Below are 121,896 nucleotides of genomic sequence, written 5' to 3' on the forward strand. Positions count from 1 at the left end.
CGATACAATAAAACCTGCATCACATACTGCAAGCTTTATATCCTTTACTTTCTGTAACTCCACCTTCTAAATCTATGACCAAATCATACATGTCATAAAAAAGGGTCTGACAGTAAACACACCACTGGTATTAAACGCTAACAGCCGACTCAACTGATGATCAATACCAGCTGCTTTCCATTATCCTTTACACACTGTGAAAACACAACACTATTCTGATTACAGATGGCTTAAAAATGTGAGCAACACTTTACTCCAACAGAATTTAAAAGTGATGAAATTTGGTAATTTTTCAAATTACAGCCAGTGAATAAAGATGAATTGGTTATTATGGAGGCAGCATAAATATAGATGACACAGTCAGATAATATTTCTAAAGCAGAGACATAAATTGAGAGAAATAATTACTCCTCCCAACATTAATGGGCTGTGTATGTGAAAAAAAGATGAAGTGTTTGATGCTGCAGGGAGTCAAACCAAACCCTCCTGACATGTTTTTACCCAGCAGCCCCCTTACCCACACTCTCTGGACAGAGTTAGATGTCTGATAAATGTCAGTCCGCTAAAGCAGAGTGGTTGCAGTGAGTGAAGTCGTAACCTGACTTCATCAAACTGCGAATTACCCGTGACGAGATCGTGAATCCAGACACCACCACTCCACGATTTTACGCCTAACATGTGTATATATTTATCTGACGGGGGGGAGAGGGGGAAAAAAAATAAAAATAAGAGTTCTATAACTAACATCTGGAGGAATGGGCTCCTGCGTTGGCTGAGTGTGCCCATTCGATTCCAGATTTATGGTAACATTACAGTTTTGGCTCCGGCTGTATGCCTGAGCAATGTGAGGCCTATTTATTTGCTGGCCTTCAAAACTGGCTGCCACACTCATGCCATGCTGCGTGCCAGGTCTACAGCCACTCACTCTGTCTCTGTGTCTCATGTCTCTCTCCCTCCACCTCCCTGTGTGTTTAAATATCACAATATGCTCTTATAAAATGGTAAAACAGTGTGTGTGTGCATCTGTGTTTAATACCTTTCAAATAACACTGTGACTGTTCCGTAATGCCATCCTTTTAAATATGTACTGGGAGTTTCACTAGGTCTGGACACATGGAGGCCCGATTTGTGTGGGATTTTTCCATGTGACTATGAAGGAGATTGGACCCACCACCCTGTCCATTTCACACACATATACTGTATATACACACACACACACGGTACAAGCAGGCGTTCGAATCCCGCTCAGTCCGTCAACAATGTATCTTTGTGTTCCCAAACACAAAGTGTTAACGTGAGAGGACCTTCCAGTCTCTCTCCAGGCCTCGCTCGCTGCCAAACCGCATTCCTCCGGCAGCTGCCATTTCTTACATCTGCTGCATTGACGTGGTTTCACTTGACTGTTGTGAGGAATTTATTTAGCTTTTCTGTGATGAAATATTACACAGAGACACCAGGCCCTGCTCTCCTCCATGTCTTATTTGTGATCCCCCGGCTGTCATTATGTTATGAGTGGTTGTGGCTTCTGTTTTACTCCACTGTCTGCCCGGTGCTGCTGCTGCTACAACTCACCACGGCTGGTGGAAATACTCTCTGCCCTCGTAAGACTTCCAACAGCGTCCTGATGTGGACATTGGCTCCGAAGTACCGTGTAAAAGCAGATTGATCAGAGAGACCCCAGAAATGAAACTGCCCACTTTAACCCCCAACATAATAATTTATAGGTAGTTAAGTTTGCCAGTCAATAAGTAGGTCTGAGTAAGATTGATTTAGACTGAAGTTTTTAAAGGTGCAATGACTAATGCCTGGCCACAGCTAATGGGGGGCAGTATTTCATGTGGAAGCCGACTACTCACTAACAGCAGGGCAAGAATAGATCGTTTAAGGGCCGATGTCAAAATGAGGCTACATAGGAGTCTTAAAATATCGTCTTGTTGTGTTACTGGGAGCCAGAATAGAAGGAGTCATGGCTCAAAGCCAGCCGCCACTGCCCGTCAACAAAAACAAAGATGGTTAAATGTGATAAGACCAAAGGACTGGACGGAGGCCATCATCAAAAATGCTCACATGTGCAGCGCACACTTCATATCAGGTTAGGGAAAAAGTATTTCCTGCTGTAGGGATGACTAACGTTATGTGTATTAAGGGTTATCATGTCCACCTCATCAGAAACTGGGGAGGGATTAAGAGGAATATTAGATTTCTCTGGAACACTAACTTTTTAGCACATTAGCTAACGTTAGCTTCCATAGCAAAACAAACAAGTGTCGTCCTCCTTTGTAAGATTGGCATAGTAATAAACCACAAAGCTTCCTTCCTGTTTGATTATCTTGCTATGGACATATTTTGGCTTCGACAGATACCTGGATTGAGACATCGACTTAAGACTGCGTACTTGAATCAGCTTTGAATGGTAAGCCTGCAAGCTAGCTTAGCCTAGCAAGTTTGGCCATTTACCGGCCTGGAGAGGCTGGCCTCACGGGAACTGCCCATTGATCCGACAGCCCATTGGTCCTACGTCCCATTGTTCCGACCATATTAAACCCATTGTTCCGAAGTCCGTTCCGAAATCATCATGATGCCCTGTGGTTAAGGTCTGGTTAGGTTTAGGCACAAAAACTACTTGGTTAGGGTCAGGAAAAGATCATGGTGTGGGTTAAAATGAAAAAGAAAGTGTCAAACACATAAGCTGTGAGCCTGCTTCTCCTCAAGCCTTTCCCAGCTGACCCAGAGCCGGTCGCAGCGCACCATCAAGGTAGAAATACGCCCGCCGGGACCGTCGGACTAATGGGATGTTGGACCAATGGGCTGTCGGACCAATGACATGGACCTGGCCTCATGACACAGGATTGTCAGTTTTGGACCTTGGATTGTTGCACAGGCCTACGAAACAGGGTTGCTGAGCCTGCTAACTAACTTGGTCTAGTTGGCTTGGATTAGCTGCATACGGCCATGTTGACGAGTGTAGCAGTTGTGAGCTTTATTTTCTGCAAACACTTTTTGGTAAATACACATTGCACAGAGCAAGCAAGATAGGACCACAAAGGCTTTTCCAATAACGGAAGAGGAAGTCAAGGACACAAAATATTTGCTGAACTTTATTTCAAGATATCGTGGGTATCAAAAAGAAATGAAACCTTTTAAACATTCTGGCCATATCTTACACATGACATCTTTAACAGAAGTTACGTACAGCTTGAAAATTAAGATATTAAAGAAAAAAATATTACACAGGCAGGATAACAGGCATAACATCAACAAAACAGTGACAAGAAACAAAAAACACAAGTTAAAGCTTTAACACCCATCATTATTTTTATATTAACAATAGAAAAAATATCAACATGAAATGTGAGCACATAGAGATTATTGCCCAACTCTGCAGTTGCCCTCAGCTGTACAGATCCGGTTTAGCTTCCTTTAGCTCATTGTTTTGGTTTTGTGGCTCACATCTTTAATGTTTAGGTTCAGTCTCATCACTCTCATCTGTTTTATTTTCTGATACAGTGGGCAGCTCATCTCAACCAGCTCAGCTCTGATAAACCCACTGAACTAACTGCCAAGCAGCAAACAGAGGGCACTGTTAGCACATAGCAAACGTGCAGCATTTTGAAACTAAAGAGCGAGATTATTTTCTCAGAGAAAACAAAGCTAAATGTAGAGTGAATCTTGGACTAAGATTTATCACATGGCCAGGATCATGACTTTCAATAAAAGTTAATGTTGCTCTGTGTGGTCGTGTAGCTATTTGCTAACACTTTAGCCATATTAACTGATATAATGAGACTGTTGTGCTCCCCCCATTTGGCCAAAGAAAAAAATTCAGTTCAATCAAGCAAGATAGAAACAAGATTTTTTTTATTGCTACTGAATTAGATGATAATTAAACTATTACAGAGATATACAACACTTATAGACACTAATATATGTATACTGATGATGTTCTTCCTTGAGGTAAGAATCCAAGATTTTTTTTTAACTGGCCGTGTGAACGTGCAGGGATGATACAGCCACCTCAATGAGACACTGTCTGTGCAAATTGCCCTCCTTTTAAGGTTCCACTTTCCTTAACAGCCCAATCCATCAGGCTGAAACCAACATTTCAGTGCCTGGTTGAGGGCAAACCCAACACAGAACGGGCAGTCCTATCTGCTTTGGAGGATGAACTTCGGAGGGCAAAGTGGCTCTGCTGGTGACACCACAGAATGCGAAAACAACAATCATGCAATCATGGCATATGGTGCTGCCGTGAGTGTTATTTTGGAGTTATGCTGCCTCAGCGACTGGCAACACCCAATGTTCATTCACAGGAGCTGAAATAAGACTGCAATGAGAGGTTTCCTCAAATGCAAAAATAATATTTTTGTGCTGAAATATTTGACATCATGACCATGACCTTTGTCTGCACACCAAGTCTTCCAGAACAGTAGATCCTCAGTTTCCCACTATGACTTCTGCTATACTAAGAGCTTGACCAGACGTTCCCAAGCTTTCTGACTTAAAGGGACAGTTCACCTCAGAATCAAGAATACATATTTTCCCTCTCACCTTAATCAATTTAGATGTTTTGATGTGAGTTGCAGAGTGTTGGCAATATTGGCCGGATAGATGCCTGCCTTCATTTGAATATGACAGAACTAGATGGCACTCGGCTTGTGGTGCTCAAATCATGACCTGGTTACTCAAGATAATCCACAGACCTTGCTGTGGGCAGTTTAAGGTAGAAATTATTTTAGTTCTAACCTACAACCACCAACCGTATCACCGACCGCACAGAAGGAAGTGTGCATCTACTGCTAGCTCACCTAGCACTACTGAGCTAGTTAACGTTACAGCTCAGCCAAGAGGACGCCATTAATGTCTACATCTCGTGGCGTCAAGAGCCCAAGTCTCTCGTCCATGAGTAGACGCACGCTTCCTTTTGCATGTCAATTTTGCTCGCAGGTGTAAATATTGGTGAGTAAATATTCGTAACTCAACGTCCAATTACTTTAAGCCGTTCATTTGTTTTTGTTCTGTCTTTAACCAAAGTTCTGTTGTGTAATGAAAACTGAGCAAACCATGAGAGGTAGCTGGAAAAAAAAAAGAAGTGTACCTTGATTTGTAAGTCTTTAAAATATCCCCACACAGCTGTTTGTATGGTATCTTACAAAAATGCTCATACAATGGTTCATTTTATATCTAATTAATTATCACCACACAAATAGTGTTGTTATGTTATGTAACGTAAAGCCACATAGGCTAGGTTTAGGAAAGTAAAGTTACGTAGATTAGGTTTAGAGAAAAAAAAACATGGTTGGGTGTTGTCATGTCACTGAGGCTACTTAATGTGGGTTACAGCCATGAAGTAAAGTTACGTAAGTTAGGTTTAGAAAAAGAAACATGATTTGGCATTGTCACATTACCTTTTAGCATAAGTTACATTCTTATAGTAAAGTTACATAGGTTAGGAAAAGAAACATAGCTGGGTGTTGTCATGTTACCCCTTAACGTAGGTTACATACTTAAAGTAAAGGTCCGTAAGTTTGGTTTAAGAAAAGGAACATGGGTAGGCATTGTCACATTACTTAAAATGAAGTTCCATAAGTTCAGTTTAGGAAAAGAAGCATAGTTTAGCACGGTCACGTTACCCCTAACGTAAGTTATGTACTTAAAGTTACATAGGTTAGATTTGGAAAAAGGGCGTTGTTACGTTCCCTTTAATGTTAATTACATACTCAAAGTAAAGCTATGTAGGTTAAGGTAAGGAAAAGAAACATGGTGACAACATACTTTAAAATAACTCAAAGTTCACTTGGTTTCACTCGAGACATGAATACTAGTCTCCTGGAGGAAAGTCCTGTGTTTATTTGACCAATCCACCAGCCTAGCCTCTCTCATTATGTGGACATTTGCTCTTTAAACTACATCCTTCTTAATGGCCGTTAGTTCAGTGGTCATGTGACTGCAGCCTCTCCGATTACGAATAACAAACGCATTATTTTGTGGGTTATGTGCGAATCCTGGTGCATTACTTTTCGTAGGTATACATATGAACAGTGCATGGGAACAGCCTGATTTTTTTTTGTTACTGTGCTCAAAGTAAAAAAACATACTTTCATGCTCAAAGCATATTTATTTGTAACAGAAATAAAATATTTAATCATTTTGTGACCTCACAGGTTTGACCCTTTGTGGAGTCCTGACCCCCAGGTTGAGAGCCACAGCCCTAAACCATACACCGGGCTCAGACTAACGTGTCGGGGTGTGGCTAATTAAAAACTGTGGCCAGCCATGGTGGGCTAGAGTAAATAGAAGAACATTGTTTCCTAGTAATTGGCCAATGTTAGTAAAAAAAACAATTAGGGGGAGAAGGAGCCAAGCACGGCCAGATCTGAGGTAGCATTTCAAATCTGAGGCGTTGACTTTCCTTGGCCCATCTTTGGACCTAAAATGAGATGCGTGCACTCTGGTGGTGTTTCATCCCTTAGAGCCAGCAATGTGTTCTGTGAGTTCCAAACAATGACTGTGAATGAGCTTATGTCTGACTGAAATCAAAGAGGACTCGTTAAAAACTTTCTCAGAGTAATTTTGAGCACTGAAATACAGACTATCATCGGGGGATTTCATGTGTATATGAAAATAGATATGTCATCTATACTTTTGTTTGCACCAACAGAAGAGAAAGTACCAGTTCTCACCCCTCAGTTTGCACATCATTCTGCTCTCCGCAGGTTCTTCTGCTTCGTCTTGATCCCATATTGGCAGCGTGCGCTGACTTGGACCCACTGCACCTCTGGAAGGGGTCTCATTGTTTGTAGCAGCTGTTTAGTCAGTCTGTCTCAGGAGCTCAGAGAGCGGCCAATTACCAGGATTTAGGCTGTTAGGAAACAGCTGAGGTGCAGGCAGCTAAACCGCCTGCATGTCCAGCCCTGTTGCTGTTAGCTGTGTGTGCGAGTGACTCTTGGATGGACTGAGACGAGGGATCCAGGGAGGAAATTCACAAGCATTATCCTCCAATAAACAAACAGAGAGATCAGCTGCATGTGGCTGAGCATGGTGGGCCTGTTTGGATGTTGGAGGCAAATGAAAAAGGATCAGACTAACCTCTGAACAATAGCACCGAACATGAGACCTGTTGTGTTGCAGGGCTCTGCGGCGAGACTGTGACTGGGATTATGTCAGTTTACAGCGAGGAAGAAGAAATGTTTTGCGTGGTTGGAGTTTGTGTAAGCGACGTCTCGCCGACAACACAGCGCAGTGCATGTACGAGCAACCGCAGTCGATGAAATCATGTGAATGAAAACTTGACACCAGGTATCAAAGCAGAGACTTCCTGCATTCCCTCGCCCCCAAAGACCCATTCCTGTTCCATTTCACGAAAAGTGTGTCTCTCCCTCTGTGAGAGCAGTTTACTCTGGCAGCCGAGCAGAGTGTTTCTAAACCATCTACGTTTATCCATTTCCCAATGCTCTCAGGTCAGAACAATGTGCATGCCTCCACAGTCTGTTCTTACAAGAGCAATTGACCCTTTTTGTTTAAAACTGGCATGTGTCACATTTTTCCCCCTCAGTTTCAGACCCAGACTCTCTCACACAACAAAACAGAGATGATGTCCACCTGGAATAACAGCCGGCATGTCCCCATTTGGCCAAACGCAGCGTTTACTTGTGGTTCCGTGTAAGCATAGCTCTCTCCCTCTTGTTCCTCGTGGTTTCTGAAGAAGTTTATTATGAGAAATGAAGACAGGAAATATTTTTCAACTGCCTTAGGTTAGCTCAACACAGAGGAGACTCACAAACCGCCTCACAGCCGAGCTGGATCCAGAGGAAGAGCTGAAATATGTGTTTAATACAATCAAGAAGACAAACAGGGAACACGGTGCTTACTTTAAAATGAGTGATATGCGGAAATAAGACATCAAGGAGTAGAATAAGAAGTCTGTAATCTAGAAGAAAAGCACAGGGATCTGATTCTTACTTGGGTGAGAACAGCCTGGATCAACAGGTTGTCTCCATTTTGAACATATGTATGATCAAGTATTTCAAAGAATATTAAATGTTTGCAGGAAATCCAGAAATCAGAACTAACACTGAAATAACACATTGTTCCCAGTGCATACCTTCTTCATTAAAGTAATTCATTTAGTCAGTAATCGGTGTAAGCGCTGTGCAGTTTTTCCGCCTCAGTGTTAGCTAATGTTTCCTCATATCATCCAGTTCAGGTTCCCAGTATCATGCAAACTCAAAGTGCGCTCATCTACAGACGTGCCCTTTGGGAAAATATGCTAATTTCAGGGGTGTAATTTGTCTGCAAAGTAATAATGTGTCTCTGACCCTTTGTCTCCCGTGTGATTAGTTTTGGTTCGCACAGTGTCCGTGATCTGAGCAGTGGCCCTGCATGCATCACCTCCTCAAACATCCATGAAGTAACAGCTGATCCAAAACAGCCCCGGTCTCAAAATGATTGCAAGGCCGGACCAAGTTTTAATCAGCCCATTCTTTCAGGAATCTAACAATTATAGGCCCAGCAATTTTTCTCATATTTGTGTCCAAGGGCAGGAGTAAGCAAAAGACAAAGTCCTGGCTCTAATGAACAGGGGCTCCTTGGAGCATCCTTCACAGCAAGGTAACTAATTACTTCAGCATGCCACGGGAGTCATATTTCCTCATCAAATGGGAAATGATTTTCAGGACGTCTGCGTTCTTGGATTTCATTCCATGTGGTTTTGCCCGCTGTCGGTGAAGCTGAGTTTCTGGCGGACTAAATGGCCAAGGTGAAGTCTGGAGTCTGTCAAGTTGTGGGGCGCGCCAAGCGAGAATCTCCACTTGTCCGTCTCGTGCGCCGAGATAACCGTGTAGTTCCACGACTCCTTTCAAATCTGTCAGCAGCACAGAGAGGAGGCATGGGTGAAAAATATGAAGGGAGAAGCTATAGGCAGCATGGAATATCACTTAGTTTTTCAATGGAAAGTGTGGCTCAGAGAAGGTGGGGTTTGGCCGGCTCAGTGCAGCGAGGGACGAGGGGTCAACAAACCTGATAGGATTATTTCAGGAAGTGTCGGGGTGAGCCGTCTCACTGGGCCACGCTGAGGTCCGGAGGCAGCTGATCCACAGGAAAACCAGTGGGGCATCTTGTTGGGTGTTTGGCCGCTCTACAGGCTGCGTCCTGATTGGTTCTGACTGACAATGAAACCACAGGACGCAGGGCCGTCCAGCACTGGGCAGCATTTACAGTTTGTGGCGTTCGCTGCTACCAGCCTTTGAACAGCTGCTGTCAACATCTTTATTCCCGTCTCTCAAATGGCTTCTTGCAATCTTGTTTTCTCCTTCAGTATCTTTCTCGTTCCCAACGTGTTCTCAGCTCTGTGGCAGAGCTCAGCGGTGGCATGGTGAAGCCATTAATATACAGGAAAGAGAACTGAGCCCTGAGGAAAGGGACACACCTAGGAAGTATGAGACATAAATTCAGTCTTCCCCTGGCCTCCCTGAGATGCCTCCAGACTCAGACGCTACACAAAGGCCTGGTTGTCTATTGACGCTATCATACTGGATCCACAATACCACAAGAGTTCAAATTATATGTACAGACCTCTCTAGGTATCTACATCACGACAGCGGATATAGCCAAACCCAAACTTTATGAAATCTTTATTTAAGGCCATTTATCTCTTGCTGCTGCTGCCCTCGTGAACTCCTGAGAGACAGATTTCGATCTGATCCTGGGTCAAACAAATACAGTGAAACGCCCAACATCCTTCTAAAGGTAGCAAAAATACACAGGAGATAGCAAACGCTGGGGCCCAAACCACTAATGTGCGGTGTGTGGTTGACTCAGATCACTGCTGTATACATTCAGCTCTTCCAATGGTTTGTCATGATTAGTTTGTTTAGCTCTTAAAAACCACCCCGCCTTGTGTGTCATAAACAAACATCTCCCATATTGCGATCAGTGTCGAGCGGTGGCCCATGGTTAGAATTAAGACTTTAGCCTGGTGACAATAACAAAGGAAAACTGAAATTGCCTCAGCAGACCAGAATTTATTCTTTCCCTCTCCTTTCAAACGATAAACACTCTGACACCTCAGCACAGAATGTGAGGCTACTGACAAAATGAATGATCAAGTCAAATGTATAATATTTGTCTTTAAAGGTATCATGTGTCGATTCAGTGGCGTCTAGCAGTAAGGTTACAGAACTGAAACTCCTGTGTGTGAGAGAACTAAGACCCTATCTGGAGCCAATGTTTGATTTGTCCGTTCTGGGCTACTGTAGAAACAACATGGCGGACTCTGTGGACGAGGACCTGCTTTGTATGTAGATATAAACAGCTTATTCTAATTTTGTGTTCACAGTAAACGCAATGCAAATTTTCACATTGCGTTACTCGCACCAGTTTTAACACTAGAATTGCTGAAGTGATGAATGAACGTCTGCCAGTATGTCCTTGGCGATGACCTCAACTGTGATTAGCTATTGCGGTGTGAATTGGTCCCTGAAGTTCTGTTTTTTTTTTAACTCTTGTGAATAAACGTATGATGCGAAATTGCACTACTTGCCTCATTTGTGCCACTTAATTTGCATATTTAGCATTATTCACATCACGTCCATCGAGCCACCCAGTGCGTCTTTGGCCCCGTTTATACGACAACGATTTCAACTGAAAACGGTAAACTTGAGTTGCGTTTTGGCAGATCGTTTACACGACAGCAGCGTTTTGGGTGCCTGAAAACGCAGCATTTTGAAAACGGGTTCCAGAGTGCAACTTTTTGGAAACAGCAGCGTCTCTGTTGTCATGTAAACTTTTACGGTTCCAGTCACTAGACAAACCGACCGTCACAACAACAATGCTGAGCTCTGTTTGTGCTGCTCACCCTGTTGATTTGAAGTGAAGTGTAGATCTGTTACTGTAGCAACTCCACCTCGTCGTCCATCCAGACAAAGTTATCTGTGCATGCTTTCGTCATTGTGTCTTCTTTATTTTGGTTTGTAATCACTGCATTGTAGAGGAAGGCGCTTCAGCGCAGGCGCATGGCGTCATGCTGTGGTGTTGCTTTGCAAATTTACACTGCCACCCATTGGCCTGACGTGCATACTACAGTGTTTCCAGTAGACTTTGCGGCTCTGTGTGAACGGAGATCGTTTCAATAACGTCGTCATATAAACGCAGAAGTTTTTTAAAACGCAAAGGACAGACTTTTACGTTTTTAGAGAAACCGTTGTCGTCTAAACAGGGCCTTTATGTCTAATCGCGTCTTTACGTTGACTTTACATATTCACTCGGAAGGAACGAAAACACAAAGGTTCTTACTTTCAGGCAAGGAAATATAGTTATAAATATTATATTCCATTTCTTCCAATATGTCCCCGTAAATCCTTCACACTGCACCTTTAAAGCTGTGCTAATTGTTGATTTTTATATTAAAAATAAATCAAATAACTAAAACTAATATAAAAGGTGTTGCTCATAGTGACAAACCCACAAGGAATTATCTCCCAACTCTGCAGTTCCTCTCAGCACAGAGTCTTTTAGCGTCTTTTAGTTATTTGCTTTGATGTACATTATGAAAATTTACAGTTTTGGATTCAGTCTCACAAAAACTCAAGTTGTAAACCAGCTGGCTGCCACCAAGCAGCAGACAGACAGCAACTAGGGAACATAGTGGAGCATTTTGCAGCTAAAGAGCCAGATATGTTTATTAAGTTGCTGGTGGAGACCAAAACAGAGCTAAAAGGCGAGTGAATGATGCACTCACATATCTCAGGTGAGCACAAACACCACTCCAGACAAATGCAAACCTAAGTAACTTTACTTAAAGTACAAAACTTGCGTTAAGGGGTAACTTGACAACACCCAACGATGTGACTCTTCCTAAATGCTAATGTAATGCTAATGCTACTGCCACGCCCCTTTGCATGTGATTATGATGTTGAAGGCACGCTATAGCATCTTTATGAAACGCACTGGGCTTCACACTCACTCCAATGTAAATTCATCTGTGGCAATACTTGACACTGAGAGCAAATGACATTGTATAAAGAGCAATAAAGTCTTTGTAAGGTGGGAGGTTGGGGAGGTGGGTGGTCAAACAAAACCGGACTTTCATCAGGAGACTGTTAGTGTGCCGTGTGAAACCAAAAGTCAATGTTGTTTTGATGTAACATTACATAACTTATGTACCTATGTCCAGCGTTAAACCAAAAGTCAACGTTTTGATATAAAGTTATGTAATTTTTGTACAGTTGTTGCGCAATGATGTCACTCGTGTGAGGTATTATGTCACATGACCTTATTGTTAGGTAACAAACGTACTGACTTAAAACCAAAACATGATCTTTTTTCTAAACCACAACAATTTCACAACAATAACCACGTATTACAACGTGAACAGCTGTGCTAACATATAGACGCTAATGGGCGCACTGTACATCACAATGAGATGCCAAAGTTGACGACTTGGGAACAAGAACGGGTTGTGAGGCGATGTATAAAATGTATAAAATAAAACATGTTAGCCTGATATATGGTGATACTAAGTCAATATATGTCATATATTTTTGTGTATACATTTGCTTTTGCTGCCCCCATGTGGCCAAAAAAATGTGTTGATGCTAAAGTAAATAATCAAAAAAAAAAAAAGAACATTAAAACACAAGATGCTTTTCATTTCATTCAGAGGTTTATTCATTCATTATTTGCTTTGACCAAGTAACAACTGTTTTTATAAAAGAAATTTTACATGAGAGCAACTCGGACAATACAAGGAGATATGCATTTGGTCATTGGATTGAAAATCCAGTCTCTTTCAAAACAAACAAAAAAAAATCTCAATTTATATAACTTAACAATAAAAAAAACAAACTATGGTCACCACTTTGTTTTTACAAAGTCCGCAATAATAATTTATAGGCTTTAATACATACCATAGCTTCCCATTTGTCAGCATGGTTGTGAGAGCAGGGCTTGTGCTGGAGAGAGGCTTGTACAGTACCAAAGTCTCGGCTGTGGAAACCCCTTTGTTAGAACTGGTGTCGTTGTTGAGGAGTGACCGCCGGTAGGAACAACAAAGGCTGCTCTGTTGTCTCTGAAGCCTCCTTCCCTCGCTCCTTCTCTTCCCAGCGAGGCGGGTATCGTGTGAGGTGTGAGGGTCGCGAGTGATCCAGAGGTTCAGAGGTGCGATTGGAAACACAAGGAGCGGGCCAGGCACTACCCCGCAGCTACCCAGCCTGGATCAGGTGTATAAAAAACACATGTGGGAGCCCACCACCCCCACTGCATAAGCAAATAGTGCCTGGGGATTGGCTAGTGCGATTGATTTCATTATACCTCCATAGGCACGCTAACAGGAATAATATAGGGTTGTCCTTCATTTCTTTTGCGTCTCTTCACCTTAATGTAAAAACACCAGAAGTTCTCAACGGAGTCTGTGTGTTTTTTGATTGAAAACTGTAAGTGCAGCTTTTTTTTTTGTTAACAGTTTGCACATTCAAGACATAAAAAAGGTCAAAAAGTCACTTTGTGCAGCTTCACTCCCTCAAAGTCCTTGACCATAAGCACAGTATGGGCTGTCCAAAAAAAAAACAAAAAAACGGCACAATTTATGAAGGAGTGTACATTTTGACACACATAAACAGTACCTTTAAGATATACATAAAATTACAAAGTCAGCACAGAGAGCCAACTTCAGTTTCTTCCATAAGTCCAACTCGATTTCCCCCAGTTTGTGAACTTGGCATCGTTCGCCGCAAACGTTTCTAACATATGCACCGTACATTAGTACTTTCTAGAAAAGAGACTCTTTCCATTGGATGACGAAAGAAGCTCTTAATGCGGTGCGGCTAAGTGAAACCAAGTTCTGATCAAAAACAAAACGACCACACATATACAGACTGACAATAACAAATACTTTGAGCACTTGCTTGGCCGACAAATAGATAATACTGAAATGTATTTTTGCAGACAAACAAACAAAGAAAAAAAAAGCAAGGGGGGAGAAAGTCAGACTTTTAAGTCTATCCTCTGGCTTCTTGTAAACAGCAATTTGAATGTAATGCTAAACAGCTGAGAGGGCTGAGGATCAAAAGGCTGGGGGAGCTGGTGGTGGATTTTTTTTTTTTCTTTCATTCACTCCGGACTATCTTGTTCTGAGCACAAACATGTGAAAAGGCAACACTGTCCACATAAAAACAATGATAATGCAAAGCAAAAACATCCCTTTTAGGTCATGGCATTCTTCTGTCAGAACAGATACTGTATTAAAGCGTGCCCGTACATCTGTGTCACTGCGAGGGTGAATGTGACTTCATCTGGGTCCAGCTGACGTTTGGGCACGTTTCAGCAGCTATAAGCCACGATAAGAAAGGAATCCTTCGCTGGGTGCTGAAATCCAAGGCTGACGTGTGGACACGGCACAGTGCGTTGGCTGCTTATCGATCTGCTGCTCACGTTAGGGCAACTTATCTACGTATCCGACGGCCTGCCAGCAGCGAGGGGCTGACTGAGACACAACAGCGCTCGGTTTACCGTCAAAATGAAGACTCCAGTCGAAACAAGCGCGATGCCTTCAAGGAGTTACTGCTGGATATATTCTAAAAGAGCGTGTATGCTATTTGAGTTCATCAGTGCCTCGGATGGTGTGCTCATTCAATCCTTAAGGCACAGGCTGTTATGTTATAGGAGTTTTCATTCACAAAGCGAATCCTGAATCACGTCTGCGACACTAAACTTAGTAAGAAGAGGCACCTCTGTTTGTGTACTTTGCACTGACCACAGTCGGCGAGTTATTTTTCTAAATAACAAAAAGGCACTTGAGGCAAAATACAAATTTTGTAGCATAAAAAAAAGAAGAAGAAATAAAAAAATCAGACTCATCAAAAATAAGTTAACATTACAAAAGTGTCTTGCTTTAGGAAATACTGCAGTGAAACTCATCAACATTTGTCTGTCAGCAAAGAAAATGATGGTCAAGGCCTCTTTTGCACTTTTTTTAGACACCAATAAAAAAAGTTTTTGTTCCACACTTCCTCGCCTCAAACACCAATCCCCTCCCTAAACGACAGTTTCTCTTCTCACTGCTGAGGGAGTTTATTTGGACTCCGGCGAGTTTGCTGAAACAGGAATGTTTGCTGGTTTGCATAGAGAGATGGGAGGATGACGTCAGGGCTAATATTTCTGCATCAGCGGCACTTTAACAGTCTTGATCTCTGCTATATGAGAGGACTTCTGGATGATGCAGCTGGTGGTCCCGGAGGCGCTGTCCTTCCCCTGCGCCAAGTTGGTCAATGCCATGGCGGCGTTGATCTCCCTCCAGTACGTCTCGTCTTTGCCCTTCACCCGCTCTTTCTGCGCAGCTACGACGCCACCGCTGCTGCTGATGATCAGAGGAACACGCAAACACGCACAGGAAAGGACAAAACAGAGAGCAGGGAGTTAGAGGTCAAGTTGAGCTTGTAATGAATGAAAGTAGAAGGTCAGCAAGGTACGAGAGTCCACTCACTTGTCACATTTACTTGATCCATGGTCTGTGGTTTCTGAAAGTACAAGAAGGGGAAAAAAAGGTTAGTTTTGCAGAGTTCTCCGGGGTCAATGAGGATTTATTGAAATCTAGCTGAACATACAGACTCGGGATGTGTGTGTGTGTGTGTGTGTGTGTGTGCGTGGTTCTGTGTGAGGTCTGCACTGTAAGCGTACACCCTGTCCTGTGCAAACATGTGTTGCTCTGTTTTCTCTCTTTACTCAGATGCTGGACAAAAAGGACGTTTTGCAAGAAGCCGTCAAGAAACAAGGTGACTAATAGGATCGAGTTGAAAGATGTTTCTTATGACTCATAAACTCCATTCCCTAATATTTTGTTCGAAAACAAATGGGCCCCGGCCAACGTAATTGAGTTGTCTGAGGAAATCAGATTGAAAATGACTGAGCGTAAAAGATTTGAGTGGGAATGAAAAGGCAGCAAGTGAGTCAGTGAGAGAAAGATGGATGTCTGCTCGCTTTTTTTTTTCTCTTCAAATGGGAGCAATCTCTATCTCATATGTAAAACATTAGCGGGGAATAGCAGAGTCATTAAACAATGAAACCAAACTTCTCTTCAGGGCAACCAGTGTGTTTACTTCAGCATGCTGCTCACTCCGAGAGAAAGGCCATGTGCACGTCGGCGCGTGTGTGTGGGTTATTTCGCGTGTGTGTTTGCGCTGAACCTGTCTTCTGTCTTGGGTCCAGCTCTAGGTAGGTTTTGCCCAGCAGTGAATATGATGACACAGGCTTGGCGTTTCATGAGGCATTAAAAGAGAGCAGAGCATCTGGATTTCCTAGCCGTGCAGCCTCCAGGCGCTCTCTTTAAGTAAACTAAACAAACAGCTCAGGCCCTGTGAGCTTTTAAGAAGTTCAGGTATAGATGACTGGTCAACTTGAGAACGCTCAAAAGAAAGCAGTTATCTTAAATTTCCATTTAGCCCAAAGGGACAAAAGAGTTCGTCTTAACTAGGTTTTTCTCCCAGCAGGGATAACCAGTGCCTTGCACCATCCACGCCACATTTCCCAGTAAAGCAAATGCGTAAACCTGAGCTGCTGCTTTAACAAGCCTTTCCTTGTGCCACCGTCACCGCAACACAATAGTCGACGGGCGTTCCTGATCGTTCCCTCCTGCTAATGAAAATCTGCACCCTTCATTTTCACTGGAATTTCATTCCCATGATTGTTAGACTGGAAAAGGTTGCACGAGGACACTGTGTTTTGGGGTTTATCGTGGTCGTAGACAGCCGCAGAGACGAAGAGCCAAAACTCCAAATTCGGAGAAAGCACACACAAACAAGATTTTACCGTTCTGCTTTGTCACCTCTAACCTCGCCAAAGCCCTTCATGGACTTTCCAAAGATCTGGATCCAGCGTTCAGGCTTGTGCAAGCTGCCATAAGTGCCTAATTATTCCCAACGCCCTCCCTTGTTTTCCAAAAATGTTCCTGTGTAGCGTGACCCACGCTGACAGTGCCGGGTTTGCGAGGCCTCGGGCTAATATGGACCTGATTATGAAATTTCCTGTAGTTTTCCTGTTCGCTCTGTAATAGGTGTATTCCACTGAGAGAGATGGACTTCAGTCTTCGCATTTTTCTCCTGTTGATGATTCTTAGACAGAAGACGAGAGGAATGTGTGTGCACGTGTGCGAGGGAGATGAGGACATGATAACCCAGAAGTACAAACCACAGAATGAGATTTGAGGTTTCAGTGCGTCAAAGCGTTCCAACAAAATCCTCACATTCTCGTCTGGCCGCAACTCCCTGCTGTCCTATCTTTGCCTCGGCCTTTATCTTGCTTCATCAGCGAGTCCCTTTTCCCTTTATTGATATTCCTCAGGTCCCTCATCCTCTGTCCTCCACTTGCTGCAGCGATCTGCTGTAACACCCCCCTGATCCAGGTACTCGGAGACTGACCATTTTCATGCAGCGCAGCCAAAACAAATGTGATGTTTCCCGACTATGTTTTAATAAGAGGTGACTCTGTGCTATGTCAAGAATAAAAGCACTTCTTCCACTTTTTCAAAAGCTGTTTTTGAAAGCCCTCACTGTCATCCATCTCCTCTTCATCATCTTTGTTTTCTTATTCTCTAGTTTTTAGCCATTTTTCAAACTTACATATTTATATATATATTTAGCAGGTGTGTTTTGGCTTAAATCGTGATTGTCAGGGAGACACTTGAGGACACCAACGGCGTCCTCGCTGCACTCTATCTCCATGATTGTTCCCAGTGCTCGGAGGCAGATTGGTCCTGAGTAAAAATATGCACCATTCTCCATAATCACAGCTCTGTAATTACAGGCCAATTACACTGTTTTCATGTGTTGTTTACGTTCCCCCAAAAATATATTAGCTCAGCGTTTACTGCCACGGCGCTCCGTGTATAGATTGGTTGGTGACAGCAGCAGGAGGGTCGACAGCAGGGACATCAAAGACAAACAACATGCAGAATAAAGTGTCTCTTTGTGTGTTGTGAAGTCACTGTGGGCTGACATATGTAGTGTGCGAGTCTTTCCATCCACAGCTTTAAGTGTTTCCAGCGTGTGCGAGGCAACCACTGTCCAGATGCTCCACAAAACTGGGTTTTTGAGGCCACCCAGACCCCAAGGACCCCCCCTTGGATTAGGCTTCAGTCCCGGCCCTTGGGAACCCCGGACCCCAGGATCTGGAAATGCACCACTGCATAGAAAAACTCTATTTCCAAAGCTCCGTGCCTAAAACAGTTAAAACTCAGATTTTTAAAAACAATGGCAGCGCCAAAGACTCAATAAATCGGCAATAAATCACGGAGAAACCTTTTATTATTTTATCATCCTTTTTTCCTTGTTTTTCCTATTTTTTTCTTTACTACTTTGCTACTGAACACTCCGTCCACTTTGCTGTTGCCTTTGGGCTCCACTGACAGTGGGGTTTCACGGACCGCCAAAGGGGAAAGCTAAGAAGTTTGATGGTTTCTGGCGTCATGCTGGAAGTCCAAAAATACTAGCTCACTTAACATCACCGCGGGGCAATGGAGGGAGAGCAATAAGAGGGCAAAAAAAGATGAGAAAAAAACAACAGACGAGTTTTAAGAAAACTGGGTGAAAATGAGAGAAAACAAGCGGGGGCTGACAAATTAGAAAGGGAATGAGGTTACACCTGTTAAGACGACTGCGGAGGAGAGCGGTTGACTATCATCATTACCATCTGGTGCTGTTGTTAGCAACATACAACAATAAACAAGGCAGGCCCTGTTGCACAAACCAAGGGCTGGGCTGAATTAGCCAGACAAATAAACACACACACACATTTTATATGACATTTACGTTTCAGGCTTTCAGTTGGTGGTCTTATCCAAAGCGACTTAGAATAAGCGTCAAGTCTTAGGTCACCAGAAATCACATGTTGCCTAAAATAAGCCTTCAGTGGCTTTACAATGTTCCCATGACCATAAAACAACCAAATAAAGTGTTTTAAAGACCAGAGCAGATAAGACGAAGGACGGGGTTTTAAAGGGGTAGTTTGACATTTAAGGGAAATGTGCTTATTTGATTCTGAGGGTTAAATGAGATGATTGTTACCACTGTCATATGTGAGACTCATCTAACTGTCAGCGACAAACAACTGTTATTCTTGGTGGTAGTTTGAATGATTGATGCATGATTCTTGCAGTGTGTGTTGTCGCTTTGGATAAAAGCATTAGCTAAAGAAATGTAAAGTAAATATAACAGACTTTGAGAAGATTGTCTCAACTCTAAGTCCACTAACTAGCTTTTTATGGAGCCCTGACGAGCTACTACTGCCTGTTATTACAAAAACCAAAGTTCCATACTTAGATCACGTGACGACGACTGCGCCAACTCCATCTGCTGATGCAGACCGTGACGTCGTTCAAAGTTAAAGAAAAATCTAGAATGAGTAAGTTAAAGTGTAAGTTTGATTTGGCCCCTAGTTTCCCATGTTTTTGTGTGTAAGTGACTAATGGAGACAACAGTTTTTAAACTGGTCCAGTATGAAGCGAGACCACGGCGAAACGGGCTGCGATGTAACCACTCAGGGCCGTGTTCGCACCATCTGTGTATGAGGACTGGAGCTGACTCTGAGTTATGCCAGTCGAACAAAACAAAAGACAGAGATTGTATCATATTAAGTTGCTGTGAGCTTTAAATTCACAACTTCCAACAAGTTAAATCGTACTATTTATTTAAATGGAGCCTGGTGTGTGTGGCAAAACTGATTGTAAAACTGTTTCTGGTTGAACAAAAATAATCTTAATGTTGTCAGACACTTGGAATAACAATCTGACCCTGTCAGTGCAAAAATAAACACATTTAGTGGAAGTAAACTGAAGGACCAAACATGCCCAGAGTGGTTACATTGCATTCTGTTTCTCCAACACATTCTCACTCCGACCTCATCACACATATCGGCGTTTGGTCACAGACTTTCCACGTCCACATATGACGTGCGAGGTACCCTGGGTGTGTTGGTTGTTGATGTTCTGGGACGCCGAGTCAACTTCAGCCTGTTACATGCATTGTCTGTTTTCAAAATACACTTCTGTCTCGCATGTACAGTTTGCATACTGACTCTTTTGAAATAAATGCACTACGTCGGTACAACACTTCCTTCAACAACAAATGCACATGGTTATGTTTTGCCCACACATGCTCATGGTCGGGATTAGGCAACAAAGGCACGCGGTTGGGTTTAGAAAAAAAAAGAACAGGGTTTGGTTTAACAATCATACGGGAAGCGAACACTGGCCTCCCCAGTGATGTCAGCGGTTGTTGGACCCATCCGCCACCACTCCCGCCCACTCTACTCGGACTTCAGCTGCCTTTACTTTGGTTGTTGTCCCGCTGCGTTTCCTCCTGATGCCACCAGGCACCACTAAACAATAAAAGGTGACTGGCCGCATATCATGCCGACATGAAAGGACGGTTTTTCTCGTTGGTGTCTGACGCCAAAAGTCACTGACCAAGCCACAGTTTTTGACGACTTCCGAATGAGACTGTGTTAGTTTCTTGCTCAGAACTAGACCAATGTCAAAAGTTGTTCCCATTAGTCACTTAGACACAAGACGTGGGAAAAGAGGTTGAAAAATACTAAACTTATTCTTTTAGGTTATTTTGTCAAAGTTTTAGAAGAAAAAGAAAAATTTAAAAAGTCAAGAAGAAAAGTTGGTGCCACTTTTTTATAGGTTACCCTACAAAGTGTTAATGAGTTTTAACTTGTTGTTTTATTAATGATTAACTCATTTACTTAAACCTTTTAGATCTATTAGCAATAATAACTTCAGCGTTGCCAGGCTGTGAAATATCTAATTGATGATGAGTAAAGTTATTATTGCTGATAAACTATCAAGTCTACACTTATTCATGTTAATAAAGTCATGAATAAAGTTGTCAACAAGTATAAATATTACCATATTCTATTGATAAAATCCACCAAGACTGCAGTTATAAATGTTATCAGAAATACTACACTGGATAAATCCCAGGCTGGGAGTCTTTTTAAGCACCTGGCAACTCAATAGTTGTTCTCAAAAACAGCCGAAATAACTGATCTAGAAAATATGTATTAACAATTATAAAAGCGATTCATTTTACCTAATAAACTCTCTGTAAAGGAAGCCTGGACTTAAAAAGTGGAATCAAGCAGTTGTGTGTCAGCGTGCAGGAGGTGAAATGCATTTACTTTGACCAGAATGAGAAGATTATTCCACCACTGGAGAAAGACAGATAGCTGGAAACACACACACACACGCCCAAACTCAATTGTTGAAGTAAGGAAATGAGCTAAGCCGATTTCCTCTAAAGCACCTGATGAGAACCAGAGTGGCGTTGCAGACTCGACAATCTGTTCGCTGCTGACCTGTGTAACCACAGAACAGGTCAGCATGAGAACAGATCATCATGTCCTTATGCGGCTCCTTTGATTTCTCAGGCAGGCTAGTCGAGGTCTAAGAGGTCTGAGGATGAGTCAGGGCTTACTGTCACCACAGGAGAGTCATAACTCTGCACTGGACAGAAAATGTTTCATCCTGCAGCCGCACTTTACCTCCAGCAACGCCTGCGTCATGAAGCTTACCGGATATAAAGTTACATTCAAGTCACTGAATGTGCAGACATGCGAGTTCTTGGACCGCTTTCTTTTTGCCGAGTGTTTTTGGTTCCAACCAAAAAGGAAATGACGAACGCTTCAGGCGACTTATGGCGACGTCCACTGATGCTATCTTTGATTTGACACCAGCCCAAACCACAGAGCCTTGAGCATGAGGTGCGACACGGAGCTCTCACATCTATTTCTTTAATGATCTGTGCTTTTTTATAATGTCAAGAAGAGTCTGTAAATGAAGTTAGAGATGCCTTGGCACTGCTGCCTCACACTCTGCCAACGGTACTTTTATATTAGCCCTCGAGCCATTCTCCCCCTCCCTGTTTCTGTCTCTACGGGTGGCGAAGGAGTCTGAGTCTGAGACTGCAAAGAACCAAACTGTCAATTCCACTCACTGAGCCAAAGACATCATACACGGCGTGAATTTAATGCCTTCTCCTTTTGCCCTGACAACACTTTCATCACTTAAAAAATATTGAATAATTAGCTCTTACGCTATTAAATAGAACATACACACGGTGACAGAGCCAGACAGATACTGAGCTGCTGCCCAAAAGTGACTCTCCCATCCGCTGCCTTTCTTTTTCTGTGTTGCTTTTTTTCCATGTCTGCCCGGCAGATGACACACTGCTGTGTGTGTGTGTGTGTGTGTGTGGCTGCGGTCGGGGCAGATAACCAAGATCCAGCAATGAGGATTACGCTTTGTGTCTTCTTGCTAGATGGAGAAATAATAACAGTGTTTCAGATGTTAAAGCACTGCCAGGTTGTCATTGTGTTTACGAGTGCCAGTAAACAGAGTGTAATCAGGGCCCCCGTAAATCAGCCAAAATGAGGAGAGCGTCTCGACGAAGAAGTAAATACATTGTCATGGTGAGTGTCTTCTCCTGCGTGTGTGTGCGGGGGTGTGCGCGTGGACTGCAAGGGTGTCATGGACAAACAAAAAAAAGGAACCAACTGGCTCATCATGAGGAATCAGGGTTTGGGATTTGGCGTGACAACAGATGATCGCCTGAAAACGATCATCACAAACGATTGAAGAGAAGACAGCAATAACATCCGAGGATCTCCGAGCTCATGCTTCAAATGCCGACCTCATGACAACGGAGGAGTAACGACTCCGCTGATGATGAACAGATGAGCCTGTCGTCGCTGCTTCGACACAACAGGTACAAGAGAGACAGAACGGGGCTGACTCTTCCCAGTTGGACCGTCCCATCACAGGTTTCCCAGTAACATCCTCTGGGGAGGAACGGTTGTTGTTTGCGGTGCACAAAACACACACATTAGGGAAAAAAGAAGAAACCACGAGTAAACATTATTCAGATTTTTAAGTGTTTTCATGTGCCCAAAAATATCCTTTTTTTCGGGAGCTGGAGGCCAAATGATATGTTTGAGCTGCACTCACTGCATCATTATGTTGCAATTCTTCGCAGTGGTAGGTTGAATTGCCATCTCACACTCTTGGGGGATTTCTGTGTGTGCGTGCGTCCCGTGTCCTCTCCATGTCACACCTCTGCTCTCTCATTAAACCTCTCTCTGCTCTCCTCTATCCCGTGGGAACACAATGGCAGCCTATTGTTCTAGACGCGGCTCGGCCTTTAAAATGGAAACAATTTGTGTTTTATACAGACCGGGGCAGTGTGGCTCGGTTTCCCTGACTAGGCAGGCAGCTGTGTTTTCTGAATCTGATGACCCGATTGTGTGTGTGTGTGTGTGTGTGTGTGTGTCTAAAAGCCTTGGCGTGCTGATGATTTAAAAACGATCAGGTTTAGAGGGCTCGTTATTCCGTGCTCTCCCAGTTCTATGTTAGGGAGTTGCGTATAAACAGTGTCTGTTCCGATGTTTGTCTGTTAACACTTCTCCGCAGGATGACGGCTAGAATGAACACTGTCTCAGTCTGGTGCTGTCTTCTCTGTTTGTCTCGCACCCAACCTTCTGTTTAGTGGTCGGAAGCCAATATCCCATCTTCCAGTGACAGAGGTTCACCATCAGGGTATTTTTTTTCTTCCTCTCGCTGCCTCTCTGTGTTTTTATCCACCTTTCCATTCACATGAAGCTGAACCGCAGCTTAATGCCAGGATTATACCTCACCTCTGCCAACTCCCAGTCGTTCCCACCGTTGGACCAGCCACACCCTGCAGGACACTTTCATATACATCACTGAGGACTCCACATCATCCAGACCGAGTGCAAAAGGACTTAAAGCTCAGTCCAGGGTGTTTTGGCATTTTTATATTTCATAGTTTAGTCATTTCCTGGCAGTGTTGATGAGCCACACTGTTAGCCAAATATTTTTTGACAAATAACTTTTTTTCAATACAATTCTGTGCTCAAAGTTAGAAAGAGAAGGCTGCTGGAAGATGGTGTATGACTAAAGTAGAAGCTGTGGGTCGTGCGTCATCCTAGTTTGTGCAGGTGCACTGTCATGCCTCGTTGCGCCTGAGTGGCAAAGCTGTCACTGTGAGCTAGCTTGGGTACGGATTTTTTAGGGCTGTCGGTTAATCGCATGATTGTCCACAGTTAACTCGTTATTAAACGCAAACTAATTCCCCTTTTTCTATCTGTTTTAAATGAACCTTAAAGGGATATTTTAGCTTTGACACAATGTGATGTCCAATTTTACACTTGGAAATGTTAACTAAACATCTCCTGTTTTTTTTAAGCAGCTCAACTTATTTGGTCTCTAACTCAATTTACATCGACAGTAAATGCAAATAACTTTGGTCTTGCCGAGAGAATCATGTGGCCGAGCTTTGAAGTTGAGCTTGCCGTTCAAAAGGCACCTTTCTTTATCCATCTCTGCTCACACAGGTGTGTTTCTGCCTACCCCTGTGTTTCTGTGCATCCATAGTGTTGCTGCTGCATCGCTTCCTGATTTCTGACATGGGTGGGCCGAGGGTCAAAATTACAGAAGGTACGTGCACTAATCGCGCATCAAAAAAACTAGTGCCGTTAAAAGGAATTTGTGTTAACTTGTTATTAACGCGTTACCTTTGACAGCCCCGGTATTTTTATTATATTTTGGCAACATTAAAGACAATGTGCTGCCGAATCTATCTTTCTGTAGTGCAAAATACGGCGCAGGGTTGTGAGAGTCACAGGCAAAATAAGACAGTTAACTTTTTGGGTTTGTGTGGAATCACTCCCAACCCATCAAATACTGAAGCTTGGGCAGTGACCCTCAGTGACCTTTAGCAGCAGTGCAAGACGCACCAGGCAGCAGTATTTTCTGATACTCCAAAGGTTTAAACACTTGCTAAAGGCGGATGAAAGCAGCACAAGAAAAGTGACATCACTCTAGGTTTTAGAGGGTTAAGACAAGCCTATGTCATGTGATGTTATGTGAGGCTCTTATTTTGATGCATGAGCATGTCTTAACTGTAAAACACTGGTGGGAGCATCTGTGCATATTTGTTTCTAGCCTGAGTTTAAAGGGTCAGTTCACTCAAATTTCTACCATACCCCTAGTAATATGTAGCCACTCAGATAGTTTAGTTACCTCCCTCTCCTCCACCTTTACCACTGAGATGACTGGGATTGTGGTGCTCACGGCATTGAAAGCATGGCATCTGCCAAAAAAAAAATTAACTTGCTTTCTAGAAACAATGTCCCTTTGCTCTGTTACAAAGCCTGCCACAAGATTTAATTTTCATTTTTCCACAGTGCATCATTTTAAATAGCATTTCACTGCAAAATTAGATTTTCATATCACATTTTGAAATGTGCCAAAACAGGAGAAAAAACAGGAAATATCTACAATAAATCTGCCGTAATGACTCGTCTGCACGGAAAGGTTATCACATGCAATACTTCAGGGAACTGCAAGAGATAAAAAAACACAGCATGATGTCATGTGTGTTTGTTCCTACAAAAATAATTCAGGCCAACGTACATATGGAAGAAACCATTTAGCATACTCTATATTAAAAGTTCAACAGGTTACTGCAAATCTGCACACTAACCTCAAAACTGATGATTCAGTTTCTTTCAAAACATGAGAATACACCATTCAAAATTAAGTTTTAAAATGTTCCCAATTTCAACTAGTCTTCTACCAGAGAAAACAGCTGGCAGTAAGGTCTCTGGATAATCCAGCATAATGGGGACATGGGGTTTTGGAAAGACATCTTGCTGTAGAGTTTTAATATGAAAATTTTAAATACTCCGAGGAGCACAAATAAAATTCAAATCACCTCAGTCAGTGGCAGACGTTTCAGAGGCGGATATTAAAAGTAAAACTAGAAAATCTACATGGCCAGACACCACTTGGTGTAAGTGCAAAAATATGAACAAACTATGAGAAATATGAACGTGAGCTTTACCCTGGCCTCAGTTTAAATGTAATTTCAGTCTAACCCTTAAATCCAAGTCCTATTCCGAAAACAGCCCCTTAATAAAGCAAGGCCTGGTCAGCTGTCCTCACTCCGACAGATTTCCCTCTTCTCCATATCTTTGTGAGAAGGAATACAACCACACACACACACACACACACACACTCTCATTTCTTCCAACCACGGTCTCTGTGTCTCTTAGTCACTGCCACCGCGCTGTCTTTCTTCTCCCAACAGCCCGCTGCTGGAGAAACTCAACTCTAGATCTGGATGGAACAAGTGCCTCCCTCTCCCTCCTCTCATCCCTTCCACACTGATTCCTAAAGCCCAACCTGAACCCAGTGAGTCTTGGCGAAAGCCGCTGTCTTGGAACAACATCCCCAACCCCCTCCTCTCTCTGTCTTCCCTTTCTCCTTTCCTATGAAACTGTGGAAAGAGCAAATCGTAGCCAGTCTATCCACATCTCTGGATTCCTAAGATGAGGAGTCCTCATCCATCACTGTCTGGGAGTGGCTCATTGTCACAGAGCCGCCCCGTGTCGAGCATTGTCTTTCCTGTTGCTCTGCGGCCGACAGTAAATTACACCACCATTCATCAGTCAGCAAACTTGACATTGGAGTCTTTAATCAGACACAACAACCACCATCCCTCAACAACGCTGCTGTATAAATCATCACAGTGGGGTTTCTCTTCGGAGAGGAAACACGAGAGACATTAATGGTATAGGAAATCCAGTTAAGTGTATCTTATTAGTCAGAAAAACCGTGATAGAAATCTCTTTTATCAGGAACAACCATCACATCTTTCTACCTCAAGACAAGAAATCCAAACAGTCTTTTTTTTTTCCACATTAAGATTACTTTTCTTCCATTCACCTGGACGACTCCAGAGCTCCTTAAGTGCCACTAAACTCTCCAGGATTCAATAACTGTCTGGCGCTCACTGTGACCTAATTCTAAAAAGGCCCTTAGGATCTCAGCGGCTGCCGTCAAACACTGGTGTTTTCGTTGAACGTATTTCTAAGAAAACTACATGTTGAACGGCACGTGACCGAGAAGTAAGTCACGCTAGTGCTTTAAAATAAAGGTGAGGTGATTTTTACGACCAAGAATCTCTGATTGATGCAGTACGTAATAAACAGCAGTAAAAGACAGAAAGACAAATTTTATTTTTTAGCCATAGCAGACAGATTTGTGCTCCCTTTGGAATTATTTTAGTAAGTTTGGGAATCCCTTATCTTTTCATTCAGCCGCATCATCAGGTCAGTGCAAAACTGATTCCCTTAGCTGTATGTTGTGTGTAGTTCTAATTAGCAAAGAGGCTATCAAACTGCTAGCATGCTTAATTAAGTTTTAGGTTGAAAACAAAAGCCTCAGTTTTTCACTGTTGTCACGCATGCAGAGCGCAGAATTTATTTATTTATTTTACAGGATCTGGTTTGTGCAAATTGTGTTTTGGGTGAAATTTTGAATGAGACAGCTCAAATAAAATGATTCGATAAAATATCAGTATCTTAAATTTTACATTTGATTGTGTTTCTTGAAGGAAGGCGTTCATCGCACATGATTTGTTCAAGGACTGTCGGAAAATTAAAAAATCTGACGACAACTTCTGCTCACAATTTCTGGCTATGATGAATGGTGGAATTTTGGTGGTTTCTATTAAAAGAAAACATGCCTTTAAAACCTGCCAGTGAATTTAGGGGTTCAGAGGGTATTTGAAATATATATAAAAGTTTTATGTCCCTCCCCTGAGCCAAAATAAAAAACATAAATCTCTCCCCAGTGCTTAAAATTTTTGGGAAAATGCCTCCCCTGTGATGCACCACCCCGTCCCCTCTCATAAATAACAAACAGTCCCTAAATATAAGTATTTGGGCATTAACATTCAAAGTACATTAGCATGCATTAGCATTTAGCTATTACTGCTGTACAGGGCCTTCTTAAAATACTTTTTAGTTGCACTAGAAGCGTGATTTTTTAATGTAGCGCCACCATGAGTTTACATTTGTGGTTCTGAGTGAAGTGTTTTGACAACTATCAGATGGATTGCAATTAAATTTGGTACACATAGTTTGCCCTTGTGAAGCACTTTGTGACCTTTGTCTGCGAAAAGCACTTTATAAATAAATTTTACTGACTTACATTCATGTGCCCCATCAAATCATCTTTAATAACTTGGATGATCCTCTGATTTTTCATGTGGCGCCATCATAAGATCAGAATGTGTCCAATAAAATGACACATTTCTCATGTGCACATTGTGTTTAGTGCTAATTAGCAAATGTTAGCATCCCAAACTAAGAGGGTAAATATTATCTGTTAAACATCAGCATGTTAGCATTTTCATTCGGAGCACTCCAGCATGCCAACATCAGCATTTAGCTCACAGAGCCACTCTGCTGCGGACTCAGAAAAATGTCCATTATCTTAATTCAATAAATGCACTCTCGAAAGAGGCACATGAAAATCAAATTATTGGAAACTTGCTGGTGGCCACTGACTCGCTCTCAGCTATCGGTACTTTTCCACATCAATAGAAGTGTTGGCAAGCGCTCTACGTTCACCATCAGGCTCCTGTACTCAGCTGTAACCAGAGTCCATAAAGGAGAGAACCTGAGAAAATGTACCAGTGTCAACCTCGTGTAAAATGTCTGACCGAGATCTCTCCGTCTCCGTCCGCAGAAACGTTGGGAGCTATTTGGCGTATAATGATCTATATGATATCGGACGGGGCGAAATCTGGTACGGGGGGAGAAGAAAAACATTGAGCCAGATTCCTGCCATTTAATATCCCATTAAAGGGTAATTTGGCATGAAACCCCTGGCATGTGTGATGGAATTCTACTGCTCCTTGTGTTCAATGAAATTCCCCACAGGCTTTGGCCTGTAGGTGTGTGTGCATGTGGGTGTTTGTACTGGATGTGTGTGTGTGCTTGTATGAGGCCTGTGAGTGGTACATGACTGTGTGTGTGTGTGTGTGTGCAAGTGTGTTAGCCCTTTCAAGCCAGCAGAAGTGTAGTTTTCCACTGGGGTAAATCTACACTCTCCATCTCCTGCCACGTCTGACTGCCCTCTGTAGTCACAGATAACACTGTGGGCTCAGGCTGCGGCCACAACAGCCAACCGGCCCATTAATGGACTTTTAGCCAATGGGATGATGGTTGCCAGGCACACCACTTCTGCTTTAACCAATCCAAACGGCTTTGCAGGAATGGATTTGTCAAAAGAATGTGCCAAGAGACACCGTTTGTGCTCTTTCTCTCAACTTGAAATTCTTTTCCTCCCTACTTACTGAAAATGTCAGACATTTTGTCATTGTCCACAGAGGGGGGAACATTCAGAGCTTAAATCTGATTTATTCTCTCTTTTTTCCCTCTGTTTTACTATATAAGTTGCGATTTATGTGAAATATTCTACTCAGGGAAACATTTTTCTCTTATTATAAAACCACAATAAAAGTATTTGTAAAAGAGGAATGCATTCACTACAAAAATATCTGGAATGTGCAGCCACAGGAGAGAAAACTACAGAGGAAATGATGCAAACCCGAGCTTAAAATCATTCCTCTCTGCCTCCCTCTTTCATTTGCTCTGTCTGCGTCGGCGAGATCAGATGTGGAATTAAAATTTCATTTTCTCGACCTCTCTTTTGTTTCGTTTGTTCAACTGGGCGATCGCATCGCAGAGGGCCCCAGCAGGTGTTCGGTCCCATGAGTCAACACCGCCTCGGAGAACTTTCCACGTGTGGACTCAAAAGCTTCTCTTGCATGTAACAGAGTAACACTTCTGTAAAAGTGCCAGAGCCCGAGAAATCCAAGAGGGAGACGTCAGCGCCAAGAAATTATATTAACCATAGAGATAAAATAGTTACTCTCTATTAAAAACAGCAGGCCAGCCAGGTGAATTAATCCTTTTTTGGGGATTTCTCTTATTAAAATCTGGTAGAGAGGGAGTTATAAGTCTCACTTGGTCTATCCATCTCTTTCTCTCTTTCTCCATCTGTGAGTCCCAGCAGGTGCCTCAATGTGAAAAAGCCCGATGCTCGTTCAGGTCACAGGGTTTCAAGTTCTTCGATCAGGAGGACTGTAACCGTCGCCGCCGCTGATGCATTTCATACAAACCCCACACCCGCCCCCACCCTCCTTCACGCTCAGATAATATGAAACACATTTGTCCTGAAGAGGAGCTCCGAATGAAACACAATAAAATCTGCTCTTCCCTGCACAAAGCCCCCATCCTCCTCCTCCGTCACTCCATCACCTACACCTTCAAATCCGCCCCCCTCCCGGCCCTATCCATGCTCAACAGAAAGTGAAAACATCACTATTGGTTGTGAACAAAGACCCAGTGTTCTCAGCTGAAGGAGGACTTGGACAGATCTGACCATGATTGTTCGCAGCTTAGACGAGTTGTGAGCTGAAGAAAGAGTTTTGTGATTTGCAAGGTCGTGACACTACATTCACAATTAGGCGGAGATCAGCGTCAATTACATCACTGTAAAACATTTTAATCTGGTTCAAGTTAAAAAACACAAGTTTCCCTGCTGCCTGACACAAAGACAACATGTGAAGCTATCAGTTACTTTGCTAACAAACAGGACGCGTCAGGGTTTGTTTCTTAAGTTACAAATGGTGTCCCTGGAAAGACAGTGCATGCTGGGAATTCTACCATTTAATTATGATGCTTCGCAACATTTCATTCTGCTCATCTACAGTCATTTTATTAGAAAATAAATTTAAAATAAAGATAAACTATTTGTTGATTCCACTAAATTCTTGTACATTTTGCAGTGATTACATCTCATTTATTTCTGACTACATCTACTTTTTCAAGTTGTGCCATATATTTTTTTATCTTTAGTTGGTTGTCATTAATTCTGAAAAAGCTCACAATGTTGAGCTCGACGTGCTCTGCAGCACAACAAAGATGCCCTAAATAAAAACACGTGCTTGTAATAAAGTCCGTAAGTCGACATTTTTTTAAGGGATTATTTCCTTCCAGTAGGTGTCAGAACCCAGAAACAGAACACACTGTGCAAAGACACATCCAAGGAAAAAGGCACAATAAAGCTGTGGCGTTTACAAAACCAAAAAAACCCCACTTCATCTGGTTTTATCTCACTCTGGAATGTGTTTTTCATCCTGCAGAAAAATTAATGGCAGAAAATGACCTTTTGTGACGGAAGCAATGTGCGGCTGAAGACGAGAACATCAGCAGCAATAATGTAAACTACCAGCGTCCTGAATCAAGAGATTAAACTTTGTATCACATGACCTAAGACTTTTTGAAGGTATTATTCTCTGCCTAAAAAAAGAAATGTACGCTCACACACACAGAGACACACACGCAGTCTGCCGACACACCAACACACAGCCCATTTGCCTTGTCCCTGCTCTCTCAGCGGGACCTCATGGCAGGATCAAAGGCATGCCAAACAGTAGTCTGAAAGTGAGCATGTTCCACATGGCCTTGTTGTGTCTGGCCTGCTAAAGCCTGGTCAGAGGAGCTGGCTGGGGGGAATTCCTTCTGTGCTCGGCTGCAGCGGGTGAGAGACAGCCAGTCTTCTTGTGTTAGAGTGTGAAGTGACAGTACATGGGCTCCTCTGCAGTGTGTGATATATGTGTGTTGGAGGGTTTTGGACACACTGGACCTCGATTAAATCTATTAGAACTTTTTTTTTAAAGGCTCGGGGCCCTCTCTGCTGCATCTCCATGTCAGGGGTCATAAGAAACACATTCGGTAACACCACACTGAGGAGCAGAGTGAGAGCAAGCAGCTGCAGTGTAATACAGAAATAATGGACCAGCTGCAGGAATTAAAACAAAATGTGCAGATGGAGGGGACAAAAAAAGAACAAAAGTGAAGGATGTCGTGTGTGAGCGAGACTCTTGAAGGGAAAGAATGCAAGAAATGTGGCTCCTTACCAGCCCGATAAACAAAGTTCGCCTCAGCCTCAGAGGAGGACGGCGAGAGCAGCTCGTCGTCGTACTCGTTGGAGCTGAAGGAACCGGAGTGGTTCCTCTTGCGAGCGTCCATGACGGCGTTGGCCACCATGACGTGGCGCAGCGAGTCGTTCAGGTAGCGGTGCAGCAGGCTGCTCTTGTACTTGGGCGGAGACACGTAGTCCTCGGCCAGTGAGGCAGCCGAGCGCAGCCCCGCACCCATGCCCATACCCATGGCCATGCCCACCATAGAGGAGCCCTCCTTCTTGATCACGCTCTGGTACATGGGCTTGTTGAGCTCCTGGGGTCCGTTCTGTGTCCTCTGAGGGTTGTCCCCGTCTACACCATCAAGGGACAAAATCAGAAAAATTTGGATTTGTTACAGAAATACATTTTTTCAAAGCAATTAGAACTATCTTCATTCATTTCACTGCTCACATATTGTCCTGCATACTTCTTCCCGTTTTCATCTTTTTGTGCTTACCTTAAAAAACCTTTGTATCTATATGTCAAATCATGTGTAATTATTTATAGACAGATGAATGCTTCTATTTACTGTTAAGTGTTATAATAATGCTCATTTTAACAGTTAAATTAGCCTCTACAGACACACATTGTATTTATATCAGAACTCCGCTCAGGTTTTAAAATGCTCATTTTTGCACACTGATTAACGTCACATAAGCTTGTAACAGTGACATGTACGGTTTTCTGATTGAAAAAAATCGACGAAGAACCACAAGTCCATATTTTCAAAATTTGAATAATACATTTTTTAGTTTTGTTTCGACTTTACGCCACAATCTTGTAGTTTTTAATGTGTAAAATCCATAATGCACTAAACCCTCTTTTTATTTAATTTTTTATTCTTTTGCTAAATTCATAAACCCTGATTATTATTATGCAATACATTAACGCCAGTGGAGGCCCTTTTAGCCCCACTGTATTTATAAAACAGCACCTAGATATAGTCCAAACTTGTTAGGTTTTAGCCGCCCCAAAAAAGGCCCGCCTGAAAAATCAATATCAGCTTAAGTGTATTTTATTTTGAGAATATTTTCAAGGCTTTACCTTGTCGTCAGACAGCTTTTATCTTAAAGCCACCAGAGTCCACTGACAAAAACCAGTCATTTCAATAGGGATGCAGATGTTGGATTTTTTTGCTGACAGCAGATATGCCGATATGTCACATCTCATTTGACCGATAACCAATACCAGTATCAATATATCCACTTTTTTCCCCACCTAATTTAAGTGATCATCAAGTCTCTTCTGTAGTGAATTAACATCATATTATACATGCATATTCTCATCGTGACGGACCACCAGCAGATGGAGACATGAAATACAATACTTTTCAGTGTGCGTTATATTTATTCATTGTGTAAATTAAGAAAAAAACACGTTGACCGATTGTAATAGTTCACTTTAAAGCTGATATCGGCTGATACCAATAACGTGTCGATATTATCGTGTATCCCTCAATTTTACTTAACATAACATGGTAGTTGCTGGTCTACCGCTGCCTCAATTGGTCAGTGTTTCTGGTAAAGCAGGAAAAAATATTCCAAATATAGTACAAATTTGACGTAGTGTAATTTTTTTTAGGTGAGTCTTTTTAGGTCGCTAAAATACATTCTGCTACAGCCCCTATCTACATCAGAACATTGTTTAGCTTCCGTGCCAGTAGATTAGTAGGTAAAATAAACACAGCTGAAACATCAGATAGGTGGGACAACCCAGTGTAACTACTGTTAGAGCCATTTCTAGCAAGTCCTATTTTCCTATTATTTTTGAGTCACTCTAATGCACCACCTGACCCTGACTAGCATATTGGGAACCTTTAATTAATGTCAGGTGTGCTGAAGGGAGTGTGGAGCGTGGAAGACACTACGGGGTTACAGTCTTTAACCACTGTGTTTTTGGTTCATCTTAGTATTTATTGTTTGATTAAGTCGTTTAATACCCCGTTGATTTCAACGTTGTTTTTTGTAAAAGCCGGCTTATTTGGGGATTTTTGTTTTCATTCTTTTGAGCGCAATGGCTAAGACAATCAGTTCGTAGCGTCATCTTGCAACTCAACATACATCCTGCAAATCAGTCGACTCTAAAACCAACTGAACCACCTTGGATCATCAAACAGGGGGTAAAGTTAAACCAAAGACAGTGAGTTCATCATATCTCCCTTATGGCGTCTGTGGGCGGCTATTTTTGAACTTATTTGGAAGCTAATAAATAAATAATAATAAGAACAATAATAATAATAAAAAAAACTATATATCTTTAAATATTACATTTACAGCTGAACAACAGAGAAAAACAAGTTTGCCAAGTTCATGTATCTCTGCAACTGGAATAAACCGCAAGATGTGTAATCGAAGGTGAGTGTTGCTGTTAGCATGACGTCACTGTGATTCGGTCTATACATTAAAAAGGGAATGCCACCTAAATTGAAAATTCCAAAGTGTTATTTCCAAGGCTTTGGAAAGTTCAGTCAATATTTATGAACATGAGCTACATGAACCAGCCAGAAACCAGAGATGTAAGTCTCAAACTTGTGATGTCATCAGGTATAAAGCTGGAGCTGCTCCATAGACAATGATTCTGTGGACCCACAGGATGTTTGTTTTATTTCTTACATCCAAATGAGTTTTATTCTACTGTAGCGTTCTAAGCTACACTTTGAGTTTTAAGGTGTGTATGTTTTGTTTTTTCTTCTTTTAGAATTTTTAGTTTTGAGAAGAGGGACTGTCTTCAACCGTGGGAATAGTATGAATTTAGAAAATGGTTGTCGTTCCCCTTTAAGTGCGCGCAGCAATCACACACACTCTGGTTTAAATGATTTTCTAACTTCTGTGCGTTGCATGTTCATCCCCACTGACTCACAGTCTGGTTATTCTGAGCTAATCTTGAATCTAAATTCCAGGGCAGGGAGATTTCAACCTGGCGCTCCTGCCCTCCTGTTGGCATCGCCTCAAGAGCAGAAAGCCCAGCCGAGACTTAAGACGCATTACCAAACCATAACGGATGGTAGCCTATTTCCTCTCCATCAAGACCACATTGCCCCTCTATTCCCCTGCAGAAATAAATAATTTCCAGGGCGCTCCGCAGCCCGAAGAGATTGAATTAAAGCAAAGGTCCCTACCTGATGAAAGAAACGGGGGGGAAAGATAAAACACCGTACTGAAAAACCAGATATCCTCTGGCAGGAGGGAAATCAGTGAGAAGTTCAGTCGAGATACTGTCCCTGCCAAGACTGTAATTTTGTAATTTGGGCAGGTTGGACTTTTGATTCAGTCTGGGCCAAATTAAAATTGCAGCTCCCACATATCAGAAACACATGGACGTAGCGGATTTGCTCCCCTACCTCTGTGCAGTTTGAGGTAGAGTTTAGCGAGTGCTTTGGCGATAATAAATCTGACCACTCATTCTAATCCCATGACAGTGTCCTTTTACCTCTGGGTCTGCCATCTTTTAAAATGAAACTTCCTTTGCTCACACCTACATGACAGCATGTCCTCTTCAGATCAAGCAAAAAACAGCATTTTCTCCCTCAGATTGTTTTACTACCGCTATAGAACAAGCAGGACCATTTCAGGACAGTAAGAGGAATGTACGCCGAGTCAGAGGGGTCAGGTTGGGCCCCATAAATAGCCTCTGGAACAAAAGCATAGGCTTACAAACATAATGGAGGGCTTTTTAGTGCATGGGTCAGGAGTGGGAGCAGGCTGCGGATAGCTTCATAACCATAATGTGACAGGGAGAAGAGTCAGGGAGATATACAGAGCCTCCGGTGGTACAGTGGCCTGTGGCGGACACAATGCAAACACCATGCGCACATTCCTCCTTCAGCCACACGCTCAGCCTCTCCTCCTCAAAAAATTTAATTAGAGATCACTGACACCACAGCGCTCTTCCTTTCTGTTCATCCTCTCACTGTGCGAGAATGTATGTTTTATGTATTTTTTTTGTTTCCTGACCATGTTTTCAGTGCTGTCAGCGAGTAGAGAACGGCAGTTGCTGTAAATACACAGCTACTCGTTTTCAATTGTAGGCTGGGAGACAGAGGTTGGCTCAGCGGGGTGTCTTAATGACAGCGTGTCGCAGCCCGCCGGCCTCGGCGTCTCTCGGCTGGGTCACACGCTCGCCATTTATATACACCCAGAACATGGCTCTGCATAGCATCAGCCCGCTTTAGGACGAGCATGGACGGGGAGATGGCCTGGCCTTTGGCTTCAGTTCATGTCATAATGCTAGATTTCAATTTCGGGGCATAAGAAGTATGATGTAAGGAGATTCTCCCGGTCACTCTGTACAAAGAGCATCAGGTTCACACCAGGGTATGCGACCAGTTTATGAGAGAAGTGCATTTGGATGTTATATCTTTGAGTGATCGTTAATCAGACTGATGGACAGAGCAGGAACGCAAATGGAAAAGTTTTCCACCATGCTTATAAGATGTAGATCTATATCAAACAAATTAGATGATGGAGATTCAGATGTAGATTGAAGGATGTTAATGTAGCTTTTGCTTTCGTCTAAAGAACCAACCCATTCTTGTTCCCAGAAGTCTCATTTATAAACACTGCGTACGCACAAAACAAGGCCTGAAAGAGGCGTACGCCACTTTCCATGCAAGTGGCGTTAAAAGTTATGATCTATGAAAACAAGACTTGATGGGAGAAACTTTGACTCATGCTTACCAACATTTTGGAGACGGGAAATTGGCGACGCAGACGATGAGGTGGAAGCATGATTGTAGAAATTGTTAAATATATTTTGTCGCACTCCATTTTTGGCTTTTGTCTGTACGTACATTTTTAGTATAGATCCTATGCATTGTTTTATAAATTGAATACCGACACTTTGTCACGCACCCTGCGTCTGACAGTGACACACAGGACACCCTTTAGCATCTCTATGCAACGCACAGCTAAACACACATTATAACACGTGATTAATGTTGTGAAACGGTCGTGGTTAGGTTTAGGTGACAAAACTACTTGGTTAGGTTTTAAAAAAGATCTTGATTTAGATTAAAATAAGTCTGTTACGTAATATAACATAACATTACGTGAGTGATGTCAGTGCACATAGACCGTACACAAATTGCGCAACATTATGTTAAAACATTGACTTTCAGTTTCACGCAGGATACAAACTGCAGTGTCCTGGGTGACAGTTTTGTTTGACCCATACACCACCCTTCCCTCCCTCCCTACATGGAGGTCCTCACTCTTTATACAACGTCATCTGCTCCCAGCGACGAGTATGGCTATGGATGAGTTTACATTGGAATTAGCTGAAAGCTCAGTGCGTCAAATAATGATGCTAGAGTGACTTTGGCATCGATATCTGACGTCAAGGGGCGTGACAAAACGTTGGGATTTGATAACTCCAAACTTCCAAGGTCCTTATTACAATAAACAATAAATAAAGAGGTCAAGGGTCACTAGAGGCCTTGGTATCACCTGAAATAGCCCAGTGCCAAGTTGTATCGAAATGTCTCCAGTGAAACTGGTGAAAAAAAACAGTATGCATTTGTATGATTGTGCTCACAGCTGATCACTACAAGCATTCGTTGATTTAACACAACATGTGATTGGCACACTACTGCAGCAGCTACAACACATAAAGTCGGTGGTGTGGTGGAGTCAAGTGCAGTGTATTTGATGGAGTTGGCAGTTCAGCATGCTGAGATGCCATCAAAACATTCCAAACAAAGGTATGACTATACTACACATCTGTGGCATCTGGTGGCATTTTATGTAACTGGATAATTCTATTCAGATACTGGGTAACGAATGAAGTAGAAATAAAAGGCATCTATTGAAAGGCTCTTTCGGTATCGGCTCCACTTTAAGGTTTCTGCTTTCGTAACTTCTGAAACAATTCCCAGCCCTGAGGGCCACAGACAAAAATCAAATAACACTGCTGTTTTAGATAAAATGAGAAGTTGCTAAATAAATAAAGAAAATACTGACAGAACAGTTGCCAATTTTTAGTTGCCTCTTGGAAGAGAGATGAGTTGCTATGAAGTTGCAGTTGAGCCGTACCGTCTGAGCAGCTGTCCTCGCTGCTGACGCTCAGCCTCTCTGCGTTGCCCTGGACATATTTGTTGTAGAGTTTGATCCTGAGCGCCCAGCTCAGGTCTGGCTGCCTCACCGTGTTCTTCAGTCGCCTCCTGGCATTGGCGAACCAGTTGGAGACCTGAGAGAGGAGAAATAGAAGGAAGTGGGAGGACACAGCAAATAGAAACATATGTTATTGTTTGGACTGCAAACACCTCCACATCCATAGCAAAACAAAGACTGGACTATGAAAACGTCTGCTCTCTGCCTGCCATCAGTCTCATTCAGAAAAACCAAGAGGGACCGAGGCAAAAGACAGAACCAGAGTCAGGTTGCAGAGCAGCTCTGAAACAGCTTGAAGAAACATCCCAGACGCTCCGGAGAGACACCCCAGCATGCATCTTTTCTGTATCAACGCCATGTCGAAACATTTAACACCCTCCAAACACCCAACAGCCAGCGAACGCAACGTTTCATTAACTAATGTTCCAACCGAGATCTGCGTCCCCCGTGCTTATTCTGGACTCACAGCCTCCCTCCAATAATACATTTTTTCCAACACTGTCTTCAAGATGCAATAAAAAAGACACTTGAGCCGGCGCTCTTCCTTTCACTGGGAAGGGAGACCATTAGATGTTATACTAGAATAACTTTTCATGCTCAATAGACTTCAAGCGGCTTATGAAGGGGCTGGGACAGGGGCCTTATGCTAGAGTACTTATTTTTCTGATCCCCTCTTCCAGTATCGTGTTTCTCGTTAACTAAGACCATCCCACATCCCTTTGTCTCGAGCCCAGCGCTGTGGCACTCCGGGGGGAAGGCGGCATCTAGTACATGTGGCTTGGCCAGAGGGGAGGGGAGGGGAGGCGAGGTGAGACGAGGCGAGGCGTGGGACAGCTCGCTAATGAGGACTGGAGGAAAGATGGCTGTCAATGGGGTGAGAGAAGAGAGAAGGGATGGCACGCCTGCTCAGATGACACCCAGAGAGATTGAAAAAGGGGGAGCCAAACCAGCTCCTTCACCCGTGGCCTGTCTGTACTGTGTGTACCGTAGAGGAGACGGCATGCAGGCATGGTGATGGAGAGATGGCACCAGCACTTTAGCACAAACTTTAGAGAAATAATTTACAATGTTTAGATGGAAAAGAAGGAGGCCGTTTTGCTTAAACATGACAGATTTAGTTGCTCTAAACACCTGGTGCCAGGTGGGTGTTTCCAGGGAAAAATGCACAGGAAGTGATGCGTTCTACATTGCTGGCAGCACTGGTGTGTTTGGATGAAAGAGTGGAAGAACTGGGTAGTTCTTTGCCTCCATAAATGGATAGGCAATAAAAAGAATGCCACTTAGGGCTTCGATGAATAATTATTTTGTTATTGAATAATCTATTGATTTATTGTGAAGAATAAATTCATTATTTGGTCTTTAAAATGTCAGAAAATAGTGAAAAACACACCCATGTTCCCAGAACTCAAAGTGACATTTATAAAATGCTTGTTTAGTCAAAAACCAGAGGATATTTAATTTTTATGTAATTTACAAAGATAAAAAACACTGAAAAAAGCGACATATTGTAGGAAACTAGGATCAAGTTTTTAAATTTTTACTGGATAGATGACTGCAAATCAAAAGACAATAAAAATAACTTGAGTTAAAAAGAAGACAAGAGACCTCCTTTATGTTGGAAAATGTGGTGAAAATAATTCACCTGCCTGTCATCCCCCTCATCCGCTGACCTCTGACACTGCTGCTGGTATTTGGGGGTGTCAGCTTAAACAGTATGCGTGTGTGAGACTGTGAGGTTGTGAGTGTGTGTGTGTGTGTTCGCAGCCCAGCATCCCGGTGTCCAATACAAAGCATTCCTCTGCACTCTGCTCGCCCTCACCAAAACAAACAGCTCCATCAGGCTCCCAAAATGAGAACCAGATTAAGCACCGTGGCCGGCGGCCCGAAAAAGCCGCCGCAGACTTTCTGAGGCCATATCAGTGACCTTGTCAGCCAGATGATACTGTACATACACAGCTGCAAGTGCCAGACACAAAACACACTCATATTCACCACTGGATTTTCCTCTCAGCGGTCAGTTTGTCAGCCACTAAAGTCAAGTTGTCCACTGTGCTCTTGAATTATCAGTAGAGGGAGCAGTAGCATATAGGAAACCTGTATTTATGCCTACAGTACACCTTGTGCTTCCCAACCTGTGGGTCGGGGCCATAACAGGGTCTGAGGGTGAATATGAGGATTCGAGAGACAAGCCAAACAATAGGAGAGAAGCTAATGCATTTCCAGTGCACAAAATTCAGTTGATTTTTTTAATATTTTTTCTCATAAAATTCTGAATATTTTTACTTGTACTTGAAAATATAAGAAAATAAATCCCTTTCTGGTCATATGACCAGAGTGATCGAGTAGTAGGGTCATAACCACCGACTTATATAACTCCAGATTTTAATATTTACAGCTAGTTTTTCACATTTGAGTGAAATAAAAAAGAATTGCCAATGGCATTTGGACGCAAGTAGAAATAACATCAACCACCACTGCACAAGAGCTGTAAAATAAACAGCTCAAGATGTAAAAACACTTTCTACTCACAGCCTCCTAATTGCCAATGCAAGTCAAAATCCATCTCTTCAGAACTGATTAGACCGAAACCCAACCACAGAAATCAGATTTCACTTTCCCCCCTCGCTGATCACACATCATCCCTGCATGAATACTCAGAAAAACCTCACTTTTCTCACTTCATTTTTTTTTTCCATCATCTCGCCAACAAGTGACAAAGACCGCAAAGTGGACTCACCTGGACCAGAGTCATTTGCGAGCCGAGGGCCAGCAGGATCTTCTCTGTCTTGGTGGGGTAGGGGTTGTCCCGGTGCTTGTAGAGCCACTGCTTGAGCGGCCGCGCCATGTCCTGCAGAGCCTGACGCTTGTGTCGCACTTTACCGCCGCTGGGACGACCCCTGTGGAGCAGCAAGTAGAATAATATCAGCAGGATATGTACACTGTAAAATAAAACCTATTGCAAGATATTATAATAATGCACAAATAAAACCAGGTTAGACTACGTATAAGGGGACTTGGACATATATGTGACACATTTCTGGGCCTTTTTTCTGTTTGTTAAACCAGGACTGTTTGTTCTTTTCTGTCCAGCACATTTATTCATTTACATATTTTACAAATCACTTTTTTGACTTAAAATTTTGGCAACAAAAAAAAGCAGGATTAAGTCTTTCTCAATATGTGTAAAACAGATGATTTGGCATGCACCTAATCTGGATTTATCAGTAACATGATGTGTTCATTATATCATAAAATGTTGGTAAACAGTCTAAATTTTCTCCTTTTTCAAATTAAAGTAAAATCAGATTTTAGAGCCATGAAAGAGAAACAGGTACATGTTATCTATTAGAGTGAAATAAACAATGCTGTGCAGCTGCAAGTGGAGTCTTGAGTGGACCGGCATGTTGTCTGTATTCGTTAGTCATGACACACTCTATACAGTGTGCAATTTTCTCACCCAGAGCTCTGCAATTAAGCTCAGAGAGGTTGGATTAAAAGAGGGAGACAGAGGAATAGGCAAGAGAGAGTGAAGCAGACAGAGGCAGGGAGAGAGACACACAGTCACTCGCTGTTTATTTTTCACTGCGTGTCCCACAAACCGCCAACACGTTGCAACGAACAAACAAAAACATTTTGCTCAGGCGCACATTTTTGCCAGATTAACATTTCACACCCAGGAGAAGTGGACGGAGAACAATGTAGCCGGGTCAGAGTCGCAGCCAAGCCATCACACAAGGGACTGACAAAAAAACTGAAATTATACTTCTGGTTTTTGCTTTACAGAAAAAGGGCCGTGACACATGTCCGGAGGGTGCTGTAAAACATCACAGCAGGGATATAAAACGTGAGATTAGAAATGTATATTCTTAAATCCCAAATCAGCAACTCAGTGGTGAGTACGGCTGCTGACAGCTCCTGTACGAGCAGGGATATTATCGAAAATAAAAGACCGCAAAATATCATGAAATCACAATAAATGTCATATTGAGGAACACAGACACTCTGTGAGCTCCTACAGGAATATTAACAGTTTTCATTCAAGTGTGTCTGAAGCAGCCTGATGGTTTTCCTGCCCTGTGAAGTCTCACCTTACTCCAGGTTTTATGAACCTGTAGATGTCAGTATGGTGCTGTGCTCCACTTCTCCCTTTATCTCACCAAAAAACTCCACTGACTGCAGATGTAACATATTTTAGTCTAACCTCAAGTCTGCCTGAGGTTCATGTTCTACAAATATTTTCCTTGTAATCTAGATCAGTATGAACATCCGAAAGGACATTTTACTCCGTGTTCTGAACTTTGGGTTAAACACTCGCACTCACGCACACACACCTCTGTTTAATAATCTAATGTTCTTCATTAGCACTGATGCTTCCCTTGAGGTGGCACCGTACAGTCACTAAACTCTCTCTTATTATTTAACGTTACTCCTCGTGGAGGCTTCTGAAGGTCACTGCTGCCCATCTGTTCTCTGTCTCTCATATGTACCCGATAAACATGCAAATAACACATAACAAATAACAGAGCTGCGTGATGTTTTCTTACACCTGCTCCCCAGTCGCATAAGAGGAAAACAAAAATAAAATAAGTGTTTAAAAAAAACACTTGGCCCTTCTGTGATTGACTAGACCACACAGAGAGTTGAAGGGCGAATTTATTTATTGGAAACAGATGGGGACTTCTATAACACATGCTACTGAATACGGCTGACCTACTTATTAATTTTAAGATTAGCTGTGAACATCAACACCTAAATGAGGACCAGATTTGGAGATGGTTAAATATTAATTCCCTGATCCATCAGATCCTGTTGCATTAGAGCCACATAAAAAAGTCAGACTGGATAATCAAATCTGGGTTGCAGTCTTGAGATGTTAACTGTAAATAGTTAAAGTTTTAGACCTATTAAGACTTTACTTGGGAATATTTTATCCATGCGTAAATTTCAGATTTCTGGGCGTAAATGCGCAATTTTGCACATCTAAAGAAACTATTTTATCAAACAGAAATCGAGTCAATAGTCAAATATTATCACTCACGAAGGCTCATACACACACATTTATATAAATAACCAATGTAACTCTATAGGAATTTGACCCAAGCAACCCGATCTGAGCTGATATTTCTTAACCTGTCTTCAGTTTGCGCACAAGGTGGAGAGATAACCACACAGCTCTGATAACAAAACCATCATTGTGCTAACGTATGCTGAGTGAAATCACCGTGAAACAGGAATTCCTCATCAGTAGCTCCGGACTCCAGTTAGTCCACATGCTAATAAAAGCCACACATGCTGACCAGCGGCGTTAAACGCCAACAGAATGCTCCACATACCCGCTCCGCCGGTGTCTGATGGCCTGGTTGTCTCTGATGGTCTGGTTGCTGGAGAGGAGGTCTGGATGTTGCCCGTCGATGACTTCTAGATAATTTCTGCTGCTCATTTCCACCTCTTTCGCCTTCTCCTCGAACAGGACCTGGCTGCTCAGCTTGTTAAACACAATGGTGTTCATCTTTGGCCAGATATTCCTCCGATTTCTCTGATGCGCAAAAATTAAAAAGGGGAAAAAAAAGTCTCCTCGGGTTTGTCACAGTGTCCCCGTGTCTCTCCTGTGGAACAAGTGAGGATATTTTACAAAAGAAGTCTTAACATACACTCAACAAACTGCAGTGTGGTCTAAAATGTGACCTTTGGTTGGTGAAAAAAATCCTCTTAAATCAGCAAAAATCATCTCTGGATTAGGATTTAATATTTCTGCTATAAAACGCGCATTTACCGGTTAAACTAAAACGTGACACCTTAACTCCGGTGTGTGTGATTAGGTTACCCTCCACTATGTGCCTGCTCATACAAATACGCTGGATGAACCAGCCTGCAGACTGTCTTGAGCTGAGGCGGACCGTGCGTAACTGCACTGTTGTGATGCGTCATTATAAGGTCGCTCTTTGTAAACATTTGCATCTGCGATTCCAAATCATAACGGAGGATTTATGTAAAGCCTAAAAGTCCAAACATCCGTGAGCTATCAGTTTTTGGAGAGAAGCAAACACACAAAAAATATCAGGAAAAATGATTTTAATGATTATGAGTGCAGACAGGTCCATTATGGATCATATGGGTAAACTCTTTTTATTTTACCTGCGCGTAATAACGCCGTGCTGCATTAAAACCATAATCTCAACTGTTTATTCTTCTGCTCAGCTTCAGTCATGATTTTTCTGAGAACAAGTGACATAATTCCGCTCAATTCTATTTAATACAGTTTCACTTTATTTTCAACAAACAACTATGGAGAACATATAATTTGCTACAGTAAAACTACAGTACAGACTCCGCGGTTTGGTTGTAAAACTTGATTTGTGTGTTTTTATAAATAAAGTGTTTTAAAAATTCCAGAGCATCTTGAATATTTCTGTCCAGCCTCTTTTGCACTGCGGTCGCGCGTCGCTATAAACCCTGAATGGTTTATTTTGGTTGGTGCTCTTCCTTTTTTTAATGCAAAACAAACATCCCTGCAAGCTCCAGAAAAGTGACATTTTGTTTTTCTTTTCACTTTGAGTTTAGGATTTCTCTGGACAGGCTGAATATTGGATCTGTCACGGGGAGAGACGCACAGTGATGTGGTGCCATCAGTGCCCTGCTGCCAAATATGAAGCCAACAGGACCATGTAGTGATGAAATAAACAAAAAACATACCAGCGGTGGGTTTAGGATTCATATTTATATTATATATTATGTGTTAATAAGACTCTAGAAGACGCCAGAATAAAGAGCAGTGTGAACTCAAACCTGCCCATTCAAAGTTGAGCAAAGTGTGTTTATCTTTCCCTACATCCCTGGTTCCTAATCTCAATAAACTGAGCACCATGTCCAAGCTGATCCTGTCGGTCCCTTCCTAAAGCAGCCCTCAGTGTGTCAGTGAGTGTGTCTCGGTCAGTTACCTGTCCCGGGCCCCTCCTGCGTCTCTCTGCTGTGTAGAACAATAATCCTGTTTCCAGTCGCCCATTCCCTGCTCACATGTTCCCGTCCTGAGATCCTGAGCTCAAACCACACGGACCGCCGTCTCCTCCTCCGCTTTATCCAGCGGCCTGCGCCGCGCCGCCCGGGACTCTGAATATCTCACCCTGCTCATGTTTCCTAGTACACAGCCCGAGCCTGCGAACATACTGTGGATGGTTTACGCCGGTTCTGGGGCCGAGGCCAGCGGAGGGGAGGAGAGGGAGGGAGGCATCACGCTGTAAAAAGTAGGCTCCTTAAATCATTGAATCCATGGTGGAGTCTGAAAATGTTACTTTGCTTGAAACCAATGTGTCCAGCTGACATGGGAAAACATCTCCTCCTCACAGAGCTGATGCTAGTTACAGTTTCTTAATAATTTATCATGTTTTTCCTTGTTTCAAGCCTTGGTGCAACTTTCTAACAAGGCATCCCACATAAAGATTTATTAAGTTAAAGTATCCAGTCACTAATGGCTTCATTAACTGTTAATACAACAACAACTCATGTCTTATAGATCAGCTATAAGCCACTGAAGGAAGAGCTTTTAGAAAATGCATAAACTTTCTTTCTAGTGGAGGTCAGATGAGAAGATTGATATTACTGGTATCTAAATTCTACTTCAAGTGACCAGCTAGTTTTGCCTAGCTTAGCTTAGTTTAGCTTAGCACACAGACGAAACTGCTAGCCTGACTCTCTGCAATGGTAATAAAATGTATCTACACCTATCTAAGCTGTGCAATATGTGTAGGCCTACACCCTGTCCAATCAAGTCCACTGAATCTTGTATTTCTGCACTGGAATTATACTTAATTTGTGCAAATACGTAATAATGCAGAACCTGCCTTTGCTGATATACATGACAGTCTGCAGCCAAGTAATTATATATAATTTGTCTTTTTAAAAATGGGAACCCAGCTGTCTCTAAAAACCTATCCAAGGCTCGGTCCCAATCCAAAGTCGTCGAAATCCAGTGCTTGGGCAGTGACATGTGGTGTCAGAAACCAATGAAAAAAGGTGTGCTTTAATGTCAGCATGATACGAGGTTGGCTGCAGTTATAGTTTAGGCCTCAGGGGGAAAATGCGGTGGGGCTAGGACGAAAGTTAAGGTGGCAAAAGTCTGAGTAAGGCGGATGGATGGATCCAACAAATAGCCACTTTCACCAGAGAGAGCGGTGTCTGTGTCTCGTACAATTCTAAAGCCAAACCCTGTTATTTTTACCTAAACCTAACCACGTTTGTTGTTGAAGTGTTGTACCAATGCATTTCTTTTGAAAGAGACTGTATGTAAACGTTACATTTCCTGTGAAAACAGAAGTGTATTTTGAAAGAAGACAATGCATGTAACAGGCAGAACTTGACACGGTGCCCCAGAATGTCATCAACCCATCAACACACCCAGGGTACCTTGCATGTTGTATCTGGACGTGAAAGTCCATGACCTATCCACACCAAATCAAATACTTTCCAATTTCATGGTGCAGGATTTTCAATTTCTGTAAATTTCATATGGCGATAAAAACAAGCCAGTCATTAAAATAACAACTTTGTTTGTGCAATGAATGGATTTTCTCGGATATTACTAGCCAATGTCATAACTCCATTGTTCACACTGTCACACAACAATAGATACTGATGGAATGATCAATTTGTTCTCACAACATAGTGTCCTCTTTAACAAAGTTAAGATTATAAAGAAAAGAGAACATCTGGAAAAGTTTAGCAGTTGAACTTGATCGTGAGGTTGAGGGTAAAAATACTTGGTTTTCGAGGTAATATATCACAAACAATTATTCATTTCCAACTGTTTAAGCTAATGACATTATACTACTGACATTATACTATAAAACCCGACCACAGGATTAGCTAAAGCGTTACATCAATTAGTCTATTTTTGTTGTATATACGCACGATCAATTGGTGATTGTGCGATGATGCAAACATTTGATTTTCGATTAAATGTATGGAGCACAAACATTCGTGTTGGTCTTGATGTAAAAAAAAAAACTGAAAGCGAAAAATCGTCAACCACTATTTTATCGTTTCGTCCCCGGTGTGTAAAGGCCATAAGTGGCGCACTCGCCTGAACAAATCTGCAATCAATCGAATTATAAAAACACACTCACATGCAGTGACCTTAGCTTCGGGGTCACTTAGAGTCTGGGCCCCCAGGCCTTGACCACGTGGCAATCGGCCTTAGACTGAAGGAATTCACCAAACAAGGAAAACAAGATTGGAACCGATTTAAATCTTCTTCTGTGCCTTTGCATACAGAGGAAAGTCTTTTAATACTGAAACACAGTCAGTTGGTGAGAGTGACATTTTTTACAGCCCCTGCACTGTGCATGGAGACTGAGTTAAACCCATTACCAACTGTCTGCTGCAGGCACACTTTACAGTGCAGTAAACCTGTTTTGGATGCTTGTAAAGACTGTATCTTGTTCCTTCACTGCATGATTACACCTTGGTCCTACAAATGTTTTAGTGTTATCCTTACCACATTAGATTTTAGAACACCTCAGGAGTAACTTTCTTTGTATTACATACCCGAGTAAAGCTGCAAGTCTTCTCTCTGTAGAGAATCTTCCTCCTCATGCTGCATGAAGCTGAAGTCCGCATCAATGCTTTTGCTGCAATGATAATTATCTCATCAGATTAAAACACAATCCGAGCTGGTTTTGGTAACATTTAGAGAAAAAGAGAGATTCTTACTGTATATAGCCATGCCACTGCCGATTACTCCTGATGCACCCTCTCATTGGCTCCCATTATAAAAGCTGTCACATTATGGGCTTATGAGTCATAGCTTCTGAGGTCCTCAGCTGTGTGTTCCTTTGGGGTTTATCCAAAGTAGTGATTCAAGGGACGTGACTAAGCAGCAAGAGCCATATGAAGGGTTAGGGATCCATGTAATTATTGTTTATTTGTGCTTATTTTCATTTAACGGGGAAGTTAACTTTTACTAACAGCTTGTGCAAACATGCTATGAATGAGCCAGTCATGTAATCACTTTAATTAAGTTTGGGGAGGGTTTGTTTGCTTAGGTTATACACAATGTGTATGTTTTCCTTCTCGCCTGAAGTGAACTTCTGTTACCTCCCATGACCTTTTAACTGTCATCTGAACCTGTAACGACCTTCTTTAGGGATGGGAAAATATGGACTTGTCGCTGGCATCTCTTTAAACTTAATCCACCTTCTCCCAAACCTCTGCTTTGGCTCACTATATCTGTGTTTCAGTCTCCTGCCTGTTGTCCAGTGTGGGCGTACAAAACGATCCAACAGGTAGGAACATCAATCATGATGTCGTGCTTTGTAGGGGCTGGTGGCAGGGACTCTGCAGGCGTCCCTTGGACAGCTCTGTTTCATTTCAGGCTGGAGTTCATGAACTACACTGGCATCTGCTTTCCTTGTCCTCTAATCTTTGTAGCTCTACTGGTCACTTTGGCTTTGACCAGTAATGGCTTTTGAAGCCTGGCACCAATACCAATACACCGATATTTTTAGTCTGAAGTTGCAGACAGCTGAAACACTGTGCAGATGATACAGGAGCTCAGGAGCTTCTTTTCATGTGACACCTGACTCTCTCATGTACATAGGATAGGGACACATGGGCTACAGCCCCCATTTAGGTTCCTTTATATCGATACAAAAATATTTTACTGTCTGATTTCTGGTTAAAGGGAATCCTAAATTTTACACATCAAAGTCAGTTGACTTATAATAAAGAGGAGCTACAATTCAGCCTGTGAAAACATTTGTATTGTGTCCTCTGCGTCTCAGGACCCGCCGAAGTGCACCAGACTTTAAAGACAATTTTTGTAGTGGCCAAACAGTGTAATACAACTTCTAAGTCCAACAGATGATGCAATTGGTCAAAAACAACTTTTACCCATAGACCTACACTGTGAGAAAGACGCATGAAAATTAGTGAATCTATTTTTTTGAGCGTCACAACCCCCACAAAATGACTGTGGGGGTTGTGACTATCAGGATTTGATCAATTTGGTCTCATAATATTTCAAAAGTCTAAAAGAGCCTCACAATTTAAACATTTCATCCACATTCAAGTTAGCAGAGCGCTAAACAGGAAGTAGCAGTCTCAGTCAGCCGAAGTCTGCAGTGCGCCTGCCCTATGGACCCAATGATGTGGCATTTTTACCTGTGAAATCAAACTGTTTTGGTTTCATTCTTTGCTATTTTGATAGGAATGAACAAAGTAAAGTAACCCTGATGGTGACATAGCTTGATGACATCAGGGTTATCACAGCTTGGACTCAAGCAGTGGTGCCAACTTAGGTTGCTTTCAGACCTAGAGTTCACTTGCTTTGGTCTGAATCAGACGAATTTTGTCATAAAGTTGTATAATTGCCTAGAGTTGGTTCGTGTTCTCACGGCAGCATTTACAAGCGGACCAGATCAAATGCCTTGTGTGAGAAAGCTGCTCTTGATTGGTCAGAATTTCCATGTGGAAAAATCCAGGAAGTAAAGCAAACGCTGAAGAAGAGTACACTTGCAAGATAAATGTGACACTTTCTAATGTCACAATGGAGGGACAACTACGCAGGTTGATTTTAGCGCTGCTCATCGTGGACTATATTGCTGTCATTGTTCATTTTAGTCAAACCATACAGTTTGAAAACGAGGCGCGGCTCCAACTAGAAAACAATGTTTTGATGCATTGGATGTGCTGAATGTGCATATTAAGGCAGTACAGGAGGAGGTGCACATTAATAATCCTCCAGGACTGTAACATGCTCATGTTTAACCCAAACAATGTGTCATGTGACTGCAGTTGCTTCACATCCAGGTCGGAACACCTTCTCACCACAAACCAACCACACCAGAGTTCATTTGCAAACGGACTGAGACCACCTCTTCAAGAAGGTTTCAGTCCGGTTGTTTTGGTGCACACCTGAGTGTGATTGCTGTGTTCACACCTGCCCAAACGAAGGCTTGATCCAAACCAAACAGGGCAGGTGTGAAAGCACCCTCAGTGACTCTCTCACTAGATTTAGCAACTTTTCAGAACCACTTATCGACGTCTTCTCTGAAACGCCACTAGCCAAAGATTTTGCAACTTATTCAGACCATCACAGAAAAAGTAAAAAATATATTCAAATATATTAAACTGTATTTCATTACCATGGGGGCTACTCAGAGTAATCATAGTACAGAGCTGCTCTGCTGCATGAGTCTTTCTAATCCCTCCACCTGTCTCCAGCACTGCACAGGCACAGGCTGGGCCTGGGGCAGTGCGGGTGAAGGACGCGGCTGAGCATCTTTCAAAAAATTGTATTGATCTAGTTTAGAGTAGCGATTCCTAAAGTCACAAACTACACAAACTAGCTAGCCAAACGAGGGCCAGCGGAAGAACAGCAACTCCTGTCCTGTGAGATAAAATTACTGTTTCTGCCAGTGGAGTCTGGTGGCTTTGAGGAGAGCATAACCTAACAGTTTCTCATTGCGAAAGGCTGGCTGGTGGCAAGGTAGCAGCGAAAATATGCCAAATAAAGCTTGTCACAACAGAGCTCATCCACACACCTTCAGTGAATATGTTGCTCTAGGAGCTTGGTGACGTAGGGAGTACTGGCTTAGTTAGTAAACTACTGTAGGCAAGCTGGCAAGCTAACAGCTAACACTCCAGTAAGTCTGGAACTTGCTAGCACTAGTCAGTCACAACAAGTTGCCATTTACTCTCCATGGCATTTTATTCCCATTGCAAATCAATAAATTCACTAAATATTTACTAAGGAGGGAGAAGAAAGCTCTCTAAGCTAGCTAGCTTGCCAACTATGAGAGCTAGTTAGCTCAGTCACTAGCAAGACACAGTTTATGCAAGAGACTTAGGCTGTTTGTACCATCACCTCCTGTCTAATTGCCTAAATGCCTAAAATCCTCATGTGTGGAGCAGTTTGTGTACTTTGGCAGAGGAAAGTTAAGTAAAAGTGGACGGTGAACAACGGCTAATAAGCAACGATAGCTTTGTCTATTTTCGAATCTCCAGCTCCAAGTTTCGTCAAACGTCAGCACAGTCAAGATGGATTGCTACTGGTCAGCAGTACAAATTTCAAATGCAAGTTGAACATGAAACGAAAAGATTTGTGCATATTTACCTCTTGTAAATAAATCTGTTGATTGCTGTGATTCAGTTGAAATAAGCTAATTTTGCTCTGAAATTTCCAAAACTGATGTGACTGGAAGTCAACATATGTTGGCCTCTGCCCATTACGATCATTTTTAAAAAAAAAAAAAAAAGATCCGTCATTTACTAATTCCCAATCTTTGTTTTAGTGTTTTTGGTGGTATACCTCTTTAATAAAGGCCCAATATATCTATACACTGATTTATATCAGTAGATATCTTGCGCTCTGCATCCCAACATCTGGAGCTTCGTTTTCATATAATGCCGGAAAAGAAACCTCAGTTTGACGTCACCCCACCTCCTCCATCCAAGACGATTTAATTTTAAATGCTATACGTCAGTGTAATTTTGGGAACATGTAACTCTGTTCTTGCATCTAATCCCTGTACATGTTTTATATACATACGACACTCAGTCTTGTATTGTTTTATATCACGTCTACTGGAGTTCATTTGTATGTGGGTTTGGTCTGGCCTGCCAGAGGGGCGGCTGTAGTGAAAGTTTTATTTCCTTGCACTCATAACATTTGTTTTCTCCTTAAACTTTCAATTTAACTCTGATCCCTTTACAGAAAACACACCACTTACGGAGGCAATCAAATGTTTCTGCTTTTTAATAAATAAAGTATTGTAGTAAAGAGGCAGCAGAAGTTGAAATCAACATCGTAGCTGCAGCCCCAAATCGAAGACTTGTGTGCCCTTTTTGAGGCTGTGAGGGTAAAATTTAAAAACAGACATTCATCTCACATCATGGATCCAGCAGTGAACACCCTGTTTTTGCCTCGGGGTACTTCATCATTCAATGTGTATTAAAGGATCTGGCTATGAAGGGTGGCCATTACTTGAAATCAGTGTGAGCTCAATGTCAACACCTTACGCCATTACAATCCAAATTATTTTTTAAAACCCCAGCCTCTGCACCCATAATCTGCCCCTCATTTAAGTTGATGTTTTCACTCCAGACTTGGACTTAATTTCGCCGTGTAAACCAAGTTGGAATTACATACTGTAGCACACGGACTACTTGTAAAGCCACAGACATATTTGTTCAATAGTTTGCCAGCTTTGGTGGAAAATGTGACTGAGGAGAAAATTTGCAGGTTGTTTAAAATGACCCAATTACTGTTTTCAGAGGGGTTTTAAACATTTGGGACACTAATCAGCGAGTTGAAACGTGTGCTGTCTGTCCATGTCTACTGAAAATAATCAAGAGTCAAAACCAAGTGCCATTAGAAGTCACTGGAATTGCTCCTTGAAATTACAGTGGGGAATAATTGCAACTTGGAACACCCAATACTCTTTTAACCCTCCCATCCTCTGTTGTCTCTCTAAATATGGCTTTCCAAGAATACACAAATGGCTACGACACAGACGCATTCTGCTTCTCAGGGAGGAGATGCCAGCTCAGTATCCAGTGTACATCGAGGTGATGGATACATCTGTCAGAGAACATGCTTTCATTGTGAACCGGACCCTCTGATTTTCTTGCACTGGCGATCCAAGTCGAATTAAGTCAGACAAAGCGTGCGTTTTGTGTGCCTAGAGCCTCGCCAGAAGCACTCACTCATGTTAGAATAACAAAGAGGCATATCTGACGTTGTCATTTATTATGCCAATGTGAGAACTTCAGTGAAACGTTTCAGTTATTCGAGTGTCATCGCCTCTATAATTCTGGTCGTGCTATCTTTGGTTGTTGAGCGTCCAGGTATTTTTCTATGTGAGCAGACAGTTGCAAAGCCCTGAAGTATTTGGGAGTGCTTGGGCAAACTGACAGACAGCGGTGAGCTAGAATGGAACAGGGTGTTATTTATGCATTGCGTAGAGGGAAAGGACATTTATTAATGTCAGAGTCAAAGCAAAGACTAAAAAATTGGAGTAGAGGGGTCAAACAGAAGAGAATGCCACATGAAAAGGATGCAACACCACACCAAAGCGGAAAAACGCATTTTGAATATTTGCCTAATTGACCACTTTTGAAAATATTACTCTTAATTCTGTGAAGAAACTCAAGCCGGCGGCGTCTACCACAGTTCTGTACTTTGTGCTCATGTCTCAAAGCGCGCAATCAGTTACAGATTTAAATAGGATGTTCTATAATGCCTTGCTGATGATTTGTTGATTTGGTGCTATTCCCCTCAGTTGCATGTCTTCCCCTCAGGTCCAGAGTTGTGATAGCTTGATGAAAAGATTGTGATGAAAACTCTGGGATAATATAATTTTTGGTGGGGTGCCATACGGAGCTCTCAGGTTGGTTCACGATCCAGCAGGGGAAACCTGGCCGCGCTTATGGTTCACAGCTGTGCAGCTGGAAGCGTGTGCCAACTCATCACTGTCTGCTGTGTGAGGAACTTGGCATTTTTGAGCATCTTTACTAGACATTATCCTTTGTCTGCAGATGAATATAACTGCCTGTTGGCTATCAGTATCCTCTCCTCTCCAGTTTGATGTAACTGTGAGAGGGAAAGGTCCAGAAAGGCTGTAGGTCATGCAAAAACTTCTGTGAACACAAAGCTGAAAAGTACTCTGAACATCATCACATGTCACATTATGAAGGAAGGTGAAGAGTGAGAAAGACAGTAAATCAGCACACAGAGAATAACTGCAAACATGTTGTTCCTTAAAAAAGATGCAGTTACCTTTTGAGGCCCAATCAGTGTGATTTTATTAAAGCTACAGTCATACTGTCCAAGTTTCATCAAATCAGCAGTGGTGTCTAAGATTTCACAATTTCCTCAATTTCAAGGTCAGGTACAGAAAAAACGCTATGATCTGTTAATGTGGTTGACAGGCATATCCTAAACCCCACGTGCCCCCTCCCTCTACCTTACACTGACTACAACAGACAGACATTAGATCTGGTGAGTAAAGACTGTTTCATTAGAAATGCTAACATGTTGAGTGGCGTAACAGTTCAGGAAGAGCCAGGATGACTAATCTAACAGAAGTCCTGCACAGAGCCTCCTCCAATCTGCTCTGCCTCTTGGAATCACGGGAGAGAAAATGTTTCGATAAGACAAAAAGCTGCACTGTTGATGTGCTGCAGCTGAAGGCTCACAAGGGAAAATTTGCCACCTTCAATGTGGACGTCTAATCAGTGTTGATGGTAGTTGAGTGAAGCAGTAAATTCCTCTGCATGCTCTATCAACTGAGTGTAAGATCTGTTGTTCTTCCTGCATCCAGCACCAACATTTTATGTGACACTGATATAGTTGGAGGCAAGGAAGAACTATAGGCTATTTCAGCTTGCCATGGGGCATGCTCTGGATGCTACTAAAAAAACAGAACTTCCTCGGTCTCTTCGCTTGTATTAAAAACTAGCTACGTTTCCAACAGCGAAAATGGCATCAATAAAAAAAGAGTGCAGACAATGTTATGGACAAGAATACATTTTACAGTATTTTGGCTGACATTGATAGTCAGCCGTGTACGAGCCGGAGGATACAGCCTAAGAAATGCAGCAGAGAGAGGCCAAGGCTGCGACTGCATTAACAGTGCAAGAGGATATTATGGCAGGGATCTGAGATAGCGCTCAATCCATCCTGGTACATGTAGGCACCACTGGCACGGCTCAGAGAGCAGGAGGACTCGAAGCAGGAATTTATTGCTTCAATTGACTACATTTACCATCAATACTGATTGGACAGTCACAAAAAAGGTGACGAATTTTCCTTTTAAGGCATTGTCAAAGCCATTGACTGTAGGAAAATAATGGACATAGCCACCGTAATGTCACCCGTTGGTTGATAAGCCATACCAAGTGGGTGTGTTACATAAAGATTCACCCCACACAAGCTGTATTGAACAGGGAAGTTATAAAGACAAAAACTGTTTTGTACCAGGCTGTAAACATCTTTATTTCTAGTGTAAAATTGGGCAATTTAACACAGGGCTCTATGTGTATTGACTCGCTCTTGGAGCCAGCCTCAAGTGGCCATTAGAGGAACTGCAGTTTTTGGCACTTCTATGTTAACTTCATTTTCATACGAATACTAGGGCTGCAACTAACAATTATTTTCATTGTCGACTAATCTGTCGATTATTTCTTCGATCAGTCGACTAATCATTTTATCGAAAATTGTGTTAAAATATTGAAAAGTGTCTGTCTGTCTCTCCCAAACCCAAAAACTATGTCATCTAATGTCTTGTTTCGTACTTGCGCCAAAGGGTTTTAGTTCACCATCATGGGAGAGTGTGTAAAGCTGCCAATATCTGAATGTAAGAAGCAACAATAAGAGTATTTTGGGGTACTTTTATAGTACTTTTATAGTACTTTTCTATGAAAATGACTCAAAATGATTAGTCGACTACTAAAATAGTCACCGATTATTTTTAATAGTTGATTAGTCATCGATATCTGTATAGTATATCTGTACTCCTGATGTGGGGACATTTGGGTACCCGTGACTCTTTTGATCAAAAACGACCTAAAGCTCAATACTGAGATTGTTGTATGTAAATAGTTTTCTAAACAATAATAAATATAGCAAATTCTGATCAACTCAACAGGCTTAAAATATCAACTTACAATTAGGCCCCACCCACTTTCAATATAAACTCCACCCACTCCTGGTCTAAACTCTATCCATTTTGAGTACAGATACACAGACACAGATAATTTAGTTGGTTAAAGAGACACAGACACAGATACAGATAATGGTGTACTAGTTCATCCCTACAGCCTGGTTTATGCTGAGTCACATAAGTGCCCAAGCTTTTTGTTCTCAGGATTGTACACCATTTCATTCAATGAAGGGAGGGAAACAAGTTCTCTGGGCCTGGTAACTTTCAGCTCTGTATTTGACTCATTACTGTCTAAAATGACACCTCTTCTGAGTAAAGTTTATGCTCTGACAGACATTAAGTAAAACTAGACGGTGCAATACAGCTAATAAGGCATGATAGCTTCTTCTATTTTGGTCTATGGCAGGGGTGTCAAACTCATTTTAGTTCATGGAGTCACATGCAGCGCAATATGATCTCAAGTGGACGGGACCAGTAAAACCATTGCATGAAAACCTGTAAATAAAAAAAGCCCTCAGCTTTGTCCCTCTCTTCAGTGTAAAGAAGTAACATTACAAGCAGCTTACATCCTGAAAAGGTTCACAATCAATGAACAATCTAGTTTAAAAACAAATGATGAACAGCCTGAGATGAAGGCTGAATAAAAAATAAGCGCAATTTCATCAATATGTCTGTTTTTCAGCAGCCTCATCCTCCGAGTGTGGATTTCATGCCAATGCTATTTCGTTAGCAGTAAGGTAGCTAGCTTTCACAGCTGCAACCTTGATCCCTGGGCAAAAACTAAAACCAGACTTGTGTTTCTGTAAACCTGCCAGTAATTAACTGATCTCTGTTCTTAGCTGACCTTGTAAGTTGTTGCATTTTTTGCCAGGATGAGTTTGAGTTTTGCTGAATGTACACTTCCTTGAGCACTGAAAGATGCTGTGAGCACACCAAGCCCACTGGCTTCCCATTTACCTCTGTGAATAAAAAGGAACTGGTATATTTGGACAAACAGGAATTGCAGTGTATTCAATTGAAAAAGTGGAATTAATGATTTCTCTGCAATTTTTACACTTAGCAAATTCATTGAGTGGGCCAGATTGGACCCTGTTGCGGGCCGTATGTTTGACACCTCTGGTCTAAGGCTTAGCCATCTGTCAGCAACATTGTTAAGAACCTTTTCATGTGTCAAAGTTAATCAAAGTTAATCATGCGATTTTATTTCCTGGCGAACACTGAAATGATCACTTTTACTGGAGTGAACTAATTTCACTGCAAAATTTAGTAGAGAAATTTATATCATTCAAAGAATTATATAATTTAAGCAGACGAAAATCTATTGTGTGCTCAGTAAATTAAGTGTATGTTTGCTATTACTCACAAAAACACACAATAATAAACTCTACTCTCACTCAGTTGTACTCATGTGTTCTTTCTCTAATTCCCTATTGAGCACTCTCCAACCCTTGGACACTTGATCACAGTGACTGAGAGAAGTTATTATTATGTTCTTATGAGTAGCAAGATTTAACACAGAAATTAGAACAGATGGGATTTTTGTTTGCTTAAATTAAATTATTGTTTGCATAACAGTTTCTGTTCAAAACATAATATTTGTGCGTGCAAAAAATCTTTTTGAGCATGATGCTCAGAATTGAACACAGAGAATGTTCGTTAATCACAAGCCTAATGTTTGTAATGACCAAAAGCCGCAGCTGTCATGACCGATATTAGTATTTTTGTGACTTTTTTGGAGACATTACTCTCTCAGCCTTGAAATCTGACGCAGGAACTGTGGTATTTGCTCACACATTTCTCTGTTTGTTTATTGTCATACGGGCTTGTTATTTACACTTTATGAAAGGGAATGTCAGGTTTCATTAGTGCAGTGAAAGCCCTTTTTAAAAAGTCTCCAAAAATCACTTAGAAACGAAGGGAATCACACGACAGCACTTTCACCTTCTGAGGAGTGTGAAATCAGGAGATCTTGTGAGCGACTAAAGGAAGGAAACAGATGCAGAGAGGCAGCAAGCTGCGTGTGAGCAGGACACGCGAGGCTCGCTCCAACAGACTTGGTGGTGTGAGCATGCTGTAATGATATAAAAGCTAATTTACAGATTGAGAACAGAAGCCGTGTTCACCCCCTCGTCCTCGGCTACCAGAGAGCGCTGCTCTCTGTTTGGATGGAGCTCTGAGAGGCCGTTGTGTATGTGCATGTTTTTAATGGCAGCATCGCAGGCAAACCACGCTGCTGCTGTGCAACAGTTTGTGATTTTATATTAAAAAGCAGTCCTTAGACACTGAAGGGGACGGAAAGCCACTTCTAATATTTGGAAAGAATTTTTACTGTTCATTAGTTTCTTTTATGAAATATTGCTGCAGAACACCCGAGGAGATGTGGGATCTTTTAAAAACTTCAAAAGAGCTGTTCCATTTTAAAACAATTGAGCTAGTATCACAATACAAAGCTCACTCTCTGGAGGACTGCATGACTGTAAAAATAAGCGATATATATTTATTACTCGTCCACCCAAAATGCGGACAGACAATTTTCAAGACTGTCGAAAGGATATTTCCCCACATAAGTCTTGTGTAATGTGTAATAAAGTCGTCGCATGTGGTTGCATCCATCACCCTGACCTATGGGAAACCTCTGCTGGAGTATGGACAGGGTGAAGGTTAGGCCAATGCTGAGACATACAAATTGAGATACAGGGGTGTGGCAGATGCCAGGGCCCACACTTTCCCTCAAAACAGGAGCAACAACATAGGGATATCCCTCCACTATTTCCATCCGTGAACTGATGAGAAGCATCGGATCTTGAATGGTGACCAGAAAAGGCCAGAGTCGGACGTAATTGCTGCCTCTGCTGAGGCGTGGAGGCATAACCTCTAATTTCTCATGAATAATGTCCCTGTGTCAGACAGCCAGCCAAAGAAAGTGGCAGTTTCTGTTCTCAGAGGGTTTGTGGCTCGGCTAATACACTCAACTGTGGCTTTATGACCAACTGGTCTGAGGGCCAGGCTCCTGAAACCAACTTGCTACTTCCCCTCGGCGTCTCCCCTGTGCTCTGCAAGGTTCAGCATCAGGTTCACAGCGGATATTAAAGCACTGTGTCTTTTACAACAAGTGCCGTAAATATTGCGAATTAGGCCTCACCATTTCTGAAGACATGGCAGCCAATAAGCAAGAAAGGTTTCTTGTTAGCACAATCACCAGAATAAATGTCAGTATTGTACGGTTCTGTAAAACACAAATATGTAACATTCATACGTTATTATTTAGCGGATATGTTAAAACTTATGCTAAAACTATGTGTTTGGGCTTTAAACGCTTGTTTTGTGGGTGCAATCGCTACTGGAAATGCCGCCAATGTCTCGCTAAAGCAACCGGTTTTGTCGTTTGTTGGTCTTGAGCAGTGGTCTGCATATCGGCAGCCATCCTACCTAAGTGTCACACCCTTCACCGTCCCCTCCACTCCCAGATGGCAAAGTCAGCTCCTACACATGTAATCAGAACTACGTCAATTTAGAAACCTTTATATGAGACATATGAAACGTACAAATGTTACATATTCGTGGTTTGCAGAAATGTGCAATGCCAACATTTTCCTCTGGCGACTGGGTTGTTCTTGTTTACATTACACTTTTGCGATATCAAGTTACTGCAGAAGGTCAACAGCAAACCCAAATGACTAAAACAGAGTGGAATTGTACATCTTGTAAATAGTTTGTTAAAGGATTTGATGAAAATTTGGGAAAATACATTCATCTGCGTTTCAAGAGAGAAATAAGAAAATCAAGATCAATGTCATGTTTGTGCGTTAAGTATAAGCTTGGATCAGGATGTAGTTAGCCTAGCCAGTCTCACTCCGAAGTTGTCAAAATCCTGCGCTTGGCCAGTGACTTGTGGCGTCAGACATCAACGAAAAAAGCCGTCCTTTAACATCGGCATGATATGCAGCCGTTACTGTTATAGTTTAACAGCATTTAGTTTAACAGCGCCCAGCTGCAGCGGGGGAAACGTGGAGGGACAAGGACGAAAGTTAAGGCAGCAAAAATCTGAGAAGGGCAGGTAAGAGGGGCAATGGATACGTCTAACAAACACCAGCTTTCACCTCGGAGAGTGGTGTTTGCATCCCATAAGATTATTTGTCCTTAAACCCAACCACATGCTTTTGTTGTTGAAGGAAAAAAGCATCAATTCAGGGTGCTGTGCCAATGTAGTGAATTTATTTTGAAGGAGACTGTATGCAAACGTTACATTTCCTGTGAAAACGTAAGTGTATACTGAAAGATGACAATGCATGTAACAAGCATAACGTGTAAAGTCCATGACCAAACATCGATATGTGATGACGTCAGAGTGGTAATGTGTTGAACCTTACTTGGCAAGTTGTATCTTCTTTGTTTAGTCCATGTACAAAAAGAAATGTAATCAAGACTGTTGTGGTTTTAGGGCAAATTACATTCTGAAATGAAGTCTCAACAAACAACACCCAGGTGCACAGAAGTACTGGGGGATGGAGAAACAGCTTTTTGTCAAGAAACTATTCCAATACCAGCCCAGTCGCCAGAAGAAAATGTTGGCATTGTACATTGCTGCAAGACACAAATATGTTACATTTCTTACCTATCATATCAACATTTCTAAAGTGGCAGTATATGAGGTGGGATTGTGCTACAAAAGCAAGTATTTTAAGCCCAAACCAATAACCAAGTTTTGTGTCTAACCTAACCATGTTAACAACAGCATTGTTGAAACATAAAGAAACATTAAGTTTTAATGTATCTGCTACATCATGATGTTCAGTTGTAACGCATCTGTGTTTTGCAGACGTGTACAATGCCAACATTTATTCTGGGGATTGTGTTGCCAATCCTTAATTCCTCCTAAAACCACAAAAAATGCTAGCTTCAGATGTCTTGCTAGTGAGGCATTAGAGCAAGGCTAGCTGTTTTTCCCATGTGTTCAGTCTTTATGCAAAGCTAGCCTTACTCCTGTTTATCCACTCCAGCTCTGTACTTAACACAAAGATGTCAGATTGTTATCAATCTTCTCATGCCACTTTTGGGAAAAAAGCAGATAAGCGATTATCCAAAATGTTGAACTATTCCTTTAAATAATAAAAATAAGCCCTAAAAGGGAAGAGAGCTCAGATGAAGAGAAATCAGACTGCATGAGAAAAGGAAAACTTCAAGACCAAAACAATGTTCCCCTCTTTGTTTGTTGAAGTGACTTCATGCTTTTCCTTTACACACTATCAGTTTTGACATTGGGCATGTCGCAGACGTTATAAAGCTTGCTGCAGGGAATTAAAGAGCCATTAATCACTGTGAGTTTATTTGCTGTGAATGGTTTGGAGGCAGTGGCTTCCTTCAGTTCCGAGTTCAGCTTTTTTTGGAGGAAGTTGCTTCTTCAGAGTAATAAGTTCACTCTTCTACTCCCCTCTATCCGCGCTCTGCCACTGACCCCCGCTAACAGCTGGTAGTGTTTAAACTTCAAAGAGTGACGAAGATTTTCAACCACATATTTTCAATGTTTTGCTAATTTTCTATTTTAGCACGTGGCTGATATTAATGATGAAAGTCCCATGAGATTTTGTGGCAGCCTCTGTGGTTGAGTGCTGAGCATCTAAGCTAACTGGGACCAGGACAGTGGGATCAGAGAGAAAGAGAGGCTGACAGACATGCGAGAGGCCAGCAGTCTTTTACTGAAACCTGCTGTGCAAGACGCTGTCAAGCCTGACATGGCCTGTTTATAATAAACAAGAACAGAAGACAAAAGAATCAGATGAGCTCGGATCAGCTGCTATGAGGTGCACAAACACAGACAGACACACATCAAATTACTATTGCATCATCTAAATGTGTACTGCATGGAAAAAGACAGGGTCATAATAAGGGACAAAGCCTTTTAAAAAAGATATATAGCAAAAAAAACAACAAAACTGCTTTGGGGAAAAAGCGGAGCAGTTTGTTGCATTTTCCCAAAAATCCATCATTAGATTGTTTTATAGTTGGTGCTGACTAAATGCCATGTAAGTGCTCCGGTACAGAGATGATCCCAACTGGCAAAATATCCACACTTTTTGTTTTCACAGACAAAAATAATGAGCTTGTTTGTAAAATATATTTTATTTTTATAATAAATACCCCTACAAAATCTGAAATAAACTGTGAGTAATGTGGAAAATCTTGATTTAAGTTCACTCTTCTACATAACATCTGTGCTGGAGACAGGACACACTATTGTGCTCCTAATTGTTACAGATATTTCTTTTCCACTTATGATAACAGCTTGAATTTATGTATTCATTTTATCATGTGGTATTTACACAGAACATTTGTGCAGACTCCCCGTGTTCCTCCAACAGCAACTTATTCTGTTTGTCTAAACGTCTCATTGTGTACAGACTGTATAAGAGGAGGTTGAGCAACCCAGGCAGATGTGGGTCTTGTTTAGATATTGTGGTCTCGTGCGGATTACTTAAGGAATGTTACTGCTGAGGACGCGGAGTGTTTCACGCTGAACGACGTATGGGGTATTTGGCGTGGGATCAAACGCGAAGAGGGAGCGTTTATTTTTTATCATCGCAGTCAGAGAGCGAGAAGAAGGCTTCCTAAAATGTTTGTATGAACTCGTGATGAGGTAGCTGATGGAAATACGGAGCTTGGGATAAAAGTTCGCCGCAAGAACGGAAGCAGGAACGCAAATAAATACACTCATCAGTCAAGATAAAGCATTTTATTTAAAACCTTTTCTCAGATCATTTGATACAACATATTAAAAACACTTGTGGTGTTTAAATTTGTAACACTTTTCCCATACATATTATTTGAAGCTGTTTTCAAACACATATTGAAACAAACATTAAAGCCAGTGTCCAATAACACAGATGCTCAGGTAGATTTTTGCATGCTGTGATCATTGACTATCAATAAAATAACAGGGCCTTCCTGTTAGCCAGGGCCAGTAGTCGGATGTTGCGCACACAGCCAGCAGCAGCTTCCTGGAGCATCTCATCATCAGAGCCCATGATGTGGATGAGGGGCTGTGGGAGTACAAAGGTCAGAGGTTACAGTCGGCAGCAGGAACTTACACTCAACATCCACAGGTGCTCAAACAGGTTGCATACTGTAATGTCAGCAACAGTTAAAGATCCATCAATCTTGACTGACATGTTGATTCAAGATCAACAATCTAATATCATCAATGCAAATTGAAAACTCTGATCCATAACATCATCTTTAGGGTACGCCATTATTTTGAAATTCTGCGTCACTGTCAAACAGCAAGAGGCAGATAATGTCAAGCCGCCAAGAAAAAGACGATGAACATGTTATTTACTCCAGAATAAATCAACAGTGTGGAAATATTTTGGATTTCAGAGAAAATACGGGTCAACAGACAAACACATGCCACGTGTCAACAAAACAGTATTGAGATAAAGTACTCAGGAAACATTACGTACCTGCCTGGCCGGTCATCGCACTCTGCTAACTTGTGGCTACAGCAATATTAGCTGCTCTGTAGCAACAATTTTAGGCATGACAAATGAAAAAAGGCGCATGCAGGCTTAAATTCAACTGTGCTGTTCTGTCAGGAGATGCAGTGACTAACACCAACAGTGAGTAAGAAAAAGTCTTAACTATACATAGAATTTGTTGAGCTATGAGTGGAGGAAAAGTCTGCTAGCTGCTAGGCTAATTTATGCAATGTATACGTGCTTATTAAACTAATAATGGGTGACAAGAAATAATCAAGAAATAATTAACTTGTCTATGAACTTTGACAGTAACTATTTAGCTGAATTTGATACTTCTGTCAAAAGATCTTGTTGTTAGTCCATGTTTTATGGCTGTTGGGAGAACTTTGCCTTCAGGGTTTTGAGCCACACAGTCCTGAAGTTTTGGGAAAAGGATCATGGTTTGGGTTGAAATGAAAAACATCTTCCAGAAAGGACTTTATGACAGAAAGCCCTGAAGGCTTACTTACCCCATGTGCTGTTTTATGTGTCTTGGTGCGGTGAATTTAAAGTAGACTTTACCACACTTAACCGGTTACAATTATTTATGTGTTGTTTTTATCTTTTATGGCCAAAAGCAAAAAAGAAAAGGGTGGAAGGTTCTCCTGTAATCGATGGTAAATGGGCAGATGATATCATCTCATATCGATCACAGGCCTCTGATTTGAATGGAATCAAAATCATACTGTGGCAGACTTTGTGATATTGATAAATATTGTATCATTGTCCAATAAAATCGATAGAATATCGTATTGTCAAACTAGTGTTTACATCCCTACAGCACACTACCTCCAGCATGGCCTGCAAAGATATATGGTGGCTGTGTGGGGATAAAGCTGCACGTGTCCCTCTGTGTGTGTATGTGTGTGTGTATTCAGGGTGTGTGTGTGTGTGTGTGTGTGTGTGTCCCACTTTACCCTTCCAAACCATGCCTCAGCAAAGGGGTTACAGCTGCGAGCACACATGCTTCTGTAAGTTTGTTCAGATGAAAGTCGTGCAGGGGCAGGCTCGACATTAAAAACCTGAGCATGAACCGCACCACTTGACAGCCTTTCCGCCGCTCCAAAGGTCAGATTATATCCGACTATTAGTGGCTTGTGTAATGGATCTCGTTAGATCTTATTGCAGAACAAGGTTTTGCGCCCTCCAGAAATCTCTAGCTTTGGAAGTTTATTTTTTGGTTACATAAAACTGAACGTTTAAAAGATTTCTCGTCTCTTATTATGCAGAAATAAGCAAAAAGGAAAACGCTGGATACATGAAATACCACTGAGTGGCATGTGTTTTGGAGGGGTGAGCTTTTTTTTCCTGTTTTATCTTCAACAAAATCACTACATTATGTTTGTGGGCGGCTGTGGGGTTGAGTCAAAATAAAAGTAAATGTAAGCATAAATACTCTGGTGCAACGGACGAATCTAAATTTGTTCAATGTGTGCTCCTTGGTAAAATCACAATGGTGTGCCACTGAGGTTTTCTAAGCCACACTTGCAATTATTTCGGATCGTCTTGTTTACATCCATAATGAACCAACGGCAACATTACATCCCTCAACTAAGCACTTAAGGACTCCCTGCTCCTAAACATAATGACGCTTTGATAAATACGCTAACTGCTGAGACGTCTGAGGCACTTTTAAGCCCCATATATCAAGGCCTTGTTCGCCACTGCATGAAAAGGGATTTTGAAAAAGATTTCTTTAACAAAGATCACGCTGCAGCAGGCTTACAAGTGGTGTTTGAAGAACATCGGGATTGTCTCCGTGGTTTCAGCGTGGCAATGTCACATCCCTGCGCAACACAGAGGACAATATCTAGACTGTCACTGTCAAAGGAAATGATCCAAGAGCTAAGCCCCTTTAAAACCTTCATCCAGCCACTGATTCACATTTAGTTAAAGGCAGCAGAATGATTCTAAAAGCTTCTGGCTTAACTCCACTTTCTCAGTTTCTCTCCCTCTTACTCAAAACTCCTCTATCCTGTTCAGCACTGGCTCCACATGTCAACATAGGAAGTGATGGGATTCCTTTCTGGGATACACACAAATGAAATGTCACTCACAGCTTGAAAAATCATCTTCAGTAAAGACGTTCAACAATAAGGATTGCCTGATTGTCCAGGGCAAGTAAAACGCCACGTCGGGCTTGTAAATCTGGCAAGTAAAACTGAATTAAACACATAGTTTTTTCTTGTCTCTGTTGAGAGTTGCATATGTGCACAGTACTGACTGGGCACTCATGAGAAAACGGTAGTGGGTAAAGACAAAGCTTGTGAGCTGAAGCGCAAGCAAGCATTTCAATTATCCTGGAAACAGGAGTTTAGTTGCGTGTCTGAGAGGGTGTGGGCGATAACCTGACAATATACTTAGCAGTTGCTGCAAGTTTGAGAGCAAGGCGGATACAACTGGCTCATTTTTCATGACAATTAACTTTAGTTGTTGATAACTGCCAATAAATGAAACACTTTGTATAGGAGTGCATAAATATTGACTTTGTGCAAGTAGATTTTTTGACCCACATGCCTGACCGGGCAAGTGACATTCAACATTCACGTTGAACCCTGAATAATATTTTGTGTGCAGACTTTGCCTAATCTCTGTCCAGCTGATCAGTGCTGAGGGCAACCTTGAGAATGTTTTGCTCTCATCGTCTTCATAATGCATGTCAGAGCAGAGCTGACCCTGACCTCTCTCCATGTTACATGCAAACTTAAAGTCAGTAAACAGCCAAAGAAGCAGGGAGAAGACATTCCCAGGATTTTCAGCACAAAGATAAACAGTGAAAAGAAAACAGATGAAAGATGAGGTGAGCCAGCTTGTGTGTATGAGCACGAAGGGGCTGTGAACCTACAGCGCAAAACTGAGAAAATAATATCCTTCCTCCTGATTATAATCACATCATTTTGTGGAGAAAAAAAGGCCCACAGCAGTCCAAGATGTCAGCTCCTCTCAATGCACCAGTGTCGAGGAGTATGTGTAAAACATTTGCCCGCAGGTTTTATATAATTTTTAAATAGCATCCAAAACACCTCTGAAAGCAAACTTACATCCACAGGCTCCAGAAAACATGCAGCTCACTAAACAAGTCACTTTTGTGAAAAGAGAGGATGCCTGAGAAGTGCCAGAGGCAGCGCTTTTGCCAACCTCATAGCATGTTATTCAGACGTCGCCAAATAAGGTCTCCCGAAGCGCACAGCTAGGCTAAGATAAGCGTGTCTCTCTTTGCTGCCTTTTGCTCTAGCTTGCTCTTTCCCTCCCAGCTGGGATCTCCAGGAATATAATACGCCACTTGTTAGATATTGCCTGACTGTGGTAACAAGAACACTTGCCCCTCGTTTGAAAACTGAATCGAGAGTTTTTGAGGTTTTTGCACTTCAGAGAGCTCCACTGAGTCCTGACCTCCAAGAAGGGAGCTGGGAAACACGCTCCCCACTGGCTGAGGAGTGGGGGAGCGTGTTCACACACACACCTTATCGCACATGGAGGTGTCACGGTGTTAAGTGCGCTCTGTTGGACCGCGTCTGCCCGCAGGAGTTCTGCTTTAAATTCCCCTGCGCCAGGTCTGACAGCCATTATGGCTCCATCAACCCCCCCTCTATCCCAGCATTCCCATGTTTTAGACTCCACCGTGGAGGCAAACAGCACAAACAGACAGCAGTGTTCAGCCGGGCTGAGGGGAAGTTAGTGAGGGAAGTCAAGGTAAACAACATTCCCTGCAGCCTCCAGTGAGCCAGAGACTGTTAAGCTGCTTTTTCTGTGTCTCTAAAGAGGAAGAGGAAAAGGAGGGAGGGCTGCTTTCAAATCAGTGACTTTAAGGGGAAAGTTTCAGTCTGAACTTTAAGCCTTTGCAACCTGAAGAACACTGCTTGGCATTTCTGCTGCAGGCATGAGGGAGAGGGAATTAAGTCAAAGGCTCTAAAACATTACACACCATGGATGTCAAAAACATGGTAGTCATAACAGAGCAGGCAGCATGCAGCGCCTGTATCATCTGCTCACCACACCCACAACCTGAAGTCATGTTTCACGCAAACCAACAGGAAACTGTAGAAGTAAACCTGTGATGCTCGGCTTGGTTCTCATTCCTTCCCTCACATTTGGTGTAATTTTGGCCTCCCCACAGCCTTACCGTGCACTTTCCCTCCTTTCCCTCTCTGACCGTGTAAGACAGGCAGAGAAGCAAAACAAACACTAACCGTGCCGGGGCAGGAGTGTGCTCATGGCAACAAAAGTGCAAACGTTTTTCTCATTTACATTAGTAAAAGCCTAAAATACATACCAGGACCTGGCGAACTATGCTCTGGAATGCCTTCAGTTGAAAATTACCAATAATTACCATCCGCATTTTGTAATTTTCATCAATTTACTTCACAAAGCTTTTCTTATGAAAGAGCCTCTATAATACAAATAGCTGGCTGAAGCTGTCTACAAGGATTTATGGTTTCAGCAAACAATCCCCAGTCCTTTTGGAAGCAATGTAAAGCGCGGGGAGCAGACATGTTGATTTTGTACATGACACAAAATGAAGCACATCCGTATAAAACTGCGAGATACCAAGAGTGGATGTCAAATCAAACGGCGAGGGTGATTCATCTCTCAGGCTGAAACTCTCTTTTCCCTGGTATGTGTTTCCTGTGAGAGCGAGCACCTGAAGTCCTTTTCTCAAACAAGGTCCGATCTGAGACGCCGGCAGGAAAATATGTTTTTTAGGCAACAAAAGAACTTGTGAATGACGGCAGGTTGAGTCCAAAACAAATGAAAATGTTTTATTTAAAGAGGTTTAATACACATAGCATTTACACTAAATAATTTAATTGACTGTGGACCAAATTTGAAGGCTTTGGATGGCAGAATAAAAAGACTAAGACTGGTCACTAATGTGTTTTCCAGTGTAAAGTACTTTCTTTTCAATGCTTGATTTCCCCTGTGAATGTTAAGGGACTGGGCCATACACCATTAAGTGTGCTAGAGAGGAAAGTTACTTTCTAAACCAACTTTGGAGTGAGAGAGACCTGCGCTTGTTCGAAATCATATACTACACGCGCATGTTTTGAGAGCTTCTCAGTGGCACAGAAAAGCTCTTTGAAATACGGTTGCAATAATACGAGAGGCCGTCCAGAGTTTTACATGGGGCCGTAAATTAGACACAGGGCGCTGTATCAATCCTCGATAAACCTTCTCCAACCTATCCCAAACTATTGGGGATATTGTTTTAACACGTTCGCTCTACCAGCTGCCTGTATATCATGAAGCGCAGCAGTACAGTGCATGCTGAATCGAGGAGATTGACAAGCTCTCACACTGTAATGTTTCCTCAGGGGTCAGGCAGGTAAGTATCAGCCTCCCTCCCAGACTGGCTGAGACCTCACCAGACTGAACAATGAGGCTGCCTGTGTTGTGTTTCCACTTCTGAGATTAAGAACAAATGCAACGCTGGTGCAGTTACGTGGCCTTTGGTAATTAAGCTCTTTAAAAGTCCAAAAATACATTATGGAGTAGTGTTGCAACTCTTAACTGGTACATTAATAAGGGCAAACACAGAGACAGATTAAAAAGGGTGGTATGTCTTGCATTTGCACACACGCTCATGCCCATACACACACTGCAATGTCAAATATAGTCACACACACACAGAGCAAAGAAAGAGGGCATGTCCAGTTTTTGTCGTGGCTCAAACTACAAAAAGCATTCAGCTTAACGACTTTTGCAAATTGGACATAACTCTTTCGGAACACCCAATGTTCAGTCCAGCTACCAATTATGGCTCGTGTTGAACCACATGCGCTGTAACAGCAGATCAAGCTAAAGTACACCATTTAATGAACATGGGAAAAAAATATCTGGCTGCAATGGCAGAACCACTTCATAATTTATATCGCAGTTGTTATTTAGGGGGGGAAAAAGGATTTAAACTCACTGTGGCCACAAAAAGATTTCTCATGTGAAAGTCTGTCTGTGATTGAGTTAGAGAATAAGATAGCAATGTTTTCCCGAAATGCTGAAATATGGGTACATGATCATCTGTGACAAGACATCAATTACAGTGTAATCTCAACATAAAATCTCTACATCGCTGTCAGAGACAAACATAAACAGTCTCTGGAGCTGAGCATGGAAACAGCCCGACAGGCTCAAATGTTAGACAAAACAATGCTTGTTTCTTTTTGGAACAGTGCTACACAACTGCAATGATGAAGAAAGCTGGCGGATGTAGCTTTACAGAGGCGGGGGGGGGGGGGGAACATTGTTCTTTTTTAGCCTTGAACAGCTCTGACCCCACTCTGTGGCCTGAACCATATCGCTGCTGCATTCTACCCTGATGTCCAGGAACAGCCCTTAGCAACAGTTACCCCCAGCTACAGCCCTTTGACTTGTGCTGTAATGGCATCTAGGGTCTACCGGAGAAATGGCACTGCGCACACACTGAGCTGTTTGCTTTTCTGAATTCCCATGACGGCTAGAAAGTGGAGTCATGTTTCCGCCGCCGAATAAAACCCACTTTGTTTCTGCTCCATCGGTCAAAGGCTCTGAAAATAGTCACAGCTTTTCAAAGTTTATTACTCAGTGTTTTTCACACATCGCTAAAACAAGGGTGATGGGAGGCCAGAGCACATTTTCCTCAATGTAATTATGCCAGATTTAGTCTCAAAAGCACCAAATAAACTAGAGAAATGACTACTTTGTAAATTAACTACAAAAAAGCAGCAGTAAGGAGTTATAAATCCGGCTTCAACAACACGACAACTGACCTTGACCACCCCTTTCTCATGCATGGTGATGCAATTGTTGGGGTCCTTGGACAGCTGGTACAGGGCCATGGCTGTGCTCTGGTGGACCGCCTTGTCTTTTGACTTGAGGTAACGCACCAAGGGGGCCACGGCTCCAGCATCACCGAAGGATGCCCTGTTGCTGCCCCACATGCAGCAGTGGCCAATGGCCTCAGCCAGGTGGCGACGGAGCCTGTCATCAGTCTGTGGAGAGGAGAACAGGATGCTATTGATCCCCAGAGGCCTGTCTGTACAATGCAGAGAATAACAAGCTCTGCTGCAGCTCTGCAAGAGACTCTTGGCAAAATCTAAAATGTTCTTCTCATTAGCTGGGTTTATGCTGCACGGAGTAAGAAAAGGCCAACTAAAATCCATTGTAAAGACAGTTATTTGTATATTGACAGTAACTGCAGTGCTGTTGAATAGTAAAACCTTGTTGTTTGTCTCCAGCAGTGAGGTGTACTTACTGTGTTAGTCAACTTGGCCAGCAGCGGGACTACCCCGTGATCAGTAAGCACTGCCAGGTTCTCCTTGTCTTTGGCTATTTTGGCGATGGCGGCGCAAATGCTTGCCAGCACCTCGTTGTTTGTTGACTTCAGCAAATTAACAATCAGTTCCAATCCACCGACAAGGGAGCGCACCATTTCCCCTGCATCCTATAGTCAAAGAGTCTGTTATTAGCTGGTGCTCTGTCAAAATGAACAAGGAGGATGATGAAGAGGGAGGTAGGGTAATGAGGAGGAAAGGAAAGAGGAGAGGCAGGCAGTGGCATGTGAGTGAAGCAGACAAAACAAAGGGCACTAAATAAGTACAAACAAAGTATTCTCATCAGGCAACAATCAAAGTCCCATCAGTGCAAACTAACCAGTAGAGCTATCTTTATCTGTGTAAAACAGATGCCTTCAACACTAACAACACCCTGTTGTGGTTCTGGGCAAACAAGCAATAAGTTTGACATCTTTGTCAGCCTCTCCTCCTCTCACCCTCACTTGTCATAATGAAGATGACACATAGAATTTAGAGCTTAGAGGCGACATTTAAGACGTCTGCCTCAGACTGACACACAGCGTAGACTCAAGGCTTCATGGTTTCAGTTCATGGCACCAGCTGGTACCACAGGACTCCCAGCCACTTATGGGGCAATGCCTACCAAACCAACAGGCTGGTAGGGAGTGCTGAGAGAACCACAGCGGAAGGGCTGGCAGAGATGCTTGCTTCAGTATGGCTTGGCACATCAGGCTGCTGTTTAAAATCACAACGCACCATATCGCCAGCCGCGGGAGAATACATCAAGGTGGCCGCGTCTGTAATGTTCAGTGCTTTGAAAATAGAACAGAAATTTTAAGCATACAATTATGGACGACTAGATGCAGATCACAAAGCACGCTTAATTTGAGTCTGTTTCGACATCAATCTACATGTCCAGAGAGGATTTATTATGGGCACTGTATGGTTGTTCCTCATTCCATAAATTAAGGGATTTCATCAAATTCGGCAGTGACAAAAGCAGAAGCTGATTTACAGTTTTAGTGAACAGCTACTTTGGGAGAGCTGGATGCTCTGTTGTGTTCTCCTCTTTAACAGAGAGCTCACAGCTGAGATCAGGCCAGAGTGCGGTGTATGGGCTCTGTGATGCCGTGCCAGAGGATGAGCCATGTGTGCAGTGCAGGGTAGGGAGGGAGGGGTGCCGGGGCCAGGAGCTGACCCCCCGACACACAGGAAGCCCTTCCTCAGGAATACTGATGACGGCTGGCCAGGAGTCCCTGCGACAGAGGAAGCTCTCTCAAGCCACCAGCTGCGATAGACTAGCCCGAATCTCTTTCATGGCCTGGACGGGCCCCCAGATCTGAAAACCGCAACATTATGAGGCTGAACACGGAAAGGCCTCTCTTGCTATCCTCTCTCTCTCTCTCTCTCTCCCCTCCTTACCCTGGATGAAATGAAATAGAAAACACATTATCTGCTGTGCGTGATCTCGAGCTGAGGGGAGCAAGCCAAGCTCAGACTGGCAGAAGCGTGCCCTGACCCCGTCTCTGGAGCAATCAGGCTTCTATAACATACATGGCTATAATGTAAGGGAAAAATAAATCAAGCATCTAAATGTGCGTCTGCGTCCAGGCAAATTAATGATACACCCCATTACGTGTGACTGGGAGGGTTCTACTTCCTTGATTGGAGAAAAAAGATAATTGAATGATTCACTGCTAAGTCTTTATAGTACTTGTACGGTACTAAGTGAGTTTAAGAGCACAGCGTCTGTCTGTGTCTGTGGAGGGGCAGCAGTACTGTATAGAGCATCCAGCAGATGCATTTATACCACGGCTCTCTCATAAATCCACTATGGAACTGCTAACACAAACCACATGGGGTTTTTATCTAAATAACGACTGCACCGAAGCAGCTGTATCAGGTTCCTCAGCTCGATGGGCCGAGAGCACTATTTAGCTCTTGTCATTGCCCCTGTCCCAAGAAAATCACCCAAAAAGCATGTTCATGAATTTCCCTCAAAATTGGCACACTGACGTCCAGACAAACATTGTCAAACTTTGTTAGCGCTCAATAGTGGGTCCACAGGCCCCCCTCTCTCCCTCCATATGGTTGCCATGCATCATTTTCGCTACACTTCTGGGCCAGAGAAATTCCAGCCAGAAAAAAGAAAAGGGCTTCACCCCCAAGACACCTGTCTGGGCCCAATATATCTGTTTAAACTTAACCAGATTGTCCCACTGACAAGCTGTTTACCTTAATCACAGCGATAATCTAATAGAACAACATTACGTTTGTAGTTGGAAGTGATACAAGTGCTCAGAGGATCAAAGACCTGCTGATGTGTAACTGAAATTAGAGTTGACTGACAACGCTGTTGTTTAGGACGCAGCTAAAGGACTGTGACGATGGCACAAAGGGGCTCAGAACGTTTAAAACAGAACTCCACTAATTCAGTATTGCATAACTTTGTCTGAATCAGGATGGACTGTTTTGAATAATGTATGAAAATCAATGCAGCAAAACCAGAGATATCTTTTTTCTTATTCCACGCATTCTTCTTCTTTGTCAAAACTCGACCACAAACAGCTCGGTCTGTGATTCAGCTGTGTTGTGCTACTTGTGGCCAATGCAGACTCGAGCCACTAGCCTCCAACAGAAATGAGGAGCAGGCTACAGAGGTCTGGTAATCTCACTCCACACCCATAGATTGTTTGTCATTTTCAAACTAGGCTTTGGGCCTGGCCAACACTGACTCAAGTGACATGAGGAGATTTATGAGACTTCACACAGCTCCCTCTGGAGCCACAGGAGACGTAACACATTATTTTTCATGTATGTAGTCGTACTGACCAACACCTACATGTGGACTTAGATGTGTAAAATATTTTCTTTATGTCCCCCTCCACTAAAAGATGTGTTTTTCTGATGTTTATGTCCCCTTAAATGTCGGACACTGACAATACAGACTTGTATCTGCACAAAGATTATCCCTTGAGAGGTGTTTTTACCTTCCACTGCTGAAGGGAGCAAAGTCTGTGCACCCCTCTAATATTTAAAAATTCAAATGTCCACTGCTTGAAGTCAGTGGGTATTTGGTTAGGCACCTGAAATAAGGTCTGTAGGTAACACAGGATTAAGAGACTTTCATGTTTTGTTCTACGACATAAAATACGTCACTAAATACCCATTCATGAATTTTGAGGCTTTTATGTGTCTTAAAAAATGCAGTTGCTAACAAGTGGCTGAATGAGGCTAGAGAACATCATCATGCCAGGACATCATGCATGGCTTTGTTGTGGTGGTAACGTTAGCTTAATGTTAGCTTTTTACTTCTGGTGGGTGCATTTAGGCTTCAAAAATCATAAAAGTCGTGTTCATTTGTGAAGATTATCTTGATGAATAAAACTTTTACGTATCATAAATGTTTGTTTGTCACAGAGCTTATTTTCTGCAATAATCCAAAATCCAATGGAAGAATCCCATAGGCTTTTTGACGAGGGAACAAGGGAGATGCTAACTTCTGGATGCCAACTTCACTGGAGTGCTCTTTTAAGTATGTTGCTAAAACAAAAGCCAATCGCTGACTAATACAGGAAATACACATCAGCAGGGGATCAGACTTTGACACAACATCAGTGTGTGAACTTGAGAGAGAACAGAGTTTGCATTTGTGTAGTGACATTTTTGACAGCAGACATGGAAGAGTGTGCAGTTTTTGGATGTAAACTGGACCCTGGAGCTTCCTTCCAGTATCTACCAAAAGCCTCATCACAGCAGATATTACTGTATGTCTAGCAACCACTAATGCTGTGTCAGCCACTGCCAGTTAGCCTACAAGCTAACAAACAGCATTAACATATAAAAGATGCTAACTACAACAGACTCATCATCAGACTCTGGGTTTGACTAAGGCTCAAACGCGTGTGGCTGGATCTCGCCAATGTTTCCTCTAATTCTAGCCATCTTGATGCATACTGTTCTTTCAGCAGTCAACCTAGCTAGTCTTGCACAGCCAGACCCATCTTCATACTCTGTTGTAGCGCCATGCCATCTCTGGAAAAAGCGAAAAGCTGAAGCAAAACCTACAGCAAGCAGTGTTGGTGGGCGGGGCTGAGGCCAGATCCAGAGTTTCTTTTCTGTTTTGTTTTGATTTGTTTTGTTTTTTACTATTAATGCAGCAAAACCATGTCAAACAAAATATTAATGATAGATTATTTTCACATACTTTAAAATGTGACAGGAGGTGAACTTTAAATAAAACGTGCCATGTTTATGGACCTTTAAAATTTATTAGATGCATATTTCTATCTAAAATTGTATACTTAGTATTCATGGCCATGTTGCGAGTTCCAAGGCATTTGTGCAGTGCTTTCATTAGATGAGTGGGTTCACAGAAACTGTCAGGTACCCTATGTTCTACGTGTGAATTGTCTGTCTCTGTAACTAGTAGCATGTTGAGGGAAGATTTTCAGCAGGGAAATCAGAAGCCATGCCACAGGATATTACACAGTCTTTCTCTCTGCCTGCTTCCCAATTCACCAATCCCAGTGTGCCAAGGAGGCCTCTCTGCTTCATATTAGCCCGAGGTTCATGTAAGCCCCCTCTGACACAGCTCTGCCCCTGCTAACCTCCCAGCAGCAGCAGGTTGGAGGGAGAGCTTTAGAGACAAGCATGGTGATATAAGCAGGCTTCTGTTTTGTGAGCGGGATAACCCTTAATTCTGAAACGACACGAACTCTGCAGACCTCTTTGATTTAGAGGCAATCTGTGTGCCTTTGGTGTGCTTCGCTTGCACACATAGGACACGCGCAGAAGACGAATGAACTTCAGTGTACTGTACCTTTGCATTCTTAATGCATGGACAAAGGGCCCAGGCAGCACTGGACTGAACATCTGCACTGGGGTTCTTTAATAAGGACCACACCAGGCGGACTCCATCAAGCTGGTCAATGATTCTGTAGGGAGAGAGACAGAGAATAGTGTGAGATGTAGAGATGAAGGGAAAAAGGAGAAAGGAATGAACATGGAAAGAATAAGAAAGAGCAAAGACAGTATTACATTGTGATTTCACTGAGATCTTGCATTAAACATCATTTTCTGCTTGAAAGATTTAACAGTGTAACTTATTTGATTTTGTTTGTTTCTCAGAGCTCTGGCTGTATCAGCCTGGCCGGCAGCAAGTTCAACACAAGTACAGCCAAGTGGGATCAAAGCATCGATTGATTTCAGCACTGGCTCTTCATCAGAACTTTGTCTTCAGTCCTCTCAGTTCCTCCTCAGACCTAAAACTGTCTGCTCACTCAAGTCACTCTCCGTTCGAAGAACTCAGCGTGGCGTGGGCCAGAGGTTTATGCACATATGTCTGTGTATAGTGCTTCATACATGGATTTATAAATAGAAAGTGAGACAAACTTACACTTTATGTTGGTGGCTTGTTTTTCAACCAGAGCCAAAAAGAGGACCTCTTTCCAAATCAAACAGAGCCAGAGACAGGTCGCTCTATATTTCATAGGGTCTGAGTGAAGTTTACTTAGGCATGAACTGTATTTCATGTCGTACACATGACTGTAGTCAAAACTGCAGTCAGGCTCTGGGAACCCAAAGAATTACGCCACAGTGCACCCGTTGTCTGGTATAAATAACATGTAACGTGTTCCCCATGTGTGCTTCCACCAACAAGGCCGACATTGAATGCTGTCATAATTACTTAAACACTCCCTAATCACAGTATCTCCGTGACTGGCAACGAGCGAACACTCATCAGGGACGTCCCCTGCGCCATCTGTCTTCCGTTTGCACATAAATCAGTCTACAGGGATCATAACATCAGATCCCAGTCTGCAGGGCCTCCTAAATCCGGACCAAAAACAAAAGTGAAGCGTCATATCATCCGCCAAAACAGCTCTGTCTTCCCATGAAGCAGGTATGAAACAGATTAGCAATGAAGTCGCAGCTGACAGTGATGGATTAGAGGAGGAGACCACAAACCCTGGAGGCATTAAACAACGTGTGTTCACTCTTGTAGCTACACAGGATTCACTGGAGGAAGTGCTATGTCATTAACCGCACACTGCCTACTGGTTGAGAATGAAAACAAACACACGAGTATTTCATGGAAAACTTGAAAGTGATCGGTGTTTGTTTTGGGCTCTCAGTAGTTATGGATGACCTGCATGAAAATGATGATGAGAGAATGATTGCGCTGATCAACAGGAGGTGGTATTAGAGACAAAGTTTCTGTTGGTGGGATGAAGTCATGTTAACTGACAGGACTGTTGTAGCTAACTGTGTGGTATCATGCATACATATTCATCATCATATTTGTTAGCAAGCCAAACACCGTCTAATCACAGGGATCTGAAAAACAGTGTTGGGTCAGAGCAGGAAACAATCAAATGTGAGTTATGTTAATTGCTCTGCAAACTACTGTACACACATGTCTCAAAATAAGCCATGGCCACAAAACATACACAACATACAAGCGGCCGCTGAAATAAGAACTCTCTGTTTACAGCGAAGTCCGCCGGCTGAAAAACGACAAGGTCTGGCCTAAATATACATAACGTGAGAAAACATGGGGAACATGTTGAGTCAAACACTTCTCCTCTTGTGTGAAGTTTACCACAGTTAGTGGCTTTATTTTGCCATGCTTCACTTTTATTGAACCCCTTGGTTTTTTCCTCCAAACAATTGTAATAGGCTCACATGGTAGCATTAACAGCTAACAATGTAAACTCAGAGTTGTGTTTGTGTCCAGTGCTAATTAAGAAGGGTCTTGTAGTCCATAACAGCCTCGTAAAAGCAACGAGACACAGATGGAAGCTCCACAATGTTCTGGAGTATTGAGGGTGAGGTTACATGAACACAGAACAAAGACTGCTCTGGACTGTGGTTCACTGTGTTTTCCCAGCCATGTAGTCTTGGACAGGGCACAGCTTTAGGTATGTTCGTCTGACCAGCTCAAGTCCTGACAGTGACCACAAAGCTATAGTAAAGCACCGGGAATTAAACCACAACTGTATTTAACACAGCAGGTACAATAAACAAAGCTTTTAAAATCTGTCATTAAGTTGGGGATGAAAGAGAAAAGTACCTGCGTAATTACAAATTAAAAGAACATAGATTTCTTTAAGCATCAGCCCATGACAGGTTAATGATACTGTGTTTGGATCCCAGAATTGGTGTCATTCCCTTGTCAAAACATAAGACATAAATACACAGCCAAGAATATGTGTTTGGATGTAATTCGGTAATGACAGTGAGCAAACCACTAATGACATTTTAAGAGACACCTCACATCAGGCTGTTTGCTTAGTGTAAACTGTACTCTAAATGTCCAAGACCATATTAGCTGGTTGGATATGCTGGAGGAGACAGACTTACGCCATGTTGTTCATATCTGTAGCACAGGCGCCCACTGCCTTGGTTACATTCACGAGCAGCGCCTGGTAAAGTGACAAACAGAATGTACGCACATGAATCAGTGCGCTGTAGGAGCAGGGTTTGAAGATGAGATTATCCTTTATGCAGTGCGGGAAAATTCAACATGCCTGGTTTGTTCCAGTGAGCAGGTTCACAAGTGACTTGATGCCTCCACACTTGCGGATGGTGGCCTTGTTGGCAGGTATCTGGGCAAATTCTCCGAGGGCTCCCACCACATTTACAAGCACCTCTTCAGGCTGATCAGTCAGTAGGCCAACCAGGGTCTCCAGGGCTTTGTACTCCTGGAACCTTTGAAGGGTGGAAAAGAGGGGCATCAATTCATTGCTTGACATAGTTACAGCAACTGATAGATCAATGAACAAAAAAAAAGACGAGTTTACAGACATGCTAGTGGCTGAAAGGTGCTTTGAGCTAAATGCTAATGTCACCATAACATGCTGATGTTAAGCAAGTATAATGGTTACCACATGTTCACCAACTTAGCTTACTGTGTTAGTATGCTGTTAGCCAAGAACGCTAACAGTCTACAGCTCAAGGAGGCTGTACTTGGGCGTAGTGGTCCTTTGCATCAACAGTGAAACATCTTAGTTTCCATGTTAGCATGCCAACATTTGTTAATTTATGAGGAAAGAAAGTTAAAGGTTAATAGGGTTCACCCCAAAGGAGAAATGTGTTCATGTACAAAATTTCATGGGAATCAAACCAATAACTGTGGAGCCAATTCCTTCAAAACCACAACCTCATGGTGGCACTATATAAAAAGTCAAACAATTGTAAAATCTTTTAGGGTTACATGAACTGGGAACACTTTGACTGTGGTGTTGTGGTGCTAGATGAAAAGTCAGGGGATCATCAAAGTCCTTATGATTCATCTTCTAGGGACCACAAATGTCCGTAAAACTTCTCCAACCATATAGCTGTTATATTTCAGTCTAGACCAAAAACATGATCTCATCTCTACTGGTCATATTTTGACACGGAAGCCCTCGGAATCACTGTTATGACACCAGGGGCAGCCTTGGGCATTGTATCTTGACGAAGAGGGAACTGCCCATTGGTTCGACAGCCCATTGGTCCGACATCCCATTGTTCCGACCATATTAAACCCATTGTTCCAAAGTCCGTTCCGAAATCATCATGATGCCCTGTGGTTAAGGTCTGGTTAGGTTTAGGCACAAAAACCACTTGGTTAGGGTCAGGAAAAGATCATGGTGTGGGTTAAAATGAAAAAGAAAGTGACAAACACATAAGCTGTGAGTCTGCTCCACCTCAAGCCTTTCCCAGCTGACCCAGAGCTGGTCGCAGCGCACCATCAAGGCAGAAATACGCCTGCCGGGAGCCGTTCAGCACCGCGGACAGTTGGACTAATGGGATGTCGGACCAATGGGCTGTCGGACCAATGACATGGACCCGACGAAGAAGGGGTCGGTGGATCTTGAGGCAGAACGGGGCAGCAATAAGTCACGTGATTTGACTCACATTAATAAGAAGATGTCGGCTGTAAGGTTTCAGCGACAAAACCACTTGATCAGAGTTAGGAAAAGATTGTAGTTGATGTTATTCACGCGAGTCGTTTCACATCACTAACATCAAACAGGACTAAATAACTTAAGGCTTACATTTGGTTTCACATGGGACATGAACACTAGTCTCCTGCATCAAAGTCCTGTCCTTGTTGGACCAATCCACCTCCCTTCCAGCCCTGCCTAAGTGGATTTTCATCCTCTTTACACTGCGCCCATTGCTCTGAAGGTCTAATAATAACATGGAGGGGCTTACATTGGAGCTGGTTGAAAGCTGGTCCTGTCTCACTTTAAATGGTGCCCTCGACATCATTATAGTGGTGTCAGGGACACTGCCCAGACAGTGTATTCTGATGCCCTGGGAGTAAGACCAGGCTTAGATCACAGTGATGCACTGACTAGCTGACAGACCCACTGTCAGACTGAGCATGGTGCCATCACTTGAGCCTGTCGAGTAACAAGCAGTAGCTACAGTGCCCTCAGCCACATGGGCACAGATCTCTTACTGTAACTCAGCAGTAGGCAGTTTTCCCACGGCTGCTCACAGTTGTCCCTTGTTGTACTTTGCATAACCAAAGCTTTGCTGCGGCTTGGAAACTCTCCCTCCCTCCTTTGCTGTGATTTTGCCTTGTTTGCCAATGCTATAGAGTGGTAAACTACAGTAAACATTTAAAAGGGATATAATGCGGTTGCAAGAAACCTCAACAAACCTCTGATGTACAGTTAAGTTGTACGACTGTTTTTATTCACAGTTACGGTTGCTGGCATCATGGTCCGTAAGCTATTGTAGATGGCCAAGGTCATTTGGTTTTGGTCAGGGTCCACCGACACACAGCCTATTCTTGCAAGTGAAAACATTGCTAATGAACAGAGAAGCTGCCAAAGTTAACTTCAGTGAAATTCAACATTAAAAAAAACAATGGTTTTCCTATGCCATCACTGAAGTGTCATCTGCAGCTGAGTACAGTAGAATTATCGTGTAATCACAGACATAACTTTTGATAAATGAACGGTAAGTCATGCCTATTTTTGTTAAGCCAATCCCAGCTGAAGTAATTACGTGATGGCAAAAGTAACATTACACAAGGCCGCCTGAAGCGGCTTCTACTGCAAACACTGGGCTCCACACAAGAGGAAGCTTATTAAAGCCTGTCAGAAGACACAGGAACCACAGTGGGGCTTCTGTGCAGCAGATTTTTATGATTGATTGTCTGCCTTTTCCTTTTCCCATCCTTCTACACTGGTCACATACTCAACTAAGTGTGGAAAGCTTAAATGCTGACTTTTATACTAAACTGGGTTTTTACAAAGGCCAAAGTAAAAGTAAGACATTTCATGGACCCAGAGATACATAGCATGGTTGTTCAACCTGAAATTTAACAGACAGATTGATCTATTTCGTTTGAAAGGAAACAGCAGGGCAGTGAATAACTTGGGTGAGCACAGAGCTATTGTGAGGTAAGGAGAAGTATCATTTGGAGTGGCAATTATGGAGTGCTCATCATGGGGCTGGAACAGAGGTAAGATGGTGGGGTAGTCAGTAATTGGAAGCGAACCCCACAATCTTGACCCCAAACATTACTGCGCTGGCAAATACAGTCTGAGACTTGGCAGTCGGGACTTTCCATTGCAAAGTTATTCCCTCACTCTTTTGTTAAGGCTTTTTACAACATTTTTGTGTGTCCATAACACCTCAGTATACAGACTCAAGGGACCACATATCGATGTGTCCATAAATCTGCAAAAAATAATGTTTCAGTGTTTCCATGCTGGATTTTTACAAAGGCATTTTCATGGTACATATAGCTTGGCCCAGGTGAAGCGTTCTCTGTAATATTGGAAGTCCTGCAAAAAAACATGCACTTTTTGTGGTCTTAAAACAAACACACTTAAGTTATGAATGTAATTATATTTCAGGGCATCAATCATCTCTCATTTTGATGCATCATTAATCAGGAAAATGGCTAACACATGCCGCTACTTGTCTTGAGTGGAGGTCCCCAACCTCTATACTGTCCAGACCACGCAAATCATCAGTTACGTAAAAGAAAAAATTATGTTGTTCGCAGTGGGCCACAAGGTCTGTTTCATTTGACCAACTCAAGAGAAAAAAAAATCCACTCTCAGCCTCTTGTTATTGCTGTAGCAAAATATATTCCAAAATGATTTTCATTTCAGAGCACTACTCACCTATGATTGATTCTGAAATGAGCGCATGGCCCTAAAACCCTGTTACCATTAGCAGCGTTTCCTTTTTGACAGTAATGATTCGGTCCCTTCATTCCAAGCCTTTGCCTGACCTAGACGTTTTAAGTGATTCAAATAAGCCTGAGAGAGTATGAAAAAACAGATCCACTTACACATTAGAGTGCGTATTAAAAACATTTGCTGTGCATCACGCTGGTTTCCTCTCGAGGAGGTGGCCAAATTTCACCTCCCATCACACCCAAGTGTGCACATCATCCAAAAAACAAAACATAACACACGCAGGAAAGACGCCACAAAATGAGAACTCCATTATGGCACTCTCGCTCAGATTGCGACATGTTAAATTTAGAGTGGGGCAACCAAAGTGTTTTTTAGTGTTTGTAAATGAAGTGTCACTAAACGTGGCTTACATGTGATTAATGGCATAATTATAATTATTTCTATTATTGTTATTATCAGTAGTAATAGAAGTGCTTTACATAGCAACAGTGTGACAAGTCATTACGTATGGCAGAGAGCCTGTACTGGCAGGGAGTGTGTTATGCTGCCACATTACTCATGAGCTGTGTAGTTAAGTTGTTTTATCATCACGCCAAGCTGCAGTCAATAAGGTTCCCAATTCTGTGTTTTTTTAAGACACTTTGTTAAGTAGTGATTCAAAAGCTTGATTTCGTACTATGAAAACAGAACTATCTATAAAGCACCAGCCACTATCTGTAATAATTTAATGATAATAATTGTTGTAATTCATATAATTCCCCTCAGTGAATTTCTTTCATGACGTGGGTTAAGTAGACAGAGATCTGTCCATCTTGCATTAACAGAAAGTTGTTGTCATGCTTCTGCTCCTGTAAAGGAATCCTCTCTTAACTCGATGTGGCAGCAGACACTCAGCTCCAGTTGGGAGGACTTAACTTAGACTTTAAATGTAGGATATCATTCTGTCAGTTCATGAAATATGAAGTGAAGAAAGATCCTTGCGAGTGCTACCGCTCCTTTTTCTTGTTATTTTTAGAATTCCACTGCAATTTGAACGACACAGCATCTCTGAGTCAGGAGAAAAGCATTTTCACGTCGTCTCATCTCAGTGAAAAGCCTTAAACTTCAAAATAACCTTTTATCATGAGATTATTTAAAGACAATGTCTTATCAGTTTCTTGGCTCCACTGGAGAGAGCAGGTTTTGAACTGATTAATATGTTACCAAGGTGTTGAATTACTGCATGTGGGTTATATATTATGTCCCCTGCCTCACAGTGAATAAGAAAATAAATACAGCTAAATCATTCTTTCAGGGGAGCACTAGTGGAAATGTACAGGGCTGCCAGGGCACGGTCTCCGGGCATTATTTATTTTAGAGGGAAAATTACTGACTTAAAAATCATCTGACGCTAAAGTACAAGTCAAAAACCATTCCAGAAATGTCACTGCTGAAGGAACCGGGCTAAATGACACTTAAATAAACTTCTGCCTTACATGACAAATGATTAAAGGCTCTGTCAGCCTGCGTCTTTTGACATTAGAAAATCACCGTCTCAAGGCTGATTCTTTCAGTATGCCTGCGTTCGGTGCAACACTAACAGGCCTTGACTAACACATCACTGGAGTCTATAAAATCAGCACGTTGACTTGAGCCTTTGTTAACGCTGGAAACGACTGAATTCTAGCAGCAAACACTCACATAAAAGATCAGAGCTAATAGAATCCGTACAAAAACTTTACATTTTACGCAAGTAATCACTTCAACCAGAAACAATGGTGGAGTAAAATGAGATATGACAACAGCATGTGAGTGGAAAGAGTGACACAGCTGGTCATGAATGAATGAGAGCCCCCAATAAAAGTAACATACGTGCTGACGGTATGATGACCATAATGCACGCAAGTCAGTCGAACCCCTTATTGGTGTTCTGTTTTCACATACTATAAGCCTGCTGTTAACCACATCATCTTCAGAAACATATTTTCCAATAGTCATGGGCACATGTGGGTGAAATGCCTAATTGCTATTAACCCTTTTTCACAGTGAGGCTCATTAGATTGTTGCTCTTATGAACAATGACCGATTTATCAAAGTCATACTAATCTGTTTCCACTAATTACAAACACATACTCATACATACCAAAAAGATGTGGCTACAATGAGTTTCTGTAACTGTGGTATGTTAACTTTGTGCGTGTGTTAATGGGAGGTAATAAGGTGAGACCCTGAGTCCGGCATACTTAGCCACATTCTCCATACTGATGGAACACTTCCAGATGGCTCCGGTGGCAGCGGCCAAGAGCTGCTTGTTGTCCGCCTTGCTCAGCAGTGAAACCAGCGGCTGCAGGCCTTTGTACGTGCGCACCAGGTCACGAGTTTGTTTGTCCTCTGCACACTGCGAAGCAAAAGAAGACGGTCACAATCTACATTAAGTCCTCCAGAGACAAAGTATGAGTATTTGACTCTGTTCTTTTCATGGTGCAGAAGCGTGAAAGAGAGTTACCTTGAAGATTGCACTGGCACAATGCATTTGTAGCTCATCATTGTCACTGCTCAGGTTTTTAACCAAATCCTTGATCATGCCCTCAGACTGAATGGCAATCCTGTAGCTTTCCTGTGGTGACACAACAATTAGCAGATATCATGAACAACGTGGACTTATCCATTATCATGTGACACTCTGGTACTTCAAATCTTTATCTTCTACCCTTAAATATTTTAGAATTTTGTATATTTGTAAGTTAAAGGGATAGTTTTGGATCTATTGAAGTGGGGTTGTATGAGGTACTCATCCATAGTCAGTGTATTCCCTACAGTAGATGTTGTTTGGCACGACCCAAGTTTGAGAAGCAGACAGGAGTACGACCACAGAAGATAAGCAGTATACTGCTGTAGATGGGGGGCAGCAGTAAAAAGTATTTTAGCTACCTAAAAAAGTCCCACCAAAATATTCAGTATCAGTCTGAGTCTATGCTATATTAAGAGTATTTTCACTCTTCTCGTCAATGCCACCAAACTCCACTGACAAAAACATTACTTTTAGATTCTGAACACTGGAGCTGCTAGTCTAGCTCTGCCTTGATCAGTTAGTTAGTTTGTGTTTTTGTGTTACTTTTCTAAATCCAAACTAACCCTTTCAAAAGCCAAAGTCACACCATGACACAAACAAACTCTGATCGAGGCGGCAGTAGATCAGCAGCTCACGTGTTCAGCACTGTTAAATCACTGTTTTTCTCAATGGAGTCTGGCTTTGAAGAGAGCGATATAATGGCTTCAATTCCCAGTTGGACATCACTGCCTGACGGCAAAATAAAGCAGTCAAAATATTCTAAATATAGCTTATACTTAAACTGATATAGAATCTTTTAAGTGGCTAAAATAGATTTTGCCGCTGCCCCAATCCACAGCAGTATATTGCTTAGCTTCCTTGGCGGCACTCCTGCCTGCTTCTCCAAACAGGGGATGTGCCAACTGACATCGACTATCTGTCATACAACACTAAATAAGTACCTCATAAAGCACTATCCCTTTAAACACATATTTTTATATCTTTTATTGTGTATTTACAGTTCTTATTCTGCACACCCTGCTGCAATTCTATATACATATATTTAGTTTTCAATCTTACTGGGACTGTTTCAAGAATAAAGCTGGCATTATAATATAAATTTCTCATTATTAAAAAAAATCTAGTCCATCTCAAAATAGATTTGACTGTTTGTGGTACTCAGCCCCAAGACAATTTCTTCTGAGGATACTCAAAGCTCACAAATGCATTTATGTTCTTCAAGTAATTTCTTAAAACAGCTGGATACTGTACAGTTAAATAATTATTAAAAAGTGCAACAGTTACAAACTACAGTGTAATTTCAGCTGCAGTTTAACACATATGCAGTAACTCAGCCCATTAGGACTTGGCTCTGGAACCAGAGGGTCACCGGCTCAAGTCCCTGTATGAACCAATATGGAGCGTGGACTGGTGGATGCATCTTGAGCCAGGTACTGAACCCCCAACTGCTCAGGGCACCTGTCCATGGGCAGTTTGTGCATGTGTGCGTATTTTGGGCTTACATGTGTCCCCTCAAGGATTAATAAAGTATATCTTCATCTTCATACTTGATGCTTTGGTGAGTATTTCGGGGAACAGGACGTTGTGTGTGTGTTCACTGTAGTGAAGGATGTTACCCAGTGTGGCTCTTGGATGTGTTTTCAATAGTTTTTGGACAATGAGGCTCTTTGGCACTGAGCAATAAAATACATCAGGCTTTGGATACACACACAATATTTGTTGGCAGGATCAATTCATTGTTTGTTTGCTTTAATTGGATTAGCTGACGGGAGAAAAAATGGAATATTAATGACCTTCCTCTTTGTTAAAACAAAGATAAATTCATTCTACATTAGTCACAGACTTGTAGATGTTATAACACAGACCATGTCTTGGAAACATTACGTATAATATACAGTATGTGGCTCCTCTCACCTCTGAAGCACACTCTTGCAGGGTTCCTACCACAGGAATAAGCATGTTCTCATGTGAAGACTTGAGCAGTCGTCCCAGCAGAGGGATACCCCCGGCCCTACGGATGGCCTCCTTGTTCTTGGTGCTCTTACTGCAGCTCCACAGCGCCAGAGCCCCACAGCGAGCCACTTCTACATCCTTCTCCTGGTTTGCAGTCAGGTTGGCTAAATTAGGGACACAGTCCAGAAGCTTTACCTGAGCAGAGAAAACAAGAGACCCAGACTTACATGTGGATAAACACAAACATAAAAATGTGTTCAAACAAGCAGCCAGACCACACATGTTTAAGCAGAAAACTTCCACACAGACATTTACACAAACTCAGTGAACTTGACATAAATTCAAGGACTCTGAAAAGTTTGCTTGCAGGGTTAGAGTGATAATGGATGGCTCCAGATGGGAATAGCAAGTTGTTGGCTGTGATTAAGGGTGTAATTAAAATTCTATTACCACTGGGTCTGCAAGGAAGAAAAAGCCAGAGATGCTAGGAGTGGAAAACTGTCAGGATAGATGTTGATGTTAGGCCCGAAAAGCCCAGTGTGACGGTTTATGGCCATCATTCAGTGTTCTAATCCATAGATCCTGGCCAGTGAGACAGAGCAGGCAAAGCTATTACACACAGCACAGTTCAAAGGTGGTCTCATAGCATAGCGTGAAATTAATCTGCCTCTGTGAGTGACTTGCACATGAGAACATCCGATTTGGGTCTGAGGAAAATATACAAGGCATGGAGGCTTTAATCACAGGTCCCTCTGTCAACAAACATGAATGCAGGTCAGAGGATGTAGGGGACATTCTATCTGTTTTACCACAGCACCCACTCTGTTGTTTTCAAAGGCTGGGTGAAAAAGGATGGATGGGCCGCTATCTGGCATTTGCAAACAGTGTGAAAAGGGCAGGAATGGGTGATTGATTTGCTGTGCATCAAAGCGTAGTCCAGCAAAATCTGGACATGTGTTTTATACTTTAAACAAAATAGTAATGGCAAAATGTGGATCACATCACAATAAGGCACCATCCTGTTTTTCCAGAGGTTCCAAGGTGTCTGTGGTTTGGTACAAAAAAGTTTGTATTAAATCACACAGACATAAACAGACTCGTGTTTAATGGAAAACCTGTCACCATAGGACATAACATTTTTTTGTAAGCACCAATACATAGAGATCAGGTTCTGGGGCCTTGTTAAAGAAGAAAATATCCCAACTGCTCGTGCTATCTTGAGTTTCAGAGATGGGAAAAACCCTATCTTTTTCCTAAACTCACGGCTGTATCCTATCTCAAACCTCCTATATTATTTCAACTTAAGAAGTCCTAACTGTAACATTGTGCGGAGTTTGCATGTTCACCCCGTGTCAGCGTGGGTTTCCTCCAGGTGCTCTGGTTTCCTCCCACAGTCCAAAGACATGCAGGTTAATTGGTGACTCTAAATTGTCCGTAGGTGTGAATGTGAGTGTGAATGGTTGTCTGTCTCTATGTGTCAGCCCTGTGATAGTCTGGTGACCTGTCCAGGGTGAACCCTGCCTCTCACCCAATGTCAGCTGGGATAGGCTCCACCCCCCTGCGACCCCTAACAGGATAAGTGGTTACGGAAAATGAATGGGGAGGGGGGGCATTCAGCAATATCCAGAGGTGTGGACTTGAGTCACATGACTCAAACTCAAGTTACTCCACTTGACAAAATCAAAAAAAGACTTGGGCTTTAGGGGCGATCACACCTACAAGGAGCGCTAGAAACGAGACACCAGTAAAACAATTGATTCCCTACGATACGGTGCGTCTGACTGGTTTTCAAGCATTTTTTATGACGAGCATCTTTCTGGTGTCTTTTTAGACGCGCGTTTGTAGACGCTGAAAGTTGAAATAATCTCAACTTTTGGGCGTCAGGCACCAGTAGCACCATAGCTCCGTCCTGGGTCCATTTTCAATGTTTTGAACGCCCGGTTGCGCACGCACCCCCGCTCTACAGGCGCTCCTCGTAAGTAGCGCTCATTGAAAGGGCGTTTCAGGCATTTCAAGCGTCTTTGAAGCGTCCGCGTTTCTAGCGCCACCTGTAGGTGTGATCGGCCCCTTAGACTTGAAAATATTTGATACCTGTCTCTGAACCCAAGTGTGCCACAAATCAATTCATCACCCTTCATTACTTGACTCAACTAATGATAACAGTATTCATTCATTCATTCATTCCACTATGTCGACACTTAATTTCACAGATCCACTTTCCCCTAACCAATCCAACAGCGTCCAATCAAGCTGCAGGAGAGAGCCACGATGAACTAACATTATTTTACACACTACCAGTTGGAAAAAATGATACCAAAGATAATTTTGTGAACAGAAACTATGTGGGGGTTGACAAAAAATTAACTGCAGCATGCAAAACATGCAGGTCAGACCAGGCGACGCAACAGCTTCCAACCTCCTTTGACATTAACATGGTTAGCAAGTTAATGCTTAGCTTACGTTAGCGTAACGGCTGAATTACTTGGTGACCAACTTGATTCACAATTAAATTCAAATTTTAAAAACGCATTCTCTATTTTTGTGAATTGGATATATCATTGCTCTGTTGTTGAAATGGCATTTAATTTGGTCAAAAGCGCATCATGACTTCTTTAAGACTCGAAACCTAAAGTTTGGGACTTTGGACTTGACTCAAGACTTGAGTGCAAAGACTTAAGGATTTACTTGTAACTTGCAAAAGAATGACATGGTCCAACCTCTGGAAAAATCCCTATCCTAATATAAGATAGGATTTTTTCCTGAGTGCAGTAAGAAAACATGTCTCTGTATTACAAAATTCCTAAATGTCATCCTAAACTGAGAAAAGACAGGATTTAAGATATGGGAAGTCTCTGTAATAAAGCCCCATGTCTGCAGTTCTCTCTCCTGCTGCTCTTCAGATTGGAATTACAGGGATTTCTTAATGCTTTTATTTGTTACACTAAGCTCATATTTACATTGGTCTGTGCTTGTGCTCGTGCTCACCAGTTTTTTGATGCCGCCATATTGCCTGACAGTTCTCCTTGCTCTGCGGAACCTAGCCACGTTAGCGATGGTCTCAGCAGCTATGGCCTTGAGGTCTTTGACTGGTGAGTCCAGAATCTTCACAATGCTCTGCAGGCCTCCCATGTCGACGATGGCTCGACGGATTTGCACATTGTGACTTATCTTTCTCAGGATTTTCAGAGATCCAATCTGAAACCAGACACACATAAACCCTCACACTCGAAAAGATATTTTAAAAATGTATTTTATAGAAAAGAAGCTGTTGTGTCTACGCCAACATGAGGCCTCCATCTGTAGTAAGAGCACATACAGTACAGGCCAAAAGTTTGGACACACCTTCTCATTCAATGCGTTTTCTTTATTTTCATGACTATTTACATTGTAGATTCTCACTGAAGGCATCAAAACTATGAATGAACACGTGGAGTTATGTACTTAAGAAAAAAAGGTGAAATAACTAAAAACATGTTTTATATTCTAGTTTCTTCAAAATAGCCACCCTTTGCTCTGATTACTGCTTTGCACACTCTTGGCATTCTCTGGATGAGCTTCAAGAGGTAGTCACCTGAAATGGTTTCCACTTCACAGGTGTGCCTTATCAGGGTTAATTAGTGGAATTTCTTGCTTTATCAATGGGGTTGGGACCATCAGTTGTGTTGTGCAGAAGTCAGGTTAATACACAGCCGACAGCCCTATTGGACAACTGTTAAAATTCATATTATGGCAAGAACCAATCAGCTAACTAAAGAAAAATGAGTGGCCATCATTACTTTAAGAAATGAAGGTCAGTCAGTCCGGAAAATTGCAAAAACTTTAAATGTGTCCCCAAGTCGAGTCGCAAAAACCATCAAGCGCTACAACGAAACTGGCACACATGAGGACCGACCCAGGAAAGGAAGACCAAGAGTCACCTCTGCTTCTGAGGATAAGTTCATCCGAGTCACCAGCCTCAGAAATCGCAAGTTAACAGCAGCTCAGATCAGAGACCAGATGAATGCCACACAGAGTTCTAGCAGCAGACCCATCTCTAGAACAACTGTTAAGAGGAGACTGCGCCAATCAGGCCTTCATGGTCAAATAGCTGCTAGGAAACCACTGCTGAGGAGAGGCAACAAGCAGAAGAGATTTGTTTGGGCCAAGAAACACAAGGAATGGACATTAGACCAGTGGAAATCTGTGCTTTGGTCTGATGAGTCCAAATTTGAGATCTTTGGTTCCAACCGCCGTGTCTTTGTGAGACGCAGAAAAGGTGAACGGATGGATTCCACATGCCTGGTTCCCACTGTGAAGCATGGAGGAGGAGGTGTGATGGTGTGGGGGTGTTTTGCTGGTGACACTGTTGGGGATTTATTCAAAATTGAAGGCACACTGAACCAGCATGGCTACCACAGCATCCTGCAGCGACATGCCATCCCATCCGGTTTGAGTTTAGTTGGACGATCATTTATTTTTCAACAGGACAATGACCCCAAACACACCTCCAGGCTGTGTAAGGGCTATTTGACCAAGAAGGAGAGTGATGGAGTGCTGCGGCAGATGACCTGGCCTCCACAGTCACCGGACCTGAACCCAATCGAGATGGTTTGGGGTGAGCTGGACCGCAGAGTGAAGGCAAAGGGGCCAACAAGTGCTAAACACCTCTGGGAACTCCTTCAAGACTGTTGGAAAACCATTTCAGGTGACTACCTCTTGAAGCTCATGGAGAGAATGCCAAGAGTGTGCAAAGCAGTAATCAGAGCAAAGGGTGGCTATTTTGAAGAAACTAGAATATAAAACATGTTTTCAGTTATTTCACCTTTTTTTGTTAAGTACATAACTCCACATGTGTTCATTCATAGTTTTGATGCCTTCAGTGAGAATCTACAATGTAAATAGTCATGAAAATAAAGAAAACGCATTGAATGAGAAGGTGTGTCCAAACTTTTGGCCTGTACTGTACATCAATATCTAGTAGCCAAACATTCACCCAAATTTCCACTAAAAACAGACAGGACAAAAAGCTGTAATAAAATCAGGTTAAAAAGCACCCACAAGTCATTAGGCACAGTGAAGAATAATTGCTACCCTGTGTCTTTAAAGGCATGCTCTTTACCCAGCAGTAGTGTTTCTGTAACTAAAACACAGGCTGGCACACACGGCCGGCTCTGTTTATGCCTGCAGGCCATCCAGGTCCAGCTTTGGCACAGCTACTCACTTTGCATTTGACTTCATCTGTATCCAGCAAGTTAATGAGGACTTCAAGGCCACCTACATCCCGGATGGCCAGTTGGCACGTCTCCTGCATCAAATTAAAGTCCATCATGGCGCACAGAGTGAGCACAGTGGCCGTCTGGTCGCCTCCCTGAAATAATAATGCCCGACATGAATGAATGAAAAAGGGGAGACAAAAAGGAAGACAGGAGGCGAAAATTAAACATTAGGCAGACATTTGGAAGAGCAGACCCCCCCACCCTCCCTCTCCCTCTGTTGTTTCCCCCCTCGTACCACTCCTGCTGGGGCTGTTTTGTTTATACCACAGCCTGGTAAGTGTTCAGCTTTGTGCTGGTAAACACTGATGGAAAGAAATGATTTGCTAACAGAGCACCAAGCCTCTGACAACAGTGCCAAGCCAGGAACCATTAGGCATTGCCCCCTCGGATGAAAAAGAACACCATTAGCACTAAATGATGAGTTAGCATTTCAAAAGCAGGACATGTTTTGACAGTTGCTATACACACACATATCATTTTAGACCTGCATCCCAGAGATTAGCAACTCAGTAGCTATAACACTTCTAAGTCAACAAGTGCTTTGAGGGGGGAAATCTGTTCTTTGATTTAAAGTCAAGCCCCTCAGCACACATGGGGCAGACAACTGATTAGGGTTTTATTGCCACTTAACTGCAGTAATATGCCAACTACGAAAATAAACAATACACAGATTTAAAATTGGGTATGTGTGGTCAAATCCTGATGTGTGCGGCAGTGCCAGGCCCTGACTGTATTCAACAGTTTTCCAGAAGTGTAGACTCAAGGCACATTACTTGGACTTGAGTCAGACTCCACTCACAAATTTGATGGCTTTAGATTGGACTTAATATACGATATACGTAAGCCCTCTCAATCATCACTTATGACCCACTCTCAGCGTGTGGTAGTGTTTTTATCTGCAGAGACTGCCCTCTGCCTGGATTTTCTTTTCTCCTTCTTTTTCTTCTTCAGCACTCTTTCTTTCAGCACATAGAAGAGGTCAGAGCTTTATAAAAAGGTGTCGACAAGATGCCAGACCGTAAGCAGCAGGCATCCAAGAGACACGGTGCAGAAAAAAAACACAAAAACAGGAAGGTGAAACACCAAACACGAGTGAATCTGGGGATGGCTTTTTTCACTTTCACTGGCGAACATGTTAACAGTCATTATTAAGATTATGTTTTTTGGCTTTTTGCCATTATAGTACAGCTGAAGAATGACAGGAAAGGGGGAGAGGGAATGGATATGACACGCAGCAAAGGGCTGCAGGTTGAAATTGAACCTGGACAACTGTAAAGGGTTCAGTCTTTTGACTTGGTCATGTGCTCTGGGTAGAGACTGAAAGAATGAGATCGTGGATACAAGCAGCCGAAATTAGTTTCCTCCGTGGGGTGTCTGGGCTCAGTCTTAGAGAGAGGGTGAGGAGCTCGGACATCTGGAGGGAGCTAGGAGTAGGGCCGCTGCTCCGTCTTGTTGAAAGAGGACAGTTGAGGTGGTTCCGGCATCTGATCAGGATCCTCCTGGGCGCCTCCTGTTAGAGGTGTTCGGGGCACGTCCCACTGGTAGGAGGCCCCGGGGCAGACCCAGAACATGCTGGAGGGATTACATATCTCATCTGGCCTGGGAATGCCTTGGGGTCCCCCAGGAGGAGCTGGAAAGCGTTGCTAGGGAGAGGGACACCTGGGGTGCTTTGCTCAGCCTGCTGCCCCCGCGATGGATGAAAATGGATGGATGGAAGGATGGATGGATGGATGGATGGATTGATGGATGGATGGATACTTGACATTTTCCCCTAAGCCCAAAGATTAAAAACTGTTATTTAAAAATGGTTACACAAAACAATTAATATCCCTACATTTCCTGAATAGACTAACATTCAAGCCATCTGTTCCCTGTGAGACGACACTTACTTTTCCCGTATCCACTTTGTTTGAACTAATCCAGCAGCATCCAATTGGTTTGAAGGAGAGAACCATGAGGAACTTTTGTTATGTTACGGAGCACCATTTGAAAAAAACTGTATCCAAAGATATATTCATTGGTGTGCAAAAGTTATGTGGTTTGCAGTAAAAAACAAATTGCAGCATGCAAGATGTGCTGGTTGAAAATTACTGACGGAGACATAACAACTTCATCCCAACTTGATTTAACAAGCTTTTGCTCGAGCAAAGGTTCAGCTAGGAAGACAATACTTTTTCATGCTTGGACTGTAACTTTCATCCTCACCCTGTCATTCACTCCTTGCACGCAGCTGTCAGTGTTCAGGGCTGCCATTAACTGTTCTACAGCTGATTCACCATGAAAACGATAGCACAGCGATACACCTTCTCCGTCAGCCTATCATCTCACTGCTCCTCATTTTAAATATGGTTCTTTTTCAGCCGCAGTTATTTCATGCTGCTGCTGTGCGTACCCTCCACTTCCTCATCACCACCTACTCTTCTTGGATGCACCCTCTATTCGCCTCAGCAGTCATCAACCAAATTCATCAGCCACCACCTCCTCCACCAGTGTTTAGACTCCATGGGGGCATTTATCTTGCTGCCGCTCAGATGTCCCACAATCACAAATAACCTCCCTCTGGTGTCTAAATCTTCATTTCATTCTTCTGTCTCTCCTGATTGAAATGAATACAATTTTGAAAAAGCACCCATGTTTTATATATATATTATTACTCTGTTGTTAAAATGGCATTACACTTGTTGAAGAGTGCATTACGACTTGAAGTTTAGGTCTTGGCACTTGAATTGGGAATTGCATGCAAAGACTTGAGACTTATTTGTGACTTGCAAAACAATGACTAGGTCCCATCTTTGCTGTTTTCTCCTAAATTTAGTGTCTAAAATCTTGTCTTTTTTACAGGTTCCCCTCACAATGCATAAATCCACATAATGTCCCAGCTGTGGACGGATGTTGACAGCATTATGGCACTTAAAATACCAGTCTTTGGGTTGGTGCTTTGGGATGGTTGAAATATTGTCCAGTCAGGCAGCAATGGTGTTTTTATATCACCATATTTAGTCTGTATCATACACAGTTGCATAACAAACTTTGTTGACATGCAATGGTTTTGATCACGAGAAGGGTAAAAAAAAAAATAAAAAATCGGTAGTCAGATAAAACAGAAGCTCATGGCACGAAAATGCAACAGTTTGCTGCTGTAACACTAGACCTGCTACACGGCTTTGATATGTGACACTGAAACGTCCAGTCCAAAATCTCCTGGCAAGTGAACAATCAAATATTATTTCTTTTCGCAGTGGTTTGAACATGCCACAGACAGAATTCTCACCGGCTGGATTCAAGGACGCCTCTACTGTTCCAAGCTCCATAAGCCTTTATTAGTTGCACACTTTGCAAACAATTTGAGATGTCAGAGCCATCCTAAATACATTATTTCAACCAAACGTAAGAATGTAACATGTCCTGCTATCAGCTACCCATGTGAGTAGAAAATAGCCCATCACTGCATAGAGGGCTGGGGCAGTAATCGGTTTCATGCAGCTGTTGGAGCGGCCGGCTCATCAGTGCAGGTCTATACCAGAGTCTCAAGTGGCGTTTGATCATGTCTCCCTCACAAAGCAGTGCTCTGACACAGCAGGATAACAGCCACATGTGTTCTCCATATCATGATGCTAGCCTAAATGTGAACCACTTGCCCATTAACAGCAGTGGATCTACTGCTCCCTTTGTCTCCTCCATTCTCACTCTTCAAAGGAGTCGGCAGGCGAGGTTCCTACCTTGTAAAAACAACAAAAAGGCTATGTTTAGGAGTGATCGCTGGGAGAACAGAAAACAGATCATGTGCTTTCATTTTTGTTAGCTTTGGTCTTGAGGTATTGTCGACATTCTTTAAAACATTGACAACATCTGACGATCTTTTATGATGAAAGATCTTTGACTCTGTGAGCATGATAAGGGCAGATGCTTAAAGTGGAACCAATTCAACCACTGTTCTACCTCTGAACAAGAAATTCAAAAAGTAGTTTAATATCTGTGCACTGTCTTGGTGGATATATGTTATCTCTGCATACCTACTGTATGCCATGACCTACTGACTCAGCATTTCAATTATCAATATGTAATACCAATACTAAATTAATTTCATTCTAATATGCATGGTATTAGGAAACATAACCTGCAACGTGTTTCATTTAGTCCTTTAAAAAACCAAATGAAATCTTTACAAGTCTGCTTCATAAACCCGAGGGAGCTTCCACTGCTCAAGACATTTGCTATTGCTAACAGCAGTGATTAATGTATTCATAGATTTCACCGCATGTAAAACAAGACTAATGGTGTGTCTCAAATCACATACTTCCGTTAGTACACTTCCATGTAGTATACTATGTGCACTACAGTATGTGCTCATGGGCGTATTGCGTGAATTTCGACAGGGTAGTGTTGTCTCAAACCAAACACGGCTGTTGTGCACTCAATGGAAATGACAACCGCAAATTAGCTAGTTAGCAAACTAGCATTAGCATTCGCGTTATCGTTCGCGGTACCAAATCATTACAGACTGCTAAATTAACCCAATAAACATACTGCTGGCTTATACCCGACAACAGTATAGTGGTGCTTAGTACAAAAACACATGTATTTGTACAATGCAGCAACGTTCACGGTCGCACAGTCCTCAGCCGCCATTCCAGCTTGAAAAGTGGTCCCTCCCCTTCTGCTACGTAGCCAAGATGGCGACCATTGAGGGCGAGAAGTGTCCATAGTTCCACACTCAACTTCTTGTCCGTTTTGAGTGCACCATCCGGGTACTCATAGTGCACTGCATTTTTCCATACTTGTGTGAACACACTTATGCACTCAAAATATTAAGTGTAAGTACAGAAGTATGCGATTTGAGACAGCATAAGAGTCACCAGCAGCGATGTGAGGCTGTAATGACACATAGCACTGCTATCATCAGCATGCTCACAGTGAAGACGCTAACCTGCTGGTGTTAAGCAGCTATTATTTACTAAATTCACTATCTTAGTTTATCTTGTTAGCATGCTAACATTTGCTAGTTAGGACTAAACACAGATGAGGCTGATGGAAATGTAAGTTGATTTGCTGGGCTAACTGACACTGACCTAGTGATGGAGCTAGATGAAGTGAGTCTGGGACTCACCAAAGTCAGTATGATTCATCCTGAGGGAAACATGGATGTCCAAATATGTACCAAAAATGATTTGCCTGGGAACCAGAAAAATCTGTGAGCTCATGTTTTCTTTGCTCTGACAGATGCGTCACATCTAGCCTCGGCTTTGGACAGATTCCCAGCATTTTGAGATCTGACTGGCCAAGCACAACTGTATTCCTAATATGGGGGCGTGTCACAGATGAAGACTGTACAGAGGAGCCCTGTTGAGGCATTTCTGAAAACAACAAAGATGGCTGCAGCTGATGTGGGACTTGCTGATGCAGCTACTATCGCGCCAGTATTTAACAAACTACTAAAGGAAGAAAAATCAACTGCACTTAAAGCTTTTCTTGAGATGAAAGATTGTTTGCGCTACTTCCGACAGGATTTGGCAAAAGTTTAATACACCACCTCTTAATAAACTAGCTAATCCCTGCATGCTGTAGGCTCTTTACATTGTTTGGTAGCTCAGGCTTTATTTTTGCCCTGCCAAGTCCTTAATGTGCTTTAATTGGATGGTGCTGCTGTGCTCTGGTTAACCATGTACACCGAGCAGACCTGGGATCTCATTTATAAAACTCACATAGGATCCATACTGAAAAATACGTACCAACAAAAGCCAAAAATGGTATGCACCAAAAAATATTCCCCAATTTCCACAATCAGGCTTCCACCTCACCATCTGTGTCGCCAATTTCCTGTCTCCAACATTTTCGTAAGCATGGGTCAAAGTTTCTCCCATCAAGTCTGCTTTTATAGATCACAACCTTTCTATGGGAAGTGGCGTAAGCCTCTTCCAGGCCTCATTTTGTCATATGCAATGTTTATAAAAGAGACCCCAGGTCATTGATCACTACGTGCTTCGTCACATGTTGATAATCCGTTGATAACGCCCCTTGGAATTCGGAAAAGAAATAAGAGGTTCAAGACTAATTTAACGGCACAGCAACATTTTCAGATCAAAATAAAACAGGCTGCAGTGAGAGTCTCTCTCCATGAGATATTCAAAAATAGTAGCTTTGTACATTTAGTCCTTCTCAGGCAAGCTCAGGGGTTTAGTGTTGCTGTAGCCCACAGGAACGACGCTCCGCAACGCTTTTTTTTCTCTGAGTGAGGATTGGGATATATGCCGCTCACATAACCCTGCCGAAATTCATATATATATTAACACTTGAAGATCCACTCATTATTAAAAGTATCTGTCATATAAAAACTAAAGAGTTATCATATAGAATATTCAAGGTGTGTTGAGTGATTCACGTCTTCAACTCATGCATAGAGTAACATTACAAGTAAATGTTCCACCTTAAAAGTTGCCAGCAGTTGGCCCAGTGAATTTTAAGTTTTAAGTTCAAGTTATTGTTTCTCAGGCTCCAGCTGCTGTGAGAGGCAGCAAAACATCCTTTCATTTTATAGATACATTGTAAACCTCTCCACAGTATGAACAGTGGTTACATGAGCCTCAAAACCAGCCACAACTCAGCCCTGAGCAGAGTGACCGTCCGGAAAAAATTAAAAAAAAAAAAAAAAAAAAAAAAAAAAAAAAAAGCGTGCCAAATGTCTACACAAATTTTCATTGAAATCGGTTTGATAGTTATTGAGATGATTAAGTCTAGATCACAGCCTTCCATAGAGCCACGCAGCAGATGTTGATAAAAAACCAAACATATAACTGATAATTCAAAACACCAAGTTAGGAAGAGACGACGGGAAAAACTGCAAGACACCTTAAGCCTCACTGAATATCTAATGACGTGGTATTTGGCAAAAATCTTCCAAAATAGTGATACTTATGCAACTCATGACCTCTACAATAACACCTCTGAGAGAATTTATCACCTTGTCTGGCAGTCGCAGAATTACATAATTAGAAATGGATTTAGAAGAGATTAAGCAGTATGATGGATCAGATTCCATTCATGAGGTGACCTTAAAATCAGTCACTTAAAGATGCTTTACGCATTTTGTCTCTTCCTTTACTGCAGGTGTCTCGGCCTGAGCTGATGCCTTCACACTACTGAATGGAGGTCTTATTCTTGTCTGGTTACTCTGGAGCAGCAGACTGGATTCTGCCTGAGCCACTCCAGGCCTATAAATCACAGCACTAAGCATGTGGGAGTAGGAATGGGGTTAATAGAGCTGTCGATGGTACCCTGTTGACCTCAGGTCCTTTTATTAGTACTGTTTAGTTGTATATATTTTGTACATGAGTGTGTGTTTTCATGCCAGCAGGGGTAAACGTGCATATTGAGTATAAGCGCTCAGACACATAAGAACGTATGTCTGCATTGCTGGACTGGTGACAGGTGGACTCGGGCCACTGCCAGTGCTTCATAAAGCTTAGTGTAAGAGAGAAGTAGCGGGTCTTGGCAGAGGTCGAGCTATAGAGGATGCATGAGGTTTCATACTTCTCTGCAGTCTCCAGTAGACTTAGAAGGGAGGCTACTAATGACAAGAACAAACCCAATCTCCTGCTCCACTATGGGAAAGGTACTGTAGGGATAGCATGAATGATTACTGGTTGTTTCTCGCTTCATATTTGACATAGGATCTCCTATAACATAAAACTTGATCACTTAATAGGCCTTTCTATCATAAAATGAGCACAGTGCACGCTGAGCAAACGTCTAGTCGGGGCTTGGAGTTGAAAGTTGCTTAGCTCATGAGAATGAAATGATGCAATTATTCTTGTAAGTAAATTCCAGATTAGACATGCTGTAAATGCATTACAGGCACTAAAAAATAAATGTCTTAATTAAGTGCTGTAGTTATTATACAAAAAAGCTTTAAAATGCTTAACCACTTAGAACATAATTAGCTACAAAACGCTTCTGTTGAGAAAATTAGGCGATACTGGCTCCTGTACACTGGAGACAAGATTAGTTTTAGTGTGGCAATTAGCAGAATGGTTCTCATGAGAGAGGAGCAGGGCAGTAGTACTGTGACTGCCCAGCAGAGGGGGAGCAACATTAATGAGGGCTAAACACAATACCATGTGCGTCAAGGACCCAGCAAAGCTTGTTAATCTGCAGCACTTTTACTTTCCAGATAAATTTTAAGTTACAGAAAACACCGTTTTAAAGCAAAGGAGAAAATCTGCAGTGATAGTGACACTTTCTAAAAGACATCTGGTGAATTATTTCATAGTGACTGTTCAGAGGAGATGAGGAAAAGCCATCTGCTCAGTCAAAAAAAAAAAGAAATGATGTTTATTGCAACAACTAAATTATGAAAATGTTTACAACACTTGATATTGGCATGTTTATCAGTTAACTAGTAACATATTGTGTATCAGACACAATATTTACATCTGTGAAAATATGAAAATTGTTTTATGTTTAGAGAGCCACGGGCACACCTAACCGATAGCAGCTGGAGAATTTTGTCTTTATTTAAACTGAGACAAAATACGCATATGACATTTACTGGCCTTGTTGCTTAACTTGTGAGGTTATTCAGTCCTGACTAGTAAAAGCTGTGATTTAGCTTGTTTCCAGTCTGGTTTAATGAAGGCCTGTATGTTGTGAATATAAATTTACAGAATACTTTAACTGTGGCCCTGATGCCTTACAGACTGGAGTAAGGAAGGTGAAATATGTTAAAATTAGTTTTCCATGTCAGTGTGTTGAAGACGTACATACAACCTCATGCTTGCGAGACACAGACTGAAATCTACACGCTGGATTTTAAAGGCACAGATCTCCAGTCATAGTAGTATAAAAACAAACACATCGCAACCCTAGGTAAATATCCCTACATAAATATCATTAAAACACAAAACAGAACATCCATGTGTCGCTTTCTGAGAGTGTTAAACTTCCTAGAGTACAAGCGGCTGTCTATAGTGCAGGGGAAAGGGGGGGGGAAAAGATCTCCTCCTAAAATAAAACAGATATTTAACTTGGCTCATGGTAAGTTTCAGCGTCTGATGGTAATGATATTATAAAATGACTACTGGACAAACCCCATAAATAACTGCGCTGTGTGGTTTCCAGACAGATAGAAAGCTGGGACATGTTGGTTGCTGCAGTGCTGCATCTTGTTGAAAAGAGAACACACACACCAACCTAAAGCTCGCACCGCAACCCCGCTGAAAAAGCACAAAATATACAAACCAGTGAGGATTTTTTTGTGTTTGAATTTGCCTCTTTCATATCATTTACATCTTCTTTTTTCCTCTCTGGAAAGGAGTTGCAGCCTGCTTTCAGAGGGGGAATTTCCTTCCATTATATTCTATTTTGCTAAGCTAAAAATATCTACCAAGAGTTGAACTTCACAGCAGTGTTTTCTATAAAAGATTTACTCGGTTGCACCAAGCCGCAGAACAGAAATCTGGTAGTGATATCAAGAAATCCCAAACTGTATTAAAATATGTAATATCGACCATTACAACACACTGAAATAACATTAACCACTTTTATTTTCTTTAAGTTGAAGCATCATTTAAGGTATTTTTACAGTTAAATAAATGACGACAGGTTTGCAACGTGCAAAAAAACAGATTCCTGTCAGAATAAAGTAAACGCAGTCTGTTTTAATGTAATCTGTCTGAATGATACTGTCCAGATAAATAGATAATAGGGACCACTGAGTGAGGCAGGGTAATCTCTGAAGTCAAGTGGTCGGAGCTATTCCCAGCCAGTCTGGGTCATTGGCGTTTCTATCTTCTTTTTCTTTCCCTTCCATGTTTTGACACATTAATATTCACCATATGCCCTGTCAGACCTATCACTGGCGCGCTTCATTTTTGTGCTTCTGCGGTGTGGGCAAACAGCGCGTACAGCTGCTGCCGTCAGACAGCTCTTTCCCCTGTGCCTTGGCTCACATGTGCAACCAAACAGGCCTGTGTCAGAAACCAGGAATCCATGAGCTGAGCCAACCACTTCAATGAGCATCTTCCTACAGAGCGCTGCTTCAAATATACATACTTCATTTAACCTGACACCCTCTTCTTCAGTGAGTGGCACCTTGATATGACTGAGGCAAGGTGGGACAGGTGGGATTATTTGATTGGAAAATGACCCTTTAAGATACCAGCTATCCTCCTGCACCTCCATGACTAATAATATTTTCCACTCATTGAGATTCTGAAGAAGTTTTTGAAATTTGAATACTGACTCAGGACAGCATCAAAATTCTTGAACAGATGACAGGAAAAGAGCATGGACTTTATTGTTTCCTGTCAGTAGTGGCCTGCTTTCACTTGCAGTAGCACAGCTCGCTGTACAAATCGCTATTTTGGGGTGAAATCCTTCTGAGGAAGGAAACGGTGTGTAAGGTAATGTTCCCATACCTTGAGGTACTTGACCAGTTTCTGGATCTGCCAGTATTCAGAAGGCAGGTCTGTGTTACTCTCCTGACGGCGCTCTGGCTGCTCCTCCTCCTCCTCACTCTCAGATGAACTCTCACTGAAAGCGTCCGCTGGCATGGATCCTGCCGGGGTCTTACTGAACAAAAAAAAAAGGAGCAGATAACGCTGCACTTTTGACCACTGATAAGAATCCATAGAGGTGTGGGAGAGTGTAGCAACTAGACAATACACAGACAGACAAAGGGATAGAATTTAATATCGTGAAATCTCTTTTCCGTTGTTTTAAATGGAAAAACAGCATGGTCATCCCACACAAGGAGACCCATTAAGGATTTTGAACTGCAAGTGTCAAGTTTGAACTTCCTCAGAATCTCGGCAGCAGGAAAATACAGATTGGAATAATGTCACAGGAGGACTGGAGTGGTCATCATATACAGAGTTAAGACTCTTGCAAGGCTATTGATGCAAACAGAAATGCAGATGGCTTTTTAAAGTTGCTCGGGCCACTTGGATAACTGTATCATGAAAATTGGGCACTGTGGAGCAATGAAATTTGGTACATATTCAAATGGGGCCGCTGAGAGACAGTTCCCATGTACATACAGATAGCATTTCCAGGGGAGCGTATTATCAGACGGAGCCAGCCGATATGAGGGAGTGTTTTCCAGGAAGCAACATGATAAACAGAACAAGACCTTCACAAAGCTTCCAGGCCTACACTCTGTCCTGGGTGGTGTGCAGTCATGACTGTGACTGAGTGAATGCGCCCTGGGGTCTTTATTGCATGTACACTGACTGATGAGCAGCAAAGGATGCTATCGGTGCTAACAGTGGCTAGTGTCAATTTATGATGCGAGCGGTCTGTATACATTGGCAGGTGCACGTTTGGAGAGCGCTGAGGAGCCGGAGCTGCCAAGAGCCAGAGGAGGAAAAAGCTTTCATGAAGGTTCTTGTTCAGGACAATGGCTGATATATTTTCAGGTTAGATTCTCCATCAGTGGTGCCCCAGAAATTTTTCATAGGGATGACCAGATTGAGTCACTGAAAATCTTGAGGAGGCAAACCAAAACCAAAAAGCATAACTGAATTTCAGGAATTTCATTATGCTATTGAAGTATATAGCCTAGTTGAAACATTTATGGGAGCGGAGTCCAGAGTGCGGCCTCTGTTTTTTCACCTCTTTGAAAATGGCCACGCCAGTTGTTCACTCATCAAAATTTAGCCTAACTTTGGAGCATTATTTAGCCCCCTTCCCCACATGCTATGCCGACATGGTTGCATGACAGCTCCCTGAAAGTGAAGCCAAAACATCGCGATTCCCTCCACCAATTGGCTGGCTGCAGTGTAGGTCATAAACTCCACCCCCTTTGTGTTAGCAGACATGGGCCGAATAATTTTTTCCCAAAGATGGTTCCTGTCACTGTAGGGAGTTCTTATCACACTGATGTATGTTCAAGTGTATTTTCAGAATGGTTTTAATCAGTTATTTAATGCTATAAGAAGGGGTTTCGACGTCATGATGGACAGCTGTGTGTGCCAACAGTTGTGCCCATGATAAATGGCGCTGGTCGAAATTAGTCAAACAGCCATATTGGTGGGATTCAATACCATGGAGATCTCTACTGTGCAGACTCTCCATTGGAATCACCAACTTAAGACAGCAGTGCCTGTATCCGGGATAGTTTGGCTTCATTTTTGTACAGTGAGAGGAAGTAGAGACGTGTCATCTATCTTTACACACAGTCTATGGTTGGTACCAACGTGTGCCTCTGGGCCTGTGTCCACATGGCATTTTCCTTCTCTGGCATAATTTTTCAATTTTTCCCAATAAGGAGAAAGTGTATGTGGCCCCATGCAGACACCTAGAGAAAATGTGCCACAGCAGCATCTTTTTTTGGAGTGCTTCGCCTTTTTTGTGCAGCTGCTCCGAGCACTTCTTTTTTTGGGGCACTTATACTTTATTAGATAGGAAAATTCTAGCATCAAATGGGAAGAGAGGGAGAGGATGACACGCAACAAGGGGCTGGAGTTGGAATCGAACCCATGGCAACTGCAGCAAGGACATAGCCTTTGTACAGGGGGCGCCTGCTCTCCCAGGTTGCTAGTGGGCACTTCTACTGCTGCTTCTTTAGCTAGGCTACTGTCTACTGTCACAACAAACACAGAAAAGCTCATTTTGTGGGAGCAGATCGGACAGCAGACACAGGATGTTGTTGGTGACGCTGTGCTTTTATCACTGTACAGTTGTAAGTTGTTATTAACTGTGTAGTCAACCCTCTATTAATGTAACGTTACATTAACTACCTAGCTAACGTTAGTGTCAAGATATTGTCATAGAAACATACTCATTCGAAGTACATCATTTAAAAAAAGCGCTGGGATGTAGTTTTCCCCAGCGTCCTGCCACCACTTTTCTGCTGAAGAAAAACTCTATGTGGACACACCCAAAGGTTGTCAATTTCACACAATGCACTAGCTTAAGAAACACAGTAATATCAGCCTCCAGATATCTAAGCGGGGGGTGGGGGGTGGAGCATTTTTATTTCTTGGGGTCACCACTGGTAAAACTGCATTTTGCTCTCTTATCAGTGCTAAATCTTAGATAGGTTACTTCCCCAGCAGAAAAAGGAAATATCCCTTATATCACAAACGCCACCTGATCTGGGACACTTACGTTTTCTGGGAGGACAGGCGTCCAGGTAAAGAGGACACAGAGAATTCTGCTTTCATCTTGCTCTTGGCTCCTGGTCCCAGCTTTTTCTTCTGTACTTCACCAGACTTCTTCTCTCCAGAGCTCTTACTGGGCTTCTTTTCCTCTGTTTTACTATAATGATGTGAAATAAGAGTCATTATGCCTGCTTCTATTTTGAAAACGGTTATTTTTCTAACATAATCATTATTTAACAATTTGAGACAAGGGGTTCAGCGGGCATTTTTTTTAAGCAATTGGGATACTTTTATCTTGAGCCAGTTTCTCCTCAAATGGGTATAGTTATCACAAGGTACAGCTGCAACAGCTCAGCCCTTGCTAGATCTATTTATCAATCAAAGACCATATGTGACAGATCTTTTGGGGATTTTTTTCTAAGACTTTTTCCCAACGTCTCTGTCAGTAATTGAGCAAAAGGTTTTCCACACTGTGAACGTATCCATTAACTCAGATCATTGTGTAATCAGGAATATTTGCACTTGCTCTAAAATTTATAAACCATATAACCATCTCTTTATAATGTGCGACTGCTGGCAGACACGCTGAGCACATGTGACGAAGGCTTGGCACCGCCGTCATCTAGAGCTCATCTCCTCAGTGAAAGGGATCCCCATCATGCACAGTATGCGGTAGCCTGAAGATATTTCAGGACACATCTTACGAGAGGAATCATCACATACCCACATGGAGACACGAGACCGAGATTCTTCCATCTCGGACATGGCTCATATTTCTTCTCGCCGCCTGCCTTGTTCGGCGTATGCTGTTGCCTCGCCTTCTCATGCACATTCTTTTCCTGTTGCTCGTAAGACCTCTGGGGTTGGCCTTGTTCCTCTGCATCAACCGATTCCACATGCTGGATCTTTTGTGTTGATGGAAGTTCTTGAACTGCAAAATCCTGTTGGTAAGTGGAAAAAGACAAAGACTGGAGAGTGAGGAAAAAACTCTTTCAGAGAAATATACAATAAATTTCATTTATAAAACTGTATGTACTCAGGTTGTAAATTTCTCCAAACGATGCTTATTAAAGGAACACTGTCTAAGATTCAGAGAGATTTAGTGGCATCTAGTGGTGAGGACTGCAGATGGCAACTAGCTGAAACTTCTCCCGGTAAGAATTCCTCCAGTGTTCATTGTTCAGGAGGTTTTTACCAGGAGTCTAATTATGAGCAGAGGTCCCGTCCTCTCCAAAACAAACACACCAAGTGATTAAAACTGATAACAACACTGAATAAAGCAGTTTTATGTTACATATCAGTGTTTCTCCGAACCCATTACCCAGCACCTGCGAAGGTGTGCTCACCTTTTTCGCTAAAAACTTAAAATCCAGGGGCCGTATTCACAGAAATTCTGAAAATACTCTCAGAGAGCTCCTCAGTTAGCATGAAAAACTTTAGTAAGGAGTCCTAGCTTAGGAAAGCACTGAGAGAATTCTGGGCAAGAAAGAGACAGAAACTTTTACCTTGGTGTGGAAGTGTGATTGACCCTGTTTCTAGGTATGATGCATGCGTTCAACAGATGTGATTGGTTGTCAGAGACAGGCCCTTTTGTGAACCTGCAAGGTGCCGACACCCAGTGGAAATGAACTGAGCTGCATCACAATATGAGGCTGTGAAAGTGTTGTCATTGTTTGCGTGATCACTGCTGGTGGATTGTGGCGACAGACTCAAGTCTTCACTGCTGCACTGTTGCTGCACGGCACCTTTTTCCAGTTTTCCAAATATCTAAATGTTGTCATCATTTTGTCTCTGGTGTTCTAGCTTTTTACCGGAAGCTAAATTATCCGCAGAGGTCTCTTCCTCTCCAAAACAAATGGAGCCATTGATTTAAACCGGTAAAAACACTGAATAAAGCAGTTTCATGTAAGAGTCAGTCGGGGAGGGGCTTTGAATTATATTGGCTGACACAAAAACACAAATGCCCCTATCTAGAGCCTGTGTATGATTTGTTCCCTACGGATTACTGGAGAAACATGATGTTGCAACACAGCAATTTCCATGGACGAGAACCCACTCCCTATGTAGATACAAACAGCTCATTCTATCGGTAACAAAAACACAACAACTCTTATTTTCAGGTGATTATACACAAAGGAAAACATACTTTCCACTCCATTTCTGCCCATATACCACTCTAAATCCTACACACTGGACCTTTAAAAAAAGTCATTTTGATTTTCACTTGTGCTTCTTGTGAGGCTGAACCATATTTTCCACCCACCATCTGACACGATGCCTCCCTCTTCATTATTAGAGACACATTACATATTAACGGCTGACAAAGTGTTGGCCGTTTCACTCTGAGAAGAAGCATATAAAAACTACAGAGCAGTATCAGTGACACATATAAAACATAAAATTCATATAAAAGCTCTTTCGCAACAATACGCAGACCTGCATAACAATTCAGTCTTTATTGAGGTTTTGGAATAAAATAACACTTTCCCAATGCTTTATACAGAAGAGGTCCCCCTCCATTAATTGGCTGAACACTATCAAAAACTTTATTGTTTCTATACATTTCTCCACCTAAAACCTTGCAGCTTGGCACAGACAAAGTAACGCCTTTGTGTCACTGTTATTCAGTTATGATTTTTTTTTTCTGACGTTTTGAAGGTCTTATACCAAACTTTACAACCTATACACGAATGCCAATAAGACACATATGAATGGTTTGCAGGCAGGAGAATTTTTAATCACAGACACCTGCTCTGCAGAAATAGCTCAGACTGTCATTGGTTGTTAGGAGCTCAACATTTTAAAAGGCAGGGAAAAAGAATTAAGATGTATTTGTATGGCTTGTGTTCACGCACAAGTCGGAGCCAAGCATGCCCAATCGCTTTTCCAAAGACTTGTTTTTCATAAAACACAAAGTGACCTGCTATTGGAAACATACAAGTCAATTCACCCAACCACAGACCCACAGTCTGACTTTATTAGGCTAACCAACTTTCTTTAATTCTATTATATGTGAAATGGACAAAGTCCATGTGCTTACACAGAAGGGAACACTCCACATTCTTTGACATGCCACAGTATAAAGTCCTATTACAGGTGCCTCTCTGCATCTGAAAACACTACAGCTCTGGAGACGAATGCTGCGTTAAGCCGAGCTGACGCCTGCAGTTCTAAACTTGTTATAGCAGGTGACATTCAATCATTAGCATTTTTCATTTCTTCATTTGACTACTAAAACCTAAACTCAAACTATTTACATGTGTTTGTGGTAGACGTGTATCTAATGACTTGTTCCATACTGATGGAAAATCAGCAGGGCAGCAAATCTGCAGCCATTGGCCATAAAACATCTGTCAGTGGCAAGATTCAAAAGTCTGTACTGACTGATTATGACAGTGAGGCGGTCTATATTAATTTCAGGATGTGAAGAACGAAAACAAATCTACAACGCAGGGAGTTTTTGCTCTTCAGCGAGTGTCTTGTGCATGCAAACACACCGCATGTCCAATTTCCAATCACGCTGTGATGTCAAAATGAATCCACAACACTGAACAGAGAAGGCGAGTCTGCTTCCTCCCCGTGTTGCAGCCCCCGTCTCCTTTGGCTGCCTCTGCTCATTTGATTGAGGCTGTCTAATCTAATAGAACTGTTAAAAAAGACCTGCTTCCTCACTTTGGAAACGAGCAGATATGTTTGGAGATTAGGTGTTGTTATCTTTGGCTATCGCCTTGCAAGTTTGGGCTCTCTGAGTTGCAATCAGGGAACTGAGCCGGAGCTATGCGAGATTGTGTTTCTGACAGACACCGCTGCTATTGCTCTCTCAAATTAAAACTGGAATGGATCATGTCCACAAGAATGACTGCAATTACTTAATATCTCAGACACAGGATGCATATTGCGCCATTTGATTGCTGTCGTCAGCAATCAATCAAATGAATTTCAAAGCAATGCGTTTTTAAGCTGACCCCGTCATATGAAGGTGATTAGCTCAAGTAGAGGCAGAGAGAAAATATTCAGTGGTGAGAGTGAAACAAAAGTTACAGGACACTGCGAGGCACATATCAAAGGAGTTAAAGAATCCAGAAGAAAAAGACCTTGACAATGATTTGTGCCTCCACAAATTGGTTCACAGCAATTTTTACTGTGGATGTCCATCATTTTTAGATCTTTCAGACTCGCAGCATCACTCTTCACACAGGACTCGTAAAACATAAAAGCCTGAATGTCTTTTTTTAACACACTTCAGCTTGGCACTACTCATTGGTTTATTAAAGTCTTCACTAACCCCACTCCAGCTTACTGCAGCACCTTTAGATCTATCACCAACTGTAAAGAAGTCACACACACCAGTAACAGCTTCACAGATAAAACACAAGTGCTGTTCTATTGTGTGCGCTATTTGATTTTATTTTAACAACGGTAAAGGGAAGAACCACCTAAATTATGAATTCCAATATGTTATTCCCATGACCTAGGACAGTTTAATCGATATTTTTTAGCATGTGCTTCTTTCTTTCAAGGCCAGAAACCAGAGAAGTGGGTTTCAAACTTGTGATGTCATTAAGTATGTACCTCTGTACCTTTTTATTTCATTCCCAAATTAACTTTATTTGAATGTAGTGTTCTCAGTTCTAAAACAGAATCACAAATTTGAGTTTTGGCACTGTAGTTTTTGGATTTGGGATCAATTTGTTAATGTTTACTAATATGTTTGGACTGTCTTAGTCCATAAAAGTAACATGTATTAATTTTGAAAGTGGGCGTAGTTCCCCTTTCAAAAAGTTCTGTATGCTTCTGCATACACCCGACACAACATGCACGTTGCTGTGTGCCCCTCATAGTTCTGCGTCCTGTTGGTCTAATGTGAGAAGTATACTTGCTGCAGACACCACGTGCACGTACACATCACAGCTGCCATGCATATTTTGCGGTCGTTTGGCACGTAGGCCGCTCACTTTGACGCGAGTTAACCCTATGGGCCCTAGGCGTTTTTGGGGTATTTTTACTGCCTTTACTTCTAAGCTCATATCACAGTCATTATAAAGGCTACATACACATGCTATATCTTGTTTTTTTCAGGACAATCTGGGCTAACCAGATTTGCCATCATTCCATGTCCTTCTATGTGCCTGTATTTTATATTAATTTTTATATCAATGAAAAAAACAAATCCGTGTGCCTAATTTCTTACATTTTTACATGTATCTCACCATAGCAAGTTGGAAAATGACATATTCTGCCATATATGAAGAGGGGAGACTCTCTGGAATCTGGCAATATAAGAACCATGATGCTGGGACATTCTGTCACTTCACAGCTGTCCAAAACATGTGGTTTGTGCCAGGCGGACATGATTGCCAGTATTTTTTCATTATTGCAAGAAATTCCATTGACTCATTCACAAGTCAAAAATGTGTTTTATCTTAAAGAAACATGCAATATTTACATCTAAGATCATAGAAAAATAGTCAACCAAGTGCAATGATGTCCTCCAAGATAATATTTGCCACTTTGTTTGCAGTAAACAAAGTTTGTTGTTGTTTTTCAGTTTCAGTTATATATTGGGGGGCATTTTGGGCATTGGGGGGAACACATGTCCCCCTCAATGTATATGGTGACTACGGCCCTGTCATGCATGCATAATTAGGCTGCTGGGTGCGCAAAGGTGAAGTGGCTGGTCTTCTCATACAAAGTTTTATGGAGTGTCAACTGGACAATATGGAGATATTTGCATCTTGAAAGCCGGACTACAAATGTGGATAGACAGGGAGAAACACACGCAAGCCTAAGACGTGGTAAGATACGATATTCCTCACTATATGAAGTGAGTAATGTGTGTGCAGAGCTGTATGAAAGCTCTGTTATACATAATTTTAGTGTAAATTTATCATTTTTTTTCGCCGTGAAAACATTGGACTACTGACAAGTTCTTGGCCTTGTCAGAAAGCTACAATTTCGCTGTTTCACGTGATATGCGTGGCTTATCGCTATAACGCACGGTCGCGGAGAAAATCAATAGAGAAGAACAGGTGTGAATTTGGACGCACTATGCGTCGTTCGGGCCCATAGGGTTAAAGTGACGCGTGCGTGAGATGCAATATTGACATGAACACTAGAGGCGCTCGTGTGAAGTAGACCTCTAGAGACCGTGAACATGAGGTCGGGCTGCACAAACTATCTCCGATGGCGGCGGAGATAACGCCTTTTCCTCTGCCGAGATCTTAAAAGACATAAAATTATAATCTCCTCTTCATTGAGAGTATCCATGTTTGTGTATAGCCTACTACATCCGGAAATACAGTGTCATCGCCTTCTTCGCTTTTCACGACCTCTGTGTCTGAGTGCTGTGGTCTGCCCCTAGCGGAGACCACCAGTATCAGGGCTTTTGGCTGCGTCGACGAACAACCGTGCTGCAGCAAGCATACACACAGGCGCAGCACACTACGTACGGGTACGTTTGGCCACGCAGCCAGTATACTTGTGCCCTAAGTCGCCATGCAATTCCCCGCCAAAGCGCTTGGGGGCGTGGTGTTCTTTTATATACCTACCTAGACTCTGTGACGTCTATGGTCGTTGCTCGTTCATTGTTTGTTTATCTTCCAACTTTGCTCTAGTCACAGTGAAGATGACGACCGAGAGAGAAAGACTGTTGCTGGAGCTCGAAATGATAGACAATGAACAACAAATGCTCTTATTACAAAAACAAAAACAATGACAATGGAGACTTTTGAAAATGGCGGTGTTGTGGTACTGCAGCAGGAAGTGAAACCTTGTGAAATGCCGGAAATGATGTAGTTTGAAGGACCAATCGTAGCTCTTGCGGTCTGTGTTGGGTCTGCGTTGCCCAACGCGCGGTTACAATTTTTTGGAGGTGCACGTCCCGTCTCTGCGTCGGTCACAGAGGGACGCAACGCCTCTGCAAAGCCCTCTGCGTCGTAGGTACACAGAAGCATAAACCTTGCTTAAGGCTCTGTTCCAAATCACCTGATTCATTACATCTGACATTTTTGAATCATCAACACTCTGCGTCTCCACTGAGAAATCTCGATGGTTATTTTTGCAACTATAAAATGAGGTGCATGGCATTGTGGGATTGTTAACAAAAAGTATTAGTATATGTCATGGATGCAACTTGAATTTTTGAGGGCATGATATGGTGCATACATTTCACACTCAGAATTCAGCCAACCAAATTAAATTATGGAGAGTTAATATGTTCAGTGCACCACATTGTAAGCAGGAAGTGATTTTGTACACGTCGTACACACAAATGTACAGTAATCTATTCGAATCGGCCGTAGGTGTGAATCTGAGTGTGAGCTGACATTTTCATCTATAGAGCCAGGCTGCTAGCGTGGCTAAGAAAAAAAGTTTCAGCATTATTGGATGTTAAAGACAACTAGCAATGCACATCAGTGAATGTGCAAATAAATCCCACCATCGAAAATCTCTGTAATTACTGCCCCCCTCTTTTATGAGATAGGGCCAATGTCCAGGGCAGGCAGTGAGCAGCAATTGGCTTATAAATGCTTTGATGAGCCTGTGATGATGATGATGCCACATTTTCCAACAAACATCAGTGTGAGTGAGAAAAAAGAGATCATATTTTTAAATGATTAACAGATTTTCGGGTGCAGCTGGAATCTATTATTGAGGCGATTTGTTATGTCGTCAAATTACTAAAGCAGGAAATAGCACTACTGAATAAATCACGCGCATTTGAATGTCTGGGAATGAGTGTGTGCCTGTGTGCGTGTGTGTGCGTGTGTCTGTTGAGGGGGTGGGTGGTGGGAGGGATGGGGCTGTGCTGTTTTGATGTTGGAACACAGAGGAGGTCGGCTTCAGAAATTTTTCAACACAGTGACAACCAGACACTAGCTCACTAGTGTGGAGCAGCACAGACACTGATTACACAATCCTAACTCTGTTTATGCACATGAGTCACACAGCATCAGGGATCAAATCAAAGGTTTAGAGAGAAGGACCTTGTTCGTGGGACAAAGAGGCATTTCAACACCCACACATTCCTGCTTTGAGAGCTAAAATTCAAGGCTACGAAAGGGAGGTCTTAATGTGTTGATGATAATTGCATCTGCCTGTGTCCCACTGTACCTGCTTGTTTATGTTCTCGGCAAAATGTGGAGATCTGCTCTTCAGAAGAGTTACCAGGTCTTTGTACGTATCGCTTGTTCGCTCGTAGCAGTTCTCCTCCCCCTCCTGTTTTATGCCCTGTGAAAACAACGTTAAAAAACAGCTTCATTAATTCTCAAAACCACAATTATAATGTGACCCACATGTCAGCTGGAATAGCTGAGGTTAGAGAGCTCAGAGTGTCTCCAGGCAGCCTCCAAGAGGAAGTGTAAAACCATGTAAACCACTAAATTAGGTTTAAGACACTGCTGCTCTTTCATTTGCATCGGTGTCGCCCAGTTGTTCTAAGGTTGGAGATTTTTCACCTTGGCTGAAACATTTCCAGGTGAAGAAACAGAGGCAGGAAACCTACGGCTTCAGCAGTGTCAGTGAGAGAGTGAAAGGTGCTGCAGCACGCAGAATCCTCTCTCAGAAATGATTGCAAACACATTCAGAGGGATTCCTGGTATTTGAAGCTCTCTGTGCAGTGGTACACTGATGGACCTCTGGGTGTTTCTCACCCAATCATGAGGAAAATATAGGCCTGTTTTACTCATGCTATACACATTTAATACATACACATACACATCAGAAAACATTAGTAAGTATTGCTGATTTGTAAACTTGTATCTGCAACTATTAGAACGATATTGGATTTCAGTGATCTGCTCTTAATGACTGCACATGTCCAGTGTCTAAAGGTGTTGGATGCAGTACACCACTGTGCTCTACGATTTATTCCTGGGTGTGGTTATCTTGTAGACCACTGTACTTTGTTTAAATACTCCATCCAGCTGGAACAATGCACAGAAGGACTTACAAATGTCAGAAGTGATTACTCTTAACTCAAGTTACTTTTAAAGGATCTGGAAAACAGCACTCTTAGTCATTGCCTTTGTAACTAAATCTATTGTTTTCTGTCTAATTTTGCTAGTTTTGGAAACTCATAACTGTTGACGTACTTGATTTGCATATTGTCTGTACTCTAATTTCTCTTTTTATCCCCTGGGCCTTGGCCAGGTCTCTCTTGAAAAAGTCATTTCAATCTCACTGAAACCACTATCCGGTCAAAAAAGGTAAAAGGTGATGCATTGGTTAGCCAGAGGGTTCCTGGTTCAAACCCAAGGTGGGGGGGGGGTGGGGGGGGGGGGGTGGGGGGGGGTGTTTACATAGTCTCCCCACTGGCTTTAAAATTAGACTATGATTTACTAATTTAGTGGGTGAATTCAAAAGTCAAAGTCAAAAATCTTTTTATTTAAAAAGCCAAATATCATGTATCACAAATTTGCCTCAGGAGGCTCTACAGTCTGTTCAGCATACCGCACCCTCTGCCCTCTGACCCTCGCTTCAGACAAGGAAAAACTCCCTCAAAAAAATATTTAATGTGGAAAGAGTGGAATAAATCACAGGAGGCGCAACTGGGAGGCATCGCTCTCCGAGGATGGACAGGCGTGCAATAGTCTGTGTACAGAATAACCAACGTAAGAAAATTACAATATAGACAATTCATAGTGGCGGCACGGTGTTGCAGTGGTTAGCATTGTCACCTCACAGCAAGAGGGTTCCTGCTTCAAACCCCGGGATGGGGAGTTTGCATGTTCTCCCCGTGTCAGTGTGGGTTTTCCCCAGCTTCCTCCCACAGTCCAAAGACATGCAGGTTAATTGGTGACTCTAAATTGTCCGTAAGGTGTGAATGTGAGTGTGAATGGTTGTCTGTCTCTATGTGTCAGCCCTGTGATAGTCTGGCGACCTGTCCAGGGTGAACCCTGCCTCTCGCCCAGTGTCAGCTGGGATAGGCTCCAGCAACCCTGTGACCCCTAACAGGATAAGTGATTACGGAAAAGGAAGGAATGAATGGTCTGGATTTTGTTTCCTCTTGGATCACGGATCATAGCTTGAATTTGTGTCCTGAAACTCCTCATAATGATTAACATGAACTTATTGATATACTACAGGAGCACTGAACTGTTCGATAAGCAATGAATATGATGATGGCTGTGTAGGTTCATTCAGTAAGTTATCTATCCGAGTCAATGGTCGGAGGGACGGCTGTAGTAATGACAGTTCCATGTTTTTTTTTACTGCTTTACCTAGGGTACAAGCAGGGTTTATGAGGTATAGAAATTGATAGTATAGACAGATGAACAGACAATGAATTCTGTTGTACACTGACAACTGTGTGCTGTCATGTTGCATTAAGATTGGTACTGTAACAGCTGTTGTGGAGAACAGAAGCAAATTTTTGCACTCCAGATTTATGTTTCAAGAACAGTACTAAAAGAACTCAGAATAAATCTCTGAAGCACTACACACTGCACATACAGATTGAATTTGCCGCCACTTAACTCACTGTACAATAATGAATTAGCCTATCAAAAATTATTTTCCACAAGGTAACCTCCTTGAACATTTTCACACACAGAATATTACATAGGCAACATTACATTGACTGTTGCAGCTGATGTAGTCTGCTGTGCTTTATCTTCCTCATCTTACCCCATTGAGAAAAACTCCAGCAGTGCTGCAGGTGATGTAGAGGGCCTCTGTGTCACAAGGCTCAATTGCAAGGTAACAAATCTCATCATGCACCTGTCTCCATGGAGGGGCACGGCAGCCGTTTGAAAATATATAATCTGAAAAGCAAAGCAGGAAAAGTTGGTGGTTACAAACATCTTCCTGCAGACTTTATATCATGTATTGCAGCCTGATAGCAACAACACGTTTGTCTCCATAGGAAGAAGGGAACGGGGGGAAACAGTGGAGCAATAAGAGAAATCATCCCAAATGCCTGGGCTGCTAAAGAAGATGACATAGCACTGCAAGCAGCACAGGTCTGAGACATGAGCCCAGGGTAGAGCCATGGTTTCACTTGCAATATAAATCATCTACTAAAAAAAAAGAGCCACTTAGTTAGTCTATCATATTTTAGTGTTAGCTGTGAGAGTATTTTCATAGACTGTGTCAATTCAACTTGAGAAATGGGGACTGCTTTTACCACTTGGTGTGCTCATGCTTTGTTAGGCCATGATAAATACGCTGCAATGAAGCAAAAAAGCATGTACTGACTAACGACTTGGTAAACTGCAATCTGACAGATATAATGACTTCCATGTCTTTTGTGGTGGCAGAACACATACTTTTTATGCTTTGGAATATCCAGCATTAGTGTTAATAGCAATTGCTTTCCTCGCAAACCAGCGAGATGTGGAGATAATTCAAACCTGATGTGTATCGAACCGACTTCAACACCCTCTTTTCCCCTCCGCTGCAGAACAGCGTCAACAACTCCACTTCATTCTTCACTGCGGTAGGGTCAAGGCTGACTTGTCTGTAATGAAAATGTAGAAAAACAAAACAAAACAAACTTCCAATTTATCTCATTCACTCATGGTTGCCTTTTTCTAAACCCACTGCCTACTCCAATCAAAAACAACCACATGTTGCTGTAAAACTGTGCATCTGAGTAAAAAACGACCTTGGAGGATGATAGATCATCAGATTCTGACAGGGAGCACCTACTCAGACATCTCTTTGAGGCACTTGCTGAGGAGCTGGTTATCCATATTTTGGAGCAAAAGGAACAGCTTGACCTTGACCTCCGAGTCCTTGCCTTGATCTTCCTCTTTCACTTTGTCCACCAGACTCAGCACATCAGTATGGGCGTCTTCTTTCTTCAGGATGCTGGCAAAGCTGGGTCCAAGAATCTTAACGACGGGGTCTCTGTTTTCTGAACATTAAAAGAGGTTAGCATTAGCAAATCTTAAGATTCAGAGGCTAATTTCAATCCAAAAACGTGAGTGAGTTCATTTTGAACCGACGACACAGCAGGCTTCACATGGACTTTATTTTTTCCACACATATTTCTTTTGCCAAGTTTTTTTTTTTTTTTTTTTTTTTTTTACAGTATTCATCATGTATTCTTCTGTCAGATGAATACATATTACCTTATCTCTTTTTGGCAGTGGCCCTAAAGTAAACACATATCTGTAAAGCATTACCACTGGCAGCATAATTGGATGGTTGTAGAGAATAACTAGCAGGACAAACAAATTAAGTCTGCGGGTTATGGAGGTATGCTGGTGGCTGGACTACTTATGATGCAAATTAGATTCAAATCTCATCCTGTGGTCACCACGCTTACCTTCTAGACAGGCTTGAACTTCCTCCAGCTTCTTATCATCTGCCAGATGAACTAGTTTAGAGAGCTGGCTGAAGCTGCGTACATAAACAGTAGGAGGGGAGAGCTGCAACAATGGGTGCCCTTCACTGTCTTTCTCGTGAGACTGAACATCTGAGTCACTGTGAAGAGAAGAAAAGAAAACAACTTTAATACTTCGGTTTTACCCCTATTACGACTTTTTGTGTCAGATTATAAATGCCAATACACTTAAGGAAGATCAGAGTCTGTATTTTTGTTTTTGTTCTTCTCCGCTTCCAAGCTACGAGATAGAAAGCTAACCACACATTGAAAGTAGAACTCCTGATGAAATAAAACGGAATGTACTCAGTCTAACTGAAGCTGAAAAACAAATTAATTATAGCCCACTGCTTTGAGTAAAGCCAAGGTAAAATACATTTGGACACCATGGTGACAGCATATCCTACACAGACACGTAATACTCAAAGCGTCGGCCAACCAGCTGCCTGCCTCATGATTAGACCAACCTGATGTCATAGTCTGTTTTGAAATCAGATGCCACTAAATTGGTACTCCACTGCAGAGGCTCCTCGAACACATGCTCTGCCTCCTGCGGGTGTCGGGAGCTGAACTGCTCCACAAAGTGCAGGATCTCTTTCAACAAGGACTCATTCATTGGCGTGAGCTCAAGTTTGCCAGTACCAGAGCTGGCTGTGGTCCACTGGGCTGCCCTTGTCAGCGATACCCCCATGGCACCGACTGGGATATTCTGAAACTAAACATTTAAAACAACACAGTTTGATGTTTCAGTCATTTCACTGTATTCACATTTTATCAACACTGGGCTTGGGGCTACATGTGGAGATATCAAGAAAAGGCCATGTGAGATATTTTAAGACATTTGTTTGATTTTTTTTTTTTGATAACGTGATAGTAAACTAATATTTCAGAAAAAACAAGCTATCTGAAGAGGTCACCTGGGGCTCTAGTGAACTGCGACTGCATTTTTCACTATTTTCTGACATGTCACTGCTCAAATGATTAATTGAGAAAACAACTGCCAGGTTAATTGATAATAATTAATTAAAACAAAACCAGATATGCTTAACATGTGGATTTACACTTAATCCATTAAGAGCTTACTCTAAGCCGTTAAAAACATAGTACAAAAGTACGTCATCCTCATATTCACATGACAACTTGACAACTATATGCTACTTAAGTCATGGATGGATTACTGAACAGGCCTACCAGGCACTGGCCCAGGGGCCCTAAGTGTCAGGGGCCCCCCTGGCCTTCACTTGCAAAATATCAATGTTAAATTAACCCTTTGAACTCTGCAATAGAAATGGTCCACCACTAACTTCATTGGTATATATGCTAATCGTGATGCCAATTCTTGGTGTACCTTGAGATGCTTCATATTCTGAAAATCTGTACAACCTGAGATAAAAGGTTAAATATGGTAACTGATAAAAGTGCTGAAATTGTCCCTTTAAAAAAAATATACAAAAATCGTTTTTCATCAGATTTTACAAAATAAAAACACAAAACATATTGATCGAAATGATTTTTAAATGTAGAAACATAAACAAAATATTTCTCAACACTCTATAAGTTATTTGAACCATGTGCATTATATAGTTTTTGAGATATACTCTTTTTTATCAGCAAAGTGTAAAGGCATTGTGATGAATTCCACATTCATTCCTCTGGTGCCACCACAGGGTTTTGCACCACAGACAACATAGCACAATGACATCATTATGAGCATATAATGTGATGGCACAGAAGATAGAAGCCTTAGCTTTCTGCTGCTGCTGCTGCTGCTGCTGCTGAAAAAAGAATGAATGCTTTCTCGCTATGTGGTTTTTGTTTTGATTGATATATACAAGTTTATGGAAACCAAAATCTCCCGTGGCCATTACAGAGAAATACCAGCATAATTATGGCAAAATACCATGTTTGCTAAGCATGTAATGTAAAGTAACGTAAGGTCAAGTTTGGGAAGACGGATGCCTTAGCTTTCTGCTGCTAAAAGAATGAATGCTGTGGCTATTATGTTTCTTATTTTAGATCTGTTTAAACAGAATGATGCAAATAACTCTCTTCTGCAGTCGTTTGCGGAAGGTCTGTTTTTAAAGGGTCAACATGTGGCGACCACGAAGAGAACCCCATCTCCACCCCTCCCCGAAAACATAACGACTACAAAGAGACACAAAACCACCCCAAAGTCTGTGTGTGGTGAGAGGTGGATCTGTGCCCAGGGGCCCATTGTTTTGTAATCAGCCCGTGGCTAAGGTCATGAGAGGTTTGGGATCTTTAAAATGGGTCAAAAGGCCATGACAAGGTTTAGAAACTCTAAAATATATTGCCTTCAGTCCCCAGGGCTGACTTTCAAATCACTCAAACAAAACTTTAAGCACTATATTGTAGATATAGAGTGCGTTCCAAATCGCATACTTTTTCTTTTTACTTCTAGTAGGTACTGTAGCTGCCCTTAAAAAGAATGTACTGCTGCATGCTGTATGCACACAAATAGGACATACTACTTTCTCATAACATTAAGCCCTGAACTTTGACCCTCTTATTTGTATATCTGTTACCAGGAGATAAAACAAATGCCGTTCACCGAGCTCGCCAGAGACGGAGGTCAACTCGGAGAGACCTGATATTGTTATTTTGCAAAAGGTAATAACTGCGTACCTTGTAGATTCAAACATACTAGGGGTTGACAGATGATCGGAGCCGATATTATGAATTTTTAAGGGTTATCGGTATCAGTGATTTTTCCACCGATATGCCGATATACAGTTTTGTTTTCCTTAGCTGCGATGTTTTGCCCCTGGCGTGCTTCTCACCGCCTGCACCTACCACTCTAGGCTCTTAAAAGCAAACTCAAGACCTACCTTTTTAGCCTGGCTTGTAATTGGGCTCTGCTTCATTTTATTTTATTTTATCATTATTATTTTTTAATTTTATTTTTTCATTTTATTTTTAAAATTTTGTATGTATGATTATTGTGTATTTATCTATTTTTGTTAATCTTTTTTAATTTATCTGGCATATTCTTCAACTTTGTTACTTATTTTTAACTTACTTATTTTCCTATTTATTGAAAGATCTAAAATTTTGTTCTTCATTCTGAGTTTTTATCCTGCCTCTGGTGTTTCTTTGTCAGTGTTTATTTTTTTAATTCTGCGTCAACTATGATTTTTACAGCAGACATATATCAGTTGTAAATATCGGCTATCGGTATCTCTGTTTCATAATAGTCAGTATCGGCATGGGCTCTCAAAAAACCATATCCGTCGATCCCTAAAACATACTATATTCATGATAGTAAGCTATACGTTTTTCTTTTAATACTGTTTTGTTGGTTCTTATTATGTTTATTTCATTCAATTAAACAATCAAAAGTCTTAATATTGCTAAACAACTGGTCATCAGTCACCTGAATGCACTGTCACCCATCAGTGCGACTTCTGACAGTGGATGTGATGTATTGTTCACTGTGCAGAGGATTGTGGGTCGGAATAGCCAGAAAAGCATGCTGAGTTGCAAACTGCAAAATCGAAACGGATGTAGTAGAACATCCTGGTATTTTGCCATACTGCATTTGCCATACTATGGCAACATGTTGTATTTATGGTGCTCAGTGGGCTTTTTTTTTTACAGAAAACATCTTGACTTGACATCCAGGAGAAGCAGGTGTAAACAGTAGAATAAATGATGGATGAATAGTTTCAGGTAGCTGTGTAGACCTTTTTCACAGCAGACATTTTGACTTGTCAAAGTAGGCAAAAGCACAAGCGAAATTGAGCGAAGTGAGCCAGCGTACCAGGACCTCCCCTACTGTAAGTGGACTCCAGCTACTTTTAATGTGATTAAATACACCTGTGCTCTCTCTACTATGACATGTCAAAGTGTCTGCTGTGTGAAATGTCTGTTGTGCCTGCTGGCTCACTGTCACACTGTCAGGGGGCACTTAAATGGAACAGAGCCGTCATTAGTGCTATCAGTAACACCTGTGCTTTCCCTTCTATGACAAGTCAAAATGTCTGCTCTGAGAAAGGCTAGCTAACATGTCTACAGGGGACAGTATTCTCTATCAAACCCATTTACAAACACACCTGTTGTTACTGTTACTTGTCGAGTGCTTCTTCCTTATTGTAATTTAAAGGCTGACAGAGAACACCAACAGCGTTAACTGCTAATTAGCCCCGTTTGCATAGCTGATAAAACGTTACAGTTCGGTTTTAAGCTAACATTAGCTTAACTACAACCATTTCCGGCTTTTCCTCGTCACTAAAACACCTGCTACATGTGTCTAACTTAATTTGTTACGTCTACAAATTAACTCAAGAGCAAACTTACCGTCTTTTTCAAGTTTCTTTTCTACTTCAAAACTTTAACCGACAGCTCAGTGTCAGCGGTGTCCATGGAAACCACGCGCTTCCTCTCCCAGCCATATCCGTCCCCCTTGGTTGCTATGATACAGCCAAACACGACGGAAAGCGAGTTGGGTCAAACATCACCAAACCCAAACGTCAAATGACAAATGACAAACTGAATGACTCACAGGAGCTCTGTAATCCACAGGAGGGTAATAACATACACTGATTCAAACACTTTATTTGTCACAGACTTATGAACAATATGAGCAGTGAAATGCAGAGTGACTGGGCATTACAATAGATTTTTAAAAAGGAAGATATATGTGGATGTCCCAAAATTTCTTGCAACTCAACAGGGACAAAACTGAGGTTTTTAATCATTGGATGAAAAGAAAAGCAGTTTCAATGTAACAGCCATTTACAAAAGCTGGCATTATCTTTGACTGTGACCTGTGTTTTGAACCCCAAGTTAGAAACACATCCAAAAATGCATTTTTCCATCTTAGAAACATTGCCTGTGTGCAACCTCTTTTATCTAAAGAAGACTCTGATACACATGTTCATGCTTTTATCTTCAGCAGACTTGACTCCTGTAATGCCTTGCTCTCAGGCCTCTCAAAGAAATCTTTAAACAAACTGCAGATGATCCAAAATACAGCAGCATGTCTACTCACCAAGACTAAACATCAAGAACACATTACTCAGGTTTTAAAAGCTCTTCATTGGCTTTGTGTTCATTTGAAAATTTTGCTTTAAGTTTTTAATCTCTTAAAGAACTGGCTCCTGA

At 42.1% G+C, this 121,896-nt stretch overlaps 2 protein-coding genes across 3 annotated transcripts; both read right to left on the reverse strand.

Annotated features, from left to right (window-relative positions):
• Window positions 1-12,639: 12,639 nt before the first annotated feature.
• mkxa (mohawk homeobox a) lies at window positions 12,640-45,063 on the reverse strand. Of its 2 annotated transcripts, none has more exons than XM_033638320.2 (7): window positions 44,935-45,063; window positions 43,330-43,602; window positions 40,734-40,893; window positions 37,919-38,072; window positions 31,845-32,201; window positions 15,476-15,509; window positions 12,640-15,346 (listed from the first exon to the last, which is right to left on the reverse strand). In XM_033638320.2, the coding sequence occupies exons 2-7, from the start codon at window positions 43,503-43,505 to the stop codon at window positions 15,142-15,144; spliced, it is 1,086 nt and encodes a 361-aa protein (XP_033494211.1). In that variant the 5' UTR covers window positions 43,506-43,602; window positions 44,935-45,063; the 3' UTR covers window positions 12,640-15,141. The 2 variants fall into 2 exon arrangements, with proteins under 2 accessions (XP_033494211.1, XP_033494210.1); XM_033638319.2 differs by having other exon boundaries at window positions 12,640-15,349; window positions 44,935-45,044.
• Window positions 45,064-62,368: 17,305 nt separating this feature from the next.
• On the reverse strand, window positions 62,369-121,193 carry odad2 (outer dynein arm docking complex subunit 2). Its single transcript, XM_033638575.2, has 21 exons — window positions 121,090-121,193; window positions 117,240-117,487; window positions 116,716-116,873; window positions 116,094-116,301; window positions 115,796-115,902; window positions 115,071-115,207; window positions 112,557-112,673; window positions 105,168-105,385; window positions 104,452-104,601; window positions 101,760-101,913; window positions 91,293-91,439; window positions 89,078-89,287; window positions 86,054-86,287; window positions 84,074-84,184; window positions 83,811-83,965; window positions 77,965-78,145; window positions 77,798-77,859; window positions 75,255-75,369; window positions 70,393-70,581; window positions 69,908-70,129; window positions 62,369-62,690 (listed from the first exon to the last, which is right to left on the reverse strand). Exons 2-21 carry the CDS (start codon window positions 117,461-117,463, stop codon window positions 62,574-62,576), a joined length of 3,216 nt encoding a protein of 1,071 aa, XP_033494466.1. The 5' UTR covers window positions 117,464-117,487; window positions 121,090-121,193; the 3' UTR covers window positions 62,369-62,573.
• Between the last annotated feature and the right edge of the window lie 703 nt (window positions 121,194-121,896).

Source organism: Epinephelus lanceolatus, chromosome 20 (genome assembly GCF_041903045.1).
Source record: "Epinephelus lanceolatus isolate andai-2023 chromosome 20, ASM4190304v1, whole genome shotgun sequence".
In the NCBI taxonomy this organism is placed as follows: Eukaryota; Metazoa; Chordata; class Actinopteri; order Perciformes; family Serranidae; genus Epinephelus; species Epinephelus lanceolatus.

Bases quoted from the DNA above. Each gene is read 5' to 3' on its own strand.
- mkxa (XM_033638319.2), bottom strand. From the start codon at position 43,505: ATGAACACCATTGTGTTTAACAAGCTGAGCAGCCAGGTCCTGTTCGAG. The intron at 38,073-40,733 runs GTGAGTCCACTT...CTCCTCTCTCAG, and splicing joins CGCAAATGACTCTGGTCCAG to GTCTCCAACTGGTTCGCCAA. The intron at 15,510-31,844 runs GTAAGGAGCCAC...TTGTACTTTCAG, and splicing joins GAACTTTGTTTATCGGGCTG to AAACCACAGACCATGGATCA.
- odad2 (XM_033638575.2), bottom strand. From the start codon at position 117,463: ATGGGGGTATCGCTGACAAGGGCAGCCCAGTGGACCACAGCCAGCTCT. The intron at 116,874-117,239 runs GTTGGTCTAATC...TTCTCTTCACAG, and splicing joins AAAACAGACTATGACATCAG to TGACTCAGATGTTCAGTCTC. The intron at 115,208-115,795 runs GTTTGAATTATC...TTTGCTTTTCAG, and splicing joins GTCGGTTCGATACACATCAG to ATTATATATTTTCAAACGGC.